This window comes from Trachemys scripta, chromosome 10, assembly GCF_013100865.1.
Source record: "Trachemys scripta elegans isolate TJP31775 chromosome 10, CAS_Tse_1.0, whole genome shotgun sequence".
Taxonomy (NCBI): Eukaryota; Metazoa; Chordata; order Testudines; family Emydidae; genus Trachemys; species Trachemys scripta.
Genome location: NC_048307.1, coordinates 9522261 through 9661491, shown reverse-complemented (window position 1 = coordinate 9661491; position 139231 = coordinate 9522261). Strand labels below are relative to the sequence as shown.

The 139231-nt window shown below is 44.7% G+C and overlaps 3 protein-coding genes and 1 long non-coding RNA gene across 9 annotated transcripts in view; 3 read left to right on the top strand and 1 right to left on the bottom strand.

Moving 5' to 3' along the window:
* The window catches only part of LOC117883831 (cytochrome P450 3A9-like), an 18737-nt gene extending 16678 nt beyond the window's left edge, over positions 1-2059 (bottom strand). The window contains exon 1 of the mRNA XM_034783625.1: positions 1888-2059. Coding sequence (XP_034639516.1) covers positions 1888-1958 — 71 coding nt within the window. The 5' untranslated portion in view covers positions 1959-2059. The remainder of the gene's footprint in view (positions 1-1887) is intronic.
* Positions 2060-33695: 31636 nt separating this feature from the next.
* Positions 33696-40207, top strand: LOC117883506. The gene is made up of 3 exons (XR_004647301.1): positions 33696-34066; positions 35335-35403; positions 39899-40207. It is a non-coding gene; the product is annotated as an uncharacterized LOC117883506 (long non-coding RNA).
* Positions 40208-49671: 9464 nt separating this feature from the next.
* Positions 49672-118559, top strand: FOXK1 (forkhead box K1). Of its 3 annotated transcripts, none has more exons than XM_034785023.1 (9): positions 49672-50051; positions 85288-85485; positions 99509-99665; positions 100662-100808; positions 102741-102934; positions 104589-104755; positions 105366-105641; positions 108311-108535; positions 112664-118559. In XM_034785023.1, exons 1-9 carry the CDS (start codon positions 49672-49674, stop codon positions 112879-112881), a joined length of 1962 nt encoding a protein of 653 aa, XP_034640914.1. In that variant the 3' UTR covers positions 112882-118559. The 3 variants fall into 3 exon arrangements, with proteins under 3 accessions (XP_034640914.1, XP_034640915.1, XP_034640916.1); XM_034785024.1 differs by having other exon boundaries at positions 49775-50051; positions 105366-105752; XM_034785025.1 differs by lacking the exon at positions 49672-50051 and adding an exon at positions 69202-69219 and having other exon boundaries at positions 105366-105752.
* Positions 118560-126986: 8427 nt separating this feature from the next.
* The window catches only part of AP5Z1 (adaptor related protein complex 5 subunit zeta 1), a 17858-nt gene continuing 5613 nt past the window's right edge, over positions 126987-139231 (top strand). The window contains exons 1-10 of one of the 4 annotated variants that reach the window (XM_034783936.1): positions 126987-127150; positions 128325-128462; positions 129328-129514; positions 132126-132270; positions 133624-133736; positions 134306-134474; positions 135852-135992; positions 136691-136728; positions 136811-136973; positions 137480-137658. In XM_034783936.1, the coding sequence (XP_034639827.1) occupies positions 127110-127150; positions 128325-128462; positions 129328-129514; positions 132126-132270; positions 133624-133736; positions 134306-134474; positions 135852-135992; positions 136691-136728; positions 136811-136973; positions 137480-137658 (1314 nt within the window). In that variant the 5' untranslated portion in view covers positions 126987-127109. Of the gene's footprint in view, positions 127151-128324; positions 128662-128941; positions 129072-129327; positions 129515-132125; positions 132271-133623; positions 133737-134305; positions 134475-135851; positions 135993-136690; positions 136729-136810; positions 136974-137479; positions 137659-139231 lie in introns of those variants that run through there. The other 3 variants (XM_034783937.1, XM_034783938.1, XM_034783939.1) reach the window with 3 other exon arrangements.

Here is a 139231-nt window from a genome sequence, read left to right as displayed (position 1 = left end):
GCCACTTCTGGGAGCGGCATGGGGCTGGCACAGGCAGGGAACCTGTCTTAGTGGCAGCCCCTCTGTGCTGCCAGAGATTGCGATTGACTGGGAGATTCTCTAGGATCGACCAGTCGAGCGCGATCGACCGGTTGATGACCCCTGGACTAGATGGAGCTACCAGAAGGTGGGCGCATAACTGGTTGGAAAACCATTCCCAGAGAGTAGTTATCAGTAGTTCACAGTCAAGCTAGAAGGGCATATTGAGTGGGGTACCACAAGGATTGGTTCTGGATCCAGTTCTGTTCAATATCTTCATAAATGATTTAGATAATAGCATAGAGAGTTCACTTATAAAGTTTATGGACGATACCAAGCTGGGAGGAGTTGTAAGTGCTTTGGAGGGTAGGATTAACATTCAAAATGATCTGGACAAACCGGAGAAATGGTCTGAAGTAAATAGGATCAAATTCAGTAAGAACAAATGCAGAGTACTCCACTTAGGAAGGAACAATCAATTGCACACATACAAAATGGGAAATGACTGCCCAGGAAAGAATAGTGTAGGAAGAGATCTGGGAATTATAGTGGATCACAAGCTAAAAATGAGTCAATAGTGTAACACTGTTGCAAAAAAAGTGAACAGCATTCTGGGATGTATCAGCAGGTGTGTTGAAAACAGGACACAAGAAGTAATTCTTCCACTTTACTCTGCTGATAAGGTCTCAGCTGGAGTATTGTGTATAGTTCTGGGCACCACATTTCAGTAAAATATGGACAAATTGGAGAAAGTCCTGAGGAGAGCAGCAATAAACATTAAAGGTCTATAAAACATGACCTGTGAGGAAAGATTGGAAAAAAAAAAACAATCTTTGTTTAGTCTGGAGAAGAGAAAACTGAGGGGGACAGGATAACAGTTTTCAAGTACATAAAAGGTTATTACAAGGAGAAGGGTGAAAAATTGTTCTCCTTATCCTCTCAGGATTGGACAAGAAGCAATGAGAGGTTTAGGTTGAACATTAGGAAACTTCCTGTCAGGGTAATTAAGCACTGGAACAAATTACCTAGGAAGGTTGGGGAATCTCTGTCATTAGAGCATAGGTTCCCAAATTGTGGGGTGCAACCCCTGGGGGGTGCGGAGGAACATTCGGCGGATGCGGCAGGCTGGGCCAGCCCCATGGGAGGCGGGGAGGGAACGCCATTCAGCCCTGCCCCGTTCCCAGCTCTGCTCCGGCCCCACCCCCAGTTGTGGTGCTGTCCCCAGTCTTAGTGCGGCTCCGCTTCTGGCCCCACCCCAGCCTTGGCCCTGGCTCCCAGGGCCAAGTCTGGGGACGGGAGCAGGAGTGGAGCCATTGACAGCCCCTGGCGTGGCCCTGACTGCCGGCCCCCACTGCAGCCCAGCTGCAGCTCTGCTCCCACACTCAGCCTCTGGCCCCTGCCCTAACCCTAACCCCATCTCTGGTCCTGGCCCTAGACCCATCCCCAGCTGCAGCCCCCAACCTTGGCCCTCTTACCCCTGGCCGCATCCCTTCCCCCTCTTCCCCAGAGCTGCAGCACTGCTCCTGGCCCTGGCTCTGGGGAGAGCGCAGACAAGGCATAACTCCCAAAAGTTTGGAGACCACTGCACTAGAGGTTTTTAAGAGCAGATTGGACAAACACCTGTCAGGAATGGTCTAGTTATTACTTAGTCCTGCCTTGAGTGCAGGGGACTGATCTAGATGACCTATTGAGGTCCCTGCCAGCCCTACACTTATATGATTCTATGAAAAGACCAGTATCAGAGGGGTAGCCACAGGACCCTCTGTTGCTTTTTATGAAAAGACCAGTAACATTTAAATTAACAGTGGCTCTCCTTCAAGAATTTGAAAACAGCACAAGTAGAAAAGCAATGTGTAGAATTATACTTACAGTATCAGGAGAAATAGCAGTGCAATCAGGAGAGCCCAGGTCTCAATGGAAAAGCTAGGAAGAAGGTTCATTTTAGCTCTGTATCTCTCAGTTTCTTGTTCTCTATCTGACTTCTCAGTTGTTTTTTCCCTCTCTCTGCTCTAATCACTCTTGGGACTAGGGAAAGAACAGTGTCACAACTTCTTATATTTGTCTCTAATCACGTGGCTCAGTGACTAAATGAAACTTGAGCTGACCCTTTATGTAATCAAAAGGGTGGAGTGAATATCAAAGATAGTGAAAATGCCAATCTAGACAAGTAATGTTACCTTTAATAGCTCATGACAAAATATATAATATAATCTCTAGAAATATAAAGATCCTCAGTACAAGTTCTTTAATATACATACAGTCAGCTATTCCAGTTTTCTCTTGATAAAGTTCCTCCAATGTAATATTTAGTTTTAATGAGTAACCACCCAATGGGCTCCTAAACAGAAATAAATAATGTCAAAGTGACAATAAAAAGACAACATACATATATAGAGTGTGTGACAGGTGCCACCTGGAACTGGTACCACTGAGCCCTCTGACCTACCAGTCTGGGCTCCCTTACACACTGTACTGTTGTGACAAGCCACAAAGCTTTCCAGCCTGCACTTTCATGAGCATTCACACAGGTAGGGACACACCCAGATGCAGTTACACACAGGCACTCTAACCACCAGCTCCCCAGCCTAGGACCCCAGAGCAGTACCATCCTGGCCCGGGCGGGATAGCTCAGTGGTTTGAGCATTAGTCTACTAAACCCAGGGTTATAAGTTCAGTCCTTGAGGGGGCCTTTAGGGATCTGGGGCAAAAAGCTGTCTGGGGATTGGACTAGATGACCTCCTGAGGTCCCTTCCAACACTGGTATTCTATGAAATCAGGCCAGTTTATGGGTTTAATACCCAAACCACCTCTTCCTCAATGTGAAGAGAGCAATGCACACTTGTGGTAATCAAGCAGAGATTTTCCCCCAAGCACTCCACTCAAAGATCACTGGTTTAAATTAAAACAAAAACAAGTTTATTAACTACAACAGATAGATTTTAAGTGATAGCAAACAGAGCAAAGCTGATTACCTAGCAAATAAACAAAAAATGTAAACTAAGCTTAATATACTAAATAGATTAGATATGAATTAGCAGATTCTCATCCTGAGAAATGATACAAGCAGGCTGCAGATTCTTAAGGGGCAAGCTTCACTTGTCTACAGCTTGGAATCCCCAGGTCTTTCATACACAGACTAGAAATCCCATTAGCCTGGGTCCAGCACTTCCCCCAGTTCAGTCTTTGTTCCTCAGATATTTCCAGGAGTCTTCCTGTGTGGGGAGTAAAGAACCTCAGATGATGGAACTGCCTGCCTTATATAGATTTAGCATATGGCAGGAACCCTTTGTTTCAAAACTTGGTTCCCAGACTGATTTATGGAAAAATACTGACATCCCAAAATGGAGTCCAGAATCATGTGGCCTGGTCACATGTCCTTGTAGAGTCATAGCAGCCATTACTTACAGGCTGTCTGTAGCGTTCTCAGGAATGCTCACCAGGTGTGGGATAAGCTTCTCCTAATGCCTATTGTTTTTACTAATGGCCCATTACCCTGAATAAGCCCTTCCTCACTCACTATCTAGACTGAAAGCATCTTGCCTACTGGGCCTCACCCAGGTGTAACTACATTAGAAATATAGATACATAGTCAATATTCATAACTTCAGATACAAAAGTGATACGTGCACACAAGTAGGTAATCATATTCAGCAAATTAGAACTTTTTCAATGACACCTCACATGACTTATCTTATATAAAATGCATCATAATTATGCTATAATCATATCATATAATAATATCACTATGAAGAATATGGGGTGCAGAGTCACAGAGTGATCCCAAGGGAAGGCATGAGAGTTGTATTGTGCAGGAGTCCGAATGGGTATTGATGCAGTATATGGTAGCATCCCTTCTCTGGTGACCCAATTAGCTTCTGTAGAATTTAAGGTTTAGTTTTTAAACAATTATGTTTCTAGTCCTAACAGTTCTGAAGAAAATGTATCTACCATGACCCAATAAAATACTGTCTGCTTGCATCTGTAGATCATCTGCGACAGAAGCTCTAAGAGAAATCTGAACTGCCCCATTCATCTCAGTAGGATGCTAACAAGTTTAAAGTCTACATTTTAGAATAGTCTACACACTTTGGTTACTGATCATTTTCACAGAAACATCCTGTTATTCTGGGCCTGTGAGCAGAGATTGTGTAGGAGTACCATAACTTCTAAAAAATCTCACCTTTATCCTGGAACCAGGCAACAGCCCTCTTCTCACAACAACCCAACACAGAAACCATATAACCAAAACTAAAAACAGATATGTTGTAAATCTTTCCCTGAAGGATGGCACAAATATATTCGGGTGCTTTGGGAATAGCTTTCCAGAGACACAGGCACATGGTGTAAGAAGATTATTAAGGTGTGCCGTTCTAATGCAGTTAGTTGTCAGAACAATAGCTAGGGCAGCAGGATGTGTCCTTCAGGTAGGTGGGTCCTATGTTATTATTTAGGGCTGTACTAAGAATAAGACTTTAAAGTGAACACACTTCCTTCATATTGACATGTTGTCTCTAAAAGGTCCCTTACTGAATTCCATTGCAGTCTAACTTGTAAGTATTAGGAGCATCAAATGCCTGGGTGTCTCCAAGGACATTGCTGTGGTTGCTGATGGATAGATTGATGTCTGGATAACATCAGAGAGCAGCATGAGTGGCAGAGTCTGACCTTATCTCAAGAGGATCTGTATTTCTCCTCGCCTTCTCCCGGCCTCTGCTCTAACCTCCAGATACCAATCAATCACAGATTAGTGTCTAATAACAGCAATCTTCTTAAAAGTGTGACATGGGTAGACAAGTTTTTGACAAGGTTAGATAAGCTTGTGGCAAGTTGCTGTTGTGTCCTCGATGCAGGTTAGACTGCTTGATCTAAGAGGCCTTTTCCAAGCCTGTCAGCTAGGATTCTATGACCATAATTATTTTCCTCTGTTTCTCCCCTTGCAAAATTTGCTATTTCCTTGCAGTGAATTTAGTGTTGACTAAAGGTGCCAGAGTCATCCTATCAGAAAGAAGGGGATGTTGTTTATCCACAGAACAGAAGTGCTGTTAGCTTTACCACTCCCTCAGTCCCCAACCCCACTCGGACCCAACCATCTCATAGGGGTAAGAGAAGTTCAGACTCCATGCTCATTGGGGCCTTGGCCTCACTGCTGGGACTGTCACAAGACTGACGGTGTCAACCCTAAGTATTGGTTATGCACTGGGGACACAAGACCAACTGGACTGTGTCTATTGACTTGTTTCAAACTGGCCTTGAAACAGCTGATAGATGATAACTTCTGGTCATATTGATCTGGGCCAGATGAATGTCAGTGACCTAGAGATGAGTGATTCAGTCTCCCACCTCAAGTTCCCTGATTCATCCACTTACGGACATAACTTTACACAGACAAAAAAATGTTGAGGGATGCTTTTCTCTTTGTGTGCCTGTCAACAGCCTACTGCATTTGACTCAATATGAATGAGTCTGGATGTTCTCATTCCAGATAGGGAGCAAGGCCTGGTCTCCACTAGGCATATTCTCTCAGCTTCTCAATGGTAGAGAAGTAGATTCAGTTGTTCTGCAGTTTGCAAAGTTCAGCTATCCAGGCAGTGGTGGGAGAGCAAAGTAAGTCACAGGCATTTTAAACCAGCTGGCAGCTACTGGGCAATGTAGCCAAGGAAGCTGACTGGCTCTGATTTTACATGGGAGATAGGGATGCTACAGGTCAGGCACGCAAAGTGGCATTCCCATCACGGGGAAAAGTACACTGTGGGATGTCTAACAAGACAGAGTTCTGGGTGGAGGGAGGACAAGATTTATCTGTTACAGCAAAACTACCATGTACCTAACCCACTACAGGAACTGAACCATGTATTAGACTATGTAGCTAGTATGGGTAGATAGGATATATTGATTATTAAGTGTGCTATATGGACACAATCTGTGATTTTAGCCGACTCACTGCCCACCTAGAGGCATGGTAAACTGTTGCTGTATGGGCAGAGCTTAAAAAGGGGACAATCATTTTTATCACACCAGGGTGTTGGGAAGTTTTATTAATGCTTAGAAAGAATTTGAAGGGTGTTATAGAAATGATAAGGAATAAACAACCCAAAGGTACAATTTGAGGTTTTTTCACTGCGTTTAGGGAAAACATGAGTATTAGAGCTGGTCAAAAAATGGAAAAAATCCATTTTGTGGGACATTCTGAAGTGTTCCATTTGGCAGGGTTTCGTGCAGAACAATTTTTTGTTTTGTTTTCTAAAATTTTCACCAACTATTTTTCAAAACATTTTGAAATCTCAACATTTCAGAAATTTTGGAATTTCAAATTTTCTGAAGTTTGCAAATTTTCATTTCCCCTCTCTCTTACAACCCTGTTGCTTTTTTTCCTGCTTTGCCATTAAGTGCAATGAAGTGAATAATGTTCAGGCTCTTTTCTCCACACTCCCACACTTTTTCCTTTTTCTACTCTGTAACTCCTCAAAACTTCCTCAACTTCTGAAATGCAAGAGTGGCCAAATTACCATGTTTTGTTTTTTCTTTGTCCGCTCTTTCATTTTCCAGAGTTGGAGAAATTTTGAAACTTGCAGCATGGGACAACGAAAAAAGAACTCATAAAGCCCTGGACATCATTCTTTCTGTTGCATTCAGTAGGAAAGAGGGAAAAGGAAGGAGAAGGGAAAAAACATTTTGAAAATTTATAATTTTCAGTTTTCCCAAACTGAAATAAAGCAAAACTTGTGATTTTAGTATGAAACAGAAAATGTTTTGTTTCAAAATTTCCTCATTGAAAAGAAAAAGGCAAGTGATATTTTCTGGGGAGGAAAAAATTATTTTCAATAAAACACCATTTTTCAGTGGGAAAATTTGTTGATTGAAAAAATTCTACCAGCTCTAATTACTGTAGAATCATAGCCTTTCCCTGAGTGCTTAAATTGTTTTTAAGGAATGATAAAGTGAGTCCAAAGAAAAGGTCAGAGTCCCTTTAACTTTTATAGATATATCCTTTAGTCACGAAAACTTAGAAAGCTGAGTTGCTAAACACACAGTCCTATCTTATGCAAACAGTAAAAGAAGATATGAGCATATAAGAAAACAGGAAATGATAACTTTTCTCACTTCCAGGCTTAGGGCATATCACTCCTCCTGTAGAAATGCCCTGGGGAGGACATCTGGATAGCAGAGAATTCCATGAGCAGGGGCTCCCTGGGATTCACTAGACTCCAGGGCCCGTCATTCACAGGCTCTGTGTCCCAACTCCTGGTTCAGCTCCCTGGCATTGAGCTTTCTTTGAAGCCTCACTGTCAGGGCTTCCCTCCATTGCTGCTGCCTCTTGGAATCCCCCTTAAAGGGGGTCCCTCAGTGTAGAAGGAGATATGGAAGAGTTATTGTAATGTCAGGCTGTGTTAGCTCCCTGTGCCCAGCCAGAGTTTCCCCAACCACACAGATGGGGCACCCCAAAGGCAGAGACTGGGGGAGTAAGTGTTGTGAAAATATGACTGCTCACCATGGAAAGTGTGTGTGTGTCGGGTTGGGGGGAAATCTACAAGGAAAGTACACTCTGCCCCGCCCCCAGCCTAATACTGGCCAGACAATCTGGTCCCTTTTGCCTTATTTCATTGGCAGAGGGACAGTGATCACAATCCTTTGTGCATTCATGATAAGACACTTGCCTCAGGCTAGTGGAGGACCGAGAGTCACCATTTTGTTCCCTGAGGTGTAGAGTTCTCCCATGAGGGGGATACTCTGGGATTTCTTGTTTTCAGACTCAGGACTCCAGTTTTAACAGTGCAGAAACTCAGTGATTTATGTTAAGAAAGTGAGAGACCAAACTGAAATTCTCACTGCTTCAGAGTTTCCCATTTCTCCCCTCATCCCCACAGACTGCCCCTTCATTCTGTTCAGCCACTGCAGGTCGGTCTTTATCCTGGCACTTTCAGCACCATTGAGCGTTTTGATACACCCCTCTCTTAACAGACATTTTCACGCAGGTTTGTATCCTGTCAAAGCCCAAGTCTGAAGTGCTTTTAAAAGCCATACTTTACAACAAATTTCTGGACAGACTTGAGCTGCCTGCCTACCACTAATACCTTGAAGCTGCTCAGGCTAATGTGATAGTGTCTTTCAGAAAAGAAAAATAATACAGCATTAAAGTGTCCTGAAAGCATCCCAATTCCCAAAGAACTTTTTATATGCTAATTTGTATGTGTGTTAAGTTGCTTCCATATGCTTCACTATCTTCCCATACTTAATTGGCTCTCTCCAGCCAAGCCATAATATGGGGTTCAGTTGCTGCATAGGCAAATGCTGATGGTTGGGAGGGGAAGCAATTGATTTTCCCCTGGCCTCCGCAAAGTTTTGGTGAGCCATGGCAAAATATTTCATAATAAAGACTAAATCTTGGTTTAAGTGATAAAAATATACTGCTTCCGGACGCAAAGGAAAGGAAAGTTGCTGTATATCTGAGGGTCTTTAATGATAATATATGATCTTCTAGCCATAGATAACGTCAGTACTCCCACTCAAGTATACTTCCTTGGGTTTTAAATCCGCCCTGAATATGCAGCAAAATGTAATGAAATCCCCTGGACGCTAAGGACCACATCCTGAGCTTTGGAGCGATGTAGAAAGTAGGACATTTGTCAGATGTTTTGCCAGTTAAAGTCATAACTCTGAAGCTTACCAACCTTTTTTCATTTCCTTAAAAGATGTAATTATATTCTCTCTTAGTCTTGAAACCATACCATTCTCTGGATAATTCAGTAACTGTCAGTAGCACATTTTGCTGCCCAATCCAGTACAAATGAGTGTTTCAGAGCCTCCAAGTTTAGCCTAGTAGAATTAACTGAGAGTAAGTAAAAGAAAGAATTTGTCTCCTGTTATCTCTGCATCTGAACACCTAAGATATGATACAATAAAATACAAGGTGCTCTCTCAGAAGCGAGCAACTGGAAATATCCTGCACACATGCAAAATAGATGAGATCACCAACAGGGATGTTAGGTTGATTAAGCAACTGAGGTCATATGTTAGGTTTGTCTAGTCAAAAATGCTCACAAGGCAGGTTTTCTTAGCAGCCACAGAACCAGATCATGTGAATAAGGCATGGAAGAGTGTGAACTGTGAGGTTCCCAGGATATTCGTGGAGACTGGTGGTTCTGTGGTACAGCATAGGGTCATCCGTTATAACCAGCCTGATTTTTTCAGGGACGATGGAATACCTCTGTCAAACGCAGCAGCCGACATCTGGCTCTGGAATGTGAGGGGCTGGATCAGGCAGGCAGGACTTCTGATACCAGGCAGTGTGGGTGGAGGTGCGACAAATCTAATCACTGGCACCCCCAGTGGCCAGTTTCCAGTATGGTTAAAAGAATAAAACGAAAAGTTCCCAGAAGTAAAGACCTGGGATTTTGCTGATGGGCCTTGTGCCCATGAGATGGGGGAGATCTTGTGACCTTCGTGGACCGAGGTCCCCCTTGCGGGGGATGGTAGTAGGATTCAGATAAGCAAGCTGGTCCCAGGAGTAGGCTAAGGGGAGTCTACCCTGAGTTATGGATAGGGCCTTACCAAATTCACAGTCCATATTGGTCAATTTCACGGTCAGAGGATTTTAAAAATAGTAAATTTCATGATTTCAGCTCTTTAAATTGGAAATGTCATGGTGTTGTAATTGTAGGGTTCCTGACCCAAAAAGGAGTTGGGGTGGGGGGGGCGGTTGCAAAGTTATGGTGAGGGAGGGTTGCGGTACTGCTACCCTTACTTCTGCACTGCTGCTGATGGCGGCCCTGCCTTCAGAGCTGGGCAGCTGCAAAGCGGCGGCTGCTGGCCGGGTGCCCAGTTCTGAAGGCAGAGCCGCCACCAGCAGCAGCGCAGAAGTAAGGATGGCGTGGGATGGTATTGCCGTGGAAGCCATTATGAAAATGCTTTGTTGTCATTACACAAAGCAAACCTCTTCATGTGTATGTTAAAATCTGGCACAGTGGGTGCACGTGAATCATTCAAAATGGTGGATCTTTTAAAGGGTGCCAATTGTAGTTGCTCAAATCAGATAGTTAGGCATGGGATTGCCCAATTTCATATGCAAAGGGATGTATATTTTGCCCAGAGTATGAATAAACCAATATCTTCGAGGATCTGGGCACAAATGACTATGCGTTATTATTATTCATTTTCCCTACCATAATTCCAGTTTCCCACAGTATGGCTCACCATACTATAACCATAGGGGAAAGGTTAAATTTCCATTCAGTCATGGTCACAGTTCTACTAGATAGTAAGGGTTGAGTGATTTTAAGGCTTTATAATAACAAATAAGTCTGGTAATAGCTGGAATAAATGGGATTTTAGGTCACAGATCACTTTTATATCTAGTTTTGCCAATATTTTTAGTTCCTTTCTGCCTTTTGTAAATGTAAAGGCTGTGGGTCACCACTGCCCTCTGCTGGATGCAATCAGACCTGCACAAGGGATTGTAATCATGTCACTCTCTAGCGGATTGCTTGGGGAAATAAACACACACACACACACACACACACACCACACTCCGTGGAAAAGGCATGTATGGTTTGTTTTTAAAGTGAATGTTCAGAGGGGTATTCTGTCCTATTTTGTTCAATTTAGCTGATAGCAATGGTTCAGTTATGCAGAATTTTGCAATCAGTGGCCATTTTTAAACAAATTCATGTGCTAGAGAACAAAAATAATTACTTATAAAGTATACACGCACAAAAAGAAAGCCAAGCTGAGAATCCTGGTGGTCCGGCCACTTCGGAAACACTACTCTCTACAACCTGGCTAGTTGCAGGGATAGGTCTCATAACTTCTCTGTGGTCCTGCCACTAATGGGTAACCTCACTCACTCGTCTGCACAGGGCCAGTACATTACAATATCCTCCACATATACAAGGAAGATCCAGGTATGCTGTACCCTCTCCAGCAATGTGTGATTCTACATGGCTTAATACACCACTGGAGTTATATATCATCCTTCTATCCTTTTGGGGCCCAACCTTGCAAACCCCTTACTGCCAACCATCATCTCACTGAAGTCAATGGGACTGAGTATGGTAGTAAGTGCTATGCTCAGTAGTACAGGTTTTGTATTGTGTGTCACCATCACAACAGACAAGGTAGGTTCATGTGTTTACTCCCTGCCTCCAACTCTTTCCTGGTCAACTACCTAAGTCTGCCCCCATGTACAGGTAATGTGTACAGGGTTATTTCAAGGCATTTTCCATCACACACTAATACATCCTGGCTGATCTTTTCTTTAAATAGCGCTGCTTCCGTGTCTATAGTTCTGTGCAGCTTTAGATTAGATCCTCTTTTTGTATTCAATTTCATTTGGGGGACTCTAGCCTTGCATACGTTTATTTTATGGGAGTTCAGGTGATTCAATCTATGTGGACTGTTATTCAGATAGCCTATAGTGGTCCCTTCTATAGCATATATTTATAGTAAGGTGGCTATATTGTAGGAAAAAGGCTGCATCTTGGTGATTGCAGTTTATGAATGAGTCTGAAATTTCAAGTGAGTTTGTGAGTACCTGGACAAGTGACTGCAACTCATTTAACCTCATGGACCCAGTTCATGAGGTCTCTGGAGTTTATTTATTTTAACCTCCAAAGTTTACGTAGTTACTGTGTCCTGTTGGAGATCAAAAGGGCTGATCTGTAAGCACATGCCTTGCAGCCTGATGTGTCTAAACAGCCTGTTTCTTTGTTTAATATTTCATTGGTAACCAGAATGGTTAACAGTATTACAAAATCATAGAGGGCAAGGGGGAAAAGATAAAATAGCTTTTGGCTGAACATGCCAAAGGATTCTGAAAATAGAGATGTCAGAAAAGATGGAAATGTCTACTCGACACATTATAAGAAATGAAAAATCATACCGCTCCGAAACAGTAGCATTGTTTATGGGATCCCTGGATTTGGCATTTCAGGCCTGTTTCTAGATCTGTGTCCCTCCAATACTCCCCCACACCACCACTATGCCCACCTTTTGGTTTGGTTCCCTGGTAGAACAAGCAGCCCTGTCCAGGCTACAACGCTCTCAGCAACAGAGAACATTTGACTGTGGTTCTGAGAAAGTCCCCAGTTACTTCTTCCTCCCAAAGGAATAAAGTCCACAGATCTTTCGGGCTCTCTGAAGAGTTTATCTCTGTGGTAAGGACTCCTGTGCTGCCCCCAGGTTGAAAGACTTTTATTGCTGTTCTTTTAATTTAAAGAGAAGTGTACTTTAGAAAATTGCTCACTGTGTTCTCACCAGAGAGCTGTGGAGTCTTTGCTGCCTGAGGCTGGAACTATACATTAGCTGGTATTGATGCCTCTGAGGTGAGTTCAGGTGCAAATCTGACAAGACAGGTATAAATGGCAAGAACAGAAATAGAAGCTTTAAAGCAGAATTAGTCCCCCAGGTTGACGCTTGTGCCTGTGTGCCCAGCAGCGGGTCAGGCTTTCGGGGCGGGGGGAGGAAGCAAAGCGGGTAATAGTGGCTTCAGAACCGTTCTTTGCAGTTTAAGGGCCTGATCCTGTTATCCTCACTCCCATGAAGAGTCCCACTGATGTCGATGCAGCTGGGTACTTGAATGAGGATTTTGAATCAGGCTCTAATTAGGGAATTCTGAGCTCATTCATTACGAACAGTGTCAGATTTTGCACGGCTATCATCAGTTGCCTCAGGCAGCTCTAAATTCACCTTAACGTTGATTTACCCATTTTGAGAAGCCTTTTAAAAAAATGTTGCGCTTAGTAGCTCTCATATCCTGAGTCAAAGGTCCATTTTATTCCTTCCCTATGCAATCAAACTCTAGAGTGGGCTGTCTCCTGTTATCTACTGTTTTCCAACCAATCAATGAATTTATTAATGCTGAGTTCCATTTCAATTTGGACACTGTTAGGAGAATGGACGCTTATTCCTTCCTGTCTCTTGCTGGGCTGTATCTACAGTCCCAGCAGCAATCCTCTGCCCTGTTCGCTAACTCTCAGCTTCTCGGGGCCAAAATGTATGACAAAGACCTTTATAATCTAGGACAAAGACCTGAACTGAAGGGCAATGTGATAAATAATGGCAGAAGAAGCTTGACATGATGGGGCATTCATTTCTTCAGTATGAATTATTTTCTGTGCCTTTCTTTTTGGAATTCATCATTTTACCCTTTCTCCGTGCTAAACAGTGAAATATGACATTATCTGTTAAACTCTTCTAATGGGACATAAAACTAATGATGCTCTGGACAGCTTACAGTCAGAAGCATAAACACAGTGAAGACAAGACACACTGGAAGACCCAGAGGAGGAATTTAATTTTCAGGCGTTCTGTCTGTCTCTGTAGTTCATACTTCCCAACTGTCCCACATTTTGAGCGATGGAATCCCAGAGTTATTTACACAAATTTGGGGTCCCCTCTCTTTTAGGGTGCAAAGTTGTTTCCATCAGAAATGCAGAATCACATCACTGAGGTTATAGAAAGAGTTATTTGCACTGAAGGAATTAATCCTACAGCATATTTACAAAACGAACAGGAGTACTTGTGGCACCTTAGAGACTAACAAATTTATTAGAGCATAAGCTTTCGTGGGCTACAGCCTACTTCTTCGGATGCTGTAGTCCATGAAAGCTTATGCTCTAATAAATTTGTTAGTCTCTAAGGTGCCACAAGTACTCCTGTTCTTTTTGTGGATACAGACTAACACGGCTGCCAATCTGAATACAGCATATTTAGTTTCCTGAATGAAATTTTGGGGGACCCTTATTTTGAACACATTGCAACACACATTTGGGACTTGGCAGCATGAAAGGTATGCTTTAGTTACCCAACTAAACTTCACTTCTCAAGATGCAATCGAAAGGAAATCTGATGTGGGTTAGGGCTTCTGGACTAATTGGAAGCGGCAATCCAACTCCAGGATGATGTGGATCCCAAAGGAACCATGTGCTGTTGAATCCACTTGAGTGGAATAATATGAAACTCTCGGTTGTCCAGCGGAATTGCTGCCTCTGGAAATCCCAGCACTGCATGTCAGGAGCAGCAGCCCGAAGTTGATAGAGAAGTGAATAGAAATCAATATTATCAATATCTGTCAGAATTATAAAGACTAAGATGTTCTGTCAGCAGTAACAAATAATCAGCAGGGTGTAGGTATGCTGTCTTGTAACACCACACATGGCAGTCTGAAGTGCAGATTCATCCCTGTGCGGCTGTGCAGTGACAGTGAGGAAATTGTTTGCCCCTTCTCTGGTTTGGGGAAGCAGGGAAGCCCTGAGACTCTCCTAAGTTATGCCCCTCTTTGAAAGGGCCTATAATGCTTTATGGAGGAGCAGAGTCACTGAGGCATCAATCTGCTCCAGCCATGTCCCCATTTCCTTGCACTTAACACCCCACTGCTACCTCCATCTCGCATCCACTCTGGGGATCCCTGGAGGTGGTACAGAGCTGGGCAGTGGAGCTGGGTCAGCAGGTGGGTCTAGAGGACCCCAGCCCTGGGGCAGTGATGGAGGCCTTACTCTTGTCTACCTTGAGCAAATGGCCACAGAGCAATCAAGAATCAGCCCTGAGAGTTTTGCCAATTATTTAAATGGGAGCTGATCCTGTCCATTAGAGTATATTGCAAAGGCGCAATGACGTTTTTAATCACCCTCGCTCTGTCTGAGATATATAATATCATTGCACAGTGAAGTGCACTTTTAGTATGAGAGATTGTTCATTAATCAGGTCTCTGGAAAAGCTGAATCCACTAACCCTGTAATTTTCCAAGCTGGGAAGTCTCAGGCTGGGGAACTAACTATTCTTAGATTTGCTTGTTTCAGAAATAGCAGCCGTGTGAGTCTGTATCCTCAAAAAGAACAGGAGTACTTGTGGCACCTTAGAGACTAACAAATTTATTAGAGCATAAGCTTTCGTGGACTACAACCCACTTCTTCGGAAGCATTAGATTTGCTTGTAACTGTTCAGCTCCATTTTAAGGTAACAGTGAGCAGTGGAGAGAGAGAGAGTTCTTTCTTTTAATAAAATAAAACTTGAGCAAATATTTTAGTGCTTCATAGTTCACTCCATACCACTGCACAGGGCTGCTGTCCTGTAACCCAAGCAAGAGGCTTGGAGCAGGAGCAAATCGATTCATATTATAAAACGGCTGTGTGAGAACCAAACAGTGCTGCAAAGTGCTGAGGGACCTCCACGCCTCATTGACTTCAATGGGAAATGAGGATGTTCATACCATCCAGAAGGAACTCAGCCCCTTTCTGGATCTGGGACAGATGTTGGTGTTTGTTGCCTAGATGAATTAAAGGGCTGCAGAGGCAGAGAATATGATTCTCTTCTTATCTCGTTTCAAAGTCCAGGTAATAGCTATATTGTTTCAAAAACCAAATGATTTTTTTTAAATTAACAGTAGTAGAGTTCTCATTATCACAGCCCTAAAAATAAAGCAGACCAGGGAAGGGTAAACACTGGTGAAAAACAGACTTCTCTTTCAAATTTGCAAGAGATTATCTTAGGCAGTGAGAAAAAAGAGTCTGAAAAATTACCCAAAAAAACCCACTTTTCCAGCCTCCTCTTAAAGGTCTGGTCCCCCCTTGCCCTCCTCCTCCCCCCCCATGTTAAACTGCTGTGAATTTTTTTTAAAGGTAATCATCTGAATGTGGAGCAGTGTCTTTCAAAACAGGAAGCCAGCCAGACCAAACAGTTTGGCCTAGATCATCTCACCCACTCCTGTCCACAAGGGCAGTCCAGCTGCTTTGGCAACGCCGTTCCTCTACCAACATAATGGTACTTCTTGGGTCCACGCAGGGGGAGGAGCAGAGGCAGAGTGGGCCCCAGGGGAGAAGTAGACGGGCCATGAAGGATGCACATAATCCCCTCTTGGCCTTGAGAACTGAGATGGAAATGATAATACAGCGTCCTCTTTTCCATGTAGCTTCCCACCTCCCCTAGGGATCCAAGGGAGTCCCTGGTAGTGAGGCCCCCAAATAATTAGCAATGTTGACAATTGAATCGACATCATTAGACTTCAGCGTAAACGTGCCTTTGAGATGAGTGGAGTAATTAACACCTCTTTTAGGGGCAGATGATGCTGTCCTTTACCCATTGCATGCAAAGGCTGAGTAAGTGGGCTTTGCACAGAAACTCGACTTCTTCACTCCACTGCTCCCCTGGAACTCCTGGGGGTTTGGGCAGGGTAAGACAGCTTTTGTTGTACAATCAGGGCTCTGCTGAAGCCCTCCTCGCAAAAGCTCTCCGGGGGATGCGGTGAATTGGTGCATCTCCTACCAGATCAGGACTGGCCAGTCTGTGGGCTCCAGGGCCATGGGCATAGTTTGGAGGGACATGCGGGGGGGATGCCACCCCAAATGACAAGCCTCCGGCAGGCGTGGAATTTGCCCCTCACACGCAGCCCAGTTGGCCTAGCTGGAGCTGCCCCTTCCCAGATATAGAAGTCAAACTATATGTCCAGGGCCCCATGTTGCAGTGGGTTTCCTGCACATCTTCTGCTGCTGCTCCTTCCGTGTGGCAGCTTTAGGGTCATGACAGTCCCACGGTCCTGGTTGCACCAGCTCAATCCCAGTCCATGTTGTGACTCAGGCCCATGATTTTAGCATATCAATGTCCCTTTAAAATTGGCATAAGTTACCATATGAAGCAGTGAAGTCAGTGGAGTTGACAGCGATAAACACACCGTCACAAAGGGTAACATAGTTCAGAACAGACTCTGCTCTTTCTTATTGCAATGAATCCAGAACAGCTCTGAGTCAGAGCTGGTTTTGACTTGAATTCTTTACTTCCTGAACAAAGACTGGTGATGCACCATAGTGGCCTCTATTAATCTTATCCCCCCGGAATCCTGAAAGGCTCGTGTGAAAGGCATCTCTGTGTTTGTGCTCGCTCGCTTTCATGAAGGTGACAGTGAGAAAGCAGTGACAGTCCCGGTGGAAAGGGCCTTACCCTCTGTTACATTCCATCGGTATTTAAGAGTGAATTCTATGAAACCCCAATACATTTCTCTACAAGCCTATTGGTTTAATCCTTATTTCATGTGAGGGGGCTTTTCCATGAGAGTGCTTCTGAGTCTGTGCTTGGACAAAATTGGTGGTTTGGGCAGCGCTTCCAGGTGATCAGGAAAGGTGCCGCTATATCTGCATTTGTACAGCGCCTAGCACAATAGGCTGTTGGTCCAAGGCTGGGGCTCCTAGATGCTACTGCAGTACAAATTATAAATAATAATAATAATTGATAGCAAAGCCTCTTGCATTCTTCAAAGAATTCGGCTTTCTGCTACTCGCTGCCCCGTCCTGGATTCTCTAATATTGCTATAGACATTTTGGACCATTAGCATTTTGGGGTAAAATCAGCCTCAGCACACTTGGGGAATGACATAAAAAACTGGATTCCCAGCCCCCTGCACTCATCACTAGCCCCTGCTCTGTTCTCTGAGGGGCAAGACGTGGCAATACCTGAGTTTGCAATAATAGGAAGCTGTGGAAATTAGTTTTCTACAGAACCTTTCATCCTCCCCATATCGAAACCCTTTGTGAAGTCAGGATCTGTGGGAAGTGTGTAGGGAAGCAGCACTGCTATGATCTGATCAATAAAAAGTTTTACACATAGACCTGGATGTTGGCAAAAGATGGCTAAGGAGTGTAGCCGAAACAGCTCTTCACATGAAAACAAGATGTTTATTGGTAGTTGAATACCCTGCTAAGCTGCAATCAGTGGCCGGGTCATGTAAATTGAAGTCAACACTGTTTTAGCTTGGAGTAGGGCGCAGCAGGTTAGGGCTGTGCGTAGGATTCGCTGAAATTTCCCTGTCCCAGTGTGAGATCACAGGATGATAAACGTGCAGCATCACAAGACCCGAGATTGTTGATACTGGATCTAAGAGTTAGAGCCAATAACATTTTATATTATCCTGTAATACAGATTCTTCACACCATGAACTAGTTTTCCTGGATTTTTATTGAGGCAATAGACAATAAAAGGAAACTAATGGATAAGAAACCACAGAAGCAAGATAGCTAAGCTCCCTCCCCCTATTGCATGACAGTCCTCACTGTCTTAGCGCAAAATAGCACCACCACATGAGGCGTGACAACAGCAAAGGATGTTCATGGAGAGTAAAGCTTACTAGATTGCAGCTAGATTTTTCGACATCCATCAGTATGTTTCTCTCTCTTTGCACTAAGACTCACCATTGGGCTAGCCCATGTAATGCGACACCACTGGGTGAGCCATCAGCAGTTGGGGTCAGATCTGGGACCTCCTGAAGCGTGAGACTCTACTGTCAGAGCTAAAAGACCCAGCTCCATTAGTCCAGTCTGTAGCAGGAGCATCACTCTCTATATGTGGCCCAGCCACCACTAGAGGGTGACAGAGAGCCACATGGAGTAGATGTGAGTTATGTGGTATTGGGGGCGGTGTCTTTGAGGACTCAGCTTGCCAGACAGAAGGGCTGGATGGGGCACTGGCTACGCACAGCAGTTGGAACTGGACACGGACTAGCGCCAAGCTCATACAAGCACCTTAAACACGAACAGATCACTGAACACCACAGGTTACGCTCAGAGGAGGCTTAGATGATAAGGTGGTTGAAACACAAGTGTCTGGTCTATCTAGTGGTCTCACCATTGCTAGCACCGTTGGTAGGAGAATTCCTGTAAGTCCTCAGCGTAGCCAAGACCAAAGAGCACTGAGTGGTCCGGTGTTTGACTAAGGTTTGACTCACCCCAAGCTGAGATGCCTCTTAAGGAGAAGCCAGTTTCTTATCTGGTGGGGATAGAAGTAGGTTGAGTGTAATGAGTTTGCAGCAGTACTTTTCTGATATACCATATAATAATTCTGTAGTATTGTGCTATGATCCTCCTTGTGTCTCAGCAGTATCATGAACAGTAATACAGATTAATAGGCTGATCCTGCAACCCTGACACGTGAATGAATAATCTGAGTAATTGCCCAGTAATTGAATTTGTCCTGGTAAATTAATACATTCTAGCCAATGTATCAAAGAAATTATATAGCTGTCTGAGGGTCATGCTGGCCATAGGTGAAACCTCAGAACTGTAAATCTAGGGAGAATTACCTTCCAAGACTATCGTGTAGATAGAATGAGTTCAGGCAGAAATGCTTAGGCCATTCTCAATGCTCTAACTATATAGGTAATGACTAGTAAAGCAGCCATTTCGCAAACAATATTTTGCTGGTTTAACAAGTTACTGGCCCTGTTTGTTCCTTCCCCAGGCCCATGGGTTCGTGGGAAACTCAAGTTATCTCTTCTAAAGGGTGTTAGATGGGAAAGGTCTGTCCCTGGCTGGGATGGTTTCCCCCCTCATCCCTACTTCTAGTTCTTAGTAGTTTCCTTTCATCCCTCCTGGGCCTTTGTGAAGACAACTTTTAACATGCAGTGCATAGTGCTGGTTATAGGGCTTTAATGCACAGCTTTGAGCATGTTATTCCCCTCTTTAAATCCCTTCACTGGCTTCTCATCCCCTTCTTCATCAAAGCCAAGCTCTTCACTTTCAAAGTTCTTCATAGCTCTGCTCCAGCCCAGGGCCGCCCAGAGGGAGGGGCAAGTGGGGCAATTTGCTCCCTCCTCCTTCCCCTTCCCCTATCCCCCGGCGCCTCAGCGCGCCGTGTCCAGGAGCGGCCCTGGACAGCGCTACAGCCATGTGGCCTGAGCTCCTCCCACTCGGAGCCGTGTGGTAAGGGGGCGGGGCTGCGCGCTCCGGCGGGCCAAGCGGCAGGAGCTCCTGGACGTGGCTCGCTGAGGGTCTGGGAGGTGGGGGTAAGCGGCATGGTAAGCCCCTCTGAGCCGGGCACCCCCCGATCCCATCTCCCCCCCAGCCCTGACCCCCAGCTCCAAGCCCAGCCTCTCTGAGCCGGGCACCCCTTCTCTCCTCCCCCCCCCCCCGCAGCCCTGACCCCTAGCTCTGAGCCCAGCCCCTCTGAGGCTGACACCCCCCTGACCCCATCCCCCCCACAGCCCTGACCCCCAGCTCTGAGCCCAGCCCCTCTGAGCCAGGCACTCCTGGACCCAGAGCCCAGCTCCCCACCCAGCCCTGGGCAACAGTAATGCCACCCCCAGGCAGCGACAGCCCATTGGCGCCAACCATCACCATCACCCAGTGACAGCCCATTATGTAATTGCAAATGTATACATACCATTAAAGCATTTAATTTTTTTAAATAATGTATTTAGTGTATTTTCAAATTACATTCAAAATTTCACTGGCTATTTTTTACATTTCCAAATACATGTTACCATAGTATTGCAACTTTTTTTTTATGGAAGGGGCCCCTGAAATTGCTTTGCCCCAGGCCCCCTGAATTCTCTGGGCGGCCCTACTCCAGACTACACCTTTGTTTGCCTTTTCCTCCTGCTTCCCTTCTCATTGCCTGTACCACACTTCCTCTCTGTTTGTCTCTTCCCACCTCCTACGATGCCACCCCCTATGCTTGGGATTTATTTCCCTTCCTTGCTAGGATCCCTCTTGCTCCACATTCAGATCCCTTCTTAAAACATGCTTCTGGCTATGTCTTTCTCCACGAAATGAGGAGAGACTATTTCTCCAGCTTACCTCCTGCCTCCTGCCTGTGCTCTTATTATGTCAGGTAGGGCAGTTTCAGACCTAAACTTCATTCCTGCTGATGATGTCTCCCTTTCCTTACTACAGCTTATTGGCCTCAGAAACATTGAATTAGCAAACCCAGGCCTCCTGCACACAGAAGACATTATTTCCACCTCATTTGAAGTTTACTGCTCCACAGATTTTTGCTGTGCTCCTTCCAGATCCCTGGTAATTTTGCTCCATAATGATGGGAGCGGTGCCTTGTAATTAGTTTGAGCGAGGGTGCCATTTCCTAGAAAATGAGTTGTTTTGGGAAGGTACTGAGTGTTCTCTATTCCTGGGAGACATTAACCCCTGAATTTTCAAACTGGTGCTTGGGGCTTTAGTTGTGCTAATCACAGTGAAATTCAGTGCTTTGAAAATGCATCCCTAAGTCTTACACTCAGATACGCCCCAGCATTGTTCTCACAGGCCAATTTATGCTTGATGCTGCAAGTCCTTGTGAGGCACCCAGCTGCATACACAAAGCAGTTGTGCTCCAGTGAAAGTATGAGTGAAGTCCAAACATGGGTACAAGTTAACGCAGGTGCTAGGCATGCTACTATACTACGAGCAACAGCTAGTCACAAGTCCCTTGTGCTCTTAATGCAGGGGCGGCTCCAGGCACCAGCGCAGCAAGCGCGTGCCTGGGGTGGCAAGCCGCGGGGGGCAGCCTGCCAGTCGCTCTGAGGGTGGCAGTCAGGCGGCCTTTGGCGGCTTGACCGCGGGAGGTCCGCCAGTCCCGCGGTGTCGGCGGCAATTCGGCAGCGGGTACGCCAAAGCTGCGGGACCGGCAGATCACCCGCAGAAATGCCGGTAGGGTGACCAGACAGCAAATGTGAAAAATCGGGACAGCGGGTGGGGGGTAATAGGAGCCTATATAAGAAAAAGACCCAAAAATCGGGACTGTCCCTATAAAATCAGGACATCTGGTCACCCTAAATGCCACTGAATCCGTGTGACCGGGGACCGCCCGCAGGCATGCCGCCGAAGCCTGCCTCACTGCCGTGCTTGGGGCGGCAAAAAACAGAGCCGCCCCAGACTTAATGCGTGATCCAAAGCCCATTGAAATCCTTCTCTTTGTTTCGGGGGGGGTTGGGTCAGCCCCTCGCACCCTTAATTCAAAAATGTGCAGGGTGAAAAAGGCACAGGGCAGGGACAGGCTGTGTCTGAGCAGATATAGGCTTAAATATGACCCTCACCACACTCATGAGGAATGTAGTTACATGTTCTCCCTTCTGCCTCACTCCTGCTACTAGACAGGAGTAGCTTGGCAGCTGTGCAGCGTTGTTCCCATTAATGAAGGCTCAGGCTCCTCCGCACGCTTTGTCCCGCTCACCACTTTTACCTTGTGCTTATCCCCTGCCCTTTACACTGCCAGCCCCTGGTGTTGCTCATGATTTCACGCTTTACTCAGCCACAGACTTCCCCACTTCCATAAAGCTCTTTGGGAGCCTTGGAAAAAGGGCACCATGAGACTATAATGTATTATTGACATTTACGTTAAGAGTAAGAGCGTGTTACTTAAAAGTCAGAGGATGCAAAATTAAGGCCGCCTGTGTGACTGAGTGCCACCCCCTTCTGCAAATGCACCTCACTATCATTCTATACGCGATCCCATTCTATTTCTCAAAGCAAACAATATTTTCCTACAGCCTTAGGGTACATCTATATTGTAATCAAAGGTACGATTGCCTCAGATAGACATACCCACTCTAGCTTTGATCTACCTAGCGAAGATAGCAGCAAAGCCTCACCAGCACAAGCTTCAGCGTAGACTATACAAACCCTCCAAGAACCTTCGGGACGTAGGCACGTTCCTAGCCAACGCCAAAGCCCATATTGCCACAGTTTCACTGCTATTTCTACCCAGATTACAGCTAGCATTGGTATGTCTCCCCAAGATGCAGTCACACCCCTAATTGCAGTGTAAACATACCTTTGGTACACCTGTGTAGTTTCTTGTAACAGTTAATTCTTGTCAGCTCAGGCTATTTTTATGATGATGATTCCATAATGCCGTTTTAGGAAGGTGCGCAGGGACTGACACAAGGGCTATACACCTTACAAGGAGGGAGCCTTGCTTCAGTCTGTTGCAAAGTTACTGTGCATTTTAACTTAATCTGTATGTGGATGCAGGATGGAATTCACCCCATGTAGATGATGTAAGGGCCGGTTTGTGTCCTGCCCTGTTTGTCAGGTATTTAGAGCTGTGTCATAAGTTCTGCACATTGGCTGTGCTTTATTTCAGAGTTACATCTATCTAGCAGTAGGGCTTGAGAACAGATGCTAGGGTGGTTTTTTTTTTTTTAAACACTGTAGAAGAAAAACACACTCATCTTCCAGAATTGGGAGTTCTTTTGACAGCAGAATAGAGTGATGGATATGCCAGGGCATCAATTCATCAGAACATCAAGGCATGAGACTGTCTAGTGCCATTCATTCTTGTCGTTCGAATCCTCTTGATGTGTAAGATCATATTAAAATCCTGTAAAAGAGAGGCGCAGCATGTCTTCTTGTCAAAGATGACTACCCTGGTTCATCCATCCAGCTCTGGTACACGGGAGGTGGAGAGGGAGCTGTTAATTGGACAGTTTGTTCAAGGTGAAGCAAAAAGAAAAGTCTGCTGGCCCTGCGTTCCAGAGTACTCCCATTCTCCAAGCTGTGTATATAAGATGTGTGGCAGTGAGGACACCTTTCAGTTACCATTGGATTAGTCGTGCATTTCAGTGGCATTTATTGTATGCAGTTTCCCCCACCCAGGTCACTATAGAATTTTGCAGCATCTTTCTTCATCTTGGTGATGACAAAACAAATTTGCCTTTCTCTGCCTTTTTGCTGTTTTCTGTCCCTGATTTTTTTTTTAAATGTATTGAATAGTGAATCGAGGGCTAGATTTTTTTTAAAAGGTATTGAGCTGCCTACATTGCAAGTAGGTGCCTAATGAGATTTTCACAAGTGCCTCATTTCAGTTGGGTATGGTATTTTTCACATCCTGTCCCAAGCGGCTGGGCAGTGTTGCTATTATTGTGAAGTAGATTAAATGTTTTACTCCAGAAGCAACTGTTTTTCAGTGTTCAGTTAAATTCTTCCATTATTATTATTAATATTACTACTGTAGCATCTAGGAGCTGTACAACCACTGAACAAAAAGACAGTTACGGGTTGTTGGTAATGTTTAAGTCTGTAAAGGCTTTGGGATCCTTGTGGATAGCAGTGGTGTTGGTAGAGGTGGTGCAGGGAAATCCATGCCCCCATTTACATCTGTAGAACCCCCAATATAAGTTAAAATGTATTAATATACATACTCTTGTTACAAGAAAGATATAGATAAATCAACTACTTGATCCCTTTATAATGCTTCTTATATATTAAAACCCCCAAATTTACCAGTTGATTTAGGTCTTCCATTTATTTTCTTAATATGAACAGTTAATTGTGGTGAGAGATTTCGCAGAGGTTTTGGCAGAGTTGAGATTATATGGTTGCTATAAGCTCCAGTGGTTCCACTGTTGTTATGGTTAAAAGTCAAGGTAAAAAAATGTGAGAGAAATTTTAGTCAGATCGATCTGAAACTAACCATGTTAGTACAAGGCAAATAGTTCTGCAATTTTCATCCTGTGCTGCCATCTATGGTACACTGCTGAACACAGCAAAATGATCAAGGGCTAAAGAACTACATTGGTGAAAGAGTGTAAAAGACAGAATGAAATCAACAAACTAACTGCAGCCAGCAAGTTCGTTTGTGGTTCCTAAAGATTCCTGCATGTTATGGATGAAAGTGTTGATTCACCAACTGTTGCTTTAACACTACGATTCAGTTTTTGTTGGACTCAAAAATGCTTGGGATTCACTTGCGGCATTAAGTCATAGGCCTGGATAGGGGGTGGTGATGTGGAGATGCACTGTCCCTATGAGTACTCCAGGATGTGCCCAGAACTCCCAAGCATGCAGTGGGGAGCAAGTCAAGCAAGTCTGTGACAAGTCAGCTCTTCCATCTCCTCCCCAGCATCCTCACCCTCCCAACTCATTGGGATGCTTGGTGCCGCTAGCCAGGAGCAGTCCTTGATTGCAGTTGAGGGGAAGTTCTCTTGGCACTTCCCCCCTGTTCACATCCATGCAGGCATGGCCATATTCAGCCCTTTGCTGTTTGATGAGTGCTTCCAGCAAGAAGGAATGTGCTGCAAATACTAGCTATGCTCTTGTGCATGATTTTAGGCATCCCTAATTTTACTTTGTAACCTTAGTTCTTCCTCAGTAAATCAATAAAGCCATGGCCTGCATTCTCCAGGCAGGGCTGTGTATGCGCCACATTAGGCGATATAAACCAAAAGCCATTTTTTTGACTCTGATGAGCAAAGGGGGGAAAAAAGTAGGAATATTTTTTTAAAAAAACCAGATGTTACTTTCATGCTCTGATAACTCAGAAACAGCTGAATGGGTTTTCTTCAAACTTCTCTCACACAAAAAATTCACCTTTAGCCTGAGAACAAGCATGAGAAATTGCAGCACATCGGGGATTTGTAGTTATTTATTTATTTGTCTTTTTTTTAAAGTTATAAGGATCCCAAAATAGTCAGTTCAATTCTCACTGCTGCCTTAGTGTTAACACCAGCGTCACTGCTCTGGCTCTGTAATGATTATTTCTCAAGAGCTTTGGGGCCTGTATCTCTGGCAGTTCTACCTTCAACTTTTGTTATAATAACTGTATGTGGCTACATTGTGGTCCAGATTATTTAGTACATGATCTCGGGATAGAGTTGCCAGGTGCCCAGTTTTTGACTGGAAAGTACAGTTGAAAAGAGGACCTGGCAGTGTCCGGTCAGATGTACTGACTGGACACCAAAAGACCGGTTACCATGGAGTGGGGGGAGGCGCCAGGTCATTATCCTGCACCAGCCCTTGCTCAGCCAGGGCCGCCTCCTACATTCAGGCAGGCTTCTTGTCAGGCTGCAGCAGCTTCTGTCCCAACCCCGGAGCCCAGCTGGGGAGAGGGAGGGAGGTGGAGAGGATCCAACGAGCGACGGGGGAGGGGAGTGAGCTATGCGGGCTGGGCCTTGGGGAAAGAGGCATGGCCTCAGGGCCCAGTTACCAGGAATTAGAAAGGTGGCAAGCCTATCTCAGAATGGGGCTTTGCTAATGCACCTGAGAGAGTGACATCCTTTGGTGAGCCCAGTTTAAGTGTTGCCAACTTTCTAATCGCACAAAACCAAACACCCTTGCCCTGCCCCTTCTCCGAGGCCCTGCACCACTCATTCCATTCCCACTCCCTCCATTGCTTGCTCTCCCCCACCTTCACTCACTCGCTCATTTTCACCGGGCTGGGGAGGGTCCCTGACAACCCACCATCTAACCTAGAAAGCCAGGTGGGGGAAGAGGACTGATTTGGGAGATAATCAACTGCGCCTTCTCAAGGAGCTGATACGGCAGCCAGCAATCACCTGGCCATGAGGGAATCCCAGGTAGCAGAAGGGGCAGTGTCATAGGAACACCAAGACAGTTCTAATCCACTGGATGATCCTCCTGTGGCCAGTAATGTTGACTTTAGAGCTACTTTGTACCAGTGGTTTGGTGCAAAATGGCAGCACATAATCTAGGCCATAATTCTTAGTTTTTGCAATTAAATGAGCACTTCACTCCAATGCTTTACAATTCTGGTGGGGAAGCAGAAAGTCCCAGTGCTACTAAACACATATTTGAAGCAGATCCAATGAGATAGAGTCCCAAAAATTTATTACTTGTATGGCACCAACATTGTACTGGATACTTTAGCATGACTGTTTGAGATTGACATGCTTAGCATGCTCCTAAGGATACCGAGGGACACAACAGACAAAACACCCAATTTGCAGACATTAATGGACAAATAAATCTCAGACTGTTTGATTTCAGGAACTCAAGCAGGCTAGTGGAGATATGAGATAAAAGGGGCACCATGTTGCTATGTATACAGCATACCTGTCCTCAATTACTTCTTTATGGGAACAAAGGACAAGAATGCCAACACCATGGAAATCTCAGACTTGATCCTTATCCATCATTCTGAAGCTCCTTCCTCTATTTTCCATTTTAACAGTTCCAGTGAAGAGCAGCTGGCAGGGCTGAAGACCTTTCAAGGAGCCTGATCCTAGCACTGATCCTAAAACAGCATGAGTTAAATAAATGCCTCTCCACTCTCCCAGCTGACACTACACCTGTCTGACTACATTTGTTGTTTATAGAGTGGCTAAATCTGCTGGACATTTTGTTCTAGTAAAATACCCTCATCTCCAAAGTAAGGGCCCAAATCTGCGAGCCCTTGCTCTTACAAGTAATTCTCACTCATGTCAGTAGCCCCATTGGTCTCAGTGGAACTACTTGCATGATTAAGGGCTACTAATGTGAAGAAAGGTGTGACCGCTCGGGCCCTACATTGGGATGGGGAGAGAGTGGGTTAATCACTCAGATAGGCCATGCAAGTGCCAACTGATTTCTGGAGGCCAGGAGCACCAGAGGTTGAAAAAGAGCTGTTCATAACCTCTGCAAGTGTTCTGGCGAGAGCAGCCCTTCAGTCCATATTGCGCCATTGAAGCAGGTCAGACTCTGTACAATATGATTCTTAGGCTGGCTGTTAACTGTTTGAATAGAAAATTATGTGCTAAATGAGACACTGGGAAACAAATTGTATAATTTTAGTGACTGGAGTGCCAGGCAGTCATGCTGTAGCAGTGCCTGGCCCAGCCAAATGTGTAGTGTGATGCATGCAATAATGTTGTCACACACCCAGAGGAAAGCACAACAGACACAGGGTTTTTTTTACCAATAACTAGCACAAGCCATTTCCTGGGGACTAAGGTCCAGATGCTCAAAGGTATAGACTTTTAACTTCCAGGGACGTCAGTGGAAGTTAGGAGCCTGAATACATTTGTGGATGCAGGCCTAACTGATTAGTGAAGATGAATAGTCTAAGTATCTTTTTGGGAGGTCCCAGTACTCAACAGTTTCACCATGTACATGTTTGTCTTAATGCCCTCGAGAAGTTAAAGGGAGCGCGCCAGAGAGGTCACACACTAGTCACCAAAAGGTGAAGGTTCTCGGGGTTTTTCTGAGGGTGGAAAAGGAACTCACGTAAGCAGTTTGGGTGGAAGCTTTGCTTGGAGTGAAATCAAAGTCTCAGCCTTGTCTGGGGAGTGGGCTGAGGGTCTGAGTGCTTCCTCTTAAAGGCTTAGTTGGGCCATCCAGGGAGTAAATAGAGGTTGGGCTATGACTGGCTAATAAAGCTACAAAGGAATAGCATCTCCAAGTCTTGAGCTGGAGACTGGGCTGAAAGCAAAACCTGGGTTATGATTTTAGCTAATGACGTTAGCTATAAACATTTCCTGTTTACACCTACGGTAATTCCTCTGCTGTTGTTCTCTCAAGCCTCCTTCAATTTTCCTTTTACATTTGTATATGTATTTGTAAACAGCCAATTACTAGTGTTAGACTCTGCAAAGAAATTGTGTTGTTTTTGTCTGTTTTGCCTTCTTTACTGAGGCTGCTTTATCTAAAGTAACAGTTGTGACATACAAAAGAGGTTGGGGTGAGGAAATGGAGGCTAAGGTGACGCATGCTACTTTCAAGCATACCACTTATTCTTACAAGAGGGACCCAGGGAGATGGCCCTTACCCCTGGAAAATGTAAACAGTTAAAATATGGGTAATTTGGTGGCGGTGAAAAACCTCATTTCACTTTGCCTTCTATTGAGAAGATCCAGCCAACTGCATTTGATCAGCCAGTTGATCAGTCCGGGATTAGAGGCAGTCACATCAGCTACCACATATGTATGTATGTATTTTTCCATAATAATTATTTCTTCCAAAAGAAAATCAAAATCTAAGTGTAGCTAGAACTAAGAAACAAGAATCCCCGCACCCTGCTTCTCCGTCTGACACTCTGACCCAGGCTTGATATGCTCACTTAGGCTCCTTTCAGTTCCCGGCATTCTTCTTGGTTGCCTAGCAATCTTTTTTATAACATATTTTATGAGACTTTATTTCAGTGGTTCATTTTCCTAATACTGAATTTCTGTCAGAAGCTGCAGGGGAAGCATGGAGGGGGCCAGAGATAATATCGTAGCAATTCATTACAGTCAGTGGTATGGCAAGAAATATAATAAAACAATCATGATGGACACTTAACAACAAGGACTTAAATTGGATTCCAGGGAGCCAGCACAATGCTAGAGATAGTCCCTATTCCTCGAACCAGCAAAAGCAGTGCCAGCAAATATTTGCTAATACACTGAAGCTCAAAAGCAAACAATTAAAAAAAAAGCCCACCCCAACTGTCTTGCCCACAGTTGCTACAGGCCCTGTGTTTGTAAGTTGAATATTTTTAAATAAACACCTGAGAAAAAAAGCAATCACCAGCAAAACTGTTTTTGGTAAACGAGACCCAGTAACAAGGGATAGATACTAAGTGACCACTTCAAATCCAGTTTAGGTTGGTAGTAGCCAAAAGTTATCATCTCATGCTTGTTTAGTGGCCTATGCAAATAAGCGTAGAAGTTTCAGTCAAGTCCTGGTGGACACGTGGACACATCACAAAATACAGCACCAGATGGCTCCTTTTGTGTCAGTCTCAGTGGAAAGGCGGAAAGTTGAATAGGGTACAAAGGCTGAACAGCCTTGTCCCTTCATAGGGCTGAAAAAAAACGCTGCCTCCCCTCGGGGAACGCTTGCTGTGTTCTCCATGGTACGAAGTGAGTTCCTATTCCCGTCACTGGGATTTCCAGGTGCCTCCAGCCCCTTCCACGGGAAAGCTGTGCCCCAGGGTGAAGCCAAGCGACCTATGGACCTGCAGGGGATGGTATAATCGTGCCTTCTGCCCCAGCCCTGGGGCAGCGGTGGTCCCAGCCCCAGAGACCCCTGCCAGGAGAAGGGGACTGCCCCTGCAGGAGCTCCCAGAGGGCATCAGTGGTTATCTAAGGACCGAAAGGGAGCAGACGCTCTGCGTCCTCGCCTTGACGGGGGCCTTTCTTCTGGGGCCAGGTGCAAGGAGGCGGAACTGGCGCGCCAGCTGGGCAAACGGTGACCAGCCAGACAGGCTGGCTGACCCCAGACGGCCAAGGGTCATGGCCGGCCTCGGCCTTGGGCAGCCCTGTCCCCAGTCAAGCCGGGCTGCAGGGAACGGGGTTGCAATGGCAGCCTTTGGCCACCAGAGGTCGCCGCGGCGCCTGGCCTGCAGGGAAGCGAAGCAGCCGTGAGGAGTCTGGTCTCTCTCGCTGCGCGACGCTCCCCCTGCTGGGTCGCAGCGCGGAGGGAGCCGCTCCGAGGGGGAGGAGCCGGGGGAGGGGCCCAGGGCGTGGGCTGCCCCCTCCCCCAGCCAGCGAGTCCTCCTCCCTAGTCCCCCTCCCCCAACAGCCCTTCCCAGCCCCCACACTCCCCCTCAAACAGCCCTTCTAGCCCATAAAGGGCTCCCCAGACCCAGGGTGGCCAACATTGTATTTCAAAAATAGGGGGCTGTTTTCTTAGCCCCCCTATGGGGGAGGAGTAGTGCCCCGTGCCCACCGGGCCGGGGGTGGGTGCCCAGTGCCACAGGAGGTCGGGAAGGAAACCAGGTGGCAGTGGAGGAAACCCTGCGCTCCCTGCAGCAGTCAGGCAGGACCCAGGCAGGGCAGTGCTGAAGCCAGGGCTTGGGGCCGGAGGCGAGTGGAAAGATGGATCCGGGAGTGATGGCCCCCTGCTGACTCAAGCCCTGGACACGGCCCGTCTGCTTCCCACACACAGGCTCTGTCTGGCAGGAGAAGCGGACCCGGGACGGGACTGTGTGCCCTGGGGCTGTGTGCCCTGGGGCTGCGCTGAAGGGCCCCCCGGTCAGGAAAGGGCTCTGGCTAGTACTCCCGGGGTGCTGCTGGTACAATTTGTAGCATGGGGGTGCTGAGAGCCATTGAACCAAACTGTAAACCCTGTGTATAATGGAAACTACTTCAAGCCAGGGGGTGCCTCCAGGCCGCCCACACCCTTAGTTCCAGCACCTATGTGGCAGATTCTCTCTGCCAACATTCCCAGCACAGGAGCATAACGGCTGGTTGGTGGCTGCTGCAACAGTGGGGGAGCGAGGCGGGCAGGGAGCCTGGTCCTGACAGCTGAGACCATCTGCAGAGTCCCATCCGCTTCCCCTGTTGGATAGAGCCCCCACCTGACTCCAGCCTTTCAGCCTGGCCCCATCAGATCCTCATGCCCGCTGAATAACGTTGTCACACACCCCTGAGGGAATCACACCCCATAGTTTGGGAACCTCTGTGCCATAGGGAGATGGGTTCAGTAAATCATGGGACCGATTTTGTGTTACTACATTGTCTAATTTTACAAACTTTATAGCATGGGAAGGTAAGGTCATGAGAAAACTGGCTTTGCATAATGATGATATTTGAATATGTTGAAATACGGGATAAAAGGCATCCCATACTGATTTTGTATGGGATAGGCAATTTCTATTTAAATAAGGGACGCCCCTATTAATACAGGACTATTGACAACCCACCCAGCCCCTCACCCCAAACAGCCTTCTCCAGCCCCCCAGCATACCCCAGACAGCCCTCCTCAGTCTGACCCACAAATTGCCCTCTAGGTGCCAGTTTCCCCAGACGCTCTTCAGCCATGAGATTCACACACATACCCCCTCCCCAACAGCCTCATTTTCCTCAGAACACCTTCACCTCCTCACCCATCCCTCCATCCCCAGACACCCAGCACCCTGTAACCCAGGACCCTCAAACACCCATCAGCAATTCCACTCCCCTCTCAACACCTTCCCCTCCAGTCACTCTCGAACACCCACCGATCTACACTCTCCAGATACCCTCCAGTACCAACCCACTCGTTTACCCTGGTTGTCCCCAGACTCCCTCCCACCTTTCCCAGACACAGCTGGCCAGCTCTGAGCAGCTACATGTCTTGCCCATGCCACTGTTTGTGGAAAGATTTGCTCACTTCAGGCTGGTGTTCATGGTCATATGCAAATCTGTTTCAAATATGCAAAATAGCTCAGTATATATTTTGCATAAAATGTCACACCCGGACCCTAACAAAACTTGGCAGCGATGTCTGACCTGTAGTCAAACTTAGCAGGGCTTCTAAGCCTGCCCAGCATTTTCCCTGTTGCTTTCTTTATGGGAGCAGCTTATTTGATATGTGGCCAATAGGTCAGCTTTAAGGGTTTGATCCATGGAGGTGCTGAGTACTCAGTCCCCAGTTGAGCAAAGTACACAAGCAGGTGCTTACTTAGTCCAATTGACGTGAGTGGGAGTGCTCTCATTCTTAAAGTTAAGGATGTGCGTAAGTGCGTTGGTTGGGGACAGTGTGTTCAGCACCTCTCAGGATCAAGCCGATAGGTTGCTAGAGAGAAAGTAAAACCGGTACAAGGGATCATTCTTCTGTCTTAAAAGGCCCCCTTGAATGAACCTTTAATATAATTCACTCACTTCACTGCTGTTAAGTGGCTGATTTGTGTCTCTCCTTGGAGAGGTAATTTAAGACAAGTTCTGTACGTCTGTACGTCTAGCTGGCACAGGTTTTTTTCTCTGTATTGTATTTTTTGGTGAGCATGACACGTATTTTGGATGCTACTGTAAACCAGAGGGTCACATGCTTTGTAGCTCCTCTAGGCCGAGCTCACTGCACACCCCAGGAACTCCTTGCCTCCCTCCATTCCGCCCACAAGCTTTCTGGGTGCCACCCTTCCTTCCCCCTCTATTTCAAGGACTTTCTGCAACTCCTTCCCCCCAACATGCCAGGGCTGTGGATGCTCCTTGTGTCCCCTTCCCCCCATACCAGGGTCCCCCATTGTTCCCCTGCCATGCCAGGGGCTCTTTGTGCCCCCTCATTACCCTCTTCTTTCCCTCCATGGTTCCCAAGCCCCCTTCCCCACCTTGGCAGGGGCTCTGCGTGCCTCCTATTCCATTCTCCACCACATATCACGGGCTGAGATGTCCCCAATGTCCCCCTCCTTCCATACCATTGTTTCTCATTCTCTCGCCAAGCCAGGAGTTCTATGTGCCCCCACATACCCTGCTATATCAGTGTCCCTCATTCACCACCACTCCCATGCCAGGGCATCTGTATGCACCCAGCATTCTTCTTTCTTTGCTTTCTCTCTGGCAGATAACTCATTTGGGGTGTCAGCATTTTAAACTGTATGAGGATAAGCAGAGCTGAGATTGGCGGGGTGGGGGGGTGTTGTTGTTGTGCTGAAAGGTGTTAATGGCTGCCAACTACCAGGTTTTTGGTCTCTAGACAATTACAGAGGTGCTTAAAGCTGCAAACCAGATGCAAAGGGCGCCATGTCCGGCCCCCCGCCCCCCATTTTCCCTTTCCAGTTTTCTGGTTTTCACCAAAATAAATAGGATTCTGGCCATTGATGCCTAAAATATACCCTGAAGTTTTGGAATTGTCCATATGCAGTATTCAAAAGTGATGGCATTACAGACAAGCAGAAAAATGCCGTCAAATTGAGTGTAGGGCCTTGCTTTGCTCAGCCAGTAAATGCATCTGAAACTTTGGGGATTTTTTTGGATTCTTGAAAACCATTGGCCTACAAAATCATGTTATTGTCCACTACCATATTCCTTTTCAGCCTGATATATACAAAGAATAAAGGCAATAAAATACACATAGCTGTTTAAAATAACATTCCCTTTGTGTCCCTCTCCATCCCTACGTGAATGCGTGACCTGTTCATGGGATTGGATTGACAGTGTGGGAAGGATGTGGAGTTCCTGATCTTTGTTTAGTTTTGTTAATACAAACTTTTTCAAGAACAAATCATTGTTTTAAATGTGAAAAAGATCTTTACCCTATTTTTTTTAATTGAAAACCTAATTTTGCCCAGGATTCTTAAGTAAGGAAGCCTACTGTTCATATATCTTGTATTAGATTCAGCCTATTTGTTAAACTTTTATACAGTGTCTGTCTCAGTGAGGACAGCTGCTGAGCAAAGATTTAAATTTTATAAATACAAGTATTTGTTAGAACAACCAATATAAATGTTTCCCTCGCTTTTTAAAAATTCCAATGTCATCAGTTGTTTGGGAGCAAACATGCATTCACCTGGACTGTCTGAAAACCAGCCACTATAGCGCTAAGGACCCTGAAAGTGAAAATGACTATAAACAAAAGTGAAACAGACATCATTGATTTTTCGTTGTTCAAGGTGAGGGACAAGCAAATTGGGTTTTTAAAATCCTTTCACTTTTAATACTATAAGGGCTTGTTAGTAAGGTAGGTAAATAAATGTGTGACTTTTAAGTGGACAGTGTGCCTTTAAAGTGATTATAAATCATTACAAGTCCAATACTGTTTCCCAGCAGTTACAGCATATGTTCTTATTGCATTAACTTCTCTAATCAAAATAGTTGAGGAGGAATGGAAAGAGAATGCAGAATGGAAAGAGAAAATGGATCAACCATTAAACTAGGACTGAAGTGGGAGGACTTGTTAGTACTGTAAGTAAAAGCAATGTTTTGGATTGCCCCTCCCATGGAAATGCCCTTAGGAGGAGAACCAGTAGGAAACAGGAGTCTCCCCCTATGGAACAAAGTCCACACCTTGCTAGAATACTCAAGAGGTTCTTCCCCCAGAATCTAGAGATTCCAAGGGATTCTCAGGATGTCTGGGCCCCTTTGGAACAAAATTTTTAATGCTGCCTTTGCTGCTTCCCAATTCAAGAACAAACTAGGGGCATGAGCGGCATGTGAACTGCCGGCTCTGGGAGGCTAGCCCTGGGCCTTGCCCCTTCTGCCCAAGGCCCGTCCCCTGCCGGAGCCCAGAGGCCCCCCACCACGGCCACTGGGCCTTCCTGCCCCAACCCCAGGCCACCCAAGCGCCCCCAGCCCTGGAGCGCCGGGTAGGCAGCGTGGCCTCCAGCCCTGGAGTGCCAGGAAGGCAGCATGGCCCCCAGCCCCAGAGTGCAGGGCGGGCAGCACAGCCCCAGCCAACCCAAAATCCTGGGCCACAGGCCGGTCCTCCCTAATCCCAACCCGGCCATAGGGGAAGAACGCCAGCGGGAAGCAGAAGGGAGCCTCGAGGCGGAGGTTGGCTGGGGCCACACAGGGCTGTTTGGAGAGGATCAGCCCCGCCCGGCCTGCAATACCCGCCGCCCATGACTGGGGGCCAGTTACCTCCTCTGACTTAATGACACCCAGCATAGATGCTCCAGCCATACCCCCTTTCCAGCCTGGATCTGTGCCCCTTCTGAGGGCTCTTCATGAGGTTCAGGCCAGGGGGATGCTGCTGCTGCTGCTGCCTCCCCAACGGTGTGGGACAGGGGAGATGGATAACATGGATAACACCCACCACATTCTTCCTCTGGGTCCAGGGCCAGCTCCAGGGTTTTGGCCACCCCAAGCAGCCAAAAAAAAAGCCGCGATCGCGATCTGCGGCGGCAGTTCGGCGGGAGGTCCTTCACTCTGAGCGGGAGTGAGGGACCATCCGCCGAACTGCCGCCAAATAGCTGGACGTGCCGCCCCCCTCCGGAGTGGCCGCCCCAAGTACCTGCTTGCCAGGCTGGTGCCTGGAGCCGGCCCTGTCTGGGTCATAACCAGGCCCCCAATGTACAGTATACAAAATACAGACTTGTGGGATCCCTGCGCTGGAGAAGACGGGCTGTGTATAAAATCAGATAGTAGTAATACAGACACTCTTTTCTTAACCTATGTATTACATAATTTTAACATTCGCTTTAATAACGTTTTTAAATTTGTTTCATCTGAAGGGACCGTTGTAAGCCAGCTCTAAGGCATGTTGCCCCAGTGCTTAACAGAGGCTTCTCTCAACATGACAGGTGAGTGGAAGCAGCAGAGGAGCAGGGATAAGAAATAGCATGTGTTCATTATCTTCCCTCATGGCCAGTTAGTGGCGGATTCTTCTGCTTTCAGTGAGTCCCCCCACATCTACCCTCTGCAGCCCTGCAAGCCTACCCGGTTGTACAGTCTGCACATCTTACTCATATGGTCACGGGCAAAACATTTCCATATGGCGCCAGAAGTGCCCATCTATTAGGTGAAGTACACACATAGTGTAGCTGCTGAGAATGGGTCAGATCTTGCACCTCCAAAGTCAATGGGAGTAGGGCCTGGCCCCGTGTTGACTTTTCATCTTTGTAAAGCATCTTGCTTATCATAGACATGTTGACAGTGGGACGTGGAACATTTCCTACCAGACTTATGACATACAGTCATTGGCTCTGATTTCGAAGCAAGCACTTATAGAAGATGAATGAGATATCTTAGGGTTACCATACGTCCAGTTTTTCCCGGACATGTCCGGCTTTTTGGTAATCAAACCCCCGTCCAGGGGGAATTTCCAAAAAGCTGAACATGTCCGGGAAAAATACTCCCTGGCTTACCTTAGAGCGGGCGCCGGGGGCTGCTGTGCTCTCTGACTCCTGGGCTCTGTAAGAGCCGAGCTGCCCGAGCGCTACCGGCTTCGGGCAGCCCCCATGCCTCTGGACACTGCACCCCCGGCTGGGCACTTCCCCTCCCGGGCTCCGGGGGCGCAGGGTCCAGAGGCATGGGGGCTGCCCGAAGCCGGTATCGCTCAGGCAGCTCGGCGCTTACAGAGCCCAGGAGTTCAGGGAGCACAGCAGCCGCCGGAGCCCGGGAGGGGAAGTGCCCGGCCGGGGGCGCAGGGGCTGGAGGCATGGGGGCTCCAGACCCTGCGCCCCTGGCTGGGCGCTTCCCCTCCCGGGCTCCAGCTGCGCTGGGGAAGCGCCGGCCGGGGGCACAGGGTCTGGGGGCTGCCCGGCAAACCGTGAAGCCGGTAGCGCTCGGGCAGCTGTTTCACGTGGCTGGGAGGGAGGAGGGGGAATGCGGAGCACTCAAGGGGGGGCGGAGTTAGGGCGGGGACTTTGGGGAAGGGGCGGGGAAAGGGCAAAGTTGGGGCGGGGTGGGAAAGGGGCGGAGCCAGGGCCCCGTGGAGTGTCCTCTTTTTTTATTTTTTAAATATGGTAACCCTAATATGATATCTGAGCATATACTGGGGCATAGGCACGGGCTTCCTCTGGACCTGAGGGTGTTCAACCCCCTGCTCTGCCCCAGGCCCCGCCCTCACCCCATCCCTTCTCCCAAGTCCCACCTCTTCCCACCCAGTTCTGACTCCTCCCCTGAGCATGCCCCGTCCCAGTTCCTCCCCCTTCCTCTCAGAGGCTCCTGCATTCTGCAAAACTGCTGATTGCCGCAGGTGGTAGGTGCTGGAAGGGAGGGGGAGGAGTTGATCGGTGGGGCCGCTGGCGCGCGGGAGGCACTGGCGGGGAGGAGGAGAGCTGGCTGCCAGTGGGTGTTAAACATCCGCTAATTTTTTTCCGTGGGTGCTCCAGCCGTGGAGCACCCACGGAGTCAGCACCTATGCCTGGGGGTAGGCAGAGGTCTTTGAGGAGGTACATCAGCTCATCTAGATATTAGCCTACTTTTACAAAGGCTACATAAAAAACACTAGTGAAGTCAGTACTAACTAAAATTTCATACGACAATGACTTGTTTATACTGCTCGATATACTATACACTGAAATGCAAGTACAATATTTATATTCCAATTGATTTTTTGTAACCATATTGTAAAAATGAGCAAGTGAGCAATTTTTAAGTAATAGTGTGTTGTGGCACTTTTTTATGTCTCATTTTGTGAGCAAGTAGTTTTTAAGTGAGGGATAACTTGATGGTATGCAATACAAATCAGATTCCTGAAAGGAGTATAGTAGTCTGGAAAGGCTGAGAGCCACTTTTCTAGAGAAATACTTTGCACTCACATAGCATAGAGGTTGCTATGGAAGTAAGACACGTGAGGAGGGGAAAATGAAAAGAATGAGCAGGCAACTTTCCTTTCTGCTCCCAAACACTTGTACTTTTGACCATAAGAAGAATGGGAAGTTCCTGTTCGTCTGCAGTCATAGGCGCTGACACTGTGGGTGCTCCAGGCCCACGGGGGAAAAAAAAATTAGCAGGTGCTTAGCACCCACTGGCAGCCAGCTCCCACTCCCTCCCAGCATCTCCCGCCTGCCATGGATCAGTGGGAGTCTGCTAAAATAGCACTTGCATGCATACCACATGTAGGCTGTCCATTGAAGACCTCCAGATTCTGAGAAAACGGAGGTTTGAGGTTGCTAGTCAGAAACTAATGTAATTTTGCTTACATTATCCTGGCTTGGATTATGGGTCTGATTAGAAACTTTGTGTATCATTTACACTCGAAAAAATGAGAGTACCATCGGCAGAAAACACTACCATTCTGATTTGGGTAGTGTTTTACACTCCCTTTACACAGGTCTAAATTACAACTCAAGGTGCAAGGCAGTGAACAATCAGGCTGTGTTTTCACTTCAAGTGTTTTGTAAATATCACATAACAAAGTGTGTAGTTTTACTGGATTCTCTAACTTCTTGAGGGTGTTGTAAGGCAAGAGGCTTAAGATCAGCTGCCCTCAACCATCCAAACAATGCACATAGCTAGTTTACAGTAGCAGATGGGCAGTGTATACCATAGTTGGGTTGAGTTTCAATTTCAATTCTAACTGCCTTTTCCAGTTGTTCCTAATAGCCTCGAAACATATTCCTTTTTGGCTGAGATTTTCCAAGTGTGATCTCAGCCCAAGGAAGAATGTTATTTCAATTATTTGTGTTACATTGATTCATCCATTTTCCAGCTCTGTGTTGTAAATAACACATCGTTTCTCTGTATGCTCTGATCAGAAATGTGCTCTCATAATTTAAGAATGACTGAAACCAAGAACTTCAAACTGGGCTTGTTGTATTTATCTCACTGAGATCTAAGTTTCAAGCCAACTTTGAAGAAAATTGATTCAGTAGTTTTAAAGCTGCAGATGAAAGTAGCTCTATAAATGCTATAAATTATTATAAACACACTTCTTGAAGTGCTGTCGCTTTTATAACATTATTTTTATAATAAATAGGCTTGTCCAAGACCATCTATCATGGGATGTGCAATTCATCAGTTTCTGGCACAGGTTCTAGTAAATGGCCAGGGTATCTGCAGTGGAAATGCAAACAACAGATCACATAATGTCTTAGGAATTGCAAGGTTTGAGCATTGGATTCTTCCAAGTCTTTTTTTTTTTTTTTTTTTTTTTGTTTCAGAGAACCTACTGTGATAATATATTCTTGGTAAGTGTGATTACCACACACAGAGGCCATGAAACCTACACACACAGAGGCCATGAAACCTAAACAAACTGTGATAGGAACATTTTCAGAATGCCAGATTTTATAGTAAACAAGCTCACAGCAGAACATTTGTAAAATAAATGGCTATGGAAAGAGTAGGCTTTCTGAAGGGGTGAAGTTCTCAGAGTGGAGTTGGAAGAGGAAGCATTGCTGTTAGCTTTACAAAGTGTTGAGGATGCTTGGCAGGCACCTTGTAGGAAAGGAACAGCCCCTCGCAGGAAGACACTGCTACATTTTAAATTGTCTTTTTCTTAAAGTTTCTGAGCAAGTCCGTGAAGAACTAACCCGATCTGAGGGGACTGGTGACATTGCATCTTTCTGGCATCTTACACCAGAAATTGTCTACATTCCTTTCTTTAACTCTGCTACTGACTGTTCATTTTAGCATGGCAGGAGGAGGATTACATAGCTACTAGAACAAATTTTTAGCATTTCTTGCAGACTTTGGGAACCTTGGTGCTCCCACCTACAGTTCTTGAATCAGTATCTGCTGTTTGAGCAACATCAAACATTTTTTAACCTCTGCCATTTAAAAGTGGTAGGAAAAGTCAGTGTATTAACATTTCACTCCTTTCATAATGTAGCCTCTGTCACATCTACTATTGGGTTTGCACCTATTTTAGGTCACAAATGAAATAGTTTTGGTGTTGTTATGATTTATTATTTTTATTCTTGTAGTGTCTAGAGGCCCCAAATTAGAATACAGGGCCCCATTGTGCTAGGCATTGTGTTCTCGATCTACTTTGTAGAGGGCATTTGTCCACACATCATACAGTGAGCACACAGGTTGGCACAGTCACATTCTTGGCTCAGGAAAGAGTCCACAACTGGAATAGGTATGGGTTGCTGCAAGTCAGGACTGAGTTGCATTCGCAAAGAATATCAAGGAATTCAGGAGGACCGAATGCATTGGCAGAAATTCTTGGGGATGCTTGTGTGTTTAATATATTAATAGAGTTGTAGGTGATTCAAAACATAAATAGCAACAATAAGTTGGTTGGTTGCATTTAGTGCTTGCACATTGTTTATTGTGTATGGATTGCTTGATTAAAAAAAGTACCAACAGATGATTATATGATCGAAATCTTTGCCTTTATTTCAGGGTTGTGTAATTTCACAGGTGGATGAGAAAACCCGGAATTAAAGATCATCCTTCTGGAACAAGTCATGAGGCTACCTTGGAGAGCAGGTCAATTAGGAAAGTAGCTTCACCAACACAGAGAAGGGTGTTCGTTTTTTACATCTGGTTCAAGTGCATCTGGGCAAAAAGCACAAGAGTGTGTTTGAAAACAACTTGCGGACGGAAGAGAAAATGAGAAAGGTAGTCTGCTGTATGTTTAAAGGGGCAGCACTGAACCAGTCCAAAGATTTTTTTATATTGTATCGGTGTGTTTGAGTGGCAGGCAGTGTTGTTGTAGCCATGTTGGTGTGCGTCTTGCAGTCTCAGCTAAGTCCCTAATAATCTACAGTTGAGCTGTATCACCTAAACCCATCAGAATGGCACTGTGTGCTCAGGAGAGAAGTGGGACTGATCTACCCTGGAGACAGCAGAATCTCTTACACTTCGTAATTGCTTTCTTTCACTCTTCTACTCAAGCTCCGTCACTAGGTCAAGGCTGTGCTCATTAGGATAGTTTTCATTGTTAGCATCAGTGTGTTGTCTAGCTAGTGGGTAAATACATCAAGCAACCCACACCCAGCATGCAGTTCACATCTTTCCTCTCTGTCAAGGCTGCTTTTCAATTCTGCTTTGTTTGCGGATTGAGCAGGTTTCCTGCGGTGCTGAAGCCAGTCATAATTTTTTTGCTGAACTGGGACTTGATAAATATGTATTCAGTCCCATACACCAAAATGGCTAGAAACAACTTGGCAAAGAGCTGTAGAAATGCACATTTAACCAGTCTGTGCTACTTATCTGGCAGAAATGGAAGTTAGTTTGTTTTTTAAGCAAACACCATATACCCAGATAAATGCAGAAATGTTCTCTTTATCACTGTTTAAAACAGATTTTTATTTGTCCAGCGTGGTGGTATCTGGGTGCATGATGCTAAGTAAACATATCAACACATTACATTCAGTTGTCCACAATAGATAGCACAAAGCAGCCACCCCCTGCAATATTCCACCCCACCCAACTATATCAGTGATATGTTGTCAGATAAACAGCTGACCAGAAAGATGTGCCTTGTACCACTCACTAAACCCAGCATAGTATGGCTCTATTCCAGCCTCCCGTCCTGTTTGTTTTAACCTTTGCTCCTTCCCCACTCAGTCATCCTATCATGCTGACAGTCCCTGTGGAGCCCATCAAATAAGTATCTGTCTCAAAGTGGCCAGAGGTGTCACTACAAAGCAGCACTGCCTGGTCTGTATTAGAAAAGTTGCACAGAGGTAACTAAGGGTATGTCTACACTACGAAATTAGGTCGAATTTATAGAAGCTGGTTTTATAGAAATCGGTTGTATACAGCCGACTGTGTGTGTCCCCACATAAAATGCTCTAAGTGCATTAAGTCAGCGGACCACGTCCACAGTACCGAGGCTAGCGTAGACTTCCGGAGCGTTGCACTGTGGGTAGCTATCCCACAGTCTCCGCCGCCCATTGGAATTCTGGGTTGAGATCCCAATGCCTGCATGATGCAAAACAGTGTCGAGGGGGGTTCTGGGTACATGTCGTCAGGCACCTCCCACTCCGTCAGAGCAACGGCAGACAATCGATTCGCGCCTTTTTACCTGGGTTACCTGTGCAGACAACATACCACGCCAATCATGGAGCCCGCTCAGCTCAGCTCAGCTCACCATCACCATATGTCCTCTGGGTGCCAGCAGACGTGGTACTGCATTGCTACACAGCAGCAGCTAATTGCCTTTTGGCAGTAGACGGTGCAGTATGACTGGTAGCCTTCATCGGCGATCTGGGGGCTGGCAGACGTGGGGCTGGCAGACGTGGGGCTGCATTGTACACAGCAGCAGCCCCTTGCCTTTTGGTAGAAGATGGTATATTACGACTGGTATCCGTCGTCGTACTGCAGTGGCTGTCAATCATGGGCACCTGGGCAGTCTCGACGATGATGGCCATCAGTCATAGTATGCTATTTTCTGCCAAGCGCCCAGTATTTTCTGCCAAGCACCCAGAAGATGCCGAGGGCTATCAGTCATGCTGCACCGTCGTCTGCCAGCTTAAGATGTAAAAAATAGATTTGTTCTGTATTCATTTGCTTCCCCCTCCCTCCGTGAAATTAATGGCCTGCTAAGCCCAGAGTTTTGAGTTCAATCTTGGGGGGGGGCCATTCTGTGTGACAGTTGTTTGTGTTTCTCCCTGATGCACAGCCACTTTTGTTGATTTTAATTCCCTGTACCTGTACGCCATGTCGTCACTCGCTCCTCCTTCCCTCCCTCCGTCTGTCAGATACTAGTTTCGCGCCTTTTTTCAGACCAGATGCCATAGCACTGGGATCATGGAGCCCGCTCAGATCACCGTGGCAATTATGAGCACTATGAACACCACGCACTTTGTCCTGGAGTATATGCAGAGCCAGGACATGCCAAAGCAAAACCAGGACCAGCCGAGGAGGCGATTGCAGCGAGGTGACGAGAGTGATGAGGAAATTGACATGGACATAGACCTCTCACAAGGCACAGGCCCCAGCAATGTGCAAATCATGGTGTTACTGGGGCAGATTCATGCCGTGGAACGCCGATTCTGGGCCCGGGAAACAAGCACAGACTGGTGGGACCGCATCGTGCTGCAGGTGTGGGATGATTTCCAGTGGCTGCGAAACTTTCACATGCGTAAGGGCACTTTCATGGAACTTTGTGACTTGCTTTCCCCTGCCCTGAAGCACCAGAATACCAGGATGAGAGTAGCCCTCACAGTTGAGAAGCGAGTGGCGATAGCCCTGTGGAAGCTTGCAACGCCAGACAGCTACCGGTCAGTCAGGAATAAATTTGGAGTGGGCAAATCTACTGTGAGGGCTGCTGTGATCCAAGTTGCCAGGGCAATCAAAGACCTGGTGATATCAAGGGTAGTGACTCTGGGAAACGTGCAGGCCATAGTGGATGGCTTTGCTGCAATGGGATTCCCAAACTGTGGTGGGGCGATAGATCGAACCCATATCCCTATCTTGGCACCAGAGCACCAAGCCAGCGAGTACATAAACCGCAAGGGGTACTTTTCAATGCTGCTGCAAGCCCTGGTGGATCACAAGGGACGTTTCACCAACATCAACGTGGGATGGCTGGGAAAGGTACATAAGGCTTGCGTCTTCAGGCACTCTGGTCTGTTTCGAAAGCTGGAGGAAGGGACTTTCTTCCCGGATCAGAAAATAACCATTGGGGATGTTGAAATGCCTATAATTATCCTTGGGGACCCAGCCTACCCCTTAATGCCATGGCTCATGAAGCCGTACACAGGCAGCCTGGACAGGAGTCAGGACCTGTTCAACTACAGGCTGAGCAAGTGCCGAATGGTGGCGGAATGTGCATTTGGACGTTTAAAAGCGCGCTGGTGCAGCTTACTGACTCGCTCAGACCTCAGCAAAAAGAATATCCCCATTGTTATTGCTGCTTGCTGTGCGCTCCACAATATCTGTGAGAGTAAGGGGGAGACATTTATGGCGGGGTGGGAGGTTGAGGCACATCGCCTGGCTGCTTATTACGCGCAGCCAGACACCAGGGTGGTTAGAAGAGCACAGCAGGGCGCGGTGCGCATCAGAGAAGCTTTAAAAATGAGTTTTGTGACTGGCCAGGCTACGGTGTGAAACTTATGTTTGTTTCTCCTTGATGAACCCTCCGCCCCACCCGGTTCACTCTACTTCCCTGTAAACCAACCACCCCACCCTCTCCTCCCCCTTCGAGCACCACTTGCAGAGGCAATAAAGTCATTGTTACTTCACATTCATGCATTCTTTATTAATTCATCACACAACTAGGGGGATAATTGCCAAGGTAGCCCGGGATGGGTGGGGGAGGAGGGAAGGAAAAGGACACACTGCAGTTTAAAAGTTTAACTCTTATAGAAGGCCAGCCTTCTGATGCTCGGGCAATCATCTGGGGTGGAGTGACTGGGTGGCCGGAGGCCCCCCACCGTGTTCTTGGGCGTCTGGGTGAGGAGGCTATGGAACTTGGGGAGGAGGGCTGTTGGTTACACAGGGGCTGTAGCGGCGGTCTCTGCTCCTGCTGCCTTTCCTGCAGCTCAACCATACGCTGGAGCATATCAGTTTGATGCTCCAGCAGCCGGAGCATCGACTCTTGCCTTCTGTCTGCAAGCTGATGCCACCTATCATCTTCAGCCTGCCACTTGCTCTGTTCATCCCACGATTCAGCCCGCCACTTCTCCTCTCGTTCATATTGTGCTTTTCTGTAGTCTGACATTGACTGCCTCCACGCATTCTGCTGTGCTCTTTCAGCGTGGGAGGACATCTGGAGCTCCGTGAACATGTCATCCCGAGTCCGCCATTTTCTCCTTCTAATCTTCACTAGCCTCTGTGAAGGAGAAACATTTGCAGCTGGTGGAGGAGAAGGGAGAGGTGGTTAAAAAAGACACATTTTAGAGAACAATGGGTACACTCTTTCATGTTAAATTTTGCTGTTCACATTACACAGCACATGTGCTTTCGTTACAAGGTCGCATTTTTCCTCTTATATTGAGGGCCTGCCGGTTTGGTGTGAGAGATCACTCACGCAGTGCCAGGCAACAGATTTCGGCTTGCAGGCAGCCATGCTAAGCCACAGTCTTTTGGCTTTTTTAACCTTCTTAACATGTGGGAATGGTTTCAAACAGTAGCGCCCTCATTTCCCATACCAAGCACCCATTGGGTTGGCCATTTAAAATGGGTTTGCAATGTAAAAGGAGGGGCTGCGGTTTCCGGGTTAACATGCAGCACAAACCTAACTAACTCCCTTCCCCCCCACACCCAATTATCGGGGATGATCACTTCACCCCTCCCCCCCACCGCGTGGCTAACAGCGGGGAACATTTCTGTTCAGCAGAGCAGGAAGGGGCACCTCTGAATGTCCCCTTAATAAAATCGCCCCATTTCAACCAGGTGACCGTGAATGATATCACTCTCCTGAGGATAACAAAGAGCGATAAGGAATGGATGTTGTCTGCATGCCAGCAAACACCGGGACCATACGCTGCCATGCTTTGTTATGCAATGATTCCAGACTACGTGCTACTGGCTTGGCGTGGTAAGGTGTCCTACCATGGCGGACGGGATAAGGCAGCCCTCCCCAGAAACCTTTTGCAAAGGCTTTGGGAGTACATGAAGGAGAGCTTTCTGGAGATGTCCCTGGAGGATTTCCGCTCCATCCCCATACACGTTAACAGACTTTTCCAGTAGCTGTACTGGCTGCAATTGCCAGGGCAAATTAATCATTAAACACGCTTGCTTTTAAACCATGTGTAATATTTACAAAGGTACACTCACCAGAGGTCCCCTGTGTGCCCTCAGGGTCTGGGAGCACGCCTTGGGTGAGTTTGGGGGTTACTGGCTCCAGGTCCAGGGTGATAAACATATCCTGGCTGTTGGGGAAACTGGTTTCTCCGCTTCCTTGCTGCTGTGAGTTATCTACATTATCTTCATCCTCATCTTCCTCGTACCCCGAACCCGCTTCCCTGTGACCCCCACTCCAGTGACGGAGTCATAGCACACGGTTGGGGTAGTGGTGGCTGCACCCCCTAGCATGGCATGCAGCTCCACGTAGAAGCGGCATGTTTGCGGCTCTGCCCCGGACCTTCCATTTGCCTCTCTGGCTTTGTGGTAGGCTTGCCTTAGATCCTTAATTTTCACGCGGCACTGCTGTGCGTCCCTGTTATGGCCTCTGTCCTTTATGGCCTTGGAGACCTTTTCTAATATTTTGCCATTTCATTTACTGCTACGGAGTTCAGCTAGCACTGATTCATCTCCCCATATGGCGAGCAGATCCCGTACCTCCCGTTCGGTCCATGATGGAGCTCTTTTGCGATCCTGGGACTCCATCATGGTTACCTGTGCTGATGAGCTCTGCATGGTCACCTGTGCTCTCCACGCTGGGCAAACAGGAAATGAAATTCAAATGTTCGCGGGGCTTTTCCTGTCTACCTGGTCAGTGCATCTGAGTTGAGAGTGCTGTCCAGAGCGGTCACAATGAAGCACTGTGGGATAGCTCCCGGAGGCCAATAATGTCAAATTCCGTCCACACTACCCCAATTCCGACCCGCTAAGGCCGATTTTATCGCTAATCCCCTCATCGGAGGTGGAGTAAAGAAACCGGTTTAAAGGGCCCTTTAAGTCGAAAGAAAGGGCTTCGTCGTGTGAACGTGTCCAGGCTTAATTCGATTTAACGCTGCTAAAGTCAACCTAAACTCGTAGTGTAGACCAGGCCTAAATCACTTTAAAGTCAATCCAGCTACACTGAATTAAACTAAGCCTATGTAAGTGAGGCTTAATCCAGTTTAAGTGCATCTGCATTTGGGGTTTGCATTGGTGTAACTAGACTGATTTTAAATAGGTTTAGTCTCACCAGGACTACTTTTTTAATACAGACAAGCCCTAAGCACTCCTTCCTCCCAAAGGCTTATGGTTCGATCCTGTGGCGGTGAAGATGTGGGTTGTGAGAGAGCGGTGGCGGTGCTGAGGCCAGAAGGGATGCTGAGCATAATGCTCTATTTGCTCACTACCCAGTAAGGGGAGTGGGTGCTACAGGCAGACGGGCTGGTAAGAACACCATGCCCAGCATCACCATCAGGCATTGAGCAGCTGGCTAGGAGGTTGTGCACTTCAGCAATCCCCAGGCTGCCAATGGCTGCTAGGGGATAGTTGGTGTAGGTTAGAGCAACCTTAGGGCTTCTCTAAGATGTGCCTTTAGAACTAGGGGAGCACAAAGGTGATTTAAAGCCACCTTTGCCCACTCCCTTAATTCATGCACTGAGTTTAGATCATCTGGTGTTTTGCTACTCAGGTGGGCAAGGCTGGCAGCACTAATGTTTGTACATTAATTTATTTCCTGTGATAGGGTGGCAATGTCACAAAAGATTAGCAGAATCCTAATTCAATGACAAGGTGACTCTGGGGTGATAAGTGGGCTCTACTAACTGGCTCTTTAAAATGGGTAGCCTCCCTGTGATAGAGAAAAGAGCGGTATACATTCTGCATAGTAGAAAGAGCGTGACATTTTCTTATTACACATGGCCTGTAGCTATATTACATTGAGCTGTGGTTCTATCGCATCACATAAACAGGGTTAGGTTTGGTTAGGAGACTACCAAGAAACAGCTCTGTAGTGTAGGAAGTGGTGGTGATGATTCAACAGGTTTTTTTTTTTCTCTTTTTCTTTCTTTTATTCTTTCAGTTGGTACTGAACCAACTACATAGTGTTAGGGAGCACTGTGCTGCTGAAGGTGGTGTCTCAGATGAGATGTACAACGGAGGTCTTGACTGTTCTGTAGTTATTAAAGATCCCATGGAACATTTTCCAGGAATAGGAGTTTGCTTGCTGTCCTGGCAAAATTCCAACTCAGATAATTACATTCTTTGTATCTGAAATTCACTCTCAACTGGTTATGGGATTTTTCTTCACCTCCTATTCCCTGTTGTGTACTGTTGCTATTAAACAGCTGCTACATTCTCCACACAAATGGGTGACATTATTTCTACCATATTTAGTTTGTAGATCATCTTACCAGATTTTTTAAACCCTTAGGAATTAGGGCTCTCAAGGTTTCCAAGATCATTCTGATTTTTATTTTTTTAATACCACAAGCAGTTCTTAGGTTTAGAAATTGCTATCAGGGTCTATGGGTCATCGTCGTGACATGTTGTTTAACAGCTTGTCTACATGGGAAAGTTTTACCAGTTATACCAGTATGATTAAACAGATATAGTTATATTGGTATAACTCCCTGTTTGGCTCTGATTTTAGAATAAATATCTTTTTTCAGATTAGTATAAACCACTTTCAAAGTGACAAAACTAAACGGAAAAAAAAAAGACCTCTTATACTAGAAGACTGTCCGCATGTGGATTTATGCCAGTATAATTGTAGCTGTTTAAATTGACACCTTAGTTTATCTATATAAGAAGATTTCAGGATTGTCACTCTGAAGCCTAGAATGTCAGCTGAGTCAGTTTGAAGTGATGAAGACAGCTACAAGCTTGGCTGGGAGCTCTTTTTGTTCAGAATATCGCCAGGTTGAATATCACTGGGTTTCGCCTTTAGATGCAATGCAATGATATTTCAATGCAACAATTTCTTGATATGATGATATTATGATTTAATGGGATGATGATGCAGCAAAACATCATGTTTCATTGGGATGTAAATGTAAATGAACCTAAAAAGCTGACTGCCCTATGTGGGAATTATTTTATTATATATATTATGATAGTGCCTAGAGCTCCCAACCAAGATTGGGACTCGTGGCAGGCCCTGTACAAACATAGTGTGAGAGTCCCTGCCCAATAGAATTCATAATCTAAACAGAGAATGCAGACAAAGGGTGGGGGAAAAGAAGATTATCCCCACTTTACAGATAGTGAAATGAGCTAAAGAAACATTAAGAGTAAAATTTTCAAAAGCACACAGATGGTGCTTGAGACTTAGGCTCTTATGTCACTTTTGAAAATGGCACTTAGATTCCTAAGTCACATAAATATATTTGAAAAAAATTCCCCAAATTACTTGCATAAAGTTAGTCATAGAATCGTAGGACTGGAAGGGACCTCGAGACTTCATTTAGTCCAGTCCCCTGCACTCATGGCAGGACTAATACACATTATTTGGACGACATGTTGAAGCATGAGTTTATTCAGTGCAAAAAGACATCATCTGCACAGTATACGCACAAAGGATCAGATTTTCAGAAAAGAAAATGCAGATCTAATTTGCATACACAATGCATAAATTGGGTAATTGCACATAAAAATTACACCTAATTACAGTTTGCATACAGATATGCATTGCAACCGTTATAATTATGTGTGCAAAGTATTTACACTTTTTGCCTTCATTTGCATGCTAACTTTTTTGAAAATCTGGCCTAAAAAGTACTTTTTCCATATGTAAAGTTCCACAGTCAGACATACAGGCACAGAATTACACATATGGACCAAACAAGGTTATATGTACAACGTTTTGCACATGTGCACATGCAATTAAAGTTATACATATGTATGTACAATGACTCATTCATAATTGCTGTTTAACAATTGCACATGCATACACACACACGTATGCACAGTTACAAGAATACACGTATACAATCCAAGGCACACACAAGCATGCAAACCACTGCACACAAATACTCATGTGCATAGTTACACACATGTGTAGTTGCGTGCACACATACAGACGACAGCTGCCTATACACAATGACACACAGATGCAATGGCTGAGTTGCACACACAAGCACATTTGCGCACAACAGTCCACTACAGCACACAAATGCAATGGACTGCTGCATATACACAGTTACGCACATACACAAAAGCACCATTGGCACAATTGCTCCCATCCAGACACGCAATGGACAGATGGCGTGTGAATGCGCGCGCACACACACATACACACAACTTGTGTACACACAGACTTGTAAGGAACAAGCTGCACGTGGCCCACAGCACACACATGCCCAGTCGCTCCCACGCACATGCCATTGACCGCCGCATAAGTGGGCGCACACTGCCAGCTAAGGGACACCTGCCTGTGCACAGCAGTTGCGCGCACACGCAGCTACCCCCCCCCCCCCCCGCCGTGTACACATCGCAAGGCCGGTCCCTCGGTGGGGAAGAGAAACGCGGCGGATCCGGGCTGCTCCCCCGGCTCCGCCCCGCTTCCCTCCCCCGCCGGCTCCGCCCCGGAGGCCGGCACGCTGGCTCGCTCCCTGCCTGGGAACATGGCTGAAGTCGGGGAGGACAGTAGCGGGGCCCGGGCCCTGCTGGCGCTGCGCTCGGCGCCCTGCAGCCCGGCCGCGGCGCCCCCTCCCGGGCCGGCGCTGCCGGGCCCCGCCGCCGCCCCGCCGGGCCCGGCCCTGGCCCGCCTGCAGGGCCGCGAGTTCGAGTTCCTCATGCGGCAGGCGGCGGTCACCATAGGCCGCAACTCCTCGCAGGGCTCGGTGGACGTGAACATGGGGCACTCGAGCTTCATCTCCCGGCGCCACCTGCAGCTCAGCTTCCAGGAGCCGCACTTCTACCTGCGCTGCCTCGGCAAGAACGGCGTCTTCGTGGACGGGGCCTTCCAGCGGCGGGGCGGCCCGGCCCTGCAGCTCCCCCCGCAGTGAGCGCGGGCAGGCGTGGGCAGCGGGGGGCGGCCCCCGACCCTGAGGGGGCGTGGGCAAGGGGGGGCTGGGCACCCCGCCCCGTGGAGTAAAAGGGGGGGGACCTATCCTGGGGGGCGTGAGCAAAGGGGACACCCCGTTCGCACAGGGCAGGGAGGGGGGCAACCTCATCCCCCCCCGGAAGGCGTGGGCAAAGGGGACACCCCCACTCCCTTGGGGTCAGGAAGGGGCATCCTATCCTGGGGAGGCATGGGAAAGGTGGCACCTTCACACCCATGGGAGTGCCCCACTTTAAGGAGAAGGGGCATCCCCACCCCCATGGGAAGGAGGGGATATGGGGTATCCCTGTGGGGGGCAGTAAGTAGGGGAAGGAAAGGTAAAGGGGTGCCCTGACCCCCTGGGGAAGAGTGGAGGGGTGTTGGTCACTTCCACCCGGATGGAGGGGGATGCGGGGCATTGTCCGCCCCCTGTCTCAAGAGAGAAGAGGTGTCATATCTCAGGGTGGGGAAAAGGGGAAGGGGGGTTGTTTTTTTCTGAGAGAGAGAGAGAGCTTCTTCTGGGAGATGTTGTCCTCCCTTAGCCCAAGGGGTGTCTTTGCTGGAGGATGCCACCCTTGGCGGGGTGGCCGGATGGGAGGCTGAATGACCCAAAGGGTCTAAGGGAAGTGAGGCAGATAGTTGTCCCTAAGAAAGCTGTGTTTCATTTCCCAGGAGAACTCTGGGGAGGTGAAAGGAAATGGGGAGTGTTTTACCCATTGGGAGGGGACAGGCTAGTTGGGGAATTATTGGGGAAATGGAGGAGGCCACAGGCAGTGGCAGAGGGAAGCTACAGGGCTTGCTCTCTCAGGTGGAAGGGATGGGGTTCTCCTTCCTGCGGAGGAGATAATGATTTTTCACCCCACTTTCTGCTCTGAAAACATTGTGTTTTGTGGCTGAGCGCTATTAAACAGCTGCCACGTTCTACCCCAAGGTGACAGCATATTAGTGGTGGGTGAGGTAATCTCTCTGTGTATATCTCTATAAAGCTGTATTATACACACACTATATGTAATCTCTGTGACTAAAAAGCACTATATAAATGCAAGAGATTATTAATATTTTATTTATTATTCTCCACTTAATTTCACCTTGTTTGTATGGGCATCTGATTTATTTGGTAGTTTTTGGCCTTTGTACCATTCACCTCCAGCAGCAGGGTCCCTAAGGGTTATCCCTCTTTCACCAGCCTTCTGCTCAGAAGAGAGTTTTTTAATTACTCACTTCCTCTGCTGGCTGTTTCTTTTTGTATTTAGTAATTTAGTTATAACTCCCCAGCCGCTTGCTCTCTGAGGCGTTTTGGTTTTGAAACATGTTTCATTTTCTAAGGAGATGTCCTTTGACTGTCTGTTTAATTAATCTTTCTTTGTAAAACAAGCCCCCTAAAGCCTAGGGCATTTCTGTTGCATTGCTCCCTCTTGGTTCTGGATTTATTTGTGTGAGCTTCATCTCCTCCCTGTCATTCTGTTTCTTCATGTAGTTAATCATAAGTATTGTGCCCAACAATACTCTCAAGCAGAGAATTCGCTGTTTCTTTTCCCTCTACTTGCTCGTGACTTGCGGAGTGGAAAAGGTGATTTCCCCCACTCTCCCTTCATCACTTGTAGGGGAGGAGTTTATTTACTTTTTTCTGTACAATTAGGAGCCCTGCACAGTAAGACTCCCTCTCTTCTGGGCCACTGTTTATGATCCATGTAAATGAACTTCTTGCCCCGCCTTTCCAAGCTGTAAAGTAGATCGATGGCAAAACACTTTTCTAAGGGAATTTGCCCTCTTGTTCATTCCAGGTAAACAACTTCCATCTTCCCCATGTCCTCTACACAGTTAGGGGTTTATAACTCAGACATAAAACAAAAAATGAACAAAGAACTTGCCTGAAGCTTAGTATGCGTGGTCTCAGTGAGACATAAAACTGATCTTCTGTCCACTTCTTCTGTCTGTGCTCTTGACAAAAAGAGAACTTTAGGTCCTAGAACCATGCACACCTACTGCTGTCTAAATAATATAGTCAGCAATAAAAAATGGAGATAATTTTAAATATTTTGTAGTGAGACCTTGCTGTGCATTTTATTCTGAAATATTATTTGATATGAATGTCATTATCAGGTCTGGCAGTACTATGCTGTGTAAATGTGGTGGAAGAATCTGTACGTTATATTAAGCGTTATGATCTAATGGAAGTTCCGTCAAATGATTTAAATTAGAGTTCACCTATGGTGGTTCAGGGAGTACTTTTGGAGGTCTTCAGAGCGCTGGCTAGTCATATGGTGCTGACTTTATTACCTTATTTCCACCTGACTGAAACACAGTAAAAGACTGATAAAAATACATTGCATATGTCTAGAAGAGTATTTCATTGCTGCTGCTGTTACAGGGATGTTAGGGGAGGGAGGTTGTCCATAAATGGGAAGGAGGGGTCCAGGAGACAATTGCTGTGTTCAAAAGTCAGCCACGCTGTGGAAAATGTTTCAAGAACTCCCTGATTTAAATTCACCATTTGTCATCATTGCACTTCAGAAGTTTCCTGGAAAAATGAGATTATACCAAATACCTTGCCTCGTTAGAAACTCTCTTCTGAGCTTTCAGTGGGCACGCTTAAAGCATTATGGAAAAACTCTACAGTTTCCGTCAGAATCGTCCATTATGAAGACGGGGAATATCTCTGGAAACGGTATCTTTCAAACTTGTGGAATTTGAAGACGCTGCATTGCCATCCTACATCATGTGCGTATTCTAGGCTGCAGTATTGTATTTCACAGCTGTGTCATTATGGAAGGTTGTATTTTACAGATGTGATGCCACAGCTATGAAATATTATTAAGCAATAATGACCAACAAGGAGGGCATTTCCTAGAGGTTAGTGATCAGCTGGAACCAAGCTGGGTGGAAGAGCAGAGGGCTTGATGTAAAACTAAAGAAGGTCCTTAACCAGCTGATTAACAGGAGAGCCAATCCAGAGATCGTTATTAGTATTCTAAACTGTGGCAAATGGCTTTCTATAAAGTAGGATGGAACAATGAAATCATTTGATTTAATAAAAAAAAAAAAGTTTAAATCAGGTTGACGCTGTGCAAAACTAATTTGAAAATTTGTGGTGTTGCATCTCTAGGTTAAAATTTATAATGAACTAAAATATAAATGCTGTTGTTTAACATAGCCACTATCTAAAGGGTATTAAAAACAGCTATAGGCAGAAAACAAAATGCTGAAAATTAAGGCCCAGATCCTGCAAACAAGCAGGTACATAATTTGACTTTAGTGGGACTACTCATGTGCTTAAACTCAAGCATGCATAAGTGTTAGCAGTGTCAAGGGTTAATTCTGTTTTTATTCCAATCCTTTTTCTTTGCGGCAAAATATCTTTGTAGCTTCAAAACTTGTTTCAGTTTTAAGAATGAAAATTTATTTAGACCTCCAGTTTCTTGAGAAGGGTATTGTGACCTTTTTTTATGCACATAGGCTAACATTTTCAAAACCAGATGCCTAAAGTTAGGCTCCTAAGAGTGGGATTTTTAAAGTCACCTAAGTCACGTAGGTTTGCAAGATCCAGTGACGAAAACTGCAAATGCTGATGGAGGAGTGTAGTCTGGTCAAAGCACTTGAGCTTTCTTAACTTGTGGGAATTCAGTATATTGGAAGTTGGTGATGGTTGCAAATATTGTATAGGCTATTTGTTTATCATTTTTGTGTTTTGAGTTTTTGGTGTTCTTGGGGTGAGGACATTAGTGAAGTCTTGGACTTGTGTTTTCATCACAGATGAGCATTTTCAGTGAGGGGCTTCTCAGAAAAATATCTGTTCGCTGAAATTCTCTTAACAATTAGAAAGCTAAAGAAACTAGTAATTTAAGACTATAAAATGGAGAAACAGTAAAGAAATACAACATATAAATAAAAACCTACTTAAATGATAAGATGGATTTAAGTAAAATTGGCTTTTAATTTTTTAATCATTATCAACCCTGCTATAAATTGAAAATCTAAATATTGGACTACATGTTGCCAAGAATCTGCTATTCTGTTTATAATATTGGGGTTTTCCTGTTCAATATATTTTGGTCTGGTTTATTAAGTGCCTATCTGAAGCTTTAGGCTTCATTAAGGCCCTGATCTTGCAAAGACTTATGCATGTTGCTTAACATTATGCACTGTGAGTAGCCCTGTTCACTTCAGTGGGACTACTCATAGTGCATAAACCTAAATACTTGCATAAGTCATTGTAGGATTGGGGTTTAAAGCATTAAAGGCTAGTTTAGTAATTCATAAAAGAACAGGATTTTATTCCCAGCATTCTCTGTTTATAAACATTGTTGTATAAAGGGGGGCGGTGGAAACACAAGGCGACTTATAAGTGCTAGCCAGTAGGATTGAAGTATGTGACTAAAGTAAAAATCGGCACGGCATAGGAAAACTGATATGCACAAATTTCAGGGTTTTGATGACCTCATAAACCACTCAATCTCCATTCTTGTGGTTAGAATGATGCCATCATGGTGTATGAGTGTGTATAGTGTTATAGCTCAGAGGGAAATGTGAGCTATATGTACGCATACCAAGGAAATGCTTTGACCACATAACCACGACTGCAAAGCTAGAGTTGTTTCTGAAATGCTGTAGGTACATCTTCAGTTCTGATCACTCTTTTCCTATGAAGTTCTAATTCTTAACTATTGCATAATTAGGGCTTCTGGTTTTGGGGTATATTTTTAGCAATTTTAGGTTGTTGTAGATGTCCAAAAATTGGAGTCTTTTGAGGCTGTGTCATTGTAAATACTGTTATGAGTAAGGTATATTGTATGCATCACTCATTACAATAGTAAATACTGTAATGAGTGATTTCTTTGTAATTTTTCCTATTACACTTCAATGTAGTACTGTTTCAAAGTGCACTACATTAAAGCACACTAAGGAACCTTTAGTGCACACTAGCAGGGTCTACATGGACCGATTAATGTGGAACATGTTAGTGTGCTTTAGCAATCACATCCTGTAATCTACATTACTCCTCCTTCTAAACAAGCCCTTAGAGACAAGTAACCATTGTTGGTATTTACAGTAGAACCTTAGAATTATGAACACCTCTGGAATAGCGGTTGTTTGTAACTTTGAACAAAACATTATGGTGGTTCTTTCCAAAGTTAACAACTGAACATTGACTTAATATAGCTTTGAAACTTTACTGTGCAGCAGAAAAATGCTGCTTTCCCTTGATTTTTTTTTTAGTAATTTACGTTTAACACAGTACCCTACTGTATTTGTTTGTGTGTGTCTGCTGCTGCCTGATTACATACTTCCGGTTCCAAATGAGGTGTGTGGTTGACTGGTCATTTCATAACTCTGGTGTTCGTAACACTGACGTTCTACTGTATTTGATAAACACAGATTTTTTTGTTTTGTTTTTGCGCACCAGGAAAGTTTTATTTCTTTTTATCGGTTAAAACAGACCATCTGAAGCCCATATATAATGCATACTTTTAGCAAGAAAGATTTTGATCCGTAGTTATGCATGCCCCTCTTTCATCGTTTATAGTTAAATTTCCATTTAAGATTTGTTAGAAAAACTCTATCCTCTGAGTGTTATCGGACTACTTGATGCTGTACAGTGTTTTTCACACTTATGTTTGATTCCAAAGTCTGTTTTGGAACAGTTTCTTGGAGAGTCTGTAATATCAGATAACTTGACTTTTCAATATACAGTTCATTTTGTACCCAGGAAGCTTTTTGGCTAAGCTACTGTACAAATTGTTTTGGGATTTTTCTAACATTTAAAAAAGTTGATACTTTGTGACTCTGATATGGAGGGGCTGTCTACAGAAGAGTCACACTGGTGTAATTTAAGGACTGAATTTAAACTGATAGATAAACCTGCACAGAAGGCTGTGTGTGATGCTCACTTCTGTTTAAATCAGGCTTATTTTAGTTTAGCTAGAGAGAGTTAATTAAATTATTATTCTTAGGTGTGGTCTATACCAGGGGTGGGGGACCTGCGGCCCACTGCTTCATTTCATCTGGCCCGTGGCAAGTTTCCATGCCACGGGCCGGAAACCCCGAGCGGGGCTGGAGCCACAAGTGCCAGCTCGTCGCGTTGCCAGAAGTCCAGTCGGTTCCACGCAGCTCCCAGAAGCGACCGGCTTGTTCCTGTGGCCCTAGGAGCAGGGGTGATCAGGGAAGCTCGGCATGCTGGCTCCGCAGCTCCCATTGGCCGGGAATCGTGGCCAATGGGAGTTGCAGGCGCGGTGCCTGCAAGCGTAGGCAGCACGCACCGCACAGAGCCCCTGACCTCTCCGCCTAGGGGCCGGACACGGTGGCCGCTTCTGGGAGCACTGCGGAGCCCCGGCAGGCAAGGAGCCTGCCTTAGCCCCGCTGCGCCACCAGTCAGGAGCCACCTGAGGTAAGCACTGCCTGGCTAGAGCCCGCATCCCGAACCCCCTGCCCCAGGTCGGAACTCCCTCCTGCACCCAAACTCTCTCCCGAAGCCTGCATCTCTGCCCCAGCCCTGAGCCGTAGGGGAAGCCCTGAGGCTCCATTACCCCCCTCCTAGTCTCACCCCCTCCCCCCATGGGCTGGAGCCATGAGCGCCGGCTTGCTCTGCTGCGGGGGGAAGCCCCGAGCCTCTGGGCCCTCCCACGGGGCTGTGTGTGGCCCGTGACTGATGTATATATATTTTTTCCTGTGGGTCAGGGGGCCCTGATAGAAAAAATGTTCCCCACCCCATGTCTGCACTAGTAACTTATGTCGGTATAACTACATTGCTCAGCGGTGTGGATTTTCCACACGTCTGAGCAATGTAGTTATACCAACCTAAGTCCCAGTATAGACAGCGCAGTGTCAATGGGAGGGCTTCTCCAGTTGACATAGCTACTGCCTCTTGGGGAGGTGGAGTATTTAAGCTGACGGGAGAAGCCCTCCCGTCAGCGTAGGTAGGGTCTTCACTGAAGCACTTAAGAGGTGCAGGCAAGCGCCAAGTAACTAGCCTCAAATAACTGTTTGGCAAGCTGTTCAGAGAAATGCCAAATTCCCTGTGGTGGTTGGCACAGTAGTTTTATGGGGAACTGTGCTGGCAAAGAACAGGAAACTGCTTAACGTTACTACTTCCACCATGCAACTGCATGCTATGACTGATCTATATGTGGCAACTAGTGTCTAGCATGAAGGACAGGTTGCCACAGCTTTTGAAGACTGTGGAACTTGAAAAGTGTGCTAAGCAGTGTGTGTTCAGGGGAGTTTGTACTCTTACATTTTAGGGTAAAGTAAGCAACATAGACCCTAGCGTGGCTGTTAAGCCATTGTTTGAAATTTGACAGTTACCTCCAGCTGACTTTGATCTGGAGTGGGTCTCTTCAAGTGCTTGGCTCCACATCAAACCCCTTCTAATGTGCTAATTTATTTTCTGGGCAGCTTCTACCTCCAATAAACGTCTGAGGGGGCAATGTCTGGGTGTTCTGTGTTTAGAGCCAAGGGGCACTGTAACGAGACAAGCATAACAGACCCAGCTTTAGGTTTACAGTTGCATAGATGCGGTGCAGGTGAGCCAGTTTTTCCTTTCCAGACCAAGTGGAAATGTGGCAGATGTGGTTGACAACACATGCTTTAGAACATCACAAGTGAATTTATTTTACTTTGTATACCTAAATAATGCTTTCTGTCTGTCATCCTTTGGGACAGAACTTCCTAAACTTTTTCTATAGTACTCCCTATTAAAAGGATATTTGACACGCAACAATACTTTTAACCAACTGTATGCGGCTTCTTTCTTGTTTTGGTGGTATCATGCCCAAGCCCCTAGCTGTGTCCTAAAGATACCATTAGGACTGCAGATCCCTGGCTAGGATATTCTCTTGTCTAGCACAGGAGCTAACCATGCTGTGGACTTGTAACCCAGGACTTCTTCAGTTTTGGAGTGAACTGTGGTCTGTGGAACCTCTAGTGGTCTGCAAAATAGAATAAACCTACTGAGAACCAACTACTTGGGGATTGGAGGAATGGGAAAGCAGATTGGATTAAAAGATCTTTGTCTTGTGAACAGATCTGCAGAATGAAAAAGCTGGAAGAAAAACTGGTTTATCTAATCAGTGTTGGCCACAAAAAGGCACCTTTTATTAGTCCATTGGATTAATGTTTCATCTACTATTTGACAACACAATAACATGTACTATCTTCATGCATGTGTTCATTCCAATATTTATATTTCTTAAACCAGCTGAAATAGCAAGAAGCAATTTCAAATGTGGCAAACTAACATTGCTTATATAAAAGCAAGTCTGTCTAGTGTTTTTCTCTTTTAGATATGTTTATGTAAATTGCTTGTTTCATAGTGCAGATATGACTTTAATTAATGTCCATTCACTGTTGTCCATGAATGCCGTTGCAAATCATTCTCTAAAATTGCCTTTAGAACAGTTCAGTGCAATGTTTCAGTGCATTCCTTTTGAATGGGAATTAATTTGTATGAAATAAAGTTTTTTAATGCTGTTGTCAAATAAAAGTAAGTAACAGCCTAATACCCTGTAGCTACTCCACTGCCTTGTGTGCCTTGCCCTTTGTAGCACTACTGTTTCTTTCCTCACGTCTTGGTGCATTTTATCACAGTACAATTTCAAACATGCTGATAACATTATAGTAGAAGCCTACACTTAATCTTAAGCTATAGCAGTTGCATATTTATGTGACTGAAAAATGTCAAACAATGTCTTGTCTTAGTTATTTAAAAAGAATTTTTAAAAAGCGTGTTGTTTTTGGATAAGCCTTTTAATTGTTGTAGTGTAATGGATTTTTTTCTTCAGTGGAAAGTGTCCACTGTGTACATGCACAGGATTTTTAAACAATGGAGGGTTTGCTTTTCTTCCATTTTTGGGCTCATTTATGATGTATAAAGAGAGTGTGAAGTTTTAGGTTAAGAAAAATCATGTATGTAGGTCTGTTCTTCTCTGGTTTTGTTAGAAGACTTTCTTGGTTCTCTTAGAGAAGTGCATTGTGAGCTCTCCTACCTTAACTGAGAGAGTTGGGATGTTGAATCTTTACCAAACTTTTCTCCCGTGTCCATTGCATTTAGGACTTACATAGGTGTTAACAAAATCAGACAAGAACAATTTGACTAAAATTCCTGTCCCCCTCCCAGTTGCTCTCAGCCTGTAGTGATATCTTGATTCCAGTGGCCATAATCTTGCAGAGTAGATAAGACCTGAATTTTTAATGTAAACCAACAAGCAGAGACCTCACATCCCAATCTACTTTTTAGTTTGGAAGGAGACTAGAGTTTCAGGCTGCCTTCACATATAATTAAGAAGCACACCACCTCCCTCCCCAAAAAGAAAACAAAAAACAAACACAAGACAAACAAATAACAAACCCAGTTTTTCCCCTCTGCCTGTCACCTTTAACAGAGCTAGGAATTCTTCCCACACAAGCCATTTTAATCTTCTGTCTCCCTCAAGGCTACATGCTGTAGCCACCAAACTTCTGGCTCAGCAGGACTGGAGTCCTTGCAGAGTCGGTTTGTGCACTTGTTACAGGGAGTGCTGTTGAGCAACCTAAGGAACTTTCTTCTCTCCAGGGCACAAGAAATATGGATTCTTCAGTGTGCAAACCCCTGGCTGTTTGGGAGGAGGAAGAGACCAGGAATAGAAACTGATCCCAGGTGTCAGCCTGGCAGATAGGCATTTCTGATTTAAAAAAAAAGAGAAGAAAAAGAAAACCCAGCCACATAGATTCTTCTGTAGTCTTGTGAATATATGTTCCTCATATTCATTCATTTCAAGACCTAGACCAGACCTCTGAGAACAGGCCATCAGTGTGGAAGTGTTGTTGTGCAAATTAGCACTTGCATATTGATTACAATTGTCTTGTGACAGAGTTCCACTGCCTCCAAGCCTGCCTTGGATTGGCCTCCAGCCCACTTCAGGTAGGTGGACGTTTTGATGCCACTATCAAGTTTGATAATTGGGCAATCCTTTGCTTCTGTCTTGTCTATCCGGCTGTTCATCCATAGCATTCCTGCTTTTGCCATTTCCCCTTCCTCCTCCCCCGATCCCTATGTAATGAGGCAAGCCATGATCGATGTGGAAATAATTCAACAAAGATCAACAAGGGAAGTTAGAGCCTGGAACATATTAGGCTTTGTCTACACTACGCAGCTTTTAGTGACACGCCGTGTCGCTAAAAGTTGTGCAGTGTAAATGCTGTTTGTCAGCACTTTTGCAGAAAAATACTTCCATCCCCAACAAGCAGGGTTTGCGTTGTTGACAGGAGAGCGCTCCTGCTGACAATGCACTGTTTACACTAGCACTTGCTGCGGCAAAACTTTTGTCTTTTGGGAGGGGGGGGTTAGCACCTCTGAACAATAAAAGTTTTGTCGCTCAATTGCCAGTGTAGACATAGCCTTAGTTATTGTGTTGTAATGGAATATTAGGGCCGGAGCTGATGCCCTTTTCTGCCTGTTTAGGTATAACAGTATTACTTAGGCCGGGGTAGGCAACCTATGGCACGCATGCCGAAGGCGGCACGCGAGCTGATTTTCAGTGGCACTCACACTGCACGGGTCCTGGCCACTGGTCCGGGGGGCTCTGCATTTTAATTTAATTTTAAATGAAGCTTCTTAAACATTTTAAAAACCTTATTTACTTTACATAAAACAATAGTTTAGTTATATATTATAGACTTATAGAAAGAGACCTTCTAAAAATGTTAAAATGTATCACTGGCACACGAAACCTTAAATTAGAGTGAATAAATGAAGACTTGGCACACCACTTCCGAAAAGGTTGCCGACCCCTGACTTAGGCTATGTCTACACTGGCAAATGAATGACAAAACTTTTGTCTTTCAGAGTTGTTTGAGAAACCCCTCCCTGAAAGACAAAAGTTTTGGCGACAGCAAGCGCCAGCGTGAACGGCGCGTTGTTGGCAGGAGTGCTGTCCTGCTGACAACGCAAATGCCACTCGTTGGGTGGAAGTTTTTTGTTGGCAGGAGACCCAACAAACAGCGGCTACACTGTGCGACTTTTAGTGATAGGGCTGTAGCGACACAGCCATGTTGCTAAAAGCTGTGTATGGTAGACATAGCTTAAGATGGGAAAAGGATATTCCCATCAAGTGCTTAAGTCATGTCTACATTTGCCATTTAAGGCGGAAAAAGTCCCCTTTTTTTTTTTTTTGCACAAAAACCGTGGGGGTGTCTATACTTGCCAATGACTTTTTGCGGTGAAATTCGAAGTTTCACCACAAAGAAAACCACCTCCACGAGAGGCGTACAGCTCTTACCGGTGATGCTTTTGTGGTGATGTGCAAGTGAAGACATGTTCTTCCTGTTTACAGAGCTTTTAGTCTCCGGAGGATATCCCACAGTGCCTAGGTGACCACTCTGGCCTGCTGCTCTGACACCAGGTAAACACATCCATTCCTCCCCCTGTAAAGCCCCGGGAACTTTGAAACTCCCTTTCCTGTTTTCTTGGCAAGTGCTCACTTATCATCTGGCCAGGTGACAATGGCTGCTCCATAGAGCAAATGATCCCCTGCTTGGAGCAATGCTGAACTGGAGGCTGTGCAGGGACCCTGGATGCCCCACGATCACACCCTCTTCCTCCCCCCGCCACCCTTTTTCCCACAAGACCTGTCGTCAAAATGGAGAGAGCTGCCCTCAGTGTGCCGCTCTAAACACTCTCTGACACCTGTGGAAGTGAGTGAGTACACAAACCAGCATTTTTCTTTCACCGGTTCACTATCGCCGTTGAAACTAACAGTGCAAAAACTCTGCAAGTGTAGACATAGCCTAAAATAGAAATCTATTTCCAACTATCTTTGTACTCCAGGAGTTATAAACGAGGCACTCATAAACTGCCTATTATAAATGACTACACAAGTAGTTTAGGTCTAGACTTGATCTGTTTTAAAATGATCTGAATGTACTCTAGATTATTCTGTTTTGTGGCTAAATGAACCAAATACCCTCTTGTTGTGTGATAAGCCAAAATCTCTGTGAAAAGCTCTTTTCTGCAAGAGGATAAATGCTCTTTCTCCAAGTGGTCCCTTGTTCCTTTTGATGTACCTTGTGCTTCTAGAGCACAAAGCAGAAAGTGTTGCAAGCAATGTCTGGTCTATACTTAAAATTATGACCAACATAGTTATGCCAAACTAAGCGTTGGTATAAATGCGTCTAGTTCGATAGAAGAATTCTTCTGTCAACCCAGCTACCTGCTTGGGGAGGTGGATTGCCTACATTGAGGGGGAAAAGCCTCTTCCATCCCTGTAGGAAGTATCTACACTACAGCAGCATAGCCGTCCTGCTGTAGCATCCCTGGTGCAGACATGGACTAAGAATTAATTCATTTTTTAAAAAGCTAGAGAAGAAGCTTAGTGCCTTTTTCCTTAGGGAGCTGAGATATTAACTGAAGTTCTTCTAACGCTTCCAAATTAAATGAGTATTAAAACTCAAAGGAAAGTTTCCTCTATTTCCATGTACTGTAATGGATTGGAGGGGTGAGGGTAGGAGGAAGAGAATACATCAATAGTTGAGTATATTATCTCAGTTTCATGGCTTAAAGGTAGTGCATGCATGCTGCCGTTTTGGAAAAGGCAGTGTTGTTCTGCCTTGGTAAACTATTTTCTGGGGGGAAAAAAAAGCTCTCAGCACAATAATAAAAACAGGATGAGTTTAAATGTGTTAAACCTCTTTCTTGCTTACTGGCTATAACCTGGGGGGAGAGAGGGGTATAGTTTTGTTTTGTTCTGTGACATCTGAACCCTATCCTGCTATGCAGCTTTTCAGAAGTTGATCCAGTGAGCTCTTCCCTTGCAGAATACCGTGAGCCTGGAATTAGCCTCTTTAATAGGTATGTGAGTTGAGACTAACCAGCTCAGGATTTCTGGGCCCTCTTCCCAAGCCTTGTTTTGAAGTTCATCTTAACTCTGGATGCTGCGGGTATGAATGTGTAATATACACCATGTATTGCCCTAAGCATTTATGTGGCTTGGAGTCTGGAAAATGCCAGCAATCAGAGGGTTTAAATTATATTTTAAAGATAGCCTCAGAACAACTCTTTAAACAGTAATCCTGGCTTCATCTACTGGGTATTGAATGGATTATGAAATGTCTTCACAGGGAGCAGAATGGACTTGAGTGAGCATTTCATGAAGTCTAAATCCATCTGGATAGGTTTTTTATAATGTACATAAATAACACATTAGTTCACTCCAAGTAGCTTTCCCATTGAACTGAACCAGGCTCAGAGGAAAACATATAATGGTGGTGCATTGTGTTAGAATCCTCTTAGCGAGTGTGATTGAATGTAAAAGGTTAGTAACATCCTGTGCTTAAGTTTCTCCTGGTAGATGTATGTGGGAAGTAGAAATGTTCTGTGAATTTCACAGATTGCTTTGTTTTCCACAGCCTGCTAATGTGAGAGGAGTTCCTCAGTTTTGAAAATTTAAGACGTTTTGAGATGGATTGAGGGACCTTCAAGATCAGCTGGCTGCTTCAAAGAAAACTAGTGATGAATGGTCCATTAGGAGAAAGTTGATGGCATAGCAGATGTAATTTGTATGACAATTAAACTAATCTAGTGTATTCAACAAAGATGCCAAAACAGTGCCTCTCCCAAGGAAATTGTGGTGTTAAGGTATTTTATGAATTGGTCTCTTCAGATGGATAAGTCTCCTCCTTCTCCTCCTCCTCCTCCAGGGTATAAAAATACCTGAGGAGTGGGATATTTGTAGTAATGGGAAGACATTGTCAAGAGAAGTTCATAGAAGAATTCATTGAAGGCCCCAAGTGTCCATGGCGAGTTTGACCAGATTTCTTCAGTGAAAGGAAGGGGCTAGGTTTTATGGCAGACTGGACATTCTGTAACAGTTTCAGATAAGTTTTTAAGAATGTTGTGTTGTATTGTATTGTGTTAAATATGGAAATGGATAATCAGTACTTTGTGGAGTTTAATTTTTACAATCAATTACATTTTCTGTAAAAAGCAACAGAGTCCTGTGGCACCTTTAAGACGAACAGATGCATTGGAGCATAAGCTTTCGTGGGTGAATGCCCACTTCGTCGGATGCATCTGTTCGTCTTAAAGGTGCCACAGGACTCTCTGTTGCTTTTTACAGAACCAGACTAACACGGCTACCCCTCTGATACTTAAATTTTCTGCTGTCTCTAAATTTTTAATTTTCAGTGTAATGTATAATTTCTTATTAAAATATAACTGCATTTGTAAAAATTGTCACGAGGAAGTTCCTTGTGGGTGTGTGCAGCTGGGGCTTTTCTGGCCCTGAAGTAGGTGTGTATGGTGGTTTATGATTGAAGGAGAAGCATGTTAGCTGGCTCTGTCTACCAAAATGATCTGTAATAAACTAACTAATAATATTAACACTTTAAATTATGACCATGACCAGCAATTACTTCTGGTTACTTAAATATAATTTTAAAGAACCTCACGGCTACTGGGGAAATGTGAGAGAGATGTAAGTGGTGTTCATTCCTTTCCGAGTCCTCTTTGGCAATTACCTGCTGTGGTAGATTTGCAACCTGATTTAGCCTTGTGTTGTCAAGCAGGATCTTGTAGAAAAAATTGGGGGTGCATGTCTCCAGGAATATTAAGTGGCTAAATATTCTAGATTGCAGAACCGGTATTTGCTATTTAACTGACCTGCGTCACTTAGCATGTTGTGAAATGCACTTTAAAGGGGAGAGGCAGACTCTCCATCATAGGCCGATGGAAACCTAACCGTTTTGTGCGCTTAAGCTGGGCACTTGAGAGAGCGCTCAAACAATGGGCTCAATCCTGTACCCATTGAAGTCAATGGTAATATTCCCGTTGACCTCTGAGAGTGAAGGATCAAGCCTATTGAATGTGATCTTTCCTTACGAGATCTTGTATGTAAAATGAGCATCACTGTGAAATTGTGCAGAAAAGCAAGATCACAGGACTGTTGTGTCTCCAGAAGATTTCATAGTGACTTTGCCATTTGGTTGCTTGTGGAGTACAGATTTAGATAAGAACGTGAAGTAGCTGAACACATTTCAAGATGGTTGATGAAAATCAGGAAATAGATTAGAGGAGAAATTACTGAGCTTTGCCTTGTGAACTGTTGAATTGCCTTTTCTCCACCAGAGGGTCTTGATTCAAATGTAACTCAAGTCTTGTTTAGTGATCTTGAAACTGGCATTAGTTTGTGTTGCAGGGTGGTCAAATCTGGACAGTTGTGTCTCTTTTTTGCAGCTCTCTGACAGTGACAGGCTTCCTTCTTGGTAACTTAGCTTATGTGATCTAATAGACAATTTGCCACCATCTGATGGAGTAGAGATGCAAGGGAAGGAAAAAGAGCTGTATAGTATGTTTGTTAAAAAATAAATCCTAATATACCTAATCCATTATGAATCATGTTGGTGCTTATTGTAAGGGGGCATATAAGTAATAGGAATTTTTTCTCTCTTTGATGTTGCCTTTGTTGAACTTCTGTTTTGCCCGTTCTGTACTGTTAGCTTCATTTAAAAGGACGTTAACAGGTAACTTGACATGCACGTTTGATGTTTCTGAAAATCAGTAATCCGTTTTAAAACTAAGCAGTAAAAATTATCTATTTTTTTTTTTCCTTTTTTTTTTTTAATTTTTTTGGTCAAAGGTGCCAGATTGACAGCCCTACAAAGGTGAAGTTCTGTGACACCAGGCCAGGTTCAGTGCTTGGCTACCTGGCCCTGTCAGTGTGCCTCCACTTAGCCTGAGGGAAGACACCCACTCAGTCAATGAAGTCTCTGCTGCTACACTCACTACCAGCAAGAATGCCAATTCTTATGGTGACAGGTTTCAGAGTGGTAGCCGTGTTAGTCTGTATCCGCAAAAACAACGAGGAGTCCTTGTGGTACCTTAGAGACTAATACATTTATTTGGGCATAAGCTTTCGTGGGCTAGAACCCACTTCATCAGATGCCTGAAGTGAAAAATACAGGAGCAGGTATAAATATATGAAAGGATGGGGTTGCTTTACCAAGTGTGAGGTCAGTCTAATGAGATAAATCAATTAACAGCAGGATACCAAGGGAGGAAAAATAACTTTTGAAGTGGTAAGAGAGTGGCCCATTACAGACCAGAAGGTGTGAGTAACAGTAGGGAGAAATTAGTATTGGGGAAATTAAGTTCAGGTTTTGTAATGACCCAACCACTCCCAGTCTTTATTCAGGCCTAATCTGGTGGTATCCAGTTTGCAAATTAATTCCAGTTCTGCAGCTTCACATTGGAGTCTGTTTTTGAAGTTTTTGTTGTTGAAGAATTGCCACTTTTAGGTCTGTTTATTGAGTGACCAGAGAGATTGAAGTGTTCTCCTACTGGTTTTTGAATGGAATCCTAGAATATCAGGGTTGGAAGGGACCTCAGGAGGTCATCTAGTCTAACCCCCTGCTCAAAGCACGACCAATCCCCAACTAAAGCCCCAAATCCCTAAATGGCCCCCTCAAGGATTGAGCTCACAACCCTGGGTTTAGCAGGCCAATGCTCAAACCACTGGGCTATCCCAATTCCTGATGTCAGATTTGTGTCCATTTATTCTTTTGTGTAGAGATTGTCCGGTTTGGCCAATGTACATGGCAGAGGGGCATTGCTGGCACATGATGACATATATCACATTGGTAGATGTGCAAGTGAATGAGCCCCAGATGGTGTGGTTGATGTGGTTAGGTCCTATGATGGTGTCCCTTGAATAGATATGTGGACAGAGTTGGCACTGGGGTTTGTAGCAGGGTTTGGTTCCTGGGTTGGTGTTTTTGCTGTGTGGTGTGTAGTTGCTGGTGAGTATTTGCTTCAGGTTGGGGGGCTGTCTGTAGGCAAGGACTGGCCTGTCTCCCAAGGTCTGAGAGTGAGGGATCACCCTTCAGGATAGGTTGTAGATCCTTGATGATGTGCTGGAGTGGTTTTAGTTGGGGGCTATAGGTGACGGCAGTGGCATTCTGTTATTTTCTGTGTTGGGCGTGTCTTGTAGTAGGTGACTTCTCGGTACCCTTCTGGCTCTGTCAGTCTGTTTCTTCACTTCACCAGATGGGTATTGTAATTTTAAGAACGCTTGATAGAGATTCTGTAGGTGTTTGTCTCTGTCTGAGGGATCGGAGCAAATGCGGTTGTATCTTTGAGCTTGGCTGTAGACAATAGATCGTGTGATGTGTCTGGATGAAAGCTGGAGGCATGTAGGTAAGTATAGCAGTCAGTAGGTTTCTGGTACAGGGTGGTGGTTATGTGACCATCGCTTATTAGCACTGTAGTGTTTCCTGTGTTGTGGATACCAGTCTAATAAGAGGAGCATGGAGACCACCAACTTATTCCACATAAATCACTAAATAGCTGTTTTCACTAAACCTCTTTCAATCAAAATTAACCTGACCTGTATTTTAATGTGTATCCTAGAGGCTCCTTATTCCATTGCCCAGTCCAAACAGGCATCCAGTCCAGCCCTCAACTTTACATATTTAAATTCTTGCAAAATGTCCTCTGAATGTACATTCACCGTTTATGCAAGGTGAACTCCACTTGTAAGAATGGTTGTTAGTTACCCATTACTATTGCTGTGCTTGCTCCATTGATTCTAATGCAGAAAGTAAGCAAAAAAGGACAGGTTAATTGTAGCTTGATTAGCAACAGAGGAAGGAATAAACATCACTGTATCCCTACTGGCAGTGGGACCAAATCAGTGAGAATAGTTTATTTCCATACATCTGAGTGGGTATTCTAAACAATTTAGACTTCTTTTAAAAAATTAGTATATTAAATAGCTTACACAGTTTGTTTTTGTTTCTGGCTCCTGAATGCCATGTCTCTGATTAGAGAGATGAGGTGCGGGAGGTAGTGGTCCAACTTCTGTTGGTGAGAGAGACAAGCTTTCGAGCCTACAAAGACCTTGAAAGCGGCTCTCACCAATAGAAGTTGGTCCAATAAAAGATATTACCTCACTCACCTTGTCTCTTTAATATACTGGGATAGACATGGCTACAACACCACTGCATGTTTCTGATTGTAATTTTGAACTCGTCTAGTCTGGGTATGACTTTTAAATGAACATCAGGTTCTGACACATTATCCCTAATGGGTTTTCCAATTCTTTACTCTGTTCATTGCTTAGGACCCAGTTCTGCAGTGGGTCCTGAGCACCTCTCCGTATCAGGCTCTTTGGGAGTAATTGAACACCCGGGTCAGCTGATGGGCTTGCGGGCTGTAAAATTGCTGTGTAGCTGGAGCCTGAGCTCTGGGATCCTGTGATGGGGGGAGGGTCCTGAGCCCACACATCTACACGGGCATTTTTAGCTCCACAGCCAGAGCCCCCATGAGCCCAAGTTAGCTGACCTCTTTTATTTCAGTGTCGATGTACACGTTCCAGTGTAGACTCTCTCCCCGCTTGCAGTGAGTGATATTCACCCCTGTTTATATTCCTGAGCTTGTTTAAATCCATTTATGATTAAACACTGCTCAAACAGCCAGGTTAAGATTTATTGACATAGAGGAGGGTTGGGAGGGACTAGGAGGGTCACTCTCTACTCTGTTTGTTTCCAGCTGAGCAGAGACTTAATGTTTATTTAAATTGTGCTCATATCTACATGACAACTGTGGAGCCTCAAACAGGATTCTGCTTGAAAAATATGGTGGGAAGGGGCTAATCACTGCTGACTTCCTGGAGCTACTTCGCTGAAAGACCTCCTCTCTCCCCTATATCCCACAGCTGAGTTCAGCAGGGGTGCTGAGCCGGGGCTGCACTTGTATAGAAGGACCAGTTGCTATGGCATTCTCAGCTTTGGAGCTCATGCTCACTGGGTCTGAAACCGTCCTTTATTGACCTTCAGAGCATGCTGCAAGGCCCACTTGCTTTCCTAGCTGTGAGGGATTGGGAGGACTCCAATAGGAGAGATTACAGGCACAGACCTGTTAGGCTCGTCTATGGTAGGGCCTTGTATTATGTGTGTAATTACATTAGATTTTCTAGTGTTTCACTCTGTACCCACACAATATTCTCCTCTTCATCCTGTTGGACCTTGGTGGTTGAATCCCTTTAAAGGAACAGCAGCACTGAATATTCACCACAGGAAAAGAAGCCTCTCTTCTGATAGCAATGAGCCCTGTGTGGTTTGGAATGAATGGAATATTTGGAAACTGACTCCAGTGTTTTGAAATGTAAGACTTAGTGAGACACAATTATAGCACTCCCTTTTTGTTTCCTGCTGCTGATGAATGGGCACTGAGTAACTGGCAAGTTTTATTGGCCTGCATATTTTAAAGGGTGGTATAATGGACTTTAGTTGAGTCATCGGCCAAAGTACATGGGCCGTGTCTTGGTGGTTTTAACCACTGGTCTCCTAATAGAGTTCTTTGAGAGCTGTGATTACGCTGTACATTGGTTTTGGGGATCGTCTTCCATGGTTTCATTCCATCTGGAAATATCTATCAGACCACATGGCTGTGTTACATTCAGCAAATGTTTTACACTTTTCCTTCCTTGTAGGATGCAGCTGTTTGTTTAATCTATAAGTAAGTTTGTCTTAATTGGGTCTAGAACAGGGGTAGTCAATTATTTTTTGTCAAGGTCCAAATTTCTTGGTCAAGGTATAGCCAAGGTCCAGACTTCAGAGAAAATAATAAAATAGTAACAATAATGATAATACGTAAATAAAAAGATTTTGGGGTCCGTTCAAAAGCATCTGGCAGTCCAGATTTGACCTGCAGTCTGTCTGTCTACTACCCCGGTCTAGAATGTTAAGTGTTTATGAAGGCTCATAAATGACTGAGATTTTGATGTGTGGTATATACTCCCTTCAACTGCTTGTAGACAATGATGTAAATTAAAGTAAAATTCTGGCCAGCTGGCTCACAGGTGTTAAAACTGATATGGGGGATTCCCAGAGCTGCAAACACTCTCTTGGATCTGGGAACATAGTTGGAAAACAGTGTTTCTCTAGGGGAGCTTTTTCAGTAGGTTTTCAAGAATTGCATTGAGCTGAGTTGCTTGTATCTCATTAATTTACAAAGTAAAACCTCGGTGCCTTGGAAACTAATTGAACTGAGTTATCTAAAAAGTTACTCTGCACACCTGAGTCTGGACCACAGGGAGCCTCCAGTCTGCCAGTTTCATTGCTGGTGTTAAACCAATTGCTAGGTTCAATCTGTGGAAGTTCTCTCTCACCCATCTATGAAATGCACTTGAGATACTTTGGAGAAATTAGATATTTTCATGAACTGTGGCTTTTATTTAGAAAGCATGGCTGGACCAGGTTTTTGCTCTTCTCAGTTTTGAGCAATATAGCATAGTAAATAAGACTGGTAAAGTGAAGATTCAAATGGCAGAATAAAAATGAATCTGACATCCCTAGGCATTTGGGAATGGTAAAACCAAAACAGTACTGAAGAAACCATCAAAAGGTATTGAAAGGCAGAATTAGGCATGACACTTGATTTCATCTAGGTGAATTTAGTGGAGAGAAATAAACAGTCTAGCATCCTCTTATTTGAGACATTAACCAGTATTTTTTCTTGATAGGAACAATGTCGCTCTCATATTCTTTATTTTTGTGTGGATTTATCAATTGGTGTGTGTGCTGTTGGTGGTAATTAAAATTTGTCTTATATACAGCCAACAAGATAATCTGGTCAAGATATCTGTATAGAGAATGGAATAGCTGATTTAAATTGCAACAGCATTATTTCAGTATAAACTTTTCTTGGAAGCTATGCTTTCTCCCTTTCAGTGTTGAAGTGTTCAAAGAGCCCTCACCAGGCTCTCTCAAACTTTTAAAGAATATATATTGCCAAAGTAGCATTTTGCTGTTTTGTGATGTTAGGTTTTGTTTTTTTTTTTTTAGTATTTCTTTTCTCAGACTTGCTGATTATACCAAGATAATATGTACACAGACTATTTGCTCTGTTCTAATCTGTGTCTTGCTGACTTCTTTTGTGATGTCTAGTGTTTGGGATATCACTCTTCACTAATTCAGTAATGTGTGGTGTCACACATGGATTGGGACATCGCTGAGTAAATATATCAGGAGAAGAAAGAGGCATTTTTGTGTATGTGTACACATGGTGTCAGGATGGAGAATAGAACCCCGAAGTCTAGACCACTTGTCTCCTGCTCTAAACTCTAGACCAGAGGTTCTCAAACTTCATTGCACCATGACCCTCTTCTGACAACAGAAATTACTATACAACCCCAGGAGGGGGGGACCGAAGCCTGAGCCCGCCCGATCCCTGGCACCCCTGGGGAGGTGAGGAAGAGGGCAAAGCTGAAGCCCAAGGGCTTCGGCCCCAGGCAGGATGCCTGTAATCTCAGCCCCACTGCCCCAGGCTGAAGCCCTCAGGCTTTGGCCCCAGGCTCCAGGAAGTCTAAGGCAGCCCTGGTGGCCCCTTTAAAATGGGGTTGCGACCCACGTTGGGGTCCCGACCCACAGTTTGAGAACCACTGCCCTAGACCACATTTCCCACTAAATGGGAGTTTGATCAAAATACCTTTTTAAAAATGTGCCTCTGTGTGGAAAGGTGTGTTAATACATTTGTGAGCTTGGATGAAATGGCATAATATCAAGTGGAGCCCTGTGCCACAAGGCTGAATAGAAAAGGTTCATTAGAACTAACTTACTTATTGGTGCTTTTAAGAGACATTTTTGTGTATAATTAGTGTTTTGCCTGATAATGCAGGTAAAGTTTGTTTTAAATAGACACAGTTGCACTAGAGCACGTCCTCCGCTTGTGTGAAATCCTGTCTTGCTGTGTTGGAAACACCACTAATACATAGTAACATGCAGTCCCCAGGCAACCTGTGGTGTGTTCTCTTTGAATTGTACATAGATGAATTACATATGGTAAATAACTTTTAATCTATGTAACTGCAATGAGAAATGTTAGTAAAAAGTTTCATGTGTGAAAATGAGAAATGGCACTTGTTTTAATTTGCCGTTCTGAAACTTGAGAAGTCTTGTATCTATTGAGCCCACTTAATTTGCATCCTTTCCTCGCGGACTATCACTGAATAAACGTTGGGAGCTTGAAGCACATTAAAAAAACACTTGTGTTGCAGCCTATAGGGGTTGCACATCCCAGTTGAGACTACATAAAACCTACTTATGCTTCTTGTAAACACGAACTGCTGGTTGCTATGGCAGGATTACCATGGGTACAGGACAATTGGGAAACACTTGTTGGAACAAAGAAACCATTTTAATTTTTCTCCTTCGTTCCTTTTTTGTGTGTGAATTCAGGTTTGGAATAATTGGCGTTAATTAAAAAATATGGAGTGATTTTACATTTTCTTTATATTTCTAGAGGCTTTGATATTTCAGGTCCTCAGGTGCCTACATCGGTGAAATGATTAACCAGTTAGAAAAGGCTCTTTTTTCCACAATGAATGACTTGCATTTCATGTTACACATATGCGGAAAGGGGGAGGGGAAGTGTTTGGATGATGGGACATAGTTTTAGTTTGGATCTGAAGTGGAGTAGTGCTCTTTGGTAAATAATTTGTAGATTTTAAGCCCATATGGGACTATTAGATGATCTAGTCTGACCTCCTGTATAACAGGCCATAGAGTTCTACCCAGTTACCCCTCCAGGATGAGGATGGGTGAAAATTCTTAAGCTAATCGTGAAATTGCAGCTTGTTCAATCAATAGTATGGAACGTTGGCTGTGAAAGAAGTTCTTGGCAATTTCCAGGAGCGTTTAGCTAGTCCAGACCGAGCTGCTCAATGGGAGGCATTGTAGACAGTAGTCCGAGGACACTGGTTATGGGGTAGCTTTATGCAGCTAGTGTAGTCACGGCACATTCAGTATTATGAAGCTTCGTTACTTGTGGCTTGGGAAGGCAAGAGAAATAACATCTATCAGAGCCTTTTTTAGTAAGAAGCACTGTAAGAAAAACATGTATAGTTGTAATTTTAAGTCCGCTCTGGGGGAGGTAAATGTGTCTCTCTGCAACTGAAACGTTAAGTGTGACAGCTCACATCATGTAAACTGGTCTTCATGGGAAGCACACCAGGCAAGTGATTGGATAAAATCCTGTTCATTATAATGCTAGTTAGCAGGACTTGGTGCCACTCTTGCTACATCTAGACTTGTGTTCCACAGAAGTTCAGTCATAATTTCTGTAGCAAAAATCTCTCAATGAAGTTTTTATTAGCATAACGATGGTTATATTTAATATAATCTATTTTTTTATTTTTATTTATTGGTAGTCTCTGCAGGCTCTGATACTAAATCTTCATTGGTTATATTGGCTAATGGTTCCAAGTGGCGCATTCCCTACTTCTTCTGAATAACAAAAATGGTTGTTGGTTTCATCAAGCTTTTTGCAGGCAGCTGGAGTTTGTCCCTATATAGTCTGGCATTAAGCACAAAATCCTTTGCCAGCTATGGACACACCAGTGCCCGCTGGCACCAGCAGGGTGGGATAGTACAGTTTTCAGATATGTTCCTCTGTTGCATGCTGAGATGTTCTCCAACGGCATGGGCTGAAATATCAGACTGCCATTTGGCAATGGGAAACCTGTTTGCTTCCAGTGGGTGGGAGAACTGCCCATGATGATGTTAGATTTTCCTGCCTTTACCTCCTGGACTCAACTGTCTCAGTCCATGCTTTGGCTGAGAGCAGTGAAGATTTTCCAGAAAAGCCAGTACTCTGCAGTGCTGACTCTTCCTCTATCATCATGACTCCCTAACTATGGAGATACTCCATTCCTCCATACTCAGCACCAGAGAAACAGCCACAAGATGCTGGTCAGAAAATAAATTTGTTTTTAAGATCAAAATCTTTTTATCAAACAAATATACAACATGAGGGGCAGCAAAATTTCTGTGGTTCTACATTTGTTTGATAAGATTTTTGGTCTGAAAAATAAATATTTTGTGGATGTTTCTCTGCTGCTGAGTGTGGAGGACTGGTAGTAACTCCTTACAGACTGGGAGCATGTGTAATTCCCGGGGTGAGTTAAAGGTAAGGGAGATGTCATTAGATTTCTAGAAATCATAATTTCAATGTTGTCACCCTCTGTGGCATGGCAGGAGTCACTTGCTACTACACCACCATCCTCCTGAAGCCCCACCCCCCAATCTCCAGGTCCTCTGGTTGGTGGAATTGTTGATAATACAGTTTTGTTGGAAGTGGGTTGAGTTGGGTATTGTTCAAAAGCCCTTTCTCCCATGAATGATACCAACCGTGACACCCTAGAACAATTAAGTAGTTATATATATTTGAGAAAATGTTTAAAAATCAACTTTTTATAATTATACTTGAGACTTGCATATCAAACACATAGTTGTCAGAAAAATTAAATTGTGGTTCCAGACTGACAGGGGAGGGATAGCTCAGTGGTTTGAGCATTGGCCTACTAAACCCAGGGTTGTGAGTTCAATCCTTGAGGGGGCCACTTAAGAATCTGGGGCAAAATTAGTACTTGGTCCTGCTAGTGAAGGCAGGGGGCTGGACTCAATGACCTTTACAGGTCCCTTCCAGTTCTGTGAGATAGGTATATCTCCGTTGTTAATTTATTTGTTAATGCTCAGAACATGATACCTGATTAACTTTAATATTACAGATTAATGTAAATGGAAAGGGTGCTTCAAATTGACTTGTCATCATTGACAAAAGAGTGGTTCACTGGTATTGATTATCAGCTTTGTTTATGTAATGAGGCACTGGTTAAGATGTCAGCATCCAGCCAGGAATTACGGGAATCCCTCTGCAAACAGTATGCACATAATTACATAACATAATTAATTACAATCTCACAATAATTTATTATAAAATTCTTGTTTTTACTTTGGTCTTGATGATTTTTAGCCCTCAGAAGGGAGACGAAGTACTGACACCGGTTGCTGAATCTTTGGAGAATACCATGGCAGAGGACCTGGTTAAATGCAGTGCTTGTTGGCACCTTATGTGCTATAAGAAGTGCACCCATAAACTGAATTTGGCAAGGTTGAAGTGCATTGGGCATCAGGAAAAAGTTGAAGATGCCGGGACACGTGCCAGCTGTAGGCAAGACATGCCTTACATTAGGTCCCATGGAATGCATTTTGAGAACACCTTTACTGTGGTAATCCAGAAGCTCCAAAGTGTCCATTAAGCACAGTTTTAACATGTGAGACACATGAGAAACTGTATGAACTGTTAGTGAGAACTGTTGCATGGAAGTAAAGTAAGTAGGTGCATTGACCCAAAAGATGCCCACGCATATGACGTTGCATATCACATCACATTGAGTGCTATACCAATAATGTATACAAGTGTTGTGTCAAAAGGTAAAGGCAACAGAAACAAATATTAATTTTATTACTGCAAACTGAGTGACTTGGCGGAAATTCATAAATTGCCTTGCATAATCTCTTAGGGATGGGAAAGTGGTGGTGATGGCTGATGCGGAATCTAAGTACAGAGGAATGAGCTTTGAACGGGATTGAAGAGGAACAAATGCTTAGCAGAAAGGCTCTTAAAGCACTTATTGAAGATGAAGTGTGGGATATGGATGTGTAATTTTTAGCAATCCTATCCGCAGAAATTAATCACAGTGCATATCCCTAAAAGCCGCAAAAGACATGGCACTGTCAAAAGTAGAAGAAAGCACTAATGTCAACAGTAATAGGAAGACCGTTTGCAGCTGCTACATTTTTACAGGAAGCTTCCCCCCCCCCCCCCCCCCTCTGCAGTATGTGGGAGTTTCAGGGATCCATAGTTGATGCCAAACCTAAAAAAATAATACTGCATGATCTGTACTGCTTAAAGTGATGCATCTGGTGGTCACAGTGACTTCAGCACCAGCAAGTCTGACAATAAGCAAGTGGAGCACAAAACTGCCATTTCATTGCAAAGCCTCATGTATGAGTGTTTGAGTGAAAGAAAGGTTGCCAACACATATGCTGCACAGTTGTGGTGTATGAGTAATCTACCGCTACAAGTGGCTGTTGCTTTAACAGTTCATTCTAAACCCTGTAACAAATTCCTTGTGCATCTTCTGCACAGCATTGGCTTCTCCATTGACTACAACAGAGTACGCTGCCTGATGACTTCAGTTGCAAACAGCGTTCTTCACTGCACGGAACTGAATGAAGGGATGTACATTCCCCTAGACCAGTGGTCCCCAACCTTTTTGTGGCCAGTAGCACATTCATGTTTTCAGAAGAGTGTGGCGGGCGCCAACAATTTTTCAAGGCTTATTTTGTATTTGTACATTAAATAATACGAAAAACATCATATTTAATGTTACATAATATAGATATAAATCCAGAGAAAAGCTGCGAGGACAGAGAATACCGGCGCCCGCAGCCCCGGAGTACTCTGTCCCCAGCAGGTGCGGGGCCCCAGCTTCTCTCCCCTGCTGGGCACTAGGCGGGTAAATTGATCATGGTGGTGATAGGCACATGCCTTATTTATTACATTGGGTTTATCTGTAGTTAAATACACACAATGGTCCCTTGTCTTTATGCTTCTCCATCCCAACATTTGACCCCCTGTCTATATGCAAATGAGCTTTTCACTCAAGAGATAAATTAATTAGTTAAGTAGATGACTTGGTTTCTCAGAGGTATTGCAGATGAAATGAGTCTTGGGAACAAAATGGGTTTTAAGAAAAATTTCTGTTGGAGAAAAAACCCAAAAGGAATGGGAGGATATCTGTGTAAAATCAAAGTATAAAACCAGGTGTTTAACAGTACTCTCTCCCCTATATTACTTGCTGCAAGCCTCTGAAGAGCTATCCTGCTATGTGTTTGCAATATAGTTACCTACTAACATTCATTATAGTATCCAACTAAAGAAGCTTTATTTAAAGTTGAGGAAGAGGCTTCACTGCACCCCTCCTGGTTTAAGACCGCTATAACTTTGACAGAAATAATCCTTTCCGGGATGATGCTATCCATGCTTAGACTCAGGCTGAGAGAGAGTTTTTATTTTTGCCAGGTTAGACAAAATTTGGTGTGTCTGAGAGAATTACTGGAATGCAAAAAGTTTGACCCTTTTTGGATTCAAATAGTACAAACTACATTGGGTTTTAAAAGCTGAAGCTTGGATGTACTCTAGTCATAAAAAGGACAAATTATTTTACGTATGCAGAATAAGATAGTTGTAAATCAACAGACGTCAATTATCAAATGATGTACCGAGCATGCACAGTTCACCTCTCTTTTTTTTCCTAATGATCAAAAGAGTGTAACAATCTAGTTTCAGCAAATAATGCTAATCTGAAATATTAGTTCTCTTGTCAAAAATGGTTCCCCTATCAATTTGGAGGCAGCACTTCAAGGGATAGGTTCATACTTGGGCCAAAGTGAGGCAGATCATTGAAGTTTCTACATAGTCTTAAATTGGCACTGGGCATGCTGAGGCCTAAATTTTACCAGTAGTTCTTCCTTTGCATTGATTGAGGCATCTCCTTTTAGATTGCTTCTTTACACTGTGGGAACAGGGAATGGATTGCTATCTCCTAATTTGTGGGAAAATTGATTTTCATAGATAGGCCTGACTGAATTTTCCTGCTATTCACTAGATTATTATCTCAAGTTATTAGATTGCCAGTTATCTTGTAGCGTTTAACACCTTTGTAAAAGCTGCTGGGGACACTCCCCACATGGTTGTTCCAGACTATAAAGGTTGGTTTTTTATCCTAGGGATGAATAAAGGAAAATCGTTGGTAGCTTGGAGTAAATGTGTGGGGACTGTCCACACCAACCTGTAAAAGTGTCAGGTATCTCGAGGTAACTTGGAATAAGTAACTAGACAAATACACAGTCTAGTGAAGATGAGATTTTTATTTTGTTATAGTGTCATAAATGTAAGGAGTACCTTAGGGGCTTGTCTTCACTACCGGGGTAAGTTGATCTATGTTATGCTACTCCAGCTACTTAGCTTAGGTCGACTTACTCTGGTGTCTTCACTGTGCTGCGTCAACGGGAGACGCTCTCCAGTCGACTTACCTTACTCTTCTCCGGTAGGTGGAGTACTGGGGTCAATTGGAGAGCACTCTGCTGTCGATTTAGTGGGTCTTCACTAGACCCGCTAAATCAACCCCTGCTGCATCGATTGCAGCAGTGTGGATCTCCCAGTAGTAAAGACGAGCCCTTGGATATAGAAATAAAACAGCGTCCCTATGCCGGGAGTTTATGTTCTAACTAGTAGCTGAAAGCTCATGTTGTTCTATGGGTGCAACTTGTAAAGTCGAAGTCCCAGAATTTAAAAAGTGGATGGTAAGAGACAGCAAAACCCAGTGATGATTCAGCCTGGTGATATTCTGAACAGAGAGCTCTTGAATAAAGAGTTGCTTCTATCACTTCATACTGACTCAACAGATATTTTAGGCTATAGATTAACATACAGACACATTCTTGGAATCTGATTATGTAGATTGATGGGGTAAAATGATTGTGATCCTTGGACTGAGGGTAGGCACAGTTATGGAGGCAGAGTTAAGGTTGTTTTTTGAATGACTGACTCCAAGAAGGCTTGTAATGAAACCTTTGCAACTAGTTATGACAGTGGCTCTGTTCCCATCCCAGTTGTTGCTGTGATTGGCACACTGGCAGTGCCAATATAAACTGAGGAATTTGATCAGTTTTAAAGACTGTTTACCCCTTCATCCTAAGAGGTGGTCCTTCAACTCATGGCTAAATCTCAGTGGTGGGGTGGTTAGAGGAAGATTGAATGGCTGCTGCCTGTATTGCTCATGTTACTTTAATAAAGGGAAGATTTTGGCCTTCAGGGCTATAAGCACAGCACTGTTTGCAAGCACTAAAATTCTCCCCATTTAAAAAAGCAGGCATGATCTTCACTCCCTTTCCTGCTATTTTAAGTGAACCCTAGAAATGACATTATTACTTTTTTTGTGATCCCATTCCCCAAAGTATATTTATAATGAAGCATTGCATAAAATACAATTCGACCTCAACTCCATCATAGCACCACTCTGCACACTAGCAGCATCTGCATTTCAAACTCTTTTGTTTCTGAACCTTCTGAGTACAGTGGGATCACATGCTATGACAAAATAAGGAGGATAAGCACAGGTGGCACTGACTTGCTGGTGATGAGTATTGTATACTAGACCTACCTACAGTTTTTGTTTATTTTTTTCCCCGTTTTGTATTTTTCCTACAGTGCCTACTATCTGACAAACTAACACTGTTTTGTTTTTTATCTAGAGTCCTTCACAGTCAGTATGTCTTCTTCATTTTGTCATCTTGCTTTTCTGTGATGGTTTAACTTGAATTATTAATGGTTCTATTAATCTTTACTTTCCAACGTTATTTCCTGGCCCTTTTAATCTCTAATGTATCTTCCCTTTTCCATTATGCATCAGAGCTTAGCAGGAGCTGTTGGGGCTTGAATGCCACATAGTGTGCTTTAAGAAAGAAACCAAGGCTGTAGTATTCTCTTTCTAGCCTATGTAAGTGTTTTGTCTAATGTCTCTCAGTTCAGTATAGGATCATGTAGTGGTAAAGACCTTTCATTGTGGTTTCTTTACTTTCAAACAATTTCCCCTACAGTCTGCTTATTTTTTTGGGGGGGAGGAGGGATATTTTATGTAAAGGCTAGTGTTTCCTAGCATTTTATCTGCAGATCTTACATTGATGAAATGCTTGTGGTCACTATCGTTGGTTCACCACATGAATGTTGCCTTGATGTATGCTGTGTTGTCCAGGATGAGGAGGATGGCTAGGAAGTTTTTGAAAAGTCTTTCTATGTGGTGATACCAGCAGCACCCACACCTCTGCAATCAGGGGCAGGAGCCTTCTCCATGATGCAGCCATTGTAGCCTATCTGTTGCCTTGTGCAGCAGGGGCATAGCAATCACTCTGGAATTTATGCAGTTTTCTTCAACTTGCTTTTATGAGTTTTCTGGAGGTGCAGTTAGATGGAGAGACCTAGCTGTTTCAAAAAACAAAACTAAAAACCAACTGTCGGTCATTGCAAGGCGTACGAACCCCTCTCCTACAGGAAATAAAGGTGTGAATTATGATGTGTGTTGTAACAGTCTGCCACTAACTGGCAGATAGTTACACCTCTACCCCGATGTAACGCTGTCCTCGGGAGCCAAAAAATCTTACCGCATTACAGGTCTGTCGCATCTTACGCGCATTTAACATGCGCGATTTCAACTTTACGCGGTCGGCAAAAACAAACAAACAAAAGAGAAAAACAACAGTTTTAATACTATACATGTAGTGCGGACGATTTCGCCCACCATTGAACTCAGTGGGGTTTTGGCTATACACAGTTTTCGCTTTAGGCGCTAACCGTGGAACGGAACCCCCATGTAAGATGAGACAGACCTGTATAGGTGAAACCGCATTATATCGAACTTGCTTTGATCCACCGGAGTGCGCAGCCCCGCCCCCCCCGGAGCGCTGCTTTACTGTGTTAGAGCTGAATTCGTGTTATATCGGGTCGCGTTATATCGGGGTAGAAGTGTATATGGCCAGTTATTATTGGACATAACTACTGCCAGTAGCAAGTGTCGAGTAAAACTTAGTGCTTTGTAGAGCACTAATGTGGTCTGCAATCATATCAACTGGGAATTCCAAAGGCATCTGAAGGAGGCCACTGTTACGTTGTGTCTAATCTGTGCTTTCACAAAGTGGTCTCTCTTTTGATGGAAACATTAGAGAATATTGGCTGGTAGGAGTCCTTGAAGAGATGTGCAGTATGAATCAAATAAGTTACAGTATTTGAAGCTTTTAACAGATTTTTTTTCTTTTTTAGAAATATACATGCAGTCCTGATTTAGTGCTGAGTGTTCTGCCCTGTTATCTCTTCCTTTGCAAAAGCATAAACCCAGGCATCTGCAAATCCCACGTTGGTGTACACACACCCCTCTCATTCTCTGCCGCCTTCTCAAATAAATGTACCTCGTATCCCAAACTTCAATGTAGATTTAGGGTGGACTTTTTTGGTGTCAAGGCGGGGAAGAAAAGTAACTAAGAGAACGTTGGGGAAAAAAAGCTGCATTCAGTTGCAGCATAATTGGAAACGCAGAGCTTTTGCTGGTGAAAACTTAAGGAGACCCCCTACGTTTCTGATAGGGTTGCTCACCAGCACATGTCCATAATAATTAGTGAACGTTTGCATACTGTTGTGAAGCACTAGCTCAAACAGTGTGAATAATCAGTAATACAGTTAGACTAGCCAATGTTAGCAGCCTCAAACAGAACCAAACCTTAACAGCAATTCTAGGCACAATGTTCTACTTCAGGACCTGATCCTACTATAGGATACTTACCTCAAACTCAATGGAGGTTGATGGGAATCTGGGGTGCATGCTTCCTGGTGGCATTGATTCCTTAGGCCCTGGCTACATTAGAAAAAAATTGTAACCATGTTTAGGTGTGCAGCAAGATGCAGCTGTAATTCTGTAGCATAAACTAGCTACCAGCTTTTTAATCAGATTTAGATGATAGGGCTTGACACAATTTAATGACCATATCTTGGCTAGCAAGTTCCTGCCATTTCTACTACTGGTGGAGGTACAGCTGTGGACAGGTATACGAAAAGTCAGTGTAGACAAAGCCCTGATAAGCAAAGTGCATTAAGCTAACCTACCTTATCTGATGTTTGTCACACAGTTTTCTGACAAAATAGCCATCTCCGTGCTAGCTAGGGAGACTATGCTGAAACTGGTTGTAGTTCTCAGGGTCCTCCTCCAGTGGAGAGGGAAGCCTGCAGTTCTTAACATGAAATCATCACACAGCAGCAAATGGATTGATCTTTAGCTCATGCTATAGGCCCAGCGCTCCTGTTTCTATCGCTCCCTTCCAATTTGAGGGTATGGCGAAGGCCTGGTCCCCACTAAGTCCCCACTTCGGACTAAGGTACGCAAATTCAGCTACGTTAATAACGTAGCTGAATTCGAAGTACCTTAGTCCGAACTTACCGCGGGTTCAGACGCGGCACGGAGGCTCCCCCGTCGATGCTGCGTACTCCTCTCGCCGAGCTGGAGTACCGGCGTCGACGGTGAACACTTCCGGGATCGATTTATCGCGTCTTAACCAGACATGATAAATCGATCCCAGAACATCGATTGCCTGCCGCCGGACCCTCCGGTAAGTGAAGACGTACCCTTAGACATGCGACTGAATCAGATTGCTGCAGGTAGGGCTAGAGAGCCAAAGCAATGTTAAATGGTCTTCATCTAAACATACCTTTATAGTGGGATAGTTCATACTTTGTAACTCATATTTATTTGTGACTTGGAGCTGCAGCATTAAAATACAACAGCAATAGAAGCAGAGTTCTCTAGAAAGCCTAAAAAATATAAGGTAAACCAAAGGAGTATGGTAAAAAGGAAACAAGAAGGGCATAGGGTCCCGCTCAAGGAGCTAAGAGTGACTAAAATACACACACTACTGATAGAGTAGTAGTGTTGAATAGTGGAGAAGCTGTGTGGGGTGAGTGAAGTTCCTTATTCTAAGGACCATTCCTGCAGAAATGAGGTGAGACAGTGGAATGGATTAAGTCGTGCTGGCACACAGATGCCTGTTGAGATGAGGCTGAAGTAGAAGGTCGCATATACGGCTGCTGTTCATATATACCTGTCCTGCACAATGATGCCATCGGGCCTTGTGCAGTTAAACCTATTAAGATCAGCAACAGCTTGGAACCACTAAAAGCTTTGGTAACCATATATTTCTTCAGTCTTCACACAAATGAGGGGACAGACTGGGCATCTGGTATTATAATAATTCCATAACACTGAAATAAAGGGCGGTCTGTCCCCATTAAGGAGTTTTTAAAATGTCTAAACATTGCATTTACTAGTTTAAAACCTTAGTATGTGATGCTCATTGCAGTTTGATATTTTTCTTTCTGTGAGGAAACCCGTGGTGCGTACAAAAGCTTAACCCTGAGTGTTCTCTCAAAAGCCTGTTGTGGGTTGGTCATGCTGGGCTTTGTCTATTACACCCCTGCAAGGTTGTCTGGGACTAATAGTCTGTTGTGTCAAATTGCGCTCTCTCAGCAAAACTGCAGGGGAGCCTGCCTTGAAAGGTTAAATAAACATGGCTGGGTTGTATTGCAGGTGCTGATTTTCTATTTAATGCATTGCTGAGTGCAGGTGGCAGGGCCTCTGAAGTGAATTCGATACAACACAAGCTCCTGCCATATTCAGCAGAACCATTGTGCTTCCAAGCTCCTGAATACTGAGCAAACTCACTTGGAAGATGAAATGGGGAGGAGCGGGAGCTTCATGTCCCTGGAAGCTAGCTTTGCACTACTCATTGCTGATTCCTTAAAAGCACCCTGGGAAGAAGTGAGCTGTGTCCTCAGTGAAAAACTGAGATAAATCTTCCATTTTGGGTCTAGTAGAAATTGTTCTCCTGCCATCAGCACTAGAAACACTAGTGTAAATCACTCACGGGTGTTCTTACCACCATATCCTCCAATTCTGCAGGGTTTAATAACACCAAAGTTACAGTGCTGGTGCCCAATCTACTCTAGTGTTGTGGCATTGCTAGCACATGTGAAGCTGCAGCGAACTGGTGCTAGAGAAATGATGGGAGATTCTCTCTTTTTCTCACTGTAGACAAGACCTCCGCATAATTATATTCTGCTGACTTTTTCCACTCTGAAGCCCGCTACCCTGTGTTTCTCTCCTGCCTCCCTGATGCTGGTACAAGCAAAAATAGTCATGCAGTGATCCGTGGACTGCTTGTATTGATTATACATTATTGCCTAATTAGAAGTGCGGTGAGGTGGAATCTGCAGCACACTAACTTTTAGAGCCTGATCTATCTTGAAAACACTAAATTAAAAAGTTCCATTTTAAACATGGAAAATGCCAGAAAGTTTACTTCCCACTGAATTTCCCAACGCTTCTCTAGGGCTGTACTGAGGTTTGTGACAAATTTGTAGTAGATAAAATGAAAGACTGCTACCAAGGTCTTGGTGGCTTACTGGGTGCTGTTCTGGCTGCGTTAGTCACTTCCCTTTGGACTGTATGGCTTAGTATCTGTTACTAAATAAGCTCTTCTGTTGTTGATCAGAAACCAGTTTGATCAGTGATAATCCATTAACACTGCCTCGTGCAGTTTATTGCGTAAATTTTGCCTAATGTGCTGTGGTATGAATAGAGATGTTACTGACTAATTTTCACGTTGCATATAACAGTTGTCCAGGTTACACCGTAAAGGCTGTAAGTGTTTATTGCTCAGTCTTTGCTCCTTATGGCTATTCTACTTTTGTATTGATTGTGATTAGGTATTTTTGGTAACTAGGGATGTAAATACCATTAAAAAAGTTAACAGTTTAAACGATTAAAAACAATTTGTTTAAATAGTTAACTGATTAAGTGGCTGGGCCAGTCCTGCCGGCATGGCTGGGGCCAATCCAGGCGGGGCCGGGCGGCATGGGGCTGGGCAGCGCAGGGCTGGCCGGGGTTAACGGTTAAGGCAGGTTAACCAGTAAGACGCATGCTTACCGGTTACCAATAGGGATGTAAAACGTTAACCTGATGAAAATTGTTATTGTAAGAAACTACACCCAACAAAGTAAATAAGGAAGTGTTATTTACTGCTTCCTGTAACACAAGAACTAGGGGCCACCAAATGAAATTAGTAGGCAGCAGGTTTAAAAAAGAAAAAGAAAAAAGGAAACATTTCTTCACACAATGCACATTCAACCCGTGGAACTCTTTGCCAGAGGATGTTGTGAAGGCCAAGCCATAACAGGGTTCAAAAAAGAACTAGATAATATCATGGAGGATAGGTCTATCAATGACTATTAGCCAGGGATGGGTAGGGATGGTGTCCCTAGCCTCTGTTTGCCAAAAGCGGGGAATGGGTGACAGGAGATGGATCACTTGATGATTACCTGCTCTGTTCATTCTTGCTGGGGCACCTGGCATTGGCCACTGTCGGAAGACAGGATACTGGGCTAGGTGGACCTATGGTCTGACCCAGTATGGCCGTTCTTATGTTCTTATTGATTCACTGCTTGGCTTAAGGCAAAGTCACTTACATTAACTGAGTTTTGAAAAGTTATGTATATAAAATGGGCATAATAATTCTTATCCTCACGGGGGCGCTGTAGGCTTCATGAATGTTAGTGTGGTTTAGGATTCTGGAAGGAAAAGTGCTGTAGAGAAGTCTAAACTCTTACCGTATGTATTCATTAGTGCTACACAGATTAATGAGTACCGTCTCTGCATGGACTTGTAAGTTCCATCCAGTTGGTTTATGCGCAGTACACTGATCCTTTCTCTTTCTTTCCCTTTTGCAGGTGTACTTTCCGATTCCCTAGCACAGTCATAAAGATCCAGTTCACATCTTTATACCATAAAGACGAAGTGAAGGAGGAAGCTTCATCACCTCCCCTGCGGCCGCTTTATCCTCAGATATCACCTCTGAAGATACACATTCCGGAGCCGGATCTCCGGAGCTTGGTCAGCCCCCTGCCCTCCCCCACTGGCACTATCAGGTAAGGTACCTGCGATACAGAGTGCAGAGAAGGTTCTGGTCTTCCCTCCTTGTTGACGCTGGAGATTCCATCCACATTCTCCAAGCATCAACCTAGCATTGGTTACCCAGTACCCTTAATACGTGAAATGTCCCATTAAAAATAACTTGACTGTGTGATATTCCAGATCATGGAAGCTATTTAAAGATGAATTGAAAAGTCCTGGGGGTGAGGGATAGAGATTTAAGATCTCAAATAGTTTGTATAATAAATGCGTAGAACTAAAATTAAAGAATGAGAAAAGGGCATAGAGTGAAACCTCTTTGATGGTCTAGGGATGATCTGTTCCATTAAGTGTTCCCTACATGTGCATAAATGTGTTTGCCTGCTATGTTGCATTATTTATTATAAATTTTATTTTCATTTCCATAAGTTATATTTTGTTAATTTTTTTTTATTTTTTTTTTTAATTGGAGCCAACATGTGCCCTGAAGCTAGGTAGCCGTCAGTAAGGATAGGGAACGATATTGGTCAGAGACTTGGTCCACTGATAGACTTCAGAGATTTGGGAGTTAATAAATGTGTATTTTCTATTATGTAGATAATTAATAAAGGTTCAGAAGCTTGTCTAATCAGACAATCAAATAATTTATTTTCTTGCTTCTCAGCCAAGAGTTGATAGTGAAGAGCCAAAGTGAGATCTCCTAATGCTAACCTTCTTTACTTGCACAGAGTATAATACAATACATTTGCTGTTACAATAGGAGATACTCTAGTTGTCAAAACAACCAAAGTATGTTTGATGTAATAGCCTTGGTTTGTTTTTTCTTATTCACCAATTTGTAAAATGCGGTAATGCACAATGGCTCTCCTACTTGTTAGTGCTAATGCAGTTCGTATATTAAAACTTGAATGACTTGGACGTCATGAAGACAGTGTTTGGCTTTGCCTGGGATTGGAAGCACATTGCTTGTTTGGGTAAGCGTTTTCCTCTTTGCTAAGTTGCACTGCTGTGTAATGTAAATACTCAAGAAGGAGGGGGCTGGTGGTGGGTGTGGTTTGAGTCCTCTGTTCATGCTGCATTTTTAGTTTATATTCAGCCTCTTTTAAATGAAGCTAGTTGCAGCAGGGAGTTGGAGGTGGGTAGTTTTGTGGTCCGTTTCCATTGTCATTTTGTGTCAGGCAGCACAGTGTGGCTTACGTTCCTCATAGAGGGGGCACGTTTGACTCTGGTATATGTCTGGAACTGATACATGACTCCACTAGGATTTTTTTTTTTTTTTTTTTTTTTTTTTTTTTGTGGGTATAGGGAGAGAGTGGAAATAGTAGTGCTGAATTTTGCTCTGCCCCAGCAGAGATGATTCACCAAAGATGATTGATGTTTGCATCCGTTTGCCTTAGCAGAAGCAAATACAGCAGAGTCTTCGAAAACCTCAAAAGACTTTGAGGTTTTGCTTGCCCAAATGCCTTTCGTTTTGTGTTCCTCTTGATGGGGAGGAGTTGACATGTTTGTAAACATCCCTGTTCTGCTCCTCACCCCCTCCTTCTCTCCACCCTCATATCCTGTCTTTCGTGTTTCAGGAAGTGAATGAGATCTGCGTTTATTTTTTTTCCTTGAGAGAGTGAATGTTCTTCGCTGAGTAGATAAACTGGATCTCCAGAATGTGAATCTCAGTGCGGCCTTTTCCGAGGCCTCTGTCTCCGTGTTGCGTTATTAGCTGCAAAACTGCTTTTGTCCCCTTTCGAAGAATATGTTTTTGAGGCCTGGAGAGAGCTCAGAGCTTGAGCCCTCCCCTGTTTATTCCCTCCGTGTGTTGGGAGGAGGTTTTCATTCGCTCAGCTCCCCTCCCTTTCTCCTCCCTTTCCAGTATTAACTTTCCAAATTTGGTGTGCGTTTGGCTTGCCCTTTCCTGATTGGTCGATGGAAAATTGTTGTAGTTTGTAGATCCTAGGTCGGGTTTGTTTCCTTTTTGGAAAGTGGCCCCTGCTCCTCCCCCTCCATCCTTCCCAAACTTTGTTTTGGTTTGTGGTACTGTACCTGCAAGAACAAACACACCGGCACTGCTCAAAACAAACAGTCCCCACCCTGCCCTCCTGACCCCATCTCTGTGTGTGTGTGTGTGTCTCTCTCTGTTTACATTTTAGCTTGCTTCTCTGCAGGTTCTCCACTGCCGGCCTCTGGTTTTTTTCCAGCCTATTTATTTTCTCTCCGAGAAGTGCACCACCTAGAGAGGGAATGAGCTTTATTTAAACAAAATCAAATCTGCCAACCTCAGCAGCTCTGCAGTGTGAGACCTCCTTGCTTCTAGGAGGAAATAAGTCCACTCTTTGCTTAGTCAGGGGTACTTTGTCTACAGGAGTTACCATCTGTAAATGTGGTTGAATCCTGTTTTGAAGTTGTATGGCTTCAAGGAAAAATGTATTGGCTGGCAGCAGACTCTGTGAGAGTCTGAGAGACAGACCCTGGTGCTATTTCCTCCTGTTTGAGTTCAGAATTCCTTTAAAAATCACTATTGTGCTCTGCCTTGCTGGTGCCAAGATGGAAAAGAAACCCAGAGAAGTCTCAGTCAATAGGAAACTGATAAAACAGCCTGATCATAAGAACATGGCACTCAGAGTCAGGCAGAAAAAATCCTTTTCTGTTGATTCAGGGCACTGAATAACTTCTCTGTGGGTGAGACCATGTGCTGTTAGGCTAAATTCAGTCTGTGAAATACACCTAACTGTCACAATAAATCTCAAGAGTTATAGGACTGCCTTTAATGCAGGGCTTTCAAGCTCTGGTGCTCCATTACAGACATCCTCTTTTAATATCATACACCTTATTGTAACCCTTGAATTCCTTGAGTGTACTGCAAAATACCACTGAATTAGAAGACCTAGTTATGCCATAGATTACCCTCATTCACCATGAACACATTTTCAGGGTCATGTAACCAGATCTTCAGACTGGATTGTCTTTGTAGTGTAGTGAAGCCTTAGAAATGAAGTTTGGTCTGGAGTTATTTCCCAAGCACCTACTTAGCATCACTTCGAGGCGCAATTTAAAATGGTTTAAATCTTTTATTTTAATCCGGCTTTGTTACTGATAACCCAGTAGTAACTTAACTCTGTTTTTTTTTAAACTTGGAATTTTATCAGCATTTCTGAAAATGGGGGCAGTTCTGTTAGTACTTCCGGGTCAACAGTGAATCAGTGTAGGAGTAACAGTAGGCTCTGGCATCCTGTCTTGTACTCATTTACTTCAGTTTCTGAAGTTTTAAAAAAAAGAAAAAGTTTATACAAAATCTAATCAGTGTAAATGGTCATGAAATTTAGGGAAAATACTGGCTTTTTTATTTAGTTCTAAGTATTGTCTTGCAATTTTTCAAACTCTCTCTTATTATGTTGTCCACTTTCTTAAAAACAGATTTTATCATGGGCACTTGACCTTCCCCCCTGTAGCTGTTGTTCTTGGTTACAAACTTTCACAGTTGAAACTTTACACCCCAAATCACCTGAAATGAAGAATTTGAAGCACTACTGCTGGATGAAGAGTGGCATGAATTTTTCAGTTCGCTTGGTTGAAAAGACTCTGGAGACCCTAGGCAATTGGGCTATAGTGAGCAGCAGATATCCTAGCCTGTGGGTTTAGAAGTCTCTCACCACTGTTTCAGCTCTGCAGAGCAGCCTTTGTAAGTTCTCTGTGGACCACAGTTTGAGAATTAGGTCTTGTCTACATGGGTATAACCTAAGCTGTGAATTTAAACCAGTATTTGTTAAACCAGTGAAAAAGCCTGTATGGACACTTATTTTGATAGAAGAGCGGCTTATTTAAGTTTACCTTAAACCTGGTCCCAATCAACTTAAGCTAAACCAAAAAAAGCCACTCTTTATACCAGAATATGAGTGTCCATATGGTGTTGCAAGTTTCTGTGTAGACAAGGATGTGCTGTGTTATTGCCTGAGGACCCAAAAATGTAACTGTAAGATGGCTGTCAGCAGGAAGGAAAACTGACTAGTCTATTCTCGTTGTCCAAATTGAGTGAGTTAATGGCATAAGTCAGGAGAGGCCAAACAGCGGCTCATGAACTGCATGTGGCTCTTTTACAGTTAAAGTACAGCTCCCGGAGCCCCCCCTCAAGTTCCCTCTAAGCTGCGTGCCCACAGCCTAAGGTGATAGGGAACAGCCAGCATGGATTTGTGAAGAACAAATCATGTCAAACTAATCTGATAGCTTTCTTTGATAGGATAACGAGCCTTGTGGATAAGGGTGAAGCGGTGGATGTGGTATACCTAGACTTTAGTAAGGCATTTGATACGGTCTCGCATGATATTCTTATCGATAAACTAGGCAAATACAAATTAGATGGGGCTACTATAAGGTGGGTGCATAACTGGCTGGATAACCGTACTCAGAGAGTTGTTATTAATGGTTCCCAATCCTGCTGGAAAGGCGTAACGAGTGGGGTTCCGCAGGGGTCTGTTTTGGGACCGGCTCTGTTCAATATCTTCATCAACGACTTAGATATTGGCATAGAAAGTACGCTTATTAAGTTTGCGGATGATACCAAACTGGGAGGGATTGCAACTACTTTGGAGGACAGGGTCATAATTCAAAATGATCTGGACAAATTGGAGAAATGGTCTGTGTTAAACAGGATGAAGTTTAATAAAGACAAATGCAAAGTGCTCCACTTAGGAAGGAAAAATCAATTTCACACATACAGAATGGGAAAAGACTGTCTAGGAAGGAGTACGGCAGAAAGGGATCTAGGGGTTATAGTGGACCACAAGCTAAATATGAGTCAACAGTGTGATGCTGTTGCAAAAAAAGCAAACATGATTCTGGGATGCATTAACAGGTGTGTTGTAAGCAAGACACGAGAAGTCATTCTTCCGCTCTACTCTGCTCTGGTTAGGCCTCAGCTGGAGTATTGTGTCCAGTTCTGGGCACCGCATTTTAAAAAAGATGTCGAGAAATTGGAAAGGGTCCAAAGAAGAGCAACAAGAATGATTAAAGGTCTTGAGAACATGACCTATGAAGGAAGGCTGAAAGAACTGGGTTTGTTTAGTTTGGAAAAGAAGACTGAGAGGGGACATGATAGCAGTTTTCAGGTATCTAAAAGGGTGTCATGAGGAGGAGGGAGAGAACTTGTTCACCTTAGCCTCTAAGGATAGAACCAGGAACAATGGGTTTAAACTGCAGCAAGGGAGGTCTAGGTTGGACATTAGGAAAAAGTTCCTAACTGTCAGGGTGGTTAAACACTGGAACAAATTGCCTAGGGAGGTTGTGGAATCTCCGTCTCTGGAGATATTTAAGAGTAGGTTAGATAAATGTCTATCAGGGATGGTCTAGACAGTATTTGGTCCTGCCATGCGGGCAGGGGACTGGACTCGATGACCTCTCGAGGTCCCTTCCAGTCCTATAATCTATGAATCTATTAAGTGCCACGCAGGCGCTCAGGGCTGCGGCGGGGAGAGATGCCTCTCCCCCAGCCCTGGACCTGCTGCAGTGGAGAGAGGCGCCCCTCCCCGGGCCCCAGCCTAGGCCTGAACCTGCCATGGACGGGGCAGAGGCACCCCTGCCCCGGACGGGGAAAAGGCACCTATCCGGTGGCCCCAGCCCCAGAGCTGCCATGGTGGGGAGAAGCGCCTCTTCTCCCCCCCACCCCCCAGCCCAGGTGCTGCTGTGGGGAGTCCTCTCTCTCTCTCTCCCCATCTTAGCCCTGGGGCAGCCTGCACCCTCAGCCTCCCATTCCCAGCCCCACTCCAGAGCCCACACCTGAACCCTCTGCCCCAGCCCTTAGCCCCTTCCTGCACGCCAAACCCCTCGGCCCCACCACATGAATTTTGTATGTGCACCAGTATGGAGTGGTGTGACACACACCACCTCCATACTGTTTCACATAACAAAATTCATTCCGCATCTGCGTAGAAAAATTAGAGGGAACCTTGCCCCCCCACACCTCCCCTTTTTCTGCCTACCAGACTGGTGGAGGGAGCTCTGGGCTTCTGCCCCATGGGAGGCACCTGTTGGGGCTTGGGGCTTCAGCAGGAGTGGGGCTGAAGCCTCAAACCCTGGCTGGCACATCCTGTGGGGCTGAAGCCCTGAGACCCTCCACCCCGCAGGACTGAAACTCTGAGCCTCAGCAAGTGTCTCCCACGGGGCTGAAGCCACAAGCCCTGGCAGGCGTGCCCCAGCTCTCAAACTTGTGAAGGTTGTCATATGCAGCTCAGAGGGTCAGTAAGTTTGGCCACCCCAGCATAAATAATGAAAGGTAGGATTTTAAAAATGTATTCATTTTTAATAATATTGCATGTGGCTAGTAAAGTGGGGAACTTGAATGAATTTAATTGCTAGATCTTCAGAGATTTGCATATTATGAAGTGTACTGTGCAAATACTCAAGTATTATGGGCAGTACAGATGCTTTTATTCTGGTCTGATTTTTATATTTTCACAATGCAATGCTAATGATCTATGCTATGGGAGACAGTGTGCTCTAATAATGGAATGAGGATGAGGGTAGAACTCAGGAACTAAGTTCTCATCTTGGCCCAGCCACTGACTTGCTTTGTGGCCTTGGGCAAATCATTTAAACGCTCTGCCTCCGTTTTTTTTTTTTTTTTTTTTTTTCCATGTGTGAAATGTGGGTAATGGCTACTTCCTAAAAGTGTTTTGTAGATTAAATTGTATATGGTTCTTCAAACATATGAAATGCTGTAGGAATGCAAGTAGTAGTATGTGCAATGTTGTATTACCTGTGTGAAAAGTGCTTGATGTGCCTTGCTTCCAGTTCAACCTTGGTAAGAGCCCGGTTGCCTTGGACAGAATATAGATCAGCCCTACAGTTGATCTATTTCAGGTCACTTGGGATTTAATCCAAATTAATGTTTTATTCCAGTAAGTGTGTGGTGGGGAAAGCTAAGGTAACATCAAGTTCAATTGTCCAGTTATTCATCCTGTTCTAGTCATTATACCTATTCATATACCCCATAACCATATATTCCAGGATCGCCTGTGAGTTTTCCATTGCGCCAGCACTATTAACAGTTTGCAGTCAGTGAAGTACTCTGAGATGGGTATTTTGTGGACTTCCTGTGTTGTCTTGGTCATTCAGTACTCTGTGGGAACAGAATATTCAGCATGGTGACTTGGTGATTAAAAATAGCAGGTGTTCAAGCTGCAAGCCAGATAACCCGACACGCACACACCATATTGGCAAGGTTCACCACACTTGGGAATTCCGGTGCATGGTTTATTTCAGATGGAGGCCATGTGCTAGAGGAGAAGCTGCAGAGGTGGCACTAGCAACATAGGCACTTCCCCTTCCTTCTATCTCTCCTGATCAGTGCTGGAATAAAGACTTCATTGATTCCAAGGGCAGAGTGATCTCACTCCTTTTTAGAAGGGGAGCCACTGGAGCTGCGGACGTACTAAGAGATTGAGTCTTTGTGGGTAGTTTAACTTTCCCTGGTTGTGGCTTGTTTTGATTTGTTTTTCTTCGATATTTAACCAGGCAGACCTGTTCTGAGACACATCCCTCGCTTCAAAATCCAGTTTGGTTTGGCAGCCTCACCATTTATGATTACATTTCTGAAGCTTGTCTAAAACATGCAGCATGCAAGGACCTGCCTTTCTTTGAGTTACATTTTTGGGTTTAGGCTGTGTGAGGCTGGGGAGGGAGAAGCTGATGGAGGATTCCTTGCCCCTTATATCTGATTGGTGTAGCATGGAAACTGTTGGTTCTCAGTTATTTTGCAAGCCAAAGCACTGTACTTTGACCCAGTACTTGCAGTGTAGACATAGACTTAAGGCTGGTCTACACTAGGAACTTACATCGGTATAGCTACATCTCTCGGCGTATGAAAAGTCCACACGCCTGAGACGTTGCTATACCAACCTAACCCCTGGTGTAGACAGCGCTAGGTTGCCGGAAGAATTCTTCTGTCGACCTAGCTACCACCTCTCTGGGCGGTACACTACACAGATGGGAGAGCCCCTCCTATCGACATAGGTAGTCTCTACTCTGAAGTGGTGCACCTGTGCTCCTGTAGTGTTTTAAATGTAGACATACCTTTAGAGAGAGACGGGAGCAAAGCAGATTGCCAGCTTAGCATGGGGGAAGATTGCTCCATTGCTGTCTTTGCTGTATCTGTTTTCTGGATTTCATTCTCTGAAATGTCTGTCAGGTTTCTTTCACAAACACTGCACACATGAATATACATATGTATATGTTCATGTTCGGTTCACCTTATTTCAACCAGTTTTTCCCATCTCTCTTAGCAGTGCAGGTGCCAAGTCTAGCAAACAGTCATGTAGGAGCCCAAGATGATATTTTGCTCTACTCCCAGGGAAGTCAAACAAGTGCTTTATCCATTGAATACCTGACTCAAATAAATATTTGTAGGGTTCAAGCTTCAGAAGCTATCTTCATAGAAAGGAATGGCAGTAAGCACCAGCATGGCTTTGTTACGTTCTCTCACTGCCTGTACCTTGGGTCACAGGTGTCGTTGAACTGTTCCTCCGCTATAGGCAGTTCAGAGTCCATATGGGGGAGAAGATGAGTGTTTGGATTCGACAGAGCAATGGGTTACCCCAGGGCTGTCTGCTTTCTCCAACCCTATTGAACCTTTACATCAATGCCAACAACCGAGTCACGAAAATTCATTTACGCAGACAAATGAATGTGGTACCCAGGCCCAGATATTTCACGAGTTTAATGCCACCTTAAACTGGGACATAACGTTAGCTGACTACTATAAGACTTGTCACCTCCAGCCAAGTGTCCTAAAACCAGTCTCCAGTTTGTTCCATCTTCATCACGCCTGCGTAACCCAAGAACTGAATGTTTATCTGAATGGTCAGCAGGTGAAGCATGAAGTAGAACCGGTCTATCTAGGTGTGACCTTAGACTGCACACTGAGTTACCATGCCCACCTGACGAAGACAGCTGCTAAAGTTAAGATGCGCAACAATCTTCTTAGCAAACTGACAGGTTCGTCATGGGGTACTCGTGCTCCAACTTTGTGGATGTTCACTCTTGCCACCTCGTATTCCACTGCACACCAGTTTGGAGTCGATTGTCACACACTAAACTGGTGGATACGCAGTTACATGCCACCGTGCACATCATCTCCGGTACCCTGTATCCGACTCCACTCCCTTGACTTCCAGTTCTGAGCAATATTGCTCCTCCTCATATCAGACGAGAGGTTGCCGCTGGCAAGTTACCGCAGAAAATATGTGCCAGCTCAAGCCTGCCGCTGCACAATGACCTTCTTAAACCATCAGCTGCGTGTTTGCTGTCACGTCGCCCATTCTGGTCTCATCCATCACGCCAGGATGTTAGGGTGAAAACACTCTGGCGAGAGGAATGGATCTGTTATAATCCCTAGCCAGTCCCTCGTTGCCGACCCCACAATCTGCCTGCTTGGCTTTGACCTGCCCCGTCGCCAATGGTCCCTGTTGAACAGGTTCCGGACCGGGCAAAGTCTCTGTGCAGCCAACCAGTATCGCTGGGGCCTTTGTGACAGCCCTTTGTGCAGCTGTGGTGCAACGCAGATGATGACGCACGTTGTCGAGTAATGCCTGCCGACTAAGTTCAGTGGCCTAGAGGACCTGCATAATGCCACTGAGGATGCCATTGCTTGGCTAGACGACTATGCACACGTTAAATAAACTGCCCATACTTTTGGGAAGTATATGGCATTGGGAGTCAGGGAAACAAACACAGAAAAGATAAGTTTATTGGAAAGCTGGGAATAGAAAACATTCCTATCTGTAAAATGGGGCTAATATTTAAGGGGGGGGGGTTGTGATGCTTAATTCAGATATAGACTTTGCATCCATAGATATTAAAGTGCCAAGCACATTTATGTATTATTTATATATGACAGATTTAAAATTTGCTCAGTACTTTAGTATCCATGGATGAAAAGTATACAGAAATACATATTACTGCATACTCTTTAGAACAGCTGACAAGTTTGTTTTATTGGATGCTAGAAATCATAAATGTGTAGGCTTGTATAGACATTTAAATAATGCTACTAGTAAAAATGTTGACTTTGAGATTTTACACTCACTGCAGCCTGAAATGAGTCCTACACTTAAAAGGTATTCTGGCTATTACAGGGATTAGTGTGACCTGCACTCACACCACATCAGGATGTCATCTCATTTCATCTTACAAGTGAAGTAAGATTGGGTCTAGTAGAACTTGAATAGAAGATTTGATAAAAAGAAGTGGGGTTTGTGATTCAGTAGGTGGTGATCTGACAGTTCTACAACAACGTCTCAACCTGGTATAAAGGAAACTAAGTTGCTGGAGGTATGGTCTGTGATAATGATGTAAAACTGAGATTGTGAGAATTTATGGTTATTAAGGGTCACTGGTGGTCTGTGTAAGAGTGGGGGCATTAACACCTGGTATCCTGGCCAAATTTCAGCTTGGGTCTATGTAACTGATATACTTAAATCTTCCATGCAGTTTCAATTGGATATACTGTTTACTTCCTTCCTAAATTGTTAGAAATGCTGCATTTCACTGGTGTTTGAATGATGCATGTCTGTAGCTTGCATATCAATTTCTGAAGTGGTTTGAAATGAAAGCTACAAGATTTATTCTACTGCCCAAGAGGTGTATTCCAAATTTTCTTCAGTAGCAATTGCCAAATGTAGAACTGAGCCAGATTAAAGTGTGCCAAGTTCTATTATCTGTAGTTTTATCAGTAAAAATTACAGTAGTATTAAAATAGATCCAGTGTTTTTTGTAGTATTTGCTTAACAAAATATTTATATCCTGCACAGTATTATCCTAGACCACATGGCTTTGGGTTTTTTGGGTTTTTTTTGTTTGTTTTTGTTTGCATCAGTCTTATAATACGAACAGCTATATGTTTGGGAAAATAGCCTTTGTTTATCTCTGGAACTTTTTTTTTTATTTAGGGTGTGAGCAATTCCACGCTTCCCCTGGCCTGTTGCTGTTGGGGGGTAGTGAGGAGAATTCCAGGAACTCTAGGAAATCGACAAGTCACTGCATTGTGTTTGCTTTAAACTATACTGAACTCTAATTTTGACTTAACCCTTAGGACACTTGTCCATGCTGGTATGTCTGCATGGGGGGAGGGAGAGGGGGAGTGGCAGAGAGTCTCTCAGAGCCCAGGTCAACTGCTGCAGGGTTTTTTTGTTTTGTTGCATAGACATACCCAAAACCTTCTCTCTCCCCCTCCCCCTCTTATCTTCCCACCCTCTTTGCAACGTGAGTTCCTCCTCCTTCCTCGGTTGTAAATTTCTTGTTTTCTCAGCCCCTTCAGCTCCAGCAGCACTACGGGAACTCCCCAAAAGTAAGCTGAGAGCTTGCTTTACCTGATAGTGCCTCTGGCCCCCTGCAAAGAGCAGCTCTGAGCTTGTTACATGTTCCTGATTCTCCCACCCACAACTCTGAATGTGACTGGCCTTCCCTGGCCTAAAGGAGCTGTTGAGAAGTGGCAAGTTTGTCTGGAGGAAAGGGTCCCATCATGGTAGAGGCAGGTTGGGGGAAGTCACTATTCCCAAGTTTCCAAGCGCCATGGCCACTCCAGGTTACCCCCACTACTGGATAATTTCCTGTGACATCCACAGTGGAGCTGGCTAGTTTCCTTAGAGTTAATAACATTTTATTCTGAAGGGGGTTTGCAAGCACAGCCCAGTTTAGTACAATGTTGAGATGACAAGATATTCTCTCTGAATTCGGGGGCCAGGTATTGCTAGTTTTTTAACAAAAAATTATTTCTGTTAAGAATCAAAATGCCGCGGAAGCTGCAAATTTGTTTCTTGATGGCTTTTATAAAGATGGTCATGAGTTTAAATGTAACCAGTAGAAGCCCAAACCTGAACAGCAGGAGCCACATTTTCTCTGCTTATCTTCAAGAATCAATTCGTTACCTGTCTGAACGGCATGAGCATTCTGCGCACAAGCCTTGAAATTACACCGCGTCTTAGTAAAAGCACAAAAAAGATGCACCCTTTTTAAAGTGCACAGATTGATTGGAGGAGCTCTGGTCTCTCCACTTCTTCTCTGGCTTGGTTTTTAACAGTTTTGTTTGTGGCATACTGATATGGTGTGATCACAAATGGTTAGCAATATCGACACAACTCTTAATTCTTAATCTCTTTCTCGTCTGCATATTGCCACAATCCTAATCACCATATGCAACAATTAAAAGAAGCACTACTGCTGCTTGGGAATGAGCGTTCTTGTCTCCCTTAATTAAGTCTTCTTTCTGTGGATCATACCAGGAAGAAGCTATTCGGGGGGGGCATTTGGTTGCCTCCTTTATTGGGGGAAGGCATGAGCAAAGAGTTGCGTCTTAAATTGCACTCAGAGATGAGACAAGAATTTATCCTGGTCTCTGGGGTCAGGAGTTTCATAACCATGGGTCCTTCACCAAAAACACCTTGCTCCTTAAAAGCTTCAGCCTGAGCTTCTGAATGGTGATGTTCCTGTTGAGTGTAGGATTCAGAGTGGATGCGACAGGAGAGGTCACCCTTGAGTTACCTTGTACTGTCGAAAACTTTGAGGGGTGTGTGTGTGCGTGTGTGTGTGTTCGTTCGTTCCTATCCCAAGGAAACTTTCTGTAATCCATTGTTAAAATAAATCGGCCCGATGCTGAGTTTAGCAACACAGCCATTTTCAGGAAGCAGGAGTGAGAAGCAGTAGTTTTCAGTTTACGTTGACAGCTGCATTTGAAAATTGTTCTTTATAATTGGCACTTAAATTTACTGCTGTTGGTGGCCATTTTGCTGAGAGGAGAATAATTTGTGACAGCAGTACCTAAGCCCACTACAGGGGACTAGGCGTCTTTTTCCATTCTCCTCTAATGCAGTTACAATAAAAAAAAAATCCTCTATCTCCATATGTAAATATTTAAATATCGTTCCTCTTTCTTATTGATCATTCTGAGTGTACTTTAATGGGAAAGAAGTAGGTAATCCTGTGATTGGATTGTGGTCCATTTCACTGTGCTGCTCAGCCCTGGAGAGAGAAGGGACAACACATGAATGATGCTTCAGACTCGCCATCTCACCTGCCAAGCAGTCTTGTTCCCACAAATCAAGAATGTGTGACCCTCCCCTCCCCAGACTAGTTTTGCTAATTAATTCTCATCCTGTTGTATGTACTCGTGTGTCTGAGTGGTGCTGCAGACTATAGACCCACCTTCGTTGTTTATTTGTAACCTTATACCAGTCTTGGTGTGGCTTTCCCTATTTCATAACTGTTCCTAAAGTGCCATCTTGTGGCAGTCCTAGAACTCTTAGTTATTTTTCTTTTCCCTAACCAATCTGCAAAAACATTGATCTGAAGGGCACTCTACCTGTATCTGCAGCTCCCATTGGTTGTCAGTAGGGTTTGTATGCTGGTAGGTTAAGGAGATAAGTGGCCTTTAGAGGTTGCTGTGGTTTTAGCTACTTGACATTAACCTTTGTGTTGTTGAACAGCCCTCTAAAGCCCAGTGCTGGTGCACCCAGTGTTGCATCTGTCATTATGGTTTTAACAGTGATACTGTAAAAAATAAGTAGTCTTTTTAAGTAGAGAAGTTAAGCGATCAACATCTATATCTTAGACAGAGAATGGTATTGGCCAGATTTATGATTGAAGAGTAAGGCTTTTAATTACTTGTGTAACTTATTTACTCCAGAAAGACAAACTCTGATACAATATTTGGTTTTCAGTGGAGTCCCATGCTGGCTTCACAGAGGAGTGATCCTGCTTCATGCTTTGAAATTGCGTGTTGTCTAGTGACTACAGCAGGTGAAAGGAAGTCAGAACTTCTGGAAGTCAAGTTAGGACTTCTGCAACTGACTTATTTCATGATCTTGGGCAAGTCATTCAACCTCTCTAAGTTTTGGGTTAACCCATGTGGAGAAAGTTGTTCAGTACCTACCTACTTCTCAGAGATGTAGATTCTTGTTCGCCAATTGCCTAGAAATCCTTGGATGGTAGGAGTTGTCTGTACACTTGTTGCTGTTAATAAATAACTGGAGATGGATGTCTCTGTCTCCTCTCTACCCTCTGCAGTGTTCCCAACTCCTGCCCGGCCAGTCCACGTGGCGCTGGATCCTCAGGCTATCGCTTTGTTCAGAACATTACCTCGGACCTGCAGCTGGCAGCAGAGTACGCAGCGAAAGCAGCATCAGAGCAGCAGGCAGACGCGTCTGGCGGGGACAGCCCAAAGGTTCAGAGAAACATTATCTGCCCGGCAGTGCTTGGGGAGGTTTTCAGGCCTGGCAGTGTACTGTAGTTAAACAAGTCGAAAGATCATTTATCTGTTGTACATGTGTGTTACGTATTTCCATTGGGATACTTAACACCCCTGAGGGTCACTGGGTCATCCCCCTCCGTGTCAGTCACTGGCTCCTGGATATCACCGCTAGGTTAGCTTCCCAAATTTATTTTCTGCATTCACTTAAAAGGTCAAGTTACAGGAATCTGCCTTTTTTGATGGACCATGCAGCCTGACATGCAGGTGTTCCCCCTAAGAAGTTATGTATTGGAAGAGTATTAAAACCAAGGAGTTTTATTTTTCTTCTTTAATTAACAGCTCCACAGATGTACACAACACTTTGTAAAATACACTGGGGAATAAAAGACAGGGTCCCTACCTTGAAGAGCTTGCTGTTTAACTCAGGCAGAGTACACAGGCCTGCAGTTCAGGGACAAGAGGTGAGGAGAGCAGTGTAGAGAGGATTCGCTTTTAAAAACATAACAAACAAACATAAGGAGGGAATTCAGTCTTGATGAAGTGCCCTGATACCTACGTTGAAGCTGTAGTTTCTCTCTTGGTAATGCTAGGTTTGGGATCTAGCAAGGGAGCACAATACTGGATAGCTATGAAGATTGAATTCTCCCCTAAACCAGGGTGGCTGTTCTTGGTGGAGATGCACTGATGGAGCAATGTGAGGAACTGGAAATAAACCTTTCTAGTGAATTTCTTCCTGGAGATGGTGGAGCAGGACTAAGTCATGCTTGGTACTAGTGCCTGGAAGCAGAACTGGGTGGAAAATTTAAAAAACATAGCAAACCTTTGGAACTTTTTTCCAACAGAAAATATTGTTTGGTAGAAAGTTTAGCTATATCTAGTGGGCATTTAGTATCTGGCTTGTGTGTAAACTCCAGCGTAAGAATCCGTAATCCTGAAATTAAGCTTCCCCTGTTGTGTCCTCTCTTTTAGGATGAGTCCAAACCACCATATTCCTATGCTCAATTAATTGTGCAGGCCATATCTTCAGCCCAAGACAGGCAATTAACACTAAGTGGGATCTATGCCCACATCACCAAGCATTATCCATATTACAGGACTGCTGACAAAGGCTGGCAGGTGAGTTCTTGACACCTACAAATTTTGAAATTTCTATTGAAGTGCTTATCCTAAAAGGAAACACATTTGGTGAGGATCAGGGCACTGGGGTAGTGGGAAGCTGTTCCAGTCAATTTAGGGAATAATCAGTTTAATAACCTCACTTAAACTTTTTGTTTGTGGGCAGTGTTTGTAAAGGCTACTCTACGGAAACATTCAGGGGCCTCTGGTTTTCTAATGCCCATCCTTACCACTCTTGTCATCCACCACGCCTGCATCTCTAGAGACATCTCCGACATGATTGTCATCCCCATTTTCATTTCCTTCCATGCCCTTGCTACCAGCAGCCACTTCATCAGTCTCATCTCCTCTGCTCTCACCCCATATCTATCTCTCTTCAAATCTTCCTTGACCCCTGAAAAATCTTGACTATGTCCAGTTATTTAGGAAAAGGATGCTCTACGGACCTCTCCCTTTGCGATTGCACCACTTCAGCATGGCTGTCTACAATTCTGTGTTCTCCCTGCTTTTAATCACAGTAACCCTCCCGCTCTCTACGACTATTGCTTTCCTTTCCCAGAGTATGGTCACTCTACTATAGATACCATCATGGAGCGCTAAGGGTCTGACAACCACAAGCTGACCCCTTGTGTTGCATGTCTGTGCATAGCATACTATTGGGGAAATCTCACCGGCTTCTCTGTACAATTTGTCCATAGCTGATAATGCTATGTCAGACTTGGATATTCAGCTGCGTGAGTGTCAGTTTTAATGTGTCAGTAGCCAGGGCTTCAGCCACACTCGCCCTTTCCCAGTGCCACACCTCTGAACTGGGTGTTGTCACTTCCAGGCACACAACACTGATGTATTGGAGAGTCACGGGCAGCTGCTGATTCCACTATCCACAGCTGGCTGGAGCAGCATGGCTGATCGCACTTGACAGTATAATCAGAATAAGTACATTCTGCCTGCCCAGTTTTCCCCTGCCCTATCAGTTGGTTATGGAATTCTTCACTTCCCACCTCACCCTGCTCCACAGTGTTGCCGTGCATTGTTAACCAGCTGCTGCATTGTACTGCAGAGACTGCTGCATTACAGTGATGGGTGAAGTGGTCTGTCTATGTCCCTTTCTTCCCTACCAGCAGCGTTGTAAGGCTCTGTTTTGTAAAGCACATCTGTTGGTCTTTGAAAGCTGCTAGAGAAGCACAAAAATGGGGGAGGGAGGAAGAGGAATTAGAAACGATTTTATGCAATTGTGGGCTCACTGTGCCTTTCCTGCAACATAGCGGTGCTAAACCTAGTCAGTGATAGGACTGTTCCCTGAGAAATAGTTGTTGTTCCTATAGATGGGTAATCTCTACAGCACCCTACAGTGCTAGGTCTGTGCCAGACAGCTAATGGGTCCCTCCCAATATCTAGTCAGTCTAAAAAAATTTACTGGCCTGCTTTATGATTATTGTGATGTGGTGTGGCCTCTACTGGTTCATGTTCGCACATGTGATCAATTTGCTGGTAGGCAGTGCAGCCAGGCCTGGCAGTTTTCCACTTGAAAACAAAAAGGCCATTTTTGAAGTGTGTTCTAGATGTTTACAATACACATCTCTTTTGTTTATGGTTTTCCAAAGCCCCCACTTCCATATCTTGCAGTGGAAGAGTTACTGCCCTCACTGGTTCTAGGAGTTGTTTCTAAGGGGCTGGTAACAGTACAGTGCCAGGCAAACCTATCTTCCTCCATAGTTAATGGAAACTCTGTATTTGTAACTTACGTAGCCAGATTTTTTTCTTATCACTTCCATTCCCCTTGTGAGTCTTGGTAGCTGGGTAGCTTGTTACTGTTTGTGGCAGAGATTCTGAAGGGGATGGATGTTACTCTTCTGGTCTGTGAAGTCTAGTTTGTCTGTCTTTGGTGTTTCCACATTGCATAATAATCAACTCATTCCTTGTTTCCTGCAGAACTCCATTCGGCACAACCTCTCCTTGAACCGTTACTTTATCAAAGTTCCACGCTCCCAGGAGGAGCCCGGAAAGGGCTCCTTTTGGCGAATCGACCCTGCCTCAGAAGCCAAGCTAGTCGAACAGGCATTCCGAAAACGGAGACAGAGAGGGGTGTCCTGTTTTCGAACCCCTTTTGGGCCCCTCTCCTCCAGGTAAGTTCAGGTCCCTTTTTATTTTTGTTCTAAATCTGTAAATCTGTTTTGGTGTCATTTCATAGTGATGCAGAACTGTTCTCACAGGAGTAAGTGGCTTACTGTGCAAAGCCCTGCTGTTCATTTCTGAAGAGCTGGGTCCACATGTGGATTAGGTCGTAGGAGAAATCACTTGTGGTATTTAAACTAGTCTCTTTCAGAGAACATCACATCATTTGACATGATTCTCAGCAATGGAGTCGAAGGGATGTGGTATGGGACTAAATGGAACTGCCTCAGCCAGTGGTACGGGTGTGGAGGAGAAGCTTAGCACAGAGACTGTCGGGACTAATTGATTCTAGCTAGTGCAGTGTACCCTTTGCTCTTGCAGGGACCAAATTTTGTCTAAAAGTGGGTGAAAATAAGGGAAAATGAATAATAAAAAGGTGGCATCCACAATAGGGTGTGTGAGAGAGAAGGATATTGTTTGTTGAATGTTAAGCAAACTGTGAGTCTCGTAGATAATACAGTTCTGTTTTATAGAAGGTGTGTGTGTGGGGTGGTGTTTTGTGTGTGTGTGTGTGTGTGTGTGTGTGTTAAAATGAATGCAAATAAAGTCAGGATCCCTCACCAGTTCAATGATATCTAGTTAATTTATTCAGCGAGATCCTACAGCTAAACATTACACCCAGTGAGTATAGTGTTAGAAATAACTTAAAAGACCCAGGAATTAGAAATCCATAAACCTCTCTGCTAAAATATTTATGCTAGGCTGCTAGTCCAGTGTACTGACGAGGGATTCTAGGAGTGACTTCAAAACTTTGTTGCTTTGGCTAGCTGGGTTTGGGAGTGTTGTGGTGGTAATTGCTTGAGGATTCAGTGTTCTTTGTACTCTTAAACTTTTCTAATGACTCAATCCAGAGTGTCAAAGTGTTCTCATTTAAGCCTGGTTACTTTCCCTGGTCAGAGGGGAAATGCAGTGCTTGTAGCTGGTCCCTGGGTTTATGAACAGTGACTCTCTTAAATGGTGCTTGTAATCTTGAGAATTCCCAACCTTTGTCATACTGACAACTTGAAGATCACATTTGCATGAAAACTTTGTATCTGCTATAATTGCAAATAAAGTCTGTGATTCCTGTTGTTTAAAATTAGCAAGAAATACATTTCTGCAGTGTACATTGTGCACTGGCAGCACGTAGTGGAGTTTCACTGTTTTCCCTCTCTCAGGACAGAAACAGTGGGAGAGGAGCCTTGGCTTCATCCCCCACATAACAGAAGATCAGAAAAACTCTCATATTAAACGTTTCATGTTTTGTTTAAATTGTAGCACGTACTAATCAAGGGACTGTCAAAAACAGGATTGAAAAACAAAAACCAACCAACCAAAACGTATCTTTTTTTTCTTTTTTTTTTTTTTTAATCCATTTGAATGTGCCCATTTAGATTCAGATTTTGCCCTACTAAGAGTGGCATTGCTGCAAAGATGCCATGCTTCTGGCTTCATTGGAGGAAGTAGGACGGTAGAAACAGCACAAGAATGGTTTCTTAGTGCTGTGGAAGAATAGAAGCTCTTCTATTGAGGCAGTAGATTTTGGAGATGCCTTTGGTTCTCTGCTACTGCTTTCTTGGCCAGCATGTATTCTTTTTACTCTGTTTGCACTGGTTTGTGTTTCAGGAGTGCCCCTGCCTCTCCTACTCATCCCGGCCTGCTGTCCCCTCACTCTAGTGGCCTACAGACTCCAGAGTGCCTGTCCAGGGAGGGCTCACCCATTCCACATGAACATGATTTTGCATCAAAGTTAGCTTCTGTTCCAGAGTATCGATATTCACAAAGTGCACCTGGTATGTAGCCCCTATTTTGCAGGAGAGTATGTTCATTGTGGTGGGAGGGTGTTCTATATTTCAAATAAAGGCCTCATCTCTCCATACTTACCCTTTTCCCAGTCTCCAGTGGCTATATAGCTTTAGACTGTCTCTTTTTCTTATTAGCTTCAGCTTCATGGCAATGGGATGGGGAGTGGAGGGAGTCAATCTGAATGGGGATTTGGATCTGTCGTCACTCCTCTTCAGCTGTTTAGGTTGGTTGCTCTTTGGGGCTGCTGTCTGCACCCAGAGTTCCATGTGACCTGATAAGTTAAAAAGCAGAGGTGGAGTTTTTCGCTCGTATGCTGGGAAAGGTGAAACTGCTGGGTGGTGATGTTAGGTCTGTCTGAACCCCATGATTGTGCAACCCATTTAAAACCCTGCACTGTGTGTACACACATTGCATACAAAAACTACACTCAAAATGTTTAGATTGCACAGCCAGCCACTCAAAAATTAGGAAATACAAGATTGAATGTTGTCTGAATAACTTTAATTCTTTTGCAAATACTGCGCTGCTCAGCATTATGTATTATTAGAAATGTCAAAGAAAATGAGTGCTCTAATATGCGTATCTCTTCCATTTCAGGATCACCTGTCAGTGCCCAGCCGGTGATCATGGCTGTTCCTCCCCGGCCATCCACTCTAGTGGCAAAGCCGGTAGCTTACATGCCAATAGTGACTTCTCAACAGCCTTCTGGTCATGCAATCCATGTAGTGCAGCAAGCTCCCACTGTTACAATGGTCAGGGTTGTAACTTCCTCCTCAAGCTCCGCTAACGGATACATACTGACAAATCCGGGCCCAGCAAGCGGTGCTCATGAAGCAACAGGAACAGTGTTGGATTTGGCTGGTGATCATCGAGGTAGTCTGTTTCATTTCCCTCCCTACTTGACAAAGGAAGATTTGTCCGGACTTGTAGGGTTTTTCTGCACACCTATTGCACTCCCTGGGTGTTTAGCCCTTGACAAAAGAGGTCAGTCATAAGATACAATTTAAACTGGGTAAGAGCTTTTGCACTAGGTCTGCCTAGCAGTAAGCAGGAGAATTGAGCTGTGTGTGGCCTTTAGTTAGTAAAAATCTAGCTAGAATTTTACTGGTGACCAAAGCTGCATATATGGCTGTGAATATTTATTCTAGTTCTGGTGTTCCCCTACAATATGCTTGTGGACTGAGGCCCATTCTGATCAATTGGGTAAATTACCAAAAGGTATCTCTATCCCAAACAAAACTCCCACCATCCCAAGGTATGCTTTTCTGTTTTGAAGGCTGAAGCTGTTTGTTTCAAGGTGACATTAATGGTAATTGAGACTGTGTGTCCTTTTTTTGTGGGTATGTAAAATTTATTCCAAGGGAGGAAAGGTGTAAGCCTCTGGAAATGAGTTTTGTAGAAGTGCATATAGTGTTTGTGATTAGAAGATTCCTCAAAAGCCAATTATTATAAGGATCACTTTATATCTTTTCAAACTGGCAACTCTGGCCTTAGTGAACTAAACCCTGAAAATACCTAATGTTCTATAAAAGGATCATTCTCTGTCTGCTTTCACTTGGGCAGTACCTCCTTTTCTGCAGCCCTTCTCATAATTGCATTATATTATTGTACATTTGTACAAGCACAATAAGAACAGTGAGTTTCATTGAGTGTTTATGTGCAGAAGAGTGATTTATTTGCTTACAAGCTGGAATGGAGAGGGGAGGGAGAGAGAGAGACCCTCCCCAATAGTAATATGGGACACTCAGCATTTGCTTTGGTGTTGGCTTGCTTTTGACCACCTTCAAACTCCCCTGAAGTTTTTGACCAGATCCCCTCTGTGCTTCTCCAGGCTTCCCAGCAGCAATCTCTGAGCTTGCCTACACTTGTAACAGTACAGTAGTACAGCCTCAGCACTTCAGTGTAGATGCTACATGCGCCGACAGGAGGGGTTCTCATGTTGGCTAGGCAATCCACCTCTCCAAGAGGTGGTAGCTAGGTTAGTGGAAGAATTCTTCTGCCGACCTACCACACTCTACACCGAGGGTTAGGTCAGCTTAACTGCGTCGCTGTGGGGTATGGATTTTTCACACCCCTGAGAGATGTCGCCAGGTTGACCTAACTTCTTAGTGTAGAGCAGGTTTCTGTCTCTCTCTGACCCTCTGCCATCCCTAGATCCTCTTCCCCCCACCCCCCCAGCCTCTGCCTTCCCCAGCTCCACTCTTCATTCCGACATTCTGATACCCTGCCCGAGCTCTCCTCTCCTGTTCTGCCATGTCTCCCTTGTTTCTCTAATGTTAAGATGGGGAAGAGAAGGGGGATGCTGGGGTGGTCCTACTGAATCAGCTTCTTCACTTCCTGCCTGCCTGGGCAGGCATCACTCCTTTTCTCCTCCTCTCAGAGTTGGCTGGAGAGGTCAGGCAATGCGCTGAGTCAGCTGCAGAGAGAAATCTCAGTTGCAGCCTTCGGCTGGCCAGCAAGGTTGCTCCTTGAGGCAAGAGGCTTCCTGGCAGCTTCTCCCTGCCTGTTGAGCAGATCAGTTAAGGTGGGGGAGTGAGGAGGAAGGTTTTAAACACTGCCACACTAAAACAGCAGCATCAGTCCAGGCACTGCCCCCTTTCTGCTGGTTCCTTCCCCTATCCTTCACAGCTAGTTGAAAGTTGTGCACGAAGGCAGGTTAAAATTGGAGGGGACTGCTTCCTCTCCACTCCCTTGTGATCTCACCCAAGTGTAGGCATGAGAGCAACCTGTCCCTAACTCCACAAACACTTGGGCTGTTTGATACTGTTATGGTTCCTTCCCTGTTGTGGTTAGCTGAGGCTCAGGGTGGTTGATGTACAGGCAGGGAACTCTCATAGTCTAGTTTTCACTGACTGTATCCATGCCATGTTATGTAATGTAGTAACATGCAGATAAGGAAAAGAATGATGGGGAGAACCTTTTTATGCCTCAGAATGACATGTTTATAACCTTGTTTCTTAGTTGGCCTGCTTGTGCCTTAGAGGAAGTCTATATCTGACATTGGTAAATAGTTGTGTAGATATTTTTGTGTTAGGTAAGGTAAGAAAACTTGTGGAGTTAATGAAAAATCATGGCTGGATGTCTTGAAATGCTTCAGAATAACCATTTGTTCCTCATAGGTAGTAACCCTTCCCCATTCTTGTATTGCTGATTGCAGTGTTCTTTCTCTAATGAGCTAGGTGAGTCAGTCTTCCCTGGAGAGCCTGATCCTGCAAAAAGATTTCTGGGTACTTCACGTCTCCCAGGATCAGGCCCATACCTGTCAGCCATGTCCTCAACCCCTTCTTATTTTGGAGCCCAAATGTGTTACTCTGAGACTCCTCTGCATTGACCTGAGAAATGATGCTTCCCATTCCCATGAGATATTGATTTGTGGGATTTATCAAACGCAAATGATTTGGTTGTGTCTGGATACTTTGGCTGTATGTGCTTGGGTATTTTCATTTTGTCTAATCTTGGGGTATGTATTATTGCTAGCATATTAATGAAAATGAAGCCTACTCGTGGTGAATGATTCTCCTTTCTGTTTAATGTCCAAACAGGCATGGATGAGAAACCAACAATTGCGTTTGCCACAATACCCACTGCCAGTCGAGTCATTCAAACAGTGGCCAGTCAGATGGCTCAAGGTGTCCCAGGGCAAACTGTTACCATCCTTCAGCAGGCAACTCCAGTGACCATTGGACAACACCAACTACCTGTTCGGGCAGTAACACAAAATGGAAAGCATGCCATCCCCACCAACAGCATCACCGGCAGTGCTTATGGTATGGCTTTCCTTTATGGCTGTGTGCCCGATCACCTGATGTAGTTTCACATGCACTGCAAACTCTACAGTTATACTACACATAGGTCCTGACATCTGAGTTTTCCCATACATCCAATTTGAAATATATGTGCAAGATGTGTATTGTGCAACATTTTGCACCACTAAATAACAAAGTTTTTCTTCCCCAGCCTTAGTGCTCTAAGTGCTTGCTCCATTCTTTCTCTTCCACCTCCAGTTCTGCTCATTTGCCTGTGGGGGGGTAAAAGCTCTGCCATCTTTAACAACACAGAACCATAGAACTGGAAGGGACCTTGAGAGGTCTTCCAGTCCAGTCCCATACACTCAAGACAAGTCTAAGTATTAGCTACACCATCTCTGACGGGTTTTTGAAGATTTTTAAGAGCAGGTTAGACAATAACAGAAATTCTACAACCTCCCTAGGCAATTTATTCCAGTGCTTAACTACCTTGACAGGAAGTTTTTCCTAGTGGCCAACCTAAACTGCCCTTGCTGCAATTTAAGCTCATTGCTTCTTGTCTTATCCTCAGAGGTTAAGGAGAACAATTTTTCTCCCTCCTCCTTGTAATGACATTTTATATACTTGAAAACTGTTATCATGTCTGCCCCTCAGTCTTCTCTTCTTCTTCAGACTAAACAAACCCATTTTTTTTTTTTTTTCAATCTTCCCTCATAGGTCATGTTTTCTAGACCTTTAATAATTTTTGTTGCTCTTCTCTGGACTTTCTCCAATTTGTCCACATCTTTCTTGATATGTGGTGCCCAGAACTGGACACAGTACTCAAGGTGAGGCCACATCAGTGCAGAAGAGAGTAGAAGAATTACTTCTCGTGTCTTGCTTACAACACTCCTGCTAATACATCCCAGAATGATGTTTGCTTTTTTTGCAACAATGTTACACTGTTGACTCATATTTAGCATGTGATCCACTATGACCCGCACATCCGTTTCCACAGTATTCCTTTCTAGGCAGTTATTTTCCATTTTGTATGTGTGCAACTGATTGTTCCTTCCTAAGTGGAGTACTTTGCATTTGTCCTTATTGAATTTCATCCCATTTACTTCAGACCATTTCTCCAACATCACCTCTGCAGAGTCCAGTCCCTTTTTATGTCCTTGGCAATGCATCTGTCTGTCCCGTCCCCATCTTTCTTTAGTCTCTGTTCCATCTAGGGTTAGCTTCTTTTCAACAAATAAATGTGGCCTTTCTTGAGCCCATTTTCTCTTACTTTGGCTTTTCTTGCTGTGAAAAAAGTAGAAATGTTATGTAATGTTTTTTATGAATTCTGCACTTGGCATTGCTAAAGGGTTAGACCTGCTCTTTGGGCAGAACAGGAGACATGCGGGGTGTGAGACACACCTTGGGTCTTGGTGGAGAGAATGGGGTATTTAAAAAACTGATTGAAACCGTCCCAGCTCAATGGAGGATCCAGAGAGACGATGAGAAACCCCAGCAACTGAACAATCAGCAATTGACAGCAGGCAGCTCCAGCAGGTGGGGTATGTGAACTCAGCATGGCTCTGCCTGAGAGGCGACAGGAGGGGGATAAGAGTTGTTTTTTGGAAGAGGCCAGACAGTTCTCACCTGGGACTGACAAAGGGACAGAGACCCTGAAATGGAATCCAGAGCAGCTTGGCTGGTGGATAGCACTGGCTTGGCCAGATGGACTATGTCTTAACCTTTTTCTCTAGGCTAACCTAGGGACTTGCAATGCTTTGTTCCAGTTGACTAATAAGTCCTACTCTGTTTTGGAGACGCCTCCTGGTGTCACTGCAAATACATGTTGAGGTGCATTAGCCTGTGAAGAGGCTCAGTCTTGGAGGCAATGAGGCTGTGTGGCCTACTGTGAAGAAAGAGTAGGATCAGTTGGAGGTCTGGCACACTGAAGGGTTCCTCCTGTGGATCCGTGACATTTGCCAGTCAACCCTTGCCCTCAATATTGCATAATAAATCTTCCCTGGTGCTCTTAGGACACCACTAAATCCCCAACTCTGTTCTCAGAAAATCCTTTTCTCCATAGCTAAATGTCTCACCTCCAGTCTCTTCTCACTCATCAAAGTCTTGGGGAAAGAACCAGTACTATGGTGCACGGTTTTGTCTCATAGAAATGTAGAGGGCCTACTGGATCTTCTACATCAATGCAGGATTGTTTCATATAGGATATTTTCTAGTAATTAGTCCAGTCTGGTTTCCCTTGGGAGGGTATTCTTGTGCTTCCTCAGGACATTAGGTATTGTCACTTTAAGGGTAATGACTGGTGGTGGCAGAACCCTAAAACTTTGAGTTATTGTCTTCCCTTGTTATGAAATCAGAGTCCCAGCACCTCCACCCTGCCCCTTCAGGCAGTCAGAACGGAAGACTTTGTCTGGATTTGTGTTGGCTTTCTTACAGCATCTTTTGGGTTGTCCTATGAGTTATTTCTTTGTTTTAGTCCACTGCTGGATGAAGGCTTCCTGCCACTTTCTTTGATTTTTTTTTTTTTTTTTTTTTAATTTAACCTTTCCCATCAGAGTTCTACCTACTTTTACCTTGTCCAGTAATGGAAAACTGTAATGAATAGTTGTAATGTCTTAGATGTATAAAACTGTTAAATAAGAATAGAGATTAAAAATAAATGGAGCTGATATTATCCTGCAGTAGCATGAGACTGATGTAGAGTAGGACATTTGATTGCTAATTATTCTTCATTTATGCGTAAGGCACTCTGAAATCACTAAAATTTGTTTCACTCTTTTTTGTAATCAGATGCGATTAGAATCCTTCCGATGACATCACAGCTTTCCGGTTTAAGTGGTGCTAGATTCTCTCCGCAGAGGATGCAGAGCTTGTATCTTTCTGACGCACTTCACTATGCGCAGCTGAAAAACCTAGTTTCTTCCCTTAGGCTGTCTTGGTTTTGAACATTTGTTTCCCAGTCTGGGGTTTTCTCCTCTTAGAATACCGAGATGGCTTTTCTGAATAGTGGTCAGCAGTTTTCTCTCATCCAACCCTGACAGTCTTCTCTTTTCTCATCCTCTTGACCTTACTGGTGCATGGCATTCTTCGCAATGGCCTGGTGTAGTTTGCTGGACTCTGAAGGACATTGTTCTGGTTCCATTACTACTTACCCCTGTGCTCCTTTTTGTGCCGCTAGCAGTGGACACTCCTGTATTGTTAACTCTTACCATGTTGATGTCCCTCATGGTTTGGCCGTCTTTATCAATGTGAAGCTATTTTACACTTTTGCTAAGGTATAAGCATATTCTGTTGCTGTGACTTTAAACTGTAGAAATTTCTACTCAGTAACAGAACTCTTGAGACTTTGTAAACTGGAGGTAGGGTTACCTTATTTGCCATTTCTTTACTATTGTGAGAGTTTTTGTCTAGTTCTTGGAGAACAGGGCTGGGAGTCAGGAACTCCTGGGTTCTAATCTCAGCTCTGACAGGGACTCTCTCTGTGGCCTGAGGTAAGTCATTTAACCTCTTTGCCTCAGTTTCTAGCCTGTAAAATGGATATAATACTCATCTACCGCCCACATTAATATTCTGGTTGTAATCCAGTTCCCAGTAGACAGGGTGTTGGCTTTCTTGTTGGCAATCTCAGTAGAAGCGCCCAGCTTTGAATGGGCCATGGAGACTAAACTACCCACACGCCCCTAGCAGTGGTCTGTCCAGGTCAGCATGCTGGTATGGCAGCTTGGGAGAAGCTTTTGATTGTGGTGCTCCATGCAGTAAGTACAGAGCTTCGGTCTCATAGGCTATGGATGCAGAATTTTTCAGTCATGGGTTAGGGGTTAAAACACAAGAGTGGGAGCTTTCCTAGCTGGAGACCATTCCTTAGCTCATTGGTGTACAGGTTTATTTATTAAATGATGTATAAAGCATTTTGAGAACTTTCAATGGAAGGTGCTAGGGAAGGAAGAGCAAGGATTAATGTTCTTAAATTCACACAGGAGTTAAATTCAGAAAAAGTTAGTTAATGTTTGTAAAGCACATCTGAAGGTGACAGTTGCATATCTCCAGTATGATTGCTCTCCAGTGTGATTTACTTCTGTCTTTTCTAGACTTGCAAATGTTGTTTAGACTTTTGGCTGAATTAACACTTTTTTTTTCTCTCCCACTCCCCAGCTCTCACAAATCCGCTACAGCTCCTTGCAGCCCAGGCTAGCTCATCCACTCCCGTTGTGGTCAGCCGGATATGCGAGGCAGCGACTGAAGACCCTGCACCACCCTCGGGTGAGCCAGATGTAAAAAAACCCCGGATGGAAGAGTCCAGCGGAGCAGTCCAGGCTCAAACTGGAGTCATCACGTCCACAGCGCCGCAAGGACAGGCAACCAGTGAATGACGAATCGGTGGGAGGATAGTAGGAATGTAGGTGGGGCAGCGGCATGAGCCTCGAAAGCAATTTTCAAAGAAAAGAAAAACCACAACTGTAACAACAGCTTGAAATTTAGAGAATTACGAGCTCTTTTTAAAATTACATTTTAAAGGGCAGGTCAACAACAGTTCTTAGAATTTCGAGATGCTAAAAAGAATGAAAAAGAATCCTCCCAACTACCTGTACCTGGAACTCAGTTCTGCCTTTACTTATGGGATATTTTTCCTCTTTTTAGATTAAAAAAAAAAAATACAGACAACTGATTGTATGACTGCTGGGATATTTTTTTTTTTTTAATCTCCTTCCCTTTGGGATGGGAGTTACAGTTCAGCATCTAAAGGAATGTATCACAGACACATCTGCTCTATGGGAGGAAGGCTGATCATCTCTGATGCCTTGCTATTCTGCCTCTCGGAGCTTCAAAACATAAGACCATTTAAAAGGGCCACCCAAGAAGATTTAGAAGGATGGGCACAGCTTCTCGTAGGAACAGCATTAAAGTAACATGATACCAAACTGGGGGGAAAAGGCAGACTTTTTTTTAAACAAACCCACCCCTGCAAAACATCATTATATCCATGTTTGTTTATATGGGGATTTGGGAGGGGGAACTACAGGGCTCAACCAGATGGATCTTCAAAATATGGTTTCTGTCCATTCCCTTTGAGGGAAAGTGAGAAGATGGACGAGCAGCATTAATCTATTTCTTTTAAAGAAAAGAGAAAAAAACAAAAAGGGGTGGGTTGTCCTCACACTGATTTCTCACAGTTATTCATCATCCGCTTCTGAATTTACGGCAAAATATCATAGTGACTGAACATGTGAGAAAGGGCATCTTTGAAAGGTTCTGTGTATATTTGGTTTTTTAGTTGTTCATATGTCCCCCTGCTTCTGGGGCAATATGGTTTATTCATAGCATCCTAGAATGAAACTACCATCACCTTTCCTGTGAGCCCAAGGGGCAAATGGTTAGCCTTCTGCATCAAAGTGGTTTTGTCAGTCCTTTCTGGCAGTACGACCCTCTGGCCTGAAGACCAGATGGCTTAAGGTCAACAGCCCAGCGCCAGATTGAAACTTGGAAGTGAATTTCAGCTGGTGTCCCATGGTGTGAAGCTGAGACAGTGAGGTTAAATTCCAGGGGTGAGGGCCAGTGGGGATTATAGACAGTATTGAGAATGAATCTCATAAACTAATGCAAACCAAGAGAACAGAGGCCTCGCATTTTCTACATGAAAACGTTCAATTCCTGTTTTTAAAACAGGATTTTGAGGTTTTCCTTTGCTCCCCAACACATGCCCTCCCAATGATATAGTTAGACAAAGGACCAGGAGTCAATTGCATTTGTTAGGACTGGCCAGTGGTCAAGATAATTTCCTTTTAAATATATATTTGTTTTAATTTAGCAGTTGGATAAATCATGTTCTTTTCATAATGTACTAAAAAAAAAAAAACAGTGCAGACCCAGTATCCCTACAGATTTGAGACACTTGAAGCAGTTGGGGAGTGGGTGCTGTGCATGGCATGAATTGTGGTTGAGGAAACAGGATCACCCTCTTTTCAGCCTCCAGTTAATCAGTTGTTAGTTTTTACAATACAACCCCTTCTGCTATCTTCTGATTAAACACCAAAGACATTTCTTAACTTAAAGATCCTGATAGCTTTGGAAATGGGAAAAGTAAGCTAGCAATAATGGAGCATGTGTCTTCTTTCTAGGGATCTCTGTCCTTTCTGCTTCCACTGATGTAGTGCAGTGTTGTCATCTTGCTGTTAAATCCAAACCGACAGTGCTGTTACGGAGCAGAGTGCAGTGAGCAGCAAGCTCAGTGTGGAACTTTTAATGGGACGGATTTCTCCAAGATACAGCAAATGAGACCATTCATACCCTGTACACATGGCAGATCACCAGTGTTAAGGAGCAAAGCAGAGCTGATGAATTTCTTCTAGCATCTTAGGGAGGAGGCAAATGTAGTAGTAGTAGTAGTAGTAGTAATGGCTAACTGCAAACAGGTGACATTACTTCTCTTCTAGGTTTCCTTTCTCTTTGCCAGTCCCATTCCCTGTGATTGAGATCCACTTTCTATATGAAAGCTGAGCAAGTTTGTTTTTGCCTCACGAAAACAAATTTCTCGCAGTTTATAAAAGAGGAGAAAATTCCTGGGGGACATGGTTTAGGGTGACAGCATTGAAGACAGTGATGAATCTACAGCTTGACCATTCTAATTTATCTGTACGTTGGTGGCAGTGAGTGGACAGATTCTCTGGATTTTAGTGCATAGAATTGATTTCTGAAATCCGGTGGCGGCTGTTGTAATTTGCCTAATAGTTGCAGTCAGCCAATCAGCAACTTTGCACCTATTCTTCTGGTGGGTGGCTAAGTCTGGGTTTTTGACAGTAGTCAGCTGATGTAACGGTTTGCTCAAAGCCAGGATTCTAAGAGGAGACTATTAGCACAGACTAAGAAATAGGGCACAATGATGAGAATATAGCACAGTTTGTTTGTGCCCCTACAGCAAGTCAGTAACGTCAGGTGAACGGTACTTTGAATTTCAGCAAATCCCCAGAAAGAACTATGAGGCTGGGAATCCTTTGTTTAAGGAAGGCTTTTTAAGTCTTGTAACAGGTCAGGTGAGCAAATGCTGGATGAATGACAAATGAAAAACATTGTTTGGGCTCAGATGGTTGCTTCTCCTTGAAAATGTCCATAAATAGGACCATACCATAAGCTGCTGTAAATCACATAGATCTATTGAAATCAATGGAGACTTGCAGACTTACAACGGGTGAGTGTTTCCACAGATCAGTTGCTGGGTTATAAACATGCCTTTTAAAATGTACAGATTTTAAAGTGTACATATTTGCCCCTCCAGCATTCAGGGCAGTGTAACGTTTTCCAGACTCTCCTTTGTGGCTCAGAACACCTGCTGGTCAAGTTGCTAGTTGAAGATAATTGAATGTACTTATCACCAGTTACATGTTCACTGGTTCCACTTGCAAAACCCCAGAATCTTTAGTTTATCCAAGTAGTGTTTTCTGCCTCCTCCCTCACCAGTCTGGTATATTCACTTTCCATTCTAGGAAGCAGCCACGCCACTTTCCCAGCCTTTGAGTTGGCGGTTGGCTAGTGTTGGACCCACACTAAGAAAAATAGCACTTCTTACCCCAAATCTTGTAGAGCCTATGGAAAAGTGTTCTCCTTCCTTATTTGTAGCAGCTGATAAGAGTATTTATACCTACTTTCAGGCCTCCCAAGTGGTTCTCTAACATGCTGCCAGTTCTAGAAAGCCACTCAGCTAAAACACTGCTGTTCCTAATGAAAATTCCTCAGCAGAATTTCCTCTTAAAAAGGGCAAATTATAAATATTGGCGATTGAAACAACCTAATATGTTGTCTAATCCATCCCTGCCAAGGCAAGATTGTTGCAAAGCCAGAAGCAAGTGTTCTTCCCTGTTACATGCTTTTTCAACCCTTGTAAGTAAGTAAGTAAATAAAAAGGGAAAGTTAAATGCATGAGTAAGATAAATTTGTCTTGTTTACACACACTAGAAACTAAGCTTAGGAAAATATCCAGCTTTATTAAAATAAACCGTATTGGATCGGAATAGCCATTTATTAAAATCCAGGTTGTAAACAAACTTAAGAAATCAATAACAAAAATAGGGATGTGATGGAAATAATGATTGTCTCTGCTGTTCAGTTAGTGGTGATAAAGTTATGCACCATTCCATGCTTGCAACTTCACAGCTATAATTTCTAAATGAAATATGCATCAATAACCTAAATTCTTGTAGTGGTTGTCCTCTCTTGCTGTCTTTTCCCCTTCCTGTTGCTAATCATAGTCCATACTCAGCTGATGGGGTATAACCAATACGGAGGAAATGAGTTGTGACGTTTCTTGTTTATTGGAATGCAGAACTTGGGCTGGAAATGTTTGGTGATAAGATGAACTGAAACCATATTTGAGTTCGAGGCTTGTTGACCCTTCTTTTCTAGATGAAAGTGATTTCATTGGAGAATATTTTCCCTGCGCACTCCAACTGATGCCGTATTGAAAACAACAGATGCTTTCTCTTTTCTTTTAACAACCTCCCCTTTTTGGGCGGTTTGTTGCTAGTGACTGTCAGACCCAGGCCTAGTCCCATGAATTCTCCTACATTTTTGCACCAAATTTCTGTTGCTTTTCAGACAACTGTGATTACTGTGCTGTCCCTTGGCTTCAGCAGGCATCCTTGGAGATGGAATTCAGTGCAACTCCAAGGTCATTTGAATTACAAGCGGCCATTTCATTCCCCCCTCTTCCCTCACCCCGGTCTGTCTATGTGAAGGTGCTCCTACATTCTGGCATACTTGAATGTGACCTCCCATACTTGGGTTACCTTTGCAGAATAATATTGAATTGTTTTAGTGATTGACTTGAAACTAAGAAAATGTTATCCCCAAAGAATTCCCAGGAATCATACAAAAAACTGTATCTGCCTTTTAAACTCCCCTTTCTATTTGAAAATGGGAGCTACTAATTTTTGTGTAAGGTTGCAACATTAAAAAAATTAAATGAATTTTTCTGTTGAAACTTTTAAAAAGTCTGTTTACCTTTCAGCCCGTTTTTTCTTGTTTCTTCCAGTTGCTAGTTAAACCACACCACACGTTCTACACAAGGTATTAACTCCACAGGCTTTCTCTCCTGGGTATTATAAATGACTATGGAAACAGCTGGGATAAGGATACAGAGTAAGGTCTTAAACTAAAGGGACATTTAAGTTTGATTATCTGAAACTCCCAGTTGTTCAGAACAGGGTCATATCCCCCTTCATCTATTAATTGTATTGAAAAACCCCTTGATTATTTTCCCCAAAACTTCAGTTATCTGAAATTGAGCATCTCTTACAATATTTGGCTGATGGAGATTGTACCATATGGTGGTTGTTTGTTTAAGTTTCTTTACCTGCTATAACCCATACCTTGGGATAATCTAAAACTGAAAAAAAAAAAATTAAATCTATTGACTGTTTCCTTTTTGCATTTTTCTGAGCTTGGCCAATGATGAGAAATGAATCAGTTTTACTTTGATTTATAGGCAGTTTATATTCACGTTTCTCTTGAACTTGGCTTTGTAAAAGCGTATTTTTGCAAAATGTCAATATTGGGGTGAATTTGATCTGATACAGGGACCCTTTCAAAGTGGTGTCAATTTGGCCTGATTCCGTGATAGCCCATCACGCTGCCCATATGTGGGAGCAAAGTTCATGGCTGTAGCTAGGTCCCATTTTTCTGGGCCAGGAGAGACTGGATGAGCTGTAGGGGGCAGTGTGGTGAAGACAGAGCACTTGCATTGAACGCTGCCCAACACAAGGCTGGGAGAAGACTAAAGGATAACACATTTGGGATCCGCAGGCTCTGAGGGGGACTTCAACAGGGGTCATGTTGACCAGCTTATAAAAAAATTCTGCCGTGTTTCAATTTTTTGTCTTTTAGAAATTAGCTGCTGGTTGCTACATTAGCTAATAAACTACTGAATATGAGTAGCAACTGTTAATTTGATTTTGCACATACCGATTAGATGACTGTGCATGTATGGAGTGACCTAGAGACACAACTGCAATTGAGTCTGCTTCCACAACCCTTTTCTTTATTTTACTGTTTCATTGTTCAAAAAAATCATTTAAGGTTGGGGACTTAAATCTACCACAGTGAGAGCTGCTGACCTTAACTGGCATGGAGTGTGATGTGGAACATTGTTCACTAGGTCAACTGGAGGTGTTCAGGCTGGAGCTATAGCGTTACCTCTGAGTTCATGGGAGTTTTTTCCCCCGAGGAGACCCTTAGCACCTTTGATGTACTGTAGCGTGTACCTGAATATTAGAAGGTGAGGAAAAAGGAAGAAAAGAACTTTCTGCCGTAGCTATGTCCATGAAGGTTGGATGGCAGATGTAGTGAAAGGAATTTAAATTATAAATAGATCAGGTTTTAACTTTTTTGCATGTTTTACTTTGTGACCAGAAGCTCCTCATTTAAACCCAGCCCTGTGTTTGAATGATTAAATCCTCAGGTGGGGATTGTTCGCATCTTTGTCTGATATGCAGTGTCCCAGGCAACAAACTAGGCTGGATAGTTGTGAGTTGCAGCATAGGGAATCGTAAAGGTTCTGACAATGCCGGTTGTGCGGATGGACTCTACCTTGTCCCTCTCTGCGGAGCTGTTCTGGCTTGTGGCTTTATGAGCATAGCAGGAAGCAGTGTTGGGGACCTTGGCCAGCTTTAGAAATGCTTAAGCCATGCCTTGGCTTGTGTAATCAAACAGTGGCTTCAGTTCTGTGTGCAGCTTTACATTAGAGCAGGGGTAGGCAACCTACGGCACGGGTGCCAAAGGCGGCACGCGAGCTGATTTCAGTGGCACTCACACTGCCCGGGTCCTGGCCACCAGTCCGTGGGGCTCTGCATTTTCATTTAATTTTAAATGAAGCTTCTTAAACATTTTTAAAACCTTATTTACTTTTCATACAACAATAGTTTAGCTATATATTATAGACTTATAGAAAGTGACCTTCTAAAAACATTAAATTGTATGACTGGCCCGCGGAACCTTCAATGAGAGTGAATAAATGAAGTCTCGGCACAGCGCTGCTGAAAGGTTGCCGACCCCTGCATTAGAGGAGCCTTTTTTATTTAATTGAATTCTCTTGGGTTTCTTAATCCTGCTGCTAATAAACTGGAGTTGGGCATTAAGAACCAGTCTGTAAAAGAGACGTGACCAGCTTTGTAGATTTGCCATTATAATGCAGCATATTGATCTTTTGCTTTGTGAACGTTCATGAACATGCAGCAACAATCTCTTTGTTGGCATCCAAGCCATGATCCATCTCCCATTTCTGCTCCCATCCCCCCCCCCCACACACACACACACGCGCTGTTTTTTTTTCTTCTGCAGTTGTTTCCTTCAATTTCAATGAGCCTCTGACCTAAATGCTCATTTATATGCCTTGGTTTAAAGGTCTGCGTGTGGTAAGACTGATTGATTGTGCCCAATACTTGTCGCTGCAGTTGGACAAAAGACATCAGTTGTGTGACTTTTTTTGTTTGAGTTTAAAAAAAAAAATTCCTTTAAAGCTGCTATATCTCTAGCATACACTACTGCTGTACTGTGTAAAGTGCAGTGGAGCCATTTGAAGAGTGTTGTGCTGCAGGAAATCTGATTACAAGATTGTCTAGTGTGAGATTTGCTGAGCTACTAGGGATGAGACGCACACTTCCTTGTACGTACAAGATCTTAAACCGTTTGCATAGCCGCATGCTGACCAAAATGTAGCTGTGACTTTACAGGGAAGAGTTCCCCTGTTATACATAGCTGTCTAGTGACGGTTTCTGGTTAGGTCAAAAGCCATTCTCTTCAATAGGTGGGTTATATTCAGGATTGTGTGTGTGTGTGTGTTAGTTACATCATATGCACCTAGCACCACTAGTAGTGGCAAACATCTAGCCATGATGGTGTTTTTCTATTAAAATTCTGTCTTTTCAGGGTGTTGTAATATGGCTGTAAACATTTGCTGTGGGGTGAATAAACTTGGGCAGGCTTTGGACTTTTGCCAGGAGTACCGTTTTTAATTTAATTTCTTTTTGGTAAAGATTTGACTATTTATCTAAGTTAAAAAGATGACAAATACAAATCCTCTTTGTGGGTGCTATTTCATTTTAACTACACTGTATGAGACCTTTCAGCAGGCATGGCAGGATGTGTCCTTACAGCTATGGAACTATAGACTTCACTCACCACTATAGCTCATGAGCTAGAGCCTAAGGCCTTGGCTACACTTGGGGATTCATAGCGCTGCCGCGGCAGCGCTGTGAAGCACGAGTGTAGTCGCGCCGCCAGTGCTGCAAGTACTCCACCTCTCTGAGGGGAATAGCTTGCAGCGCTGCAGGCGCTGATCACACTGGCACTTTACAGCGCTGCGCTCGGGGGAGGAGGGGCGTTTTCACACCCCTGAGCGCAGCAAGTTGCAGTGCTGCACAGCGCCAGTGTAGCCAAGGCATAAGTGGGCTATTGGGCTGAATCCACTCCCCAGCTTCCAAAGTAGCACATCACAAGGAGAATGACATCTAAGAAACAACCCTTTTAAAAATACTTTTTTCAGAGTATTAATTTAGATCTATGTAAGTATACATTTTGTGTGTGTGTATATATATCTATAGATATATAAAAAAATGGTCCATGACTATTCCCTTCTGTTAAGAGTGTAAATGGTACTTGACATAGATATATTAGTAAATTCCAACTGCAGGCACTAATTCTCAGAGAATATCTCTATTTTAGTACAGAGTGGGGAGCGGCCTGCAGAGGTGTAGCTTGAACCCGCCGATTCATTCCTCTTATGGGGCACGAGGATCAGTTTAGGACTCTGCTCTCCCTCTGGGATGAGTCTCACTTCTGGCACAATACTGGGAAACTCTGTAGCAGCAGCACAAGCTGTTCTATTGGCAGGGAAGTCCCCAAATGGCACTAATAAGAATTAGAGAATGAAAGGGATTCAAGCTGTCTCCCAGCCATGGTTTGAGAAAACCAAGCCCCAAGATCCTTACACATTCTCAACCTGCCCTGTACATAATGGAAAACGCCTCCCTATAAATTGGAAATTAATTGGGCTGGCTGAAGGGTGAGCTTTATCTGTATCATGTTCAGATTTCCCATCTGCTTTGAATTACCGAAAGGTTTAGAATTGGGATCCCCCAAGAATTCTGTGGAGGAATGGAAGTTCCCCCGGCTGGTCACTTTAGCATCTTGTGTAGTATAGGATATTACCTCCCTAAAGACAATGACTTAGGATACAAGGCGCGCGCGTGTGTGTGTGTGTGTCATATTTTTTCTACCCATCTCTTCTTTCTCTTTGATTCCCACTCCCCAGACATCTGTATTTGAATCTCTGCACAAAACCTGCAGTCAAGAAGGAAACATGCTCTTGACAAGCTTGAGTGCTGCTTTCTGGCTGGTATTCGGAGGTGGTGCAGCCTGTCTCATTCTGTATGAGAATACCTCCCACTGGCCTGAGGCGTAGAGTCTCCTAGATAATATATATCTCATTAAAAATAGGCCTGCAATTAGAATTCCTCCGTTCCCGCTCCTGAGTGTGCCAAATTCATTCCTAGCATAACTCCGCTGAGGTTATTGGACTTGCCTTGGGATGAATTTTGACTTATTTTGGCCTTGCCAAAGTTACTCATAGCATTAGGGAGCCAGAAAGAAGCTGCTTCTGCGAGGTCTCTCAAGTAATATTTCATTGCATTTCTGTGAGGACCTAGAATACAAGTTTCTAGGTTTCTGCTGGTATCAGGATCTGGTGGTTGATTTTCTTGGGAGGGTGATTTGGGCTGAAGGTTGTTCAAAAGGGAGTAGCCATGGTGCTGTGGGCAGTGAAAGCAACCACAGCTTTTCTTCTTCCCCAAGGGAGAAAAGCCACTGTGAAATCCAGATTTGACCCTCTGTATATTATGGCTCTTGCTCCATATCCTCTCCAAACATGACCTAAAGGTTACAGCAAAGGCCCCTGGGAGTCAGCATTCTGGGGTTAGTGTGGGCTTCAGCTGCTTACTCATATGACCTAGGATAAGTCATGTGACTTCTTGCACTTCCTTTGGCTTCACTGAAAACTCAAAAGCAGAACCATCATTAAAAAACAGGTGCAGTGTCAGGATATTTTCTAGGATTGGCTGGAAGAAAAGGATTTAGATCAAGAAGAACAGTGGCTTACAACCTTTTTTTCATTTGCGGACCCCTAAACAATTTTGAATGGAGGTGTGGACCCCTTTGGAAATCTTAGACATAGTTTGTGGAACCCAGGTTAAAAACCACACTGAAGTAGAAAAATGCAAATCCCCTTCCCCATCTCTGCCTCACTGCTAAAAATCTGGTGTAGAAGATCCTGTGTTACACTGACTTAAGTGCTACACTTTTGAAGTGGACAGGTTGCTGACATACACAACTGGGTCCAACAGCGAAGGAATTAGTGTAAACTTGAGCACTCTTTTTCTGTTGATTTCCCCCCAAATGTTCCTGCAGTCACAGGGAACCAGGGTAGTAGTAGTTTTGAAGAGACTTTATCTTATGAAAAGTAAGACCAGGAAAAAATGTAAAAGTGTACTTGAAAAGACTACAAAATGGCAAAGCTGTACTACTTTTTTGATTCCTAATGTAGCGCTCTTTATCCCGATGAGACTAGAATTCTCCAGACTGCCAGGAAATCCAAGCTTAAGAGAGGATGTAGTTTCCAGAGTGGTGTTAAGAGCTGTTTCAGAAGGATCAGGAAATTGCATTACACGTGCAGAAAACCGGATCTTAATTAATCTCAACAGTAACTATAAGAAGCACCAAATAACCAGTAAGAAGGCAGTAAAATCCTGTTCAAATTTTGAAGATTTATTAGAAAACTGTTAAATCTCTAACTAAGACTGTGAGTTTATTCCTGTGTGGGTTTTTTTTTTTTTTTTGGGGGGGGGGGGGTGATATGTATAACAGAGAGTAGGCCCCAGAATATCAGAACCTTGATCCTGTTCCTTTATACACAGGTATGTAGAGGAGAACCTTGCCCCCTCTGCATTGCAGTTTGGCACTTAGTTGAGAGAGTGGTATGGGTGGGATGTAGCTATGTTTGCATTTTGGCTTCTGTTCTTGGCCAGAGAAGACATCTCCTGCCATAACTCTTTATAGAGTCCTTTCTGATGTAGAAAGGATTTTTCATGACCTGTTTATTAATCAGTGCTTTTAAAAAGCAGGTTGTATCTCTAAAGTGGAAAAGCTAAGTCTATGGCATTGGATGTGAATTTCAGCTTCTCTCCTGATTGTTACAAGTGCTGCCATCTGTGAAACACTTAGTCTGCAACTACCGAGTATGTGGATAGAAAAGTGATGGGTACAAATTGGGATGGTGGGGAGAGGTCTGTGTTCACCAAGGGAGGGGAAGGTGTGGGAATGCAACATCCAAGGGTGGGACCTGCGTTTTTGTGTCAAATGGGATCCAGTATTTTTTTATAAGGAGCCATACTTTTTTTTAAAGGTAATTTGAGATCTGAATGTGATTTCTAATGTATCAAAACATTAATATTTTAAAGCTATAACAAAGTTTTAAATTTCTACTATTTTTTTCATTTATTTTACCTGTTCTGTTATCTATTATCTTAAATTGATGTATGTGGTTGAGGAGTATTGCTTCTCCTCTTAGCATTTTGTTTCTATAACCAGAAATAAAATTATATATAAAAGAGAAGGTGCCCTGAAATTGCTTACTCCTTTTGAGTGGCTAAAGGATATGCTCTTACTGCCTGCATAGCATTGTGATGAGTTGGAAGATTTCCTCAGCAGCCTGTGGTGTGGATTTCACCATTTTCTTGGTATAAACTGCTTGTGTTTAGGCCCAGTTTGTAATCAGTTGTGGTATGGCTGGCTCTAAACAGGGTCTGTCTCCACATGATTAATGTACAGTTAGTAACTGTGACAGATAAGTGTTTCACTGCTAGCAGAGGCCTAGGCTGGCATGTTTGTCTTCTTTGTAACAGTTATTTTTCAGTGTGATCAGAATCACTTACCCATGTCTATGGAACCAGAGAGGTTGACTGGGCCTGCCTTCCTTCCAGCTCTCCCTATTGTAGAATATCCCAAAGGGCGTTGTTGCTCTGTGCTGCTGGTGCTATTTTGTGTGCCTGTCTTCTGGGCACTCTGTCTCGTGCATGGCTATAAACAGGCAGTGTACATTGGGGGATGACAGAACCTAAATATTTCTTCCTCTCCATTCTTGCCCTTGAACTGTGTGCAGAACATTAGGTGTATGTTTGTACATCTTCAGGGTTCAGAAAAATCCTAGCTGTGAGCCATCACTTCAGCTCTGGTATTTGGAAGGTACATTTGGGAAACATTAGCTCATCATATTGTTGGCAATAAATAACCTGTCTCTTTTCTGCATCGAGATCTATAATCTTTTCCCTGTGGATTAGCCCATCATCCCTCAAACTGGCTGTAGACTCAGGATCAAGTTTTCACTTACCCATTAGGATTTTCACCAGTTCTGTGCTAAACCATTTTAACTGCTGCTGTAAATGATAGACAGCATAGTGCGAAGCTTAGAAGTTGTACATGGGCTGAAAATATTTCCAAGTCCTTCCATTTTTAAGGCTAGATAATGCTTATGCCCTATTCTTCCCTTTGACACCTTATGTCATCTGCACCATCCCTATTCCAGTTGCTCATTTTAGTTAACCAGGTCACTGGCTGTCAGTTTCAGAATTTAATGTGAATGCTATGAAGACCTCAGTGGACCTAAAGATGGGTTCTCCCTGCCAAGTAGCCATAGTCTGGCTGGCTCCTTCATGTGTTAAAAATCTTGCGCAGATCAGCAAAAATACTTAGCAGACAAAGTCTGTAGAGAGCTAGATCTGGGCACCTCCTTTAGCATCTTCCTTTTTAAATATAGCATCGGTGTTGGACCCGTTTTTAAAATATAATGGACAAGCTCCCCCCTATATTACATTTGGGAAAAGCTGAATCTTTGGTCTCTAGGCCCTCTGTTTTCTGTATGTCTGATTTATGTTCTACGATGACTTTGTCGATAGCTACAGCAATGGAAGTTTCTGGTTCCAAGGGCAGCATGAGCTGGCACACAGATGGCTAATGGAAACTGTTATTGATTAAGCTCTTTAAGGAACTTTATACCAATGAGTGGCTCAAGGCATTCAACTCCCAAAGGTAAAAGAACCAGCAAACTTTGCACGGTAATATCCCTTCCTGCTGAAAGACTGTTGGTAAGTGCAGCTCTAAAAGCTACAGGCTTATTAGCAGTTGGAAGGGATATTTCTAGGAAGGAAATGGTAATGTCTTTTAACCTTTTGGAACCTATGAAGCTAGCCTGCTCTGTAGCTGTTTTTATCTTGGCCTTTTCAAAATACATTATTTTCAAATGGGTCCTAGGGAAGGCTAAGAGCTTCTGCCCCTGTCACATTTTCCAAAAATGAAAATGTAAAATCTCTGCTCTACAGACACTTCTACACACAGTGCTGTGACTGTCTTTGTGAGAACCTGCCTTTGTCCTATACACAGGGGCGAGTACCTCACAGCCATGCTTTGGCTTTGACTGTGAACCAAGGGGGGGGGCCTGAACTGCTGCTAGGTGATATTTGCAGGGAGGTCAATTCTCTAACTGTACCTCCTCCAGCAGGGCAGCTCCCATGCTACACCTCTGCCACCTCTATGGGCAGCTGCCATTTTAAGTTCCTGCAGCTAATGGCTCTTCCAAGCTTTGCTTTGGGAGGAAGGTCTCAGTAAGTGTTGCGGTGCTGCTGACTAAATGTCTGTGTCGTAGGTAGCTGCTGTGCCAGACCTCTCGCATGGCCTGCTCGTGCGTAAGTTACACCTCTGCCCAAGCTCCACCCTCAGTCATCACACCTGGGGGGGGGGGGGGCGGTGTCAGGCTGGTTCACCATGGGAGGGGGCTCTACAGTTGCCAAACCTCCAGGAATTAAAGATCGCCCTGGGAGGAAGTCTCCAGGAAAAGCTGGGCAACCCTGGGGGGCCTAGCACTGCCCCTTCCCTGTAGCATGTGCACCCCAGCCCCCACTTATCCCCTGCCAGGGCCTGGGGTGCACATGAACCCTGTGGGGGCTGGGCCCCTGGGTGCCCCTTCCCTTGGGCAGTGTTAGCCCCGGCGGGCTCCACGTGCACCCCAGGCCCTGGCAGGGGATAAGTGGGGCTGGACCCCAAGGGAGGGCCTCTGTTCATCCTGGGGCATCTAGCACTGAGGGAGTGCCGGGGCAAAGGTGGTACTACCGCATGGGCCAGGCAAGCCCCTGACCCTCCCGCGGGGAGGGGAAATGGGTGGGGGGGACTGTACATGAATGACCCTTGAACTGAGCCTTCAGCCACGTCAATCCGGCCCCTCCTCCCCTAAGAATGGGGGGACTATTTCTCTTACCTCTCCTGCCCCCGGCGCGGCGGAAGGATACTGTTATGTTGCGCAGCGATCCATCCCAGCCCGGGGGACGGGGGGATGGCAGAGCGGCTACTGCTCCCGGAACTGTTCGTGCGGGGGCAGCCGCGTTCCCCACGAGCCCCCATCTGGCACGGACCCGCCTGCCGGAAGTGGGCGGGGAGGGAGCGGAAACAATGTGGCTCCTTCCTCCGCTGCCCTAAAGCCCTATTATGCCCCTAGACTAACACCGGCGGGATGTTCACGCCGGGGGCGGAAAACTTCCTGCGGCAGGCCAGGTACGGGGGGAGCCGGCTTAACCAGACCTCACTCCGCTAGCGACGCGGTCCCGTATGAGGCGGGGGTCGCTGGGGAAGAGGCTTAGGTCAGCCGGACGCCTGGGTTCCGTGCCCCGCGTGGGGAGAGGGGCCGCCGGACGCCTGGGTTCCGTGCCCCGCGTGGGGAGAGGGGCCGCCGGACGCCTGGGTTCCGTGCCGCGCGTGGGGAGAGGGGCCGCCGGACGCCTGGGTTCCGTGCCCCGCGTGTGGGGGGTTGCCTGTCCCTGGTTCTGCTCAGGGCGGTGATCGCTGTGGGCAAGCAGGGGAGGGGGGTTGTGTCTCGGCTGGTGAATTGAGCAACATAGTTCCCGAGGCTGTGAGTGTTCCCAGCGCTTTGTGCTCCCACACTGAGGGCTCCTCCGACACTGACATCTACAAACCCAGGGGGGAGGGGAGTGTTGTTCTCCCCACTGCCCAGCCAGGGAGGCTGAGGCAGGGGTGTGAAGTGACTTGCCCAATCTATCGCCGCTAGAAGGGGACGCTTCAGACAGGAACTGGTCTCCGCTGAGAGGCTTCCCATTGCTGACAATAGGCAGTGGGAGTGGGTGCAGCTGCAGTGTCACTGGAAACAATTCCAGATTCAGCCTTCTCAGAAGCCCTCCTGAAACCTTGCTCCCAAGGATGCAACTAAAATACTGTGCTTTCAGAGGACTGCTGAGATACCAGCAGGATGATGTGTTCAGAGAAGAGTTACAGACATCCCTTGGGTCTTCCTAGCTTTGGCTTTGTTTCCATTCTGGCAAATGAAGGGATGAATGGCTTCTTTTGAGGAGATATTAAAGCTTTTTCCCACTTAAATTGCCAGTTTAGCAGCCATAGCTTTGAAGTGGTAGTAGCTATTTATTTCCTTTCTTTAAAGACACTTGCCATTTGAGAAGAGGCTTAGAAATTGACTTCTTGAACTTGAAAAGCAAATAGAAACCGCATAGCACAAAAATAAAGGGGAAATGGTTTTAAAGGAACAAACATTTCAGATAGTTCGAATCACAGAAATAGGTTTGATACCAGTATTTTGGCTTTGGGGTTAACAGAGCAGTAGAATGTGGACTTATGTGTTTTTGTTTCTGTATGTTTTAGACCAGGGAATTTTCCTGGTTTAGGGCTTCCTAATTCCTCTGTTGCTCTTCTTCACTAGGGAGATCCAGGATGAAGAACTGAGAAAGTTTAGTTCCCGAATCACAAGCCTTCTCCAGAATCATGACCTGGGAAATGATACCATTGACTGTTTGCAGAGACTTTTCCTTATTGTTTCAGCCACAAAATATGGCCGGAAGTGAGTGAGAGGACATGTTAAGCCCTATTAGGCAGTCACTGTAACAGGGTATTGTCAAGAATGTGTTTCAGCATTCTATAGATCAGTACTACTACAGATCTGCCCTACTTCCTTTGTGGATTGCATTTGCAGGGACCAAAAATAGTTAATAGCTTTTTTGTATTTTAATGTATCTACCAATATGTCATTGTACCCAGGGGTGAGTGCTATGCTCTTTTAAATCTATTACTGCCTGTTATTATATAACATCTGTATTTCTGCACCTTAACCATGAAAAGTAAATCTTGTGAAGATGGAATTTGTGTGTGCGTTTGGTTGTGGTTTTTTTGTCTTCTGTTTCTGTAACAGAAAATATTTTTTAGCATCCTCTTCAGTGTGCTAATCCCAGTGGCTGTGTTTCTATTAGAATATAAAATGTTGAAATTGAAGCTTGTGCTTCTCCAGTACACAGGAGATGCAAAGCATTCTGTTCTTGACAGATCAGAAATGAAGGCTGGGTGACTGCAAAAAATTCCCTTTACTGAAAACGCTGTGCTAGATGCAGATGTTGAAATCCAGTCCACTCTCTTGCCCCTTGCAAACTAGAGATCCCGTCCAGCTCCTTTTAAAGTAAGTGGAAAAAATTCCCTCTGACTTCGTTAAGAATTGGATCAGGCCTTATTAAAGGAGTGAAATTCAGAGATGCTCAGACTGAAGAGGTTGAGTAATATGAGATTACTTAGGGCCAGCCTCAAAGAAGACACTATATCAAGACTGTCAAATAGGAATATAAGTAAACGTTCTTATCCTTTTGTTTTCTTTCAGTGATGCCTGAATGACGGGTTTTTGTTTGTTTTATTTTATTTTATTTTTATTTTTTTTGTAGGTTGGATGGCAAATTTGTAGAGCTGTTGCAGAAAGTACTGTGTCTGCCCAAGTGTCCTGAGCAGATTCAGGCGCTGTGTGCTGCCATCTTGAGAGAGATGTCACCCAGCAATGATCTGATCCTATCCTGCGATGAAATCCAGGATGCAAAGCTCTTGAGTCTAGTGTCCTCCATCCTCTTGGCTCAGGTAGATGGACTGTGCTGTCAGGAATCTTGTCTAGACTTCATCACCCCTTCACTTAACTCAAGGGGAGTAAAATGTACTTACATGTGTATAAATAAGAACAGAAGGAACGTCAAGTAAATTAAGAAGAATAGATTATGCCTTGTTTGGAATCAAATGGTAAAGTTTTCTGTGTATTCAAGATTTGATAATGAGCCATTTAAAATCAACGTGTGCATAGCGTGAGGGGATGAGAGCAGTGGGCTCTGTGACCTGGGGAGCGGGAAGGAACCGTTCAGTGCAAGCTCCCGTAATAGAGTTCAAGCTATTGCTGCTCATGCCTGCAAAGGAAAGGATTGAAAAGTGAATTTATTGTGGCTTCTAACCTCTTTATGGTGCTGGTTTTTCATAACATGTAGAGGTCTACTTGGCCTAACTTTAAAGCCTGAGCCAAGCGCAGCTGATCCCAGCCCGACGTTAGAGTGTTGAGTCGTTGTCAGAATTGAACCAACCTGAACCTACGCTTCCCCCGCAACCTGTGTAAATGCTGCCACTGCCTCGTCCTTGGGACTTGGCTTGATGGTGGCTCCCGAGCCCACTATCCATCTCTCCTGCCCATGGTGGTGAGGGGTGATCAGTAGCAGTTGCATGCCATGCTCCTGCTGGCCATCCCCAACTTGCTGCGCTGTGTGTGCTGCAAAGTGAGAGGGCTGCAACTCCTTGGCCCGCTCGTTCTGCAGTGTGCACAGAGCGCAGCAAGGTGGTGGTGGCTGGCAGTAACATGGCACGCAGCTGCTGCTAACCCCAAGAGCAGGTAGAGGTGGTCAGAGATGACCCAAGGGGGAGGGTTGTTTTCACTTGTCAGGTTCGGATCGTGTGCAAGGCTCTAATGTACCTTTACTAGGGAAAGTAACTTATTTATAAAGCAGAAAGCAGTGGCATAGTTAAAATGTAAAAATTCCAAAATCTAAAACTGGCCTCTCCTCTGTGTATTTACCCTTGAATTAGAAACTGAACCATAACACATTTTTGCTCTATTCTGATGTTGCTGAAGCTTTGATTTGGCAGATTTAGTGCTGCTACGGCAACTCATTGCAGCAAGTGGCACTAATGAGCAATGTCCCACTTGATGTAATGAAAGCGGGAACTGTTCAGCAGAGCCCTTACAAAAAGACCCTCCTATCTTTCGTTCTTGCCTGTCAGTGTCTCCTTTAGATGAGTTTCTTCCTCTAACTGCAAGGAAATGAAGTGGAGGTGGGAAGTGAGTCACTCGTTCTATTTGCCTACCTGTCATTGCAGCTCTGTGAGTCCCGCGTACTTTGCCTGAGACATGTAGCTTTCCAGAGCTTGTAGCCTTACTGTTGCCTCAGAAAGAGGCAACTGCAGCAACTTTCTTCCCTGGCTTCTCTGCCTCTTGCTCTTCTACTTTTGGGAGAGTAGACTGGCAGGTGTAATTTTAGACACTGGACATTTCTAACAGGTGAAGAGCAGATCCTCTAAGTGGCATGTAAACTTGTTAAAAGCTGGAAATCTGCCATGGATCATCATTCATTCATGCTTCTCTCTAGAAAGCAGGCAGGGCTCCTGAAGGTGCATGTCAGCAGCATGACGACATGGTTCCTTCAGTTCCGTTTGTGTCACAGCTTTGTAACCCAGACAGGATGGAGTGTCCTCGTACCATTTTCCTTTACTGTAATGATCCTGAAATCATAAGCCTCTTCTTTAATGTGTTTCTTTGGTCCATCTGTCCATGTGTGGGGGGAGGCGCGTGTATGTATTTGTATGTTAACAGGATTACTAGCCTTGAGTGGGGTTCCCAAGTGCATCTCCCTCACCTCTAGAAAGTTGTGTAGCTCAACACCAAATCCCTTGCTTTTTCCTGAGTAGGGCACACATCTGATAACTAGTGGACAAGGTGATGCCACAGGTTGGTGTTGATTTACATCTTTCTGATCAAGAGGATGAGACAGCCAGCTGGGGAGACTGTCAGAGACTCTGAATACTCGAATGGGTTTCAGTTTCTCTAGCAGGATGGTTTTGGAGGAGGAAGAGAACCATTTCTACCACTAGGGCAGCCTCTCGAAAGGTTTGGTATCTGCCTGTCATCCCAAAGGAGGAGGGTTGACCCAGGTCCCTTGACAGTTCAGTCTAATTATGTATCTTAAACCACATCAAGACTTGTCAAAACAGAGAGTGTTTTATTCTCCTTATAGGTGCCGGCTAACTAGGCATGTTGGAACATGTTTCATCAATCTGACTCAAAGCCACAAGCCTTGCGTTTAAAAATCATACTGGCAAATTCACCACTAGGGATTAGATGGAGTTGTTAGCTCTGTTGTTTGCCTCTCCATCCCTGCTGGATGAATGTAGCATTGTATTTGAAGGGGGTCCGCTAAAGCCACTTTTAACAAATTCAGCTTTAAATTGTGGCTGTCCACAAACTTGTTGCTTCATCCGATGTTTTCTCCATTGGGAACTGTGGCTTCAGCGTGTAGAAGAGATCTGTGGACTATGGTAAAATAGATGCACTCAGCACCAGAGCAGAGAGGCTCTCATCTAAGCGTTTGTAAGGCTGAAATCATTAAAATCTCAGTTGCAAACGGTCATCTTGTTTTAATCTTTGTTTCATTTTAAGGGAAATAAAAAGGCTGAGGTGTTAGCAGTGGGGCAGCGTGTTGTAAAAGTCCTGGAAGGGCGACTGCCTGAGGGTCACAGTTCACGGCACCTTCTTCCTCTACTCTCCAAGATCATCAGTCTATCGCCAGCAAGCCTAACTGAAGGTAAATGCAAGAGGGTCCTAGAGACCCACAGAGAATGAACAGATCACAATCACGCAGCATGGTGATAAAGAGAAGGGTCTTTGAAGGCTTAGACCAAGAGTATGACTTGGGATACTTACAAATTGCCTTTATAAATGGCACCTGTATCTCAGGGAAAGTGAAACTCTGATCCATTGAGGATCATTATCTTCTTTGTTCGATGCTCTCGAGTGTGCTAGGCACCTCACGGGACAGAAAGACACGGGCTCTTTAGGCAGAGAGATCCTTGCTATATGTATGTGCCTAGCACTGGGGCCTCTGAGTGCGATTGCAATATAAATATGTACCCTGAGGAGCTTGGGGTGGGGGCGGAAAGGCTTACATGGCTCCCCAGTTTGCGTCTCTCTATTTCGTGAATACAGAAGAACAGCCAGTTCACTTTTCATAGGTTTCCTGGTAAAGTGGTATTTGGAGTGGCAGAGAATTTGAAAGGTGGGGATGATGAAATTTGGGGTGATGGCCTGATGAGTAGGCTTTGGGAGAGCACTCCAGTCATGGAGGGCTCGATGGAAAAAGGTGCAGAAATGCTCTTTTGAAAAGGAGATGCTGCACTGTGCTGCGGCAAGGTTCAGGAATTTGCTCAGAGATTTGCGCTCCTTGGACAGAGACTGGGGGAGGCTGTAAGGAAGAGGCTGGAATGGAATATTTGCCTTTGCCTGGGATGCAGCACCACTTCCCTGGGCTTCTGCTACATTCAATAGGATAAAACTGTATAGGGGATATGCATTTTCATGCTACAGCCTCAGACTAATCACAACTCCCTGAATTAGGGAAAAAACATCCCCCACAGACAGGTTATTCCATTATTGTCCGTTACATCTCACCTTCTGATACTATCCATCTGATAGCTCTGTTGGAGACAGGACTTGGGAATAGATGTACCATTGAGCTGATCTGTATTACAAATCCCAGGTGCCTGTGCTCACTTTCTGACTTCAGGCTGAAGAATTGTGCAGAACATTGATGAAATTAAATATAGCATTGAACAGGGGTGGGGGAAGGGCCAGGGGGTGGGAATCGTATACGGAGCTGTGAATGGAATATAAAAGATGCTGGTCTCTGAGCTTGTGTAAAAGTAGAAGAACCGGAGTGTGTGTGTGTGTGTGTGTGTGTGTGTGTAAATCACCTACAGAGTTTGACTGGGGGAATCCCTTTGCTCTGAGAGTTGCTAAGAGCTGGACTAGAGTTCTGCTGGCAGTCTTGGGCTAGGTTTAAAGTATACCAGTTCGGGAGCAGTTTTTAGTGACTAGTGTGCTGCAGAGGCCTCTTGCTATGATGAGTCTAAACCTTACCTGCATTGCTTTCCATCTGTAGATCAGACCAATCTGGTCAATAAAAGGATGGTGGACTGGCTGAGATACGCAAGTGTTCAGCAAGGAGTTGCACAGCCCTCTGGAGGCTTCTTCTCCAATCCCAGGGCAAGGCAGGTGAGTGATGAATTCAAAAAACCCTCACAAAGGACCTGGACCATGTCATGTCACCTCCCCACCCTTAAAGGCTCCTGAGCTCAGGTCATTTTTAGGAAAGGTGATCTAGAAGTGCTGCTGTTCTTAGCCAGCTGGACAGCCAGTGGGTGCAGCGGTCAGGCACCGTGGGCATCAGAGTTTGGATTTCAAACTCCTAGGCTAATGGGAGTACAGAGACAGAAGGTTTAGCCCCAGGGAGAGGTGGAAGAGAGCATCTTGCAGATTTTGGTGACCACACGGACATGTGTTGAGAACCATTTATCTTGAAACGGAAGGTTGCTGAAATGTGGCTTTTGAGGGAGATGGGAAATAAAAGGACTTTGAGGGCCCCTCCCATGGAAAAAGACCTGCACCTTCCCATCCTGGGCCTCTGGTTGTTATGGAGGGCCCCATCTTCTATATACATGTAAACATACAAACCTGTTCACTGATTCAGTTCATGTGTTTGGTGAACTCCACTTCCCCTCTCCCCGACCATCTTTATCTCAGGAAGTCCCGCCACTTCTCCCAGTTTATCTTCTAATTCCCAGCCTGGCCCTGTCACAGAGGTGGATGGTGCAGTTGCCACAGACTTCTTCACAGTGCTCTCAATTGGTCAATATTACACAGAGGACCAGTGGCTCAACATGCAGGCCTTTTCCATGCTGCGCAAGTGGCTGCTGTGCTATGGGAGCGAGGGGGCAAACAGCCCTAATTCAGGTACTGGCTTGGTGCGCTGGGTGTGTGCCTAGAGGCTGGGGTTGAGTGTTGTATTACATCCCGAGTGGGATGTGCTTCCTGATCTAGTCCTGAAAGGGCATCTGGTGGCTTCACCATGAAACCACCATTTGGTTCAGTGTGTTTGGCACTGTCTCCCCAGTTGCTGCCTGAATTGGTCCAACAGAGGGTTGTGGGTTGGAATTGAGGGTCCCTGAATTCAGTAGCTGGGGATGCCAGGGCTACGACTGTTGTGAAGGAAATGTCACAGTGGGCCTGCTGAATGACCATGGTCTGATATGCCAGAATGAACCATTTACGTAGGCCCTCAGGTTTCAGGAGAAATCCCTCTAGGCTTCGCGGAAAAAGAAACGAAGGGCAGGCATGGAGATAGCATCCCCTTAGGTGCTGTCGTAATGTTCCCACAGAATGTTCCCCTTGGACTGGAATCAGATACCACTTCCCCTCTGTGACATATCAGGGTACAATCCAGACCAGTGAGTAGCTGTCACCCCTGCCCTGCAATCCGGGGTGTCCTTTACAGTGCCTTGCTGCTCTAGCCTCCAGCCTGGACTGCCCCCAAACAGCCTCCAACATGTAAAACACTCCCAGCTGTGAGTGTGTGTGTGTTGCAGTCAGACAGCCACACCTTGGCTCGGACCACCTTTGGTTATGCTGCAGGGTGACCCCAACACACCCCCGGTCCCAGATCTTTACCCACAAATGTATATCCTCTGCTGCCCAGCCCTCTCCTGGGCAGTACAAATATGTGAAGTCCGTTAGTCCTTTAAGGGAGTGATATGCACATAACTCCATTTGGGGTAACGAGTTATCCTGACACTTCAATTTGAACTCACTGGATTAGCTAAAACAGTAAAACTAGTTTAACAACTATAAAGAGAGAGATTTTAAGTGACTACAAGTAATGAGGCATAAAAGTCAGAAATGCCTCTGTTTAAACTTCCTTTGTTTTTCCTCTCTGCTTGCTGACTCTGTTTACTGTTTAAATGCAAATGAAGGCAAGCACACATTTCTTTGCGTAGGACAGACCTGACTTCTGGCTGGGCAGGGCTGTGGGGTTCGGAACATGTGCTGATAACATCATACAGGGAATCTTATAACTTCACAAACAATGTTGCCACACATATTTTACCAGGACAATACTGATCAGCAAATTATGAGTTTTCAGACGATCCCTTACAAGGCATGCTTTGTACAAAGATTATTACCACAGTGTGTAGGGTGTGAATACAGGGGTGTATTCCATTGTACCGTCTCTTCGCCCATGGCGAGCTGGGCAGTTTGTAAAGCCTCGTTCATAGGTGAAACTCTCAAACAGTACCATGCAGTGTGTGATCTGTGATGATCTCTTCTCTGCAGATGACAAATCAGAGGTAGATGGGTCTATCATGTCCATGGTCTCTGCTACCTCCACCTCCAGTCGCCTGCTTCCTCCAAAGGAGCGTCTAAGAGAGAAGGCTTTTGAATACTGCCAGCGGCTTATCGAGCAAAGCAACCGGCGTGAGTTGTGGTCTGAATATGTAGGACTCTCGTCAGAGCCCCTCAGGGTCATTCTTAATCATCTTGCTCAGTCTCCTGCTGGGCCGGGGGCACAGTCTCCCCACTGGTCTGAGACGAGGCCCAAGAATCTATTCAAGCCGCCTGCTAGGCCATGGCTCTGGCTTGGAGTCACTAAATGACTCCCTAGTCTCTGGGGAAGCGGAGGAAGGGATCTGAGCTGAGACTCCCTAGAGAGATTAGCTGGGGATGGGAGAAGTTGCTTGCTAGCTCTCAAACATCATCTGGTTCTATTGCCAGATTCTATGTTCTACCTTGTGCTGTTGATGTGGGTTTTGGAAAGTGTTGACACTGGGGTGTGGACTCTCTTGACTGTAACTGCTCAGAACTACCTGAGTTAGGAGGGTCCACGGCTCTTCCCCATCATCCTTAATTCTGGGCCATCTCTTCCACACCTCCTGGAGAGGGCTGCTGTGTGTTCGATAAGGATGCACTGTGTTTTGGGGAGGTCCAAGAGGGCTCAGTTCATCACATTGGTTTTGCTGGCTGAAGGGAGAGCTTCCACTGATCTAATAATGGACTTGACAGCATTAAGCCATTCCCAGTAGAGCCCATGCCAATACCAGCAGCATTGCCCAGTTTAACAATGACAAATACCCAGCGTGAGCCACGGGGCTGAGTTTGATTTGTTTATCTGTCAGGGGCTCTGAAGAAACCAGATGGGGACCTGCAAAAAGCTGTAAGTACACAAGGGGCAGGGGAGAGGGTTGGGGGGAGGATTTGTTTGCACAGTTCTGATCTTGCTGTACTTTCTCGTGCAGTGTCTCATCGAGGCTGTCACTATCATGGATATTATCTGCAGGCAGGACTCCTCCTATGTATACCGGACGCTCTCCTGCCTGAAGATCTTGCATGGCAGAATCAGTGGGGACCTTGCTTATGCCAGGGCACTGCTGCCCATTGCTCAGTTCTTCCTGAACCACAGTAAGCTGACAGTGCACATGTGCTGTCCTCTCTAGAGCTGCTCGGACAGGGATTGCTGGGGGTTGGGATGTTGTTTCTGTTGCGCCCACCCTCCACCCCCAGCCTCCATAAGCTTTGGGAATCTCTGCGGTACCTGTGCGCTCACTCAGGCCTCTGTTTGAGAGACAGGATTGGATCAGTAGGCACAGAAATACTCTTCCTCTCCATGGCTTCCTGCTACTCTCTAGCTTTGACCATGTGTTAGGCTAGTGTATCTAACGCTGCACTGTCTCAGCAATGCTGGACCGGCTTTCTTTCTCTGTGCCTCCCCAGCAGCAGTTGCTGCTTGCATGGCTTTGAACATGCTCTCAGCTGGGCTGCCCAGTGCTGGAATTCCAGGAGTTGCACTACCGCCCTCTCCTATTGCTCTTGGTCTTGATGTTACAAAAGACACTCTGTAAAAATCTCCAGCCCTTGAAGGGTGGCTGCTGGGTGGGCTGAGATCCTGAGTGTGCCTTCCTTCCCAGGTGAGACAGCAGCGGTGGATTCAGAGGCAGTTTACAAGCACTTGTTCACCAGGATTCCTGCTCAGCTCTTCCACAGCCCAATGCTGGCCTTTGAGTTTATCCAGTTCTGCAGGGACAACGTCCAATTCTTCACAGAGAACCTCAGCATCTTCAGACGGAGCTTCCCAAACCTCTTCAAGGTACGGGGGCTGGGGCTGGTTCAAGCACTGCTCTTCATGCACGTGTCTCCTTGGAATGGAAACCCCTAATGCTCAAGGAGGTGGCTGTACACCAGTGGTGCCTAAACCTGTCGCACTCCCCCTTACCAGTAATGGAATCTGTCTGCGTCCCCTCTCTACAGCTGCACAGTTGGCTCAGCGGAGGAGCTGGGGATGGGGGAGGAGCCGGGACTAGAAGTGGAGCTGTGGCTGGGGCAAGAGCTGAGCTGGGGACAGAGCTGGGCCGGGGTGGAGCAGGGGGTGGAGTGGAGCTGGGGCAAGAGCTGAACTAGGGGTGGAGTGACTCCTGGGGGAATTCTGTCTCACTGCGTATGCGCAGAATTCATGGCCCCCGCAGATGTTTTTGCTTCCCTGCAGAAAAATTACTTCTGACAGGGAAGCAAAGGGAAGCTGTAAGAGCGGTCATGCACCCCTCCCCAGCAGTGTAGGCAGGTTAGTTTGGGCGCTCAGAGCAGCTGGTAGAGATGTAAATCGCCACTGGGGCAGGGCAGTCATGCCTGTGTCCCTCCTGCTCACTATTGCGGCATGCTTGGCGTGGAGGGGCAGGGCTTTGGGCTGTTCTGGGGAGGTAAGTGTGGGGCAGGCTCTGTCCCTCAGGCAGAGCAGCATGTAGCAGCCTGCCTGCTTAGTGAATTGTTCCCATTGTTCTTAGTGAATTCCCCCAAGATTATAAAACCGGTGTAAAAATGTTTAGGCTCTTTTACATTGTCAGAGTGGTGTAAAGAAGTCCTATTATAAAGGACAGCGTGACCTTATAAATGCTTATGGTGCTTTAGTGATTAGAACTCGTCTAAACTTTTGCACTGAAAAAATTTCCTATCAAAATGTGCTCCATGAACTGTTTGCTACTGGCCTTTCTGGAGATGGTCAGTAGCCAATGTGAATTGCGAGTTTGAGTCCCCAGCCCTCACTTGCTCTTCAGTTGCCTCTGATGTAACACTGAGCATATGGCTGCATATATTTATTGACTAATAACTGGAACTGAAGGGTCAATACTAGCTACGTTACTATTAAACAAAGGGCGTTCGGGGATTTTCTTCACTCCCATTCTCCATCCATTGTATTATAGTTTAAATAAATTACCAAAATAATTGAAACTAGCGTGATTATATTGCATTATTTTAACAAATAAGATATGCAGAATTTAAAAATATATGTGTGCAGAATTTTTAATTTTTTGGCGCAGAACTCCCCCAGGAGTATGAAGTGGAGCTGCAGCTGGGGCCGGGGCAAAGCAGGGGGTGGAGCGGAGCTGCATCTGGGTGATGCTCCCGCCCTGTCCCCCCGTAGAGGCTGGCCAGGCTCCGCTGTGTGCCATCCCCAACATTTCTCCACACGCCCCACAGTTTGGGGCCCATTGCCATGCACGTATGACAGACAGGCTGAGGCATGGAAGGACTCACCAGCAGTTTAAAAGCATGTGTGTGGTGGGGGATTAGTTCTGGCTATGTTTACATGGTTATTTAGGGCACAAAAGGCTGTGAGTAGCATCTCTGATCCGGAGGCGTCTGGGTGTGTAATACAGTAGTTGGGG

What these genes read in the sequence shown, in the direction of transcription:
- FOXK1 (XM_034785023.1), top strand. Translation starts at nt 49,672, where the DNA reads ATGGCTGAAGTCGGGGAGGACAGTAGCGGGGCCCGGGCCCTGCTGGCG. An exon ending in ATATTCACAAAGTGCACCTG is followed by an intron (nt 104,756 to 105,365) that starts GTATGTAGCCCC and finishes CTTCCATTTCAG; the next exon opens with GATCACCTGTCAGTGCCCAG. An exon ending in CATCACCGGCAGTGCTTATG is followed by an intron (nt 108,536 to 112,663) that starts GTATGGCTTTCC and finishes CCCACTCCCCAG; the next exon opens with CTCTCACAAATCCGCTACAG.